Source organism: Pseudoliparis swirei, chromosome 22 (assembly GCF_029220125.1).
Source record: "Pseudoliparis swirei isolate HS2019 ecotype Mariana Trench chromosome 22, NWPU_hadal_v1, whole genome shotgun sequence".
Classification (NCBI taxonomy): Eukaryota; Metazoa; Chordata; class Actinopteri; order Perciformes; family Liparidae; genus Pseudoliparis; species Pseudoliparis swirei.
Genome location: NC_079409.1, coordinates 3,122,237 through 3,229,504, shown reverse-complemented (window position 1 = coordinate 3,229,504; position 107,268 = coordinate 3,122,237). Strand labels below are relative to the sequence as shown.

At 46.0% G+C, this 107,268-nt stretch overlaps 5 protein-coding genes across 6 annotated transcripts in view; 2 read left to right on the top strand and 3 right to left on the bottom strand.

Annotated features, from left to right (window-relative positions):
• Positions 1–12,061: 12,061 nt before the first annotated feature.
• Positions 12,062–43,061, bottom strand: mcl1b (MCL1 apoptosis regulator, BCL2 family member b). The gene is made up of 4 exons (XM_056444329.1): positions 42,439–43,061; positions 41,918–42,168; positions 41,678–41,790; positions 12,062–12,934 (listed from the first exon to the last, which is right to left on the bottom strand). The coding sequence occupies exons 1-4, from the start codon at positions 42,920–42,922 to the stop codon at positions 12,916–12,918; spliced, it is 867 nt and encodes a 288-aa protein (XP_056300304.1). The 5' UTR covers positions 42,923–43,061; the 3' UTR covers positions 12,062–12,915.
• hormad1 (HORMA domain containing 1) lies at positions 37,082–57,351 on the top strand. Of its 2 annotated transcripts, none has more exons than XM_056444325.1 (16): positions 37,082–37,101; positions 51,755–51,819; positions 52,746–52,887; positions 53,001–53,064; positions 53,199–53,235; positions 53,377–53,397; positions 53,573–53,599; positions 53,717–53,784; positions 54,627–54,778; positions 54,968–55,125; positions 55,246–55,314; positions 56,046–56,106; positions 56,324–56,376; positions 56,546–56,626; positions 56,760–56,813; positions 57,069–57,351. In XM_056444325.1, the coding sequence occupies exons 2-16, from the start codon at positions 51,784–51,786 to the stop codon at positions 57,162–57,164; spliced, it is 1,119 nt and encodes a 372-aa protein (XP_056300300.1). In that variant the 5' UTR covers positions 37,082–37,101; positions 51,755–51,783; the 3' UTR covers positions 57,165–57,351. The 2 variants fall into 2 exon arrangements, with proteins under 2 accessions (XP_056300300.1, XP_056300299.1); XM_056444324.1 differs by having other exon boundaries at positions 54,968–55,131.
• ensab (endosulfine alpha b) lies at positions 43,956–51,055 on the bottom strand. The gene is made up of 3 exons (XM_056444338.1): positions 50,873–51,055; positions 47,906–48,028; positions 43,956–47,097 (listed from the first exon to the last, which is right to left on the bottom strand). The coding sequence occupies exons 1-3, from the start codon at positions 50,927–50,929 to the stop codon at positions 46,933–46,935; spliced, it is 345 nt and encodes a 114-aa protein (XP_056300313.1). The 5' UTR covers positions 50,930–51,055; the 3' UTR covers positions 43,956–46,932.
• A 30,643-nt stretch (positions 57,352–87,994) lies between the features above and the next one.
• onecutl (one cut domain, family member, like) lies at positions 87,995–97,394 on the top strand. The gene is made up of 2 exons (XM_056444409.1): positions 87,995–89,047; positions 96,041–97,394. Exons 1-2 carry the CDS (start codon positions 88,012–88,014, stop codon positions 96,349–96,351), a joined length of 1,347 nt encoding a protein of 448 aa, XP_056300384.1. The 5' UTR covers positions 87,995–88,011; the 3' UTR covers positions 96,352–97,394.
• Positions 97,395–102,608: 5,214 nt separating this feature from the next.
• Positions 102,609–107,268, bottom strand: part of LOC130187947 (cathepsin S-like) — a 9,234-nt gene continuing 4,574 nt past the window's right edge. Inside the window, exons 4-8 of the mRNA XM_056405948.1 lie at positions 107,124–107,268; positions 106,107–106,331; positions 104,588–104,753; positions 104,142–104,244; positions 102,609–102,931 (exon numbers count right to left, since the gene is read on the bottom strand). The exon at positions 107,124–107,268 is cut by the window's right edge and continues 8 nt beyond it. Coding sequence (XP_056261923.1) covers positions 102,832–102,931; positions 104,142–104,244; positions 104,588–104,753; positions 106,107–106,331; positions 107,124–107,268 — 739 coding nt within the window. The 3' untranslated portion in view covers positions 102,609–102,831. The remainder of the gene's footprint in view (positions 102,932–104,141; positions 104,245–104,587; positions 104,754–106,106; positions 106,332–107,123) is intronic.

Genomic DNA, 107,268 nt, shown 5'->3' with positions numbered 1-107,268 from the left:
AGCGTGGTCGCTAACTGTCTATAGCTTGGTCGCTAACTGTCTTTAGCTTGGTCGCTAACTGTCATTAGCTTGGTCGCTAACTGTCATTAGCTTGGTCGGTAGCCTAACTTGCATTAGCTTGGTCGGTAACTTTTATTAGCGTGGTCGCTAACTGTCTTTAGCTTGGTCGCTAACTGTCATTAGCTTGGTCGCTAACTGTCATTAGCTTGGTCAGTAGCCTAACTTGCATTAGCTTGGTCGGTAACTTTTATTAGCGTGGTCGCTAACTGTCATTAGCTTGGTCGCTAACTGTCTTTAGCGTGGTCGCTAACTGTCTTTAGCGTGGTCGCTAACTGTCATTAGCTTGGTCGCTAACTGTCTTTAGCGTGGTCGCTAACTGTCATTAGCTTGGTCGCTAACTGTCATTAGCTTGACACGGGTCAACTTTGCTGGTTTCTCTGCCTCTGATTCAAGCTAATCGCTAACATTAGCCTTGCTATGAAGCTAAGAAGAGCCACTCAGCCGCGACAGCTCACTTTCTGCCTCTTCCTGCAGGTCGGCCACCTCGTTCGAAAAAAGGCTTTTGCAATTTAAATGAATCATTAAATCTCATGAATCAGAAACCGACGGTTTTAAGACAAAAGACACGCGTCCCATCGGCTAGAACAATGGCTTCCTTCATGTGTAGCTCTGCGGCTGCCGACGCCTCAAAATGGAGGCTGACGCCGTTGAGTCCGTTTGCTGGCGCCGCAAAGTTGTGTGTCAAAGTTCACAAAAGTCAAACACAATAGATTCACGATGATGGCATTTTAATTAATTGACGTCGCTGCTATAAATGGCCACGTGAACCGGCCATTCTTCAGATGGGATGGAACCCAGCTGGACGCAACATGGGAACAGTTTCAAATGGAAGGGATGTCCGATGCTCAGAAGTCATGTGACTTGGTCTTTCATGGATGACCAGCATGACGCCTGTTTACCAACCCAGCTGACTTCTGATGTTTTACACCAAACAAAAGGTGTACTTGTCATCTCAGCTGTTGAGCACAGCTCAATGGAAACAGGTTCTCCTCATGTACACTGCATGCTCAATGTAATGTTGGGCTGGACACACGTTCTTAATGCCATTTGGACAAAAGAATAACACTAATGATAAAACATTGTTCATGACTGACATCAGTGTTCATGAAAAAAAAAGTATGAACGTGGTCGTGAACCTTTTTCAGAGGTTGAAAATGCCGCCAGAATTTCTCATTTCCAGGTTGGGCTTCAGTGCAGAAACATTTCTGTTTATAAGAGATAATATAATATAAACACACACACACACACACACACATACTTATTATCCAAGTGCATTAAACTGTCGGTAACTGACTTCTCAATGATCATTTAAAATTTCTTTTTTATAGTATTCCTAAAGAAGAAGTACAACTTTACAAGATCTTTGTACTTTCCATAATGTAATATAATTCTAAAGGGAGCATTCAACAACATTTTACATCCCTGGGGTACAGAAATAAACTTATTAAATGTCTCTTCTTAAGGTCGGCGTGATCATAACAAGACATCTCGATGTTTGTCAGAGTTATAAGAATAAAAATGAAGTCTGAATCGACATCATCTCAGTTATATTAGTCTACATGATGACATTTTACTCATTTTACTTTGTCATTTTAACCACGAATATGACAAGTGAAACGTCTGCAGGACAATATTTCGCACCCCCCATATTTTTTACAAATAAGAGCAAACTGTTGCACAGCAGTAGGTGGACAGGTGCGCAGGATAATACCTAAAGATAGACAATAAAGAACAAAGAAACTAGCCCGCATGTGTTGTTGTTTACCCTTTCTGTGTGATCGTCTAAAAGACACAGATAACAAAGAAAGGTGCTTTCCATCCAACAACAATTAGAGACAAACATATAACAAAAAGGAACAAAACAGAGGTTAACAAAAGTATACATATATATATATACTGTATATATTTTAAAGCATAGAAACCCTTTCATGTGAGTAGCTGCGCTGGTCCCAGTGCTTGTTGTGGCACTGGGACCTGATGAAGTTTGAATGAAGTGAAAAGCTGAATGGAGCCAGACAGGGGGAGGCCCGCGTGGCGTTCAGGGTCACGTGGTGGATCGCGTTTCCTTTGTCTCTGAACCCCACAGCCGGCTTTGTGTGAACGAGGGGATCCGATTTCCCCCTCGTCTTTGATGTCTCCTCCTCCCACGCTTCCACGCCTCCTCTTTTCAGACCATATCCCCCCCCCCCGCCCCCACCGCCCTCTCCCATCCCCCTCCTCCTTTCCATTCTCCCCCAACCACATACCAATCCACTCGCCCTCCCACGCAGTCTTACACACACACACACACACTTGGCCTTGCCTCCTGCTCACGGGAAACACGACACAAGGCCGCATCTGGAGGTGAATGAACGGCCATGAGCCTGAACGCCTTATCGAATGACCACGGGGGGAAAGAAAATGTCGGATACAATGAACAGCCACACGGGGAAACAAAAGTGAAGCAACGTTATCGACGTTAAGTCCAAACAGGAACTTGTGTTCCCTAATTTGTGGAAAAACACAATGTTCTGTGCCGAGGGAATGACGACAAACCAATCTTTCATCTTGAATTCCTAACCAGCCCGTATATTATTTTTAGCGACGCTGAACTGAAGGTCGTTCCTTTTCTTGCAGGCGGATCTCCTGATAAGAAAAATTAGCTTTGAGAGAAAAGATAAATCTACTGGGGGAATTACTGCTTTAAAAACAAATGTAATCAATGCACATTTGATATAAAAGGAACAAAAGGGTCTAAATACAATTTGATGCTTTCCACGACCGTTGAACACGCTCAGCTCGGGTGAACCGTGAGGGACACAAGAAGAATAGGTCCCCCAGGTTTATTACTTCTTACCGTTGATTATGAACGACTAATAAATGTATTAATAGATTAAACTATCGTCTCTTCAGAGTACACAAGTAAAGCCCTGACATGAGTGTATACTTCTACCCCTGAAGCAGTTGAATAACCCCCAAATATCAAGTTTACATTCATAGAATAAAATGATTTGTTATAATCTCGGACTCAAACAACACAAACAGCTGCGCGGGTGTCAAAGGGTTAAATCCCTGGACCGTCGCCAGCCTTTCATTAGGCTGAGACTTTGAGGTCCATGGCTCATCTTTGGTAACAGGTTATTAGTGTGTCATCAATACGAAGTCTGTTAATGCTGGATGAAGAGTAGATTATCTCCTCTTGATTTTGAGATCCACAGTGCGGTTGTTGATGTTTGTGTGTTTATATCTCAACAGCTAATGCAGGGTTCCACGAAACATTTGCGATTCCCAGAGGACGAACCTCAGGGACTCCGACATTTGCGGTTTCGAGCAACGTATCCTCAAAACCTGTGTGCTGTTCGCTCAGGATGAAGTGAGTTATCTTCACTTTTCCTCGACAGCGCCACCATCAGGTCAAAATGGTTTAAATGGATATTATAGATTATAGAGACGCCGACCAGTCCAACCCAGAAGGAAGTAACTCGTAACTCTGGAAAGTAGAACCCTCGGGACGTCGAGCTATTTGGAGAACAGGAAGTCACGTTCTCCGTTTGGCCTCCGCAGAGAGTCGACGTGCTGAAAGTTGACTGCGTAGTCTGAGCTCGACTAAACTGCCACGGGCCTGAAAGCCAAAGCGAAGCAAGGCGTCAGCGGCCTTCACGCTAAGCATAATATTTACATTCAGCACGTGACCTACATTTCCAAACGGCCCGTCTATACGGGGATAATCCATCTTAACCATCGCCGTCTAATTTATGCCTCAAAACAACATGTGGTATGCAAAGCATCCCTTTGATTGCATTGTTGTTGGGGGGGCTTGTGTGTGCGGTCAGAAATGCAGGGGTCCCCACCCCCCACCCCTCTCCCCCACCCAGGCAGGGTCCGCCAGCCAGACTGTCGGGGTCAAGGTGGGGGAGGGGGAGGGGGGGGGCCTCTTCCCGCACACAGCCGTTTTGGCTCTTGAGGCGGCGTCCTTCCTGCAGCCGGCCTGATGTCAGGGCCCAGGAATGTGAAAAAACAGAGCACACTGGGGGGCCTTGTTCTCCCACCGTGAATAGTCCTTGGGCAGGAATCCAAACCACATGCCACACACACACACACACACACACACACACACACACACACACACACACACACACACACACACACACACACACACACACACACACACACACACACACACACACACACACACACACACACACACAGAAAGCCAGAGGGGGGCAGGGGAACAAACTGAGAAAACAGACCTCTCTGTAAACCTGCGTGCAGTTTGAGGTTCTCGATTCACGGTTATGCAAGAGGGGAAATGTCTTGTTGGGAGATGAGTTCATCGTCTGCAAACAATAACACCAACAACAAAAAACAAGCACAGTCAAAGAAACGGGGCACGTAGAGCAGATGTTAGAGGAAATGAAGCAAGGACGTGGATACCCTTTGAATCCTTTGAATGAAGTCTGTTTGACCGGTTCGATCACACAGAACACCTGTGGGCGTCGCAGACACACCTGGCGGACATCTGCATCTCCATTGTTGCAACCATTGTTTTCCTCGTCTCTTCTTTTATTCTGTCTTATGATCTTTTCCAACATAATTTTTTTTAAAATCTATAACCAATTATGTCCATCTAATTACCTTCGCATTGAAAATGCGGAAGGTTATGTTTTGATCGCCGTGTATTTATTTATTTATTTATTTGTATGCGTGTTATTCGCAGAACTCAAAAAGTATTGAACCGAATCGCATGAAATTTGGTGGGATGATTCTTTATTATCCGGGGACCAGTTGATTAGATTTTGGGATCGATCGGGTCAAAGGTCAAGGTCAAAGGTCATGAACAGGTCAAAATGTTCTTGAATCGCATGAAATTTGGTGGGATGATTGGTTATTATCCGGGGACCATTTGATTAGATTTTGGGATCAATCGGGTCAAAGGTCAAGGTCATGGAAAGGTCATACTCTTTTTTTTTTAACCATAGCACGATACATTTTTGTCCAATTGGCATGCAACTAATGCCAAAATGTTCATAATTCAATGCCCAATCTTGTGATATGCGAAGGTATGCGCTCTACCGAGTGCCCATTCTAGTTGTCTAATGTGTAATGTCTGTGTAATATCGCCTCCTTTAAATACTACTATTTGCCATATTTCATGATATACTAAACTACTTTACTCAATGGGCCCCATTGGATATGAGATATAAAAAAAGAGGAAGCATTGAGAGACTAACTGGCTTGCTTCACAGAGCTGTGGTTCAGAAGTGAATGGGTCGTCACGGAGACCAGGCCTCTCCAGGTTCCACTTCTCTTCAGCATCAATCAACACGCAGTGGGACCTGAACCATTCAGAAGCATCGGACCCTTCTGTAACAGCTGGTTGACACGACCACGCCTCCTCCAGGGTGACCTTGCTGAACTTTGAGAACTCAAATATTCATAAACTCTTCATGTTTTAGACCATAAATATTGGTTGTCTTTTCATCTTACGGGTTGAACACACTCGATTGTATCTATGACTTTACAGTCCCTCAAAGTTTGGGAAATAAATACGCTTTGCTTTCTTAGAGTTGAGAAGAAGCGCCACTCTCACCTCAAGCTGTACAACAGGGGCGTCAAACTCATTTTCACCGTGGGCCACATCAGCATCATGGCTGCCCTCTTAAAGGGCCGGAAACACTTTATAAACTCAACGAACATATTGTTTAATAACTCTCATTGCATTTGATTATTGTTTATTTGAGTGTAGAAATATTGCACATAAGAAAAGGTCTCTTATAGTACAACATAAATCCATTTAAGTTGAAAGCTTCAAAATAAAAGCACGGGAAATTTGTCTTCAATTTCTTTAAGAAAAGGGGATCGCATGTCTTTCAAGCTGTCAGGGGCCACATAAAACGATGCGGCGGGCTGGATTTGGCCCGCGGGCCTTGTGTTTGACACCTGTGCTGTACAACGTTCGTGCTAATAGGCTAATTGCTAAAGCTAAGCTCACTTTTATTCATAAAAAATACATTTTGGCTCCGAGGTAGAAGAGTAAAAGCTCCAATCTCCAATCGATAAAACAAACAATACGACGTGTTAATCGTCTGTTGCTTTATTATTTTCTAACTTGGTAGGCTACCATCGATCTTCTCAGAGAAGAAAGTAAACGAGCATATAGTTCCCCAATACACCCTTTCTTTCGGAGCAAGCGTCCTCGCAACTGACAGTCGTGTTCCTTTTTATTGTAAACATGCAGCCTGCGACATACTTTCATCGCAGATGTGGTGAAATGATAAAAACGTACATCAAGGTTACAAAACAGATGCCTATCTCGTGCCTTTGGTGAAAAGACGACAACAAGCGCACCCCGGCGGCGAGCAGTAGATTAACTTATGTTATTTCAAAACAAGAGTACCTGCAGACAGAAACTCAAAGACAGGCTACAGGGGATTGTTGTACAATCAAAAAGCCCCAAAATTATGATCATGTTTATCTGCCTGCAGAGTAAATCACAATGATCATGGGAAGTTCCTCCGGTGGATAAAGCCCGCGACATGCCAAGTTAAATAAAGCAGAACGCTTTAAAGTGAAGGCAGCGCACCGTGGAACCACGGAAGGAGACAAAGGGAAGGCACATGAAAGACTCGCGGTGGTGAGCTTGTCGGTCAAATGTTGTCGATCCACGTTAAGTCAACAAAGCAGGAGCCAAAGATGTGGTTTGATGATTCTTGTGCACAAATGAGTTTTATTACAAAGAAATCAAGCGGGGAGGAATCAAGAAAATCTGCAGATGCGAGATGTCAAAAACAGACATCGCAGAACCAACTGGGTCGAAGAACTCGATGACGTCACGGCACGAAACACAGACAGTTGAGACCAAATGTCTGGAAGACTTCAACTCCCAGAATGCACCACCAGCAGGTCAGTGCAGGCAGTTGATTGATTTAAGTGGGAACACCTGGGAGAGGAGGGGCTCTCTCAGATAAACATTGAGAGAGAGAGAGAGAGAGAGAGAGAGAGAGAGAGAGAGAGAGAGAGAGAGAGAGAGAGAGAGAGAGAGAGAGAGAGAGAGAGAGAGACCACTGGTACAGTAATAAGACTGTTGTTGTTGCTTTTTTGTTTAAATTTAATTCGTTGGATGGAGATTGTTTAAAGTTTATTTATATTTCTTGTATAACGTTAGTTTTTTTGTGTGTTTTAAAGGTTTTTAATGCCACAACCAGAGAATCTCTGGTAGTTCCAACACATCCTCACACAACGGTTCGTCTGGCTTCTTCTTCTTCAAAGAAGCTTGTCCCGTTTCAGGGGCGTTTTCCTACAAAAGTCCTACAACTTGTGCCAAATTCAACTGGTTTCAAGCTAAATCTTCTTCTTTTTGGGAAAGGACGTTGTGGTTCGTGCTGAAACGACGACGGACGTGTGCAGGATCTTGCGACATCAACTTGTGTCGGTGGCCCGACTGGCCCCGACGCCCAGAGCGCGACGTTAGCCGGGTTAGCGAAGGCTGCTGAGAGAATACCGGAGCCTGTGTGTGTGTGCAGTGGGAAGTTGTGCAAGCAGAAGCAGGGCTCTCAAGTCTCACGCATTGAGCGTGAGACTCACGCATTTCGGTCTTAACTCACGCACTCCCGCCACACATCGTATTCCTCACGCTGAAAAACTCTCGGCTACTTAATGCTCGAATGCAGGGGTGCTCAATACGCCGATCGATAGGTCGATCGCGGTCGCTGCAGAGCTCCGATGCCGGTCTGCGCGCATCGGGACAGAGCAACAAAAAAAGGTCACTAGCACCCCCCCCCTGCAGAAGCCACTTGGTTGTGTCTGTTCTGGGCTACCGGAGCAACATGGCTGCCTGGAAAACACACTTATTCATATTATATTCCATTTCAGAAAATATATCCACCACTAAATGCTACACAATGTACCTTGACTTCTGTGGACAAAGGTTGTTGTATGATTCATCCAGCCACCAACGTTTTTTATAGAAGAGTTGGCACACACCTGCCCCCCCCCCCCTCCCCTCCATGACATCACTCATGTGTACCAAATACAAAAGCTTCCAATGACACACGATTGTATATATATTTTAAAGCGTCTTAACACTTTAAACCCTTTTTGCAGTTTGTAAACAACGATGTCGTCATGCGCGTCGCGACCGCGATGACTCGTCACGGCCTCCGTCGCGTGCACGTTTCTGTTCATTATCGGCGCCACACATCACGACGTTGTCTGTAAAATGGCCGACGCATCATCCAGAAGGACCCCACAGGTTGAGGGATCGCAGCGTGTAAATAAAACCACGTTTACACAGACGCACCACACGCCGGGACGTTGGCCGTCCGGGTGTCTGTGAAAATACCCAGGAGCTCTTCTTCTTCTTCAAGCTTTCTTTTTTAAGCCTTCTTCTTCTTCTTCTTCTTCTTCAAGCCTTCTTTTTTAAGCCTTCTTCTTCTTCTTCTTCTTCAAGCCTTCTTTTTTAAGCCTTCTTCTTCTTCAAGCCTTCTTTTTTAAGCCTTCTTCTTCAAGCCTTCTTTTTTAAGCCTTCTTCTTCTTCAAGCCTTCTTTTTTAAGCCTTCTTCTTCTTTAAGCTCTCTCCTCTCTCCTCTTGCTCCTCTTCTTCAAGCCTTCTTCTTCTTCTTCTTCAAGCCTTCTTCTTCTTCAAGCCTTCTTTTTTAAGCCTTCTTCTTCTTCAAGCCTTCTTTTTTAAGCCTTCTTCTTCTTCTTCTTTTTTAAGCCTTCTTCATCTCTTCCTGCCTCTTTTAAGCCTTCTTCTTCTTCTGCCTCTTTAAGCCTTCTTCTCCTTCTTTTTAAGCCTTCTTCTTGCTTCTTCCTCTCCTCTTTTAAGCCTTCTTCTTCTCAAGCCTTCTTCCTTCTCTCTCAAGCCTTCTTTTTAAGCCTTCTTCTTCTGCCTCTTAAGCCTCTCTTCCTCCTCTTCTCCTTTGCCTCTTCTCTCTTAAGCCTTCTTCTCCTCTCAAGCCTTCTTTTTTAAGCCTCTTCCTTCTTCCTGCCTCTTTAAGCCTTCTTCTTCTTCAAGCCTTCTTCTTCTTCAAGCCTTCTTTTTTAAGCCTTCTTCTTCTTCAAGCCTTCTTTTTTAAGCCTTCTTCTTCTCTGCCTCTCTTCTTCTTAAGCCTTCTCTTCTTAAGCCTTCTTCCTTCTTTTTAAGCCTCTTCTTCTTCTTCTTAAAGCCTCTTTCTCTCTGCCTCTTTGCTTCTCTCTCCAAGCCTTCTTCCCTCTCTTCCTTCTTGCCTTCTTTTAAGCCTTCTCTCTGCCTCTTCTTAAGCCTTCTTCTTCTTCCTTCTTGCTTCTCCTCTAAGCCTTCTTTCTCTTCTTCCCCTTTCTTCTCCTTCTCTGCCTTCTTTTAAGCCTTCTTCTTCTTCTTCTTCCTCAAGCCTTCTTTTTCTTCAAGCCTTCTTTTTTAAGCCTTCTTCTTCTTCCTCAAGCCTTCTTTTTTAAGCCTTCTTCATCTTCTTCTTCAAGCCTTCTTTCTTCTTCTTCTTTGCCTCTTTTAAGCCTTCTTTTTTTTCTTCTTCTTCAAGCCTTCTTTTTTAAGCCTTCTTCATCTTCTTCTTCTTCTTCTTCAAGCCTTCTTTTTTAAGCCTTCTTCTTCTTCAAGCCTTCTTTTTTAAGCCTTCTTCTTCTTCTTCTTCTTCTTCAAGCCTTCTTCTTCAAGCCTTCTTTTTTAAGCCTTCTTCTCCTTCTCCTTCATGTTCTCCTTCTCCTCCTCCTCCTCATGACCTCCCCATGTTATTGTGAGGCCCGGTCACGTCTGATGTGATTACATCCGCCTCTTACGTAAGGCTCTGCAAGTCCAGACATGCACTTCTCGAGCAGTTATTTCAGCCCCGTGCGGGAATCTGCCGTTACTCACGCAGCTCAGGACGAGATGTTCCCGACGCACTAATGCGGCATTCCTGAGGAATGTCAGGCAGCGTCAAAACAAGCTCTGCACGTCCTTGTTGTGCACTCTACAGGCTGTGCTCAGTCAAACTGCTGTTTTTCTTTCCCTATTTGTTCTAGAATATATATTTCCTGAACAAATAACCATGAACTAGTACAATTCTATAATGCAGAGAAATGTTATATTCAGGTGGACTAGTGCCAGTGAGATGTTTGTGGCTGCAGGAGTCGAGACATTCAAAGCGGTTTTAAGAAATCTAATGTACAAATTTATCTGCCGGGTTGATGACTCCGAAAATGAGATCATGTTTTTATCAAATCTAAAATTCAGCACGACACGCTGCCAGTCCCAGTTGTGGAGACACTGGTACAGCTATTTATAAAGCATGTGTAGTTCTTTGTTTGTTTTTTACTTGTGGTTTTGTAAGTTTTATTATATTTTAATGTTTTGTACTATCTGGACTTTGAGTCAGTAATAAAAGTTTGATTTCATGATCACCAGAGGATGAGTTCCAATGATTTTAAATGCTTTGTTGTTTTGGAAGTGTTTTGTTTACCTCCTCTGCTGCCGTACGGTTTCCACCATGCATATAACGGGTGCCATTTCACCCCTTTGATATTTATACAGTTAATTAAAGCAACTATTTATCTTTATTTTACTCGCTTTATAAAGTGTCTGAGTTTCTTGAAAACCGTTTTCAAAATCAAATAACCATCACCGGCCTCCTCCGGCTGACCTCATCCCAGACACAGTGAGGTTATGTCATTTAGATCTCAAAGGTAGGCCAGAGTTGTTTTAAAAAGGCTTAGAGCCTCACAGACGGTTCCCAACGAGACATGATGCAACATCCCGTGATACACAGCTCACAGTCTGAGACGGTCAATGTAAAAGAGCGAGTGTAAGCATCAGGCGTTGTGATTGGTCAACGCAGCAGGAGAGAGAGTGGTTCAAAAAAACCTAAAAGAAAACACTTCATTTCACAGAAATCCCCCTTCCATAATCCAGCAGACTCCCCGGAGACATCCAACAACTGTAACACGCCCGCCCACATGCTTTCAGTTACATTGAAAGCACTCGAAGGGAAATGAAGAAAAGGAAGAGAAGAAGAAGCTTCGGGGCGACACGTCTGGTTCCAAAAAATCATAGCTTATGGATGTAGGGAGGGAATTAAAGGCCGTGAACGTCTGTAAGGAGTGAACATGGTGGAAGTCAGGATGCAAGCTCATTTGCATTTGTATAGATACACGAGGGAGAGAAAAGAGCCCGAGAGTTTATTTCCAAAATGAGACATCCACCTACGCAGATGTGAAATTAAAAGTGCCGGAAGCCCCCCAAAAACATGTAAATGTAGGATTTCATCCTGGTGTAACAACAAAATCCACATTTCTCTGTCACTTAAATTCAGCATCGTCTACTGGTTGTAAAAACAATCTATTTCAAGCCTTCAGTTTACTGTTTGAGCCTTTTGAATCAAAGGGTTATATGATTTTAAGTATAAACTTTTAATAATATGTATGGTAAAGTATACAGGACTGTCTCAGAAAATTAGAATATTGTGATAAAGTTCTTTATTTTCTGTAATGCAATTAAAAAAACAAAAATGTCATGCATTCTGGATTCATTACAAATCAACTGAAATATTGCAAGCCTTTTATTCTTTTAATATTGCTGATTATGGCTTACAGCTTAAGAAAACTCTAAAAACCTATCTCATAAAATTTTAATATTTCCTCAGACCAAGTAAAAAAAAAGATTTATAACAGCTGAGTGTTTGTCAAGGCTCAGGAAACCCTTGCAGGTCTTTCGAGTTAATTAGACAATTCAAGTGATTTGTTTAATACCCTACTAGTATACTTTTTCATGATATTCTAATATTTAGAGATAGGATATTTGAGTTTTCTTAAGCTGTAAGCCATAATCAGCAATAAATCAGAATAAAAGGCTTGCAATATTTCAGTTGATTTGTAATGAATCCAGAATGCATGACATTTTTGTTTTTTTAATTGCATTACAGAAAATAAAGAACTTCATCACAATATTCTAATTTTCTGAGACAGTCCTGTATGCCCTTCGATAAAAACTGATATTTTAAACATGTAAAAAAAAAACGTGCTGGAATAAATTCACCACAGGAAAATAATGCAATGATAAAATATGTTTATTTAAAGTGCAAATTTGTGCATTTTACCTGTAGTGATACAGACAAAAGATTATTTTCTGTCTCATATTATGAGATCTGTTTTCTATAGCACAAAAGAATCAAAATATGGAGGATCATCAGCGGTAAAAAAAAAAGAAGAGTAATTTAGTATTTGTTGTTGTTATATTACTCTAATAATAATTATAATTATAATAACAAACATCAGAAATAAACTGAAACTCGAGATGCACCGATCCGATCCTGCCATCGGGCACATGAGTGAAATAGTTGGACCGGTTTTGAGACTCGCATTGGCGCGTCCCTATTTCAGACAGACAAGAAATTAAGTTTTCAAAAATAAAACAATTTGACATACATGTATATATATATATATATATATATAATTTTTTGTTGAAATTGAAATCCCCAAATTCATCGTGGAAAGTCTTGAGGAAAGCTAAATCAAGCTATTTTTCTCTTTCTCTTCACATCGATGCAATTCCGGTTTCAAGTTCCGAGGTTCTGAGACGTCCGTCTCTGGAACTTCTACTTCCACTCATAAACACAAGAAAAAGTTGAATTAAATTTGTGCAGCTGAAAGCCACGTAACCGGGGGGTGGGGGTGGGTGAGGTCGAATTTCACAAGAACTCTACTTCCTCGTTAGAAAGCCGCCCACCATAAGAGAGGAAAACGGAACGATATTTCATGCTGAATGTTTTTTTTTTTCAAATGTCAGTTTTTAATCATGCACCAGTCACAACAATGGTAATTAAAAAGTAGACATTAAAGTGCCAGTAAAACTTCCTTCCGGGTGCAGTTCTTTTTGTTCCGTGGGCCGTCGACGATCACCGGTTCTCACGTCTCACCGCAGCGGCTGCAAGAATCAGAGAAGTGAGGTCATTACGTCCGTCCACGCATCACATTTAACGGATCTGGAATGAGAAGTTACTCCTCCGTCGGCCAGTTACAGGTCACATCCGTGTCATTTCGTCCCGCCCGACGTTTGTGTAAAATTATCACGACAAGCATGTGAATACTTGAGTTATCGGAAAACTCCACTTAGTTCAACGTCATGTGTAATCATCTCAAGAGAGAAAGCACCATATACACATTTAATGGTTCCTGAATTGTTGCATTCACAACATTGGACCGACAACCGCCGAGATTCAGATAAGAGGCCAAAAGTTTTCATTTAGAATTCTCTGCACCTTGTTTTCTTCTTCTTTTGCAACTCTCTCAACCAATCAAGCATCCCGGTTGGCTTCCTGCTGGGCGTTGGCGTGCTGCGCCCACAGGATTGTTGCCCTTGGTGTAGTCATGTTCTTTGGAGCGATTGCTCTGATGGGGTGTGTGTGTGCAGAAAGCTGTGTGTGTGTGTGTGTGTGTGTGTGCAGAAAGGTGTGTGTGTGTGTGAAGCAATCTGGTTGGTATGCAGAGTTGTTTCATGGAATCAAAACAATACATGGGAGGGTCTTTGAGGGGTCCACGTGCCGTACCTTTCTCCATCAGAGGGTGTTCAAGCGGACCGGATGAACAGAAATATTGAATAGAAGCATATAGTTCTATACATCCAGAGGAGTCGCCCCCTGGTGGTCAGGAGAGAGAATGCAGCTTTAACACATGAAGCATAGACTTCTATACATCCAGAGGAGTCGCCCCCTGGTGGTTAGGAGAAGGAATGCAGCTTTACCACATGAAGCATAGACTTCTATACAACCAGAGGAGTCGCCCCCTGGTGGTTAGGAGAAGGAATGCAGCTTTAACACATAAAGCATAGACTTCTATAAAACCAGGGGAATCGCGCCCTGGTGGTCAGGAGAGAGAATGCAGGTTCAGCATGCTGACGCTAGCATGCTGACGCTAGCAGTGAGCACAGCTGTGCCTCATAGAGCTGCTGCTGCTGCTGCTGTGGCAGTCGATTCTTGTTTCGTCTCGTTTGGGGTTTTTCCCCAAAACAAACTGTTGTTTCACACCGAGCTGGAAGATTGGCCCGGTGTGAGATCTCGACGGTCTCTCAGGTGCACAAAAAAAGAAAGAAGCCTCTGATCGGGTGACCCTTGAGCAAGAAACTCTACGCCGAACCTCCTCGCTCACCGGAGCTAAATCGGAATCCCAAAAAACAACCAGGAAAAAACAGATGAGCTCAGCACAGAAAAAGCCCTGGCCATCTAAATGTAGGTTAAAGGGATGTGACACGACAGCCAAGTGGTCTTTAACTTGTTGCGCAATCTCAATGACTCACGACGGGAGCCCTTTATTTAGAGAGCATGTTGTCATCCAGCTCTCAGTGATCTGCTCTCAGCTGTTGCAGAGACAGCTGCCGTGACACAACCTCCACATGAATCACAGGAGGACTGAGGTCTAATCAGGACGATGTTCTGCTCCTTATGAGGATCTAAAGTGAGAAGAAGATAGAGAGGCCGAACGAGTCATTTAGTTGCGTTTTAGTTTTGTATTTGTAATGTACAACCTTTAATCCGTGAGAAAATAAGTTTTATTCATACTTTTTTTTAAGAAGATGAGGTTCTGCTCACGTTTACAAAACCTGTCCACAGAGAGAGAGAGAAATACAAAACACCTGCTGAGTAAGCACCGCCTCCAAGAGCACACACAGGCACGCACACACACACACACACACACACACACACACACACACACACACACACACACACACACACACACACACACACACACACACACACACACACACACACACACACACACACACACACACACACACACGGCTGGTAAATACACGTTTTAGTTTTCCCTCAGAGGGCTTCCTTTGACATATTTGTGGATGTGGTAACTGGACTTAACCTGTTTAAAAAATAGTTTCAGCTTTAGTTTATTTTAATGAGCAGCTCTTTCCTCGTGCACAGATGAAACCATCGCACACGCTTTGTACGTTTGCATCTTTAGTTCTGCAGGCAAATATTTTTAGGGGGAGAGAAACAAGGTCCTAGTTTGCATTTAAAAATGTCTCCAGAATGGCTGAATGTAACACATGTCAGCTCCAGGTACTATATATATAATATATATATATATATTAGTGCTGTGAAAAATAACGCGTTAACTCAGTTAATTCAATTACAGGTTTAACTAGTTTTTTTTTTTTACGCATTTAACGCATGCGCAGAATGAGCTTCCAATCCGTCTGTTGTTGGTCGTCGGGACGAAAAAAAAGTCACTTGCAAAATGAGCTTCCAATCCACCACTTCAATCTGAACTCTGTCCGCTCTCATGCAGACGGTCTGTTCATCGGTAATGATCCTTCCGCAGGTTCACCTCCGGAAACCTTGTTACGACTTTTACTTCCTGTAGATCAGGGTCTCAACACGTCGATCGCGACCTGCCAGTCGGTCGCGGCGTAGTGTCGGTAGATCGCATGACATTAAAAAGATTGCCCGGCCCTCTGACATGTTCTCTATAGCACGTCTTTGTTCTTTTATTAAACTAAACGTCTGTTGTTGATCGTATCTCCACAGCAGCATGTCATTTCTGTCTCTTCGCGTTGCGTTAACACTTATCGATCTCCGTCTCGCGCCACAGAGCTCCCTGCGCGCATCGGGACCGAGCAAAAAAAGTAACTTGTCAATCTGTCCACCTGTCCGGGCCGGTGAGGTTTCAGCTTTGCAGCGGTGTCCCCGCCGTCCCTTTCATCACGGCCCAGTTCATGAAGAAAACCCACACAGTCAGTTTGCCTCAGCAGCTGCTAGAGGAAGACTAGAGGCCGTTAGATTGTATCATGGTGGAGTTAATGGTTGACAAACAAGAGAAAAATGTTCTGTTTAACCCTCCTGTTACCTTTACATTTACTAACATATTTTACCCTCGGGGTCAATTTGACCCCAGCAATTACAACCTCCAGAAAATTATTAGAATTAATATTGCTTCCCAAGTTTAAGTGTGAGGTACTTTATGTTTGTTTGTTGACTACCTAAATAGCCCTTTAAATAAATAAAAAAGTTGATATTTCTTATATGTTTGACACAGTGAAAAACAGCCTGGGGTCAAATTGACCCCAAAGAACACCGACATTAAACATTGAATGGGGTCAAATTGACCCGAAAGGTAACAGGAGGGTTAAACATTCTGTTTAGGATGAAGATGTATTCATGTTCCATATGGAAGAAAACTGCTAAATAACTGCTGAGTTGCAGCACTATTTTATAGAAGAATGTATAAATGTATATTTAGCGGCTAAAACTCCCTTTGTGTCATCGGTAGATGTTTCTTGACATTTCCATTAGTTTTACCACTCTTAAACGGAAAGAACGAGTCTACGCGTGTAATGTATTTCAACAACGGTAGAAAACAGTGAGTTCGCTCCGTTCTTTTTACTGAATTCTGGAGCACGTGAAACAAGTCCGCCCGTTGATATATCAATGCGCGAGCTCAATACGTCACAACTCACCTGATTATTCTAAACAATGCAAATTATAACATACAATTATGCAATCACTATAACGAACAAATCTAAATAATATAGTATCTAAATCTGAGTCTAAATTACAATTACAATATGGAAAATGGCACTAACATTCCGGCCCCTAATTGCTCATCATGGGGATGACAATTACCTAACTAAACATATCCATTTCTATATTCTAAAACATTTCTCTAAGGCCTAAGCCAACATAAACAACCTAGACAAGTCTAGATGAGGCCTACAAAAATGACAACTGTAGAAGTAATAATGTCCTAAATAACAATGTCCTTTATTGTCCATGGGGTTCTTCCATCTCGAGCAGGAGACACAACTTAGTTATGGGTCTCACTATGGTGTTGGTCTTCGTTTTGACAAGGACCCGACGGACGAACCCTTTGGCGTCGGGGATTGTCTTCTCCACCTTTCCCATCAACCAGGACCCTCTTGGAGCCCTCTGGTCCACGATGAGTACAACGTCTCCCTCTTTCACATTCCTCTTCTTCTCCAGCCACTTCTGCCTTTCTTGTAGGAGGGGCAAGTATTCTCTAGACCAGCGCTTCCAGAAGATGTCGGAGATGTACTGCACTTGCCTCCATCGTCGTCTGGTGTATAGATCCTCCTTCTGAAACACACCTGGAGGGAGTGCTGGTTTTCCCTTGAGAAGGAGAAGATGATTCGGCGTTAGTGGCTCAAGGTCGTCCACGTCATCAGATGACTTGGTTAGGGGTCTGCTATTGATCACTGCTTCAACTTCACACATCACAGTTTGCAGACATTCGTCGTCGAGTGACTGTAGCTTCAGAAGGTTGGTGAGTATCTTCCGGACTGTTCTTATCTGTCGCTCCCAGACACCACCGTGGTGCGACCCAGCAGGCGGGTTGAAGATCCAAGTGACTCCTTTTTGCAGTAGAGTCTCAGAGATCTGGGACTGGTTCCATTCTTTCATCGCCCGGCGGATCTCGTGTTCTGTAGCTACCAGGTTCGTTCCATTATCGGATCTCATAATCTCGACTTGTCCTCTTCTTGCTATGAAACGTCTCAATGCATTTATACATGAGTCGGTGTCGAGAGAGTGTGCGATTTCTATGTGGACTGCTCTGACTGTAAGGCAAGTAAACAGGACTCCATAACGTTTTACATGCACGCGTCCACGCTTTGCTTCGAAGGGGCCGAAATAATCGACACCGACGTTAGTGAATGGTGGATGGTCAAGCAATAGACGATCAGGTGGTAGATTCGCCATCTTCTGTTCACTCACGGCAGCTTGACTCTTGCGGCATTTCACACACTTTGAAAGCACATTTCTCACCGCTGCATTTCCTTTGCATATCCAGACCCTTTGTCTCAGCCGAGCAAGGGTATGGTTTCTCCCTCCATGTCCGATTTCCTTATGAGCATTCCTGATGATCAGGGTCGTGATGTGGTGATCCTTGACCAGGATAGTTGGATGCTTTGTGTGTTCTGGCAAGGCCGCCTGGTGCAATCTTCCACCAACCCAGGAGAACCCCATCTTGAAGGAAGGGATCCAGCTTCACGAGAGAACTGCTTCTCCTGATCTTTTCACCTTTCTGCAGAGCGTGAAGCTCCTCATGAAAGGTTTGACTTTGGTGGAACTGAATGATCGCAGTTTCTGACCTTCTGACATCCTTGACAGTCAAATGGGTTCCTTTCAGGGTAGATTTCCATTTCTGCATGTGGTTTTCAACTGTCTTAATTCTTGCGTCTTGGCTTTCTGAAGACTGGGCTTGAGACCCAAACTTCTTCCTTGTTTCGCACAGACTTTGAAGCAGTTCCTTCAGCCTCAACATCCAGGCGACAGCCTTCTTCAGGCTGTGCCAGTCGGAGTAATGATGAATCAGCTTGAAGAGCGGGTCTGTGCTTGAATCTACAGTCTTGATGATGTTCACGCTGATCATACGCTTCACTTCAGCGTCTTCTTCACTTATCACTCTTGAGAACTCTGATAGGACAGGCCAGTGAGACTCACTCTTGTTTAGGAAGTCGGGACCTTCAATCCAGCTCTGACACTTCATGAAGTGCTCTGCCTTCATTCCTCTTGATGCGTAGTCAGCTGGGTTAGAAGCCGTGTTGACATACTTCCACTGTGCTGGCCTTGTGTTCTCTCTGATTGTCGTTACTCTATTTGCTACGAATGTTTTGAAACGAGCGTCGTCGTTGTCGATGTATCGGAGGACGGTGGTGCTATCTGTCCATAGCACAGACTCTTTGAGGTCCATCCGAAGCTCTTCCTTCATGAGCTTATCCATTTTCACTGCAATGGTAGCCGCGGTGAGCTCGAGGCGTGGGATTGTGACAGGTTTAAGCGGCGTCACTCTGGATTTCCCTAAAAGAAATGAGCAGTGGACTCGACCGTGGCTGTTCTCGGTGCGGAGGTACGTGACGACGCCGTAGCCCGTCTCGCTAGCGTCGGAGAAATGGTGCAGCTGTGCTGACATCACTGGACCAAATCCCTCTGGCTTGATGCACCTCCTGACAGAAAAGCTGGTGAACTGGCTCAAATCGGACAGCCAGGCGAGCCATCTGTTTGCCATGTCTTCTGGAATTTCTTCATCCCAGGTAAGTTTCATTCGACAGAGACCCTGAACGATGGTCTTCGCAAGAAGAATGAACGGCGACAGGAATCCAAGGGGGTCGTATATTGAGCTTACGACCGAGAGAATACCCCGTCTGGTGATGGGCATGTTCTTCACATGGATCCGGAACTTGAAGGAATCTGATTCTATGCACCAGTCCACTCCAAGGGCCCTTTCCATAGGTAGTTCATCCTTGTCCAGGTCTAGATTCTTGATCTCCTTTGCTCTTTCTTGTTCGGGAAGTGATGACAGCACTTCGCGGCTGTTGCTTGACCACTTAGTCAAGCGGAATCCTCCACTCTCACACAGTGCAATGAGGTCCTTGGCCAAGGCAGTGGCCTTCTTCTCGTTGGACGTCGAGACCAGGCAGTCGTCGACGTAGAAGTGCTCTAATACTGTAGTTACTGCTTCAGGTGATGACCTGTCTTTTCCATCCTCTGCGGTCCGTCGTAAGGCATAGTTGGCGCAGCTCGGGCTCGACTTGGCTCCGAACAAGTGGACCACCATCTTGTACTCACGCGGAGGCTGGCTCAGATCCCCCTGTGGCCACCAAAGGAATCGTAGAAGATCAGAGTCCTCATCACGAACTCTTACTTGATGATACATCGCTTCAATGTCGGCGATGAGTGCGACGTGTTCGTGTCGAAACCTTGTCAAGACTCCAACCAGACCATTAGTGAGGTCCGGACCCTGTAACAGTTCCTCGTTCAGTGACTTCCCCTGAAACGAAGCGGCACAATCGAAAACAACCCGCAGCTTTCCCTTTTGTGGATGGATCACGCCGTGATGTGGAACGTACCACACTCTGCCGTCGTTGCGATTGCGCTCGTCTTCAGGAACTTCCACTGCGTAGCCTTTATTCAGCAGGTCTGACATGAAGGTCTTGTAGTCATCGTGGAAGCTGGAGTTCTTAGCGAGTTTCCTTTTCAGGTTTGATGCCCGTTGCTCGGCAACACATCTGTTGTTTGGCATCACCACATTTTTGTTTCTGAGAGGCATCCCAATGCTGTAGTGCCCATTGACTTTCTTGATTGTCTCAGTCACAGACTTCATGAACTGAACGTCTTCTCGTGACATTTCTGACTTCTCTTCGCAGGCTTGCTCCGGAAAGTCGTGGTTGTATTGCTGCAACAGCATGCTGTCCACGCCACTGACTGAGATTCTGTTGACTGAAGCCCTTTGACTGCAGTGACTTGACTTGTGGTGATCGTCACGTTTCTTGAGAGGGCCATTAACGACCCACCCGAGAGTCGTCTTTACTGCGTAAGGCCCGTCACCTTGGCTGTGGATTATCTTCCACGGCTCCATCGCAGAGTGAGCGTTCATTCCAATCAGTATCTCAACATCTGCGTCGATCTGTGGTAACCGTACTTCTTTACGCAGATACGGCCATCTTTCCAAGTCCTTCTCAGCAGGAATATTGTCCTTCGTTACAGGTATGTCTGTGTGGGTGTAGACGTCTGGCAGGCTTATGTACTTGTTCTCTGTCAGACCGCACACTTCCAGATCTGAGAGCACGTAGCAGGACACAGGCTTCTCCTGGCCCATAGTACGGAGTAGCACTTGAGTCTTCTTACCATGGACGCCGAGTTGTCTCATCAGCCTTTCGGAGCAAAACGTAGCGGAACTACCCGAGTCCATGAACGCATACGTCTCTATTGTCGTGTTGCTCCTCTTGGATTTGATGCGCACAGCCACGATAGACAGGACACAATCATTTCCTCCGGCCCCGGTGACTGCCGTGACTTCCCTCTTGACTGACGCGTCTTCTTGTGGAGCTGAGTGTCCGCTGGTAGAGCTTTGACCTTTCTCAGGCTTGCTGTACTCTTGGTCAGTGTTCTCGTCCCTTTTGCTGTGAAGCAGGCTTGGGTGTTTCTTGCTGCAGATTTCACAAGTGTCTCTCTTTTTACAGTCTTTTGCCATGTGCCCTTGGGTCAGACACCCGAAACAAAGTCCTTTTCCTTTAATGAACTCAATTCTTTCTTTGTTTGGCAGACTTCTTATTTTGTAACATGCGCTCAGGGTGTGTCTGTTGTTGCAGTACAGACATGGCTCCTGAAACGCGTTGCTTGTCTGCTTGTTCTTTCTTGGTTCTGAGGCGCCCTTCGCCTGGCTTGACACTCGTAGCACAGCCAGTGGTTCTTTTCGGTCCACCTCCTGGGCAGATTTAAAGCTTGACCTGCCTTTTTCTTTCGCTCGAGTACTCGTTGACATCACCGAACAGTGGGTCTGAAGCTATCCTAGCTTGTCTGTTGATGTATGTCGTGAGATCAGAGAACTTTGCTCTTCTTCCTTCCCTTTCTTGTATGTCGAAAGCTATGACTCTCCATCTTTCACGAAGTCTGAAAGGCAACTTTGAGAGGACGATCCGCAGGTTGCACGGGCTGTTCATCTCCTCGAGATATTCCATGTCCTTCATGACGTTGTTACATCCGGTGAGAAAGATGGAGAAGCTGTGAAGTGACTTTGCATCTTCCGGCTTGACTTGAGGCCATTTGAGAGCCTTATCAACATAGGCTACAGCTATCTTATACTCATTACCATAGTGATAGGTCAAGAGCCTTCTTGCTTCATTGTAGCCTTGTTGTGCGCTCATGTGCTGGCAACTTCTCACAAGTTCCTTTGGCTCACTGCTGGTGAATTGCTGTAGGTAGTACAAGCGGTCTTCATCGTTGTCTGTACGACTGTGGATGATGTGCTCAAAAGCCTTCAGGAATGGCAGGAACTCGAAAGGATCGCCACTGAATATAGGGACTTCTCGTTGAGGTAAGTTAGCTAGTCTTTGTTGTGTGACTAACGTATCTATGATATCCTTCTGGTTCGATATCATTTCGCTGAGTTCAGCCTGCCTTCCATTGGAATTTGTACTTGTGTTGTTTTCATCCTTTACTTGCACATGATGAGACTTGTGTCTAGGTGGAAGGTAAAATGCACTGTTGTGTTGGCTAACTCGAAGACTGCTAGTCAACTTTGGTCTGACATCTGGAGCATGATGTTCGATGGTCGCTGCTGTAGGCATGTTCTTGATGAGGTAGGAATTCATCCCATCGTCGTCCATGTTATCATACTCTTCCATCATTTGTAGCTTTGCTGTGGACTCTGCGATAGCAGTCTCAACATCTAGCTCCTCCATTTGAGCCTTCAACTGAATCTGCTTAGCTTTCCTTTGAGCCTCCAACTGAATCTGCTTAGCTTTCATTTGAGCCTCCAACTGACTTTGCTCAGCGTTCATTTGAGCCTCTTCCAACTGCAATGCCTGTTTCTTCTTAAGTGCGGCTGCGCGTGCGAGTAGGGCTGCACGGTTAACTTCCTCGTTTCTACGCAGTGACGAAGCATGAGATGACGCTTTGGATGACTTTGAGTGTCTGCTGCATACACTTCGTGCGGTGACTGAACTATGATTTTCTTGTACAGCAGATGCACTGTCGTCTGGATCCACATCTTCAGTGTCAGACTCACCCTGCTGTGTCGTCGCTCCAGTCTTTGGGGTCGCATTTTCAGTAGCGGCCTGTTCGCCATCGGCACCGGCATGCCGTCTTGCTTTTATTATCCACTGCTCCAAACTAGTCAAAAAGTTCTCATACTTCATGAGGTTTGGCTCACTCCAATACCGCTGGTCAGCTTCCCTTTCATCGTCAGATAACAGTTCACTAACTGCATTGTTCACTTCAGTAAATCTATTCAGAAATTTTGAGTAATCACTGAGATGATCCTTTTCCACGATGAGAGCATTGGAATCATTTAACATGAGAATTTCTATTTCCTCCGCTTTGGAGACCAGACGTGCTAATGCACGTTTCCTGAGCTTCATCTGTTCATCAAGTTTATTTTCTAGGGCCTTTGTGGTCAACTTGATCCTTCTTTTAATGTCTTGCTCGACATTTCCTTCCATCCTGGTTTCATTCAAATCAGACATTTCAATTGGCTATTATTGTTAGACAAGTCTCTTATTATAGCAAGCTCTTGCAAACTTCTGAAATCCAGATCGACAGTCCTTTAACCTCAAAACATGTGAATGCTTTCCAGAAAAGATTCCAGGGCTGTCTTTATTTCCAGAATAAACTCGAGCTTCTTCGTGGCTAGGTATGACAAGCTAGCAATAGCACTTTTTTCAAATGTCCTGTGTGGCCAATGTCTCGTAGCACATCTTATTTGTTCATTCAATGTTGTTCTTTGTGTACTCATCCATCATCGTAGAAGCCGACCGAATCCGGTCTGCTGCACAGCGTTGTAGACGGCGATAGCTAATCCTGTAGCTGGTTAGCTTCCTTCGTTAGCAGCACGGCGTTGTCACCGCCGCAGCTCGCTAGCTCCCGTCGTCCGCAGCACCGCCTTGTCATCGGCGCTAGCTGCCCTTTAGCTGGTTAGCTTCCTTCGTCGGCAACACGATGATCTTCTCTCGCCTTCGGCGACTGTTTTCTACTTAATGTAGCGGCTAAAACTCCCTTCGTGTCATCGGTAGATGTTTCTTGACATTTCCATTAGTTTTACCACTCTTAAACGGAAAGAACGAGTCTACGCGTGTAATGTATTTCAACAACGGTAGAAAACAGTGAGTTCGCTCCGTTCTTTTTACTGAATTCTGGAGCACGTGAAACAAGTCCGCCCGTTGATATATCAATGCGCGAGCTCAATACGTCACAACTCACCTGATTATTCTAAACAATGCAAATTATAACATACAATTATGCAATCACTATAACGAACAAATCTAAATAATATAGTATCTAAATCTGAGTCTAAATTACAATTACAATATGGAAAATGGCACTAACAGTATACATCCGTCTTTTGTCATAAATCTCTATGTTCTCACAAAATATACCGAGAATATCGGTAATATGTGATTAATCATGATTAATCCACAAAAACCTGTGATTAACCCGATTAAAAATGTTAATCGTTTCACAGCCCTAATATATATATATACACATTATATATATATATAATATATACACATTATATATATATATAATATATATATATACACACACATATATATATAGACACATATATATATATTATATACATATATAAACACATATATATACACACTTATATATATATGTATATATATACATATACCTATATATATATATTGCAGTGAGTCAGGTGGGGATTCTTCTGACGCTCATGGAAGTTGCGGGAAATTTCATATAAAAAGACTGGAAATGGACGTCACTGCGCCGTTTGATTGACAGGGGATCTTTATTTGAGGAACTCAGCTTGAGCTAAAATGCTAAGAGGCTTTTTATAGCCTTTTTATAATTACAAGCGTGGACTTTTTTTGATATCTTTCCCTTTCTTTTATTCCGCCCTGTGTTGTCTTCCAGGAAGAGGCACACCTCTGGTTATCACGCAGGCTGCAGCTGCTGCAGTCACAGCGGCCGTCAAGTCGAATGGATCAGTAAACAAAGGTCGGGAAAGGTGTTTTTCTTTTCAAAGTGACCCCAAACTTTTGACTGGTAGTCTATATATCTATATATACTGCATACATATATAAACATATATATATATATATTGTTTTCTGATAGTTGACTGAAACCCGTGGAGCCGTGAAGGATACATTGAAGTGACAAGATACCAGCGTCGATACAGACGTTGGGAAACACGAGGGTTTTACCAAGTGAGCGTCACAGAGCTGTGAACTAGCCAGCGGGCCACGCTCACATGCACAAACAGGCACTAAAAGCATGTGAAGCTATGTAAACAATGCGAGGAGCAGCTCTGACAACAGATAGAGGAAGACTTCCTTCTCTTCGCAGGAAACACCGACAGTATCTTTACATGGCGAAGAGCTGCTGCTGCATATTTGCACTGACGCAATACGTGTACAAAATTGTATTTTGTATTTGCGCAGCGTACATTTGAAAGTGAACTTAATCCCAGAGGTAAAAAGTGCATCAGCTGCTGGTTGACTTCTGAGTTATGTGCACTGGGAGATGTTGTCATGTTGTCATGGTGTCCCCCCCCCCCCCCCCACCTCCAGTCATCTGACTTTGTTTATCTCCACGGTCCTCACATTTCCAGAGACATGCGTGGGAACATTATTGACTGGAGCCTCTGCTGCCTCGGTCACAACACACACACACACACACACACACACGTTTCCCCAAAACAAAAGGAAAACTGGAAAAACCGAAGCCCGAGTGGCTCTAATAAGCAGGTTGGATCTTGACTTTGGAGGCGCTGCCGGCGGTTGCACATCCAGCAGCTGGCGGCTTCGCCTATCCATTGTCTTTTTTATTTATTTATTATTTTAGTGCAGCGCTTTCAAAGTCAACCAGCGGGGACAAAGGCCACGGCCGAAGTGGAAGCTCTCGCTCTTCCCGTTTCGGAGGCCTCGAATAGCCTCCGAACCGACGCGCAGTGCAGAGCGCTCGACCCGGTGCTCGTTGGGGGAGTCACATCGGCACTCGGTGTTCCCGGTCTGCCACGTCTCTTACGGCCTGATCGGCATTCCTCAGATTCCTCCTCCCGAGGCAGCCGCAAACCGCTGCGCCCTCAAAAGAGAGTTGCAGCTCGCTCGTGAGAAACACTGCAAAAATAAAATAAAGTGTGTGTGCGTGTGTGTGAGGGGGGGGCAGAGCAATGAAAGGGGGCGCTGTGTGCTAAAGGGGCGTTTTACAGGTATACGACTTTGCCAAAGACAAGCCTGCTCTTGTGAGTTGGTCTTTCAGATGCACCACAAGGTAAAAATGTTAATAGAGGAGGAAGCAAACACAATCAGCTGATAGACGGGCTGCTGCTGGCGGTGGGGGAGGGGGAGGGGGGGGTTGTCGAGACGCACGATAAACCACATCGCCGTTTGGCAGTTTATAGATGAAGGGAGGGGAAGAACATGTGGTCCAAAGTGTCTGCTGCCGTGGCGATGAGGGCGAGGGACCGCAGACAATAACGTGGAGTCACATTCATTCATTCTCGTTGGTGGAACCGGGAACACGAGAAGCGGAGGAAATGAAACTCATTTAAAATGCTGCTGAAGCGAGCGCCACAGGGAGACCTGAAGCAGCAGAAGCGGTGGAACGCACAGCCGATCCAGACCACAGCCACGTGGTCATGAGGTCACCCACTTCCTGTTCAGCCGGACGCTCCGTACTTGGCTCGGGGACAAAGTTCGTGACCGCGGCGCTAGCTTCAACGCTTTTACACGGACGCCACCTGACTCACTCCCAAACCAGAGAGCAGGACAAAGGGGAAGCATGAGTTTGCCTTTTTAATGGCTCTTCAACTAAAGAAAACACCGCCGCTTGACCAGTGCGCCGATATAGCAATCACGTTTCTCACGTAAAATTATTACATTTGTTACGGAACTAATGTAAATGAATTACGGCGAAGTGACTAAACGGCGGGGGACGCGAACAGCTGTCTTCTGGGTAAAAGTTTATTTTTTTGCTTGACCCTCTGACCCGTCGGTCTAACGGCGGCGCTGACTGGTTCAAACGGGAGTTTGTCGAAGGCAGCACGGAGTGAGAACGCGCTGCCGTGAAAAAGAGGGCTGGAAAAATATTTGTTTTATCGGAAAGGACGAACTATGACTACGAAGAAAATTTTTCGGTAGTTTACGCTAACGGTTAATTTAGATTATAATAGCAATGCCGTAGAAACACACACACATTACTAGCAGGCCTGGCTGGAGTGTGTGAACCTCACATTCTACAGGAGATTACTGTGAATTCCACGGTAGTAAATAACAGCTGTAGACAGGAGTTTATCAGTTAATGTGCATGAATCAGTTTGTTTTAAAAAGTCACATTCATTTAATCAGCTATTTTCTCACGCCTGCAGGCGTTGGACGGGCTTAACCCGGGCCGGGGGAACATCACGGAAACACAGCCGCTCTGATCAGACGAGGCAAAGGCCCAAAGGTTCTGTCTAAGAGCGTCGAGAGAAGAAGAAAAAAACATGAAACCCGAGCGCTGTTTCTTTAAGAGCGTGGGCGAGTAGTGAAAGAATGTGGGGAGACGGCCAAACACGGCCTCACGTTTTCCAAACAGAGACGTGTATTTCCCTCGTCCGCAGACTCCTTTTAATTAAGTGAGGCAGAGGTTCGTGGGTATTAAACTCAAAACCCCGAACGTGTGAGATGTTTGGTATTATTTTGAAAGTAAAGCAGTGTAAAAACACTCCGTGGGGGCCGACGCTGCAGACGGGAGGAAAAAAAACGTATGTGGAAGTGACTGAAACTCAAGATAGCGATGATAGCGGCGATAGCGTAAAGAAAACCAACAAACAAAGAAACTAAGTTCAGGAAGCAAATCGCATCCGTACGCGATCGGGCCCGAGGAACCCGCCTCGGACTCCGATATCCGATCGCGATAACCATGCAGGCACAACATCTGCACATCTCCACGAGGATCTGTGTGTTGCAGACGGAGAGAGCTCGCGACTGCGTTTCCGTGATCTTGCTCCCCAAACGACTCCGTTTCTCAAGCTGACCGCTGGGACCTCCAACTGGTTACGCTTCACACATTCTTTTCCGATTCTGCAATCGGGTGAAAACTTCGAGAAGATAAACCGGTAGCCAACCGGAGCGCGATGGAGAGAACGTCAACCCCGCCGCTGCCTCTTCAGGGTCCAGTGAAGGACTATCTGCATTCCTTCACGCTTAGCTCTTGTTTTTCTGTACTCTGCAGGGTTGGTATGTGTGTGTGTGTGTGTGTGTGTGGGGGGGGGGGGGTCTGGACATTAAGTCAAGCCTAGAAGCACCTTGGATCACTGAGCTCGTGTAAGCTCCCCCCTACACGCATGTGACAGACACCTGAGGTTCTGTCGACACACACCTGTTGGGGCCGGCCGGCTCTGATGTCTCTCCTCCGATTGGGTGACAGGCATCAGGTGTGTTGCCGGTTTCCGGCGTGCACGATGTAAAGATAATGCGAAATTTTTTTCGTCACGGTTTATTTTCATATGCAAGCGAATCTCCTCGGGTTTTTTTATTTTTTAAACTGGCCGTAAAGTGTAAAAAACAAGTGTGTTGCTTTCTCCGCCAGATGGGTTTCCCCCACCCGGAGCGTAAAAGCACTCCCAAATATTAGCTCTCTGCAATACAACAAACACAATACCTGCCTACGCAAACACACCTGAAGTCACCGGAGACGGAATAGGAAATGAGATACACGGGAATAGATATCCGCGTATGCGGCTTGTGAATAAAGATTCCGGTTTTTTTTTGGGGGGGGGGGGGGGTTGTAAAGTCTCTGCGGAGGGCTTCCTTCACCTGGCGTCCTCGATCGGTCGGACTCTCGCGTTTATTATTCAACCGGCGCTCGTCACGCCTCTCGTGTTGCGTTCAACTCCATGCAATTTTCAGCCGACACCTATTTTCTCAAGGAGAACCGTGAACCCGGGTGTTTTGGTTGTGGTGGGGAGGTCAAGGGGGGGGGGGGTGTGATCACCACGCAGGATAACGCAACAGATGAGCAAATCGTGGACGGGCGGGTTTGCATGCAGCTCCTTTTTCATTTCTGGTGTGTAAAAATCAAGGAAGACTTTGAAATAGAAAGCCTCCAACATCTGACAAAGCCGTGAATGAGGCAGAAGCGTTTGGTTTACATTTATTTCTGCTACGAGAGACGATGCGTTAGAACTCGAGTCTTACGCTCTACTTTGGGCCATTGTGCGCTTCAACAACAGAACGATTGTATCTTCTGAAGGGACCCGGGAACAAACCCACAACAATGAAACATTCAGACTTTGTCACAAGAGAAAACACGAAAGGTGATCGTTCTTCACAGTTCACCAATAAGAGAGGGAGGCGCCATGAGATCCTTCAGACAGACTTCCTGGTTCAGCTTTGACCCGCGCGGCTTCCCGAGCATGAACTGGAGTACGCCGTTGGTTCAGAGGAAACATGAAAGGCGGCTCGACGTCAAACCCGCTCGTTGCAGCTCGTCTGCTCTCTCTTACCCGGAGGTCACGTGACCGAACCGCGGGTTTTATCGGAAGCACAACTTTCAGAAGGACACGAGGTCCAAGCCCCTTTACGATCGACCGCTACGAGAAATAAACACGTTCCATCGTCGGGTGATTTGTAACTCTCAAATTCTATATCCATATCATTTCCTACACACCCCTATAGTCGGGTGTCAAGTGACTGAACAGTTCCGGCGGTCGGGTTTGAAGACTTCTTTCTGCTCATAAATGTTTAAATAGCCGAGTCGAATGACATCACCGCCTGCGTGGCATTCACTTTCTGTCCTTGAAGGCACGTGTGTGTGTGTGTGTGTGTGTTTGGGGGCAGAAGAATGTGAACAGGACTGTTTACCCGCATGCGGTCACGAGTTGGACGCTGTTGATTAAAGCCCGATAAAGTAACATTTTCCGATAAACTTTCAGTTGTTCCAGTACGAACATAAACACTCAAATGTTCTCGACGTCAAACATTTAAATATAAAAAGGGAACAAAATCAGCAGGTAGCATTTGTTCAGCATGTCAACAACTACTCTGATGTGTTCATGATATCGTGATCAGAGCAACGTATATCCTCAATGTTTGATATCTTACCAAAGAGTCTCGAGTTTTCCTATGAAAGTCCAGTAAAAGTGTCGATTTACGCTTCTAGCGTACGTCAGTAAACATCCGCCTCCACAGGAAACAACAGAGTTAGGTTGGAGGCAACAGAACTACTTATTTAAGTTGAGATAATAAACATGTGGTTTGGGTTCAAATATACATGGAAGTGGCGTAAGATCTTTCTACTTTGGACAGAGCCAGGCTAGCGGTTTCCCCCTGATTCCAGTCTTTATGCTAAGCTACGCTAACCACCCCTTGCTCCAGATCACCAGTGGTATCCATCTTCTCATCGAACTCAACAAGAGAGCGAATAAACATCCCAAAACGTCTCACTATTCCTTTCAGCCACTGTTTTAGAGAAAATCAAAAGTAAAACTCCTCAAAGTGTCACAAACCCATTTGGCAGCCATCTTTGTTTGGGCAACTTGTGACCATTTTTTTTTTGTGTTTACATGAGGCACACAACTGGAGCGAAGGAAAAAACAAATTAAACTAAAATTTAAATCAATTAGTCTGCGTTAGAATTGGAACAATTTCCTCTTTTTTTCCCCATCGACTTCTGCAACTCTTCGTCTTCGTCACACAGCTGTCACGAGGAAGCTCACGACACTCATTCACGCCTCACATGGGGAACTGGGTTTCATTCCACCGACTTCCTAGTTCCCTCGGACAAGGAGACGTGTTATGGGAACGTTGGATGAAAGGAGGACGGAACTGAAATCTGTACATAACAAAACATTTTGAGTCGGCGAGATGAAGAAACGCTTCGCCGCGGCTCCTGGACAAGCAGGACTCGGATCACATGACGCAGCACACAAAGCATGTGGACGTTTCACGCTGCCGGGTCACCGGATAGCAGCTCCGTGGTGTAAGCTGCGATTGTTTTATTGTTGTTCGCAAAGTACACACGAGAATTCAAAAAGGTCACGTGCTTCTCTGTGCGTGGGAAGTAAACACCGACCTTCAGGTGCTCGTGTGAAAGCCAATATGAACTTTTTCCATGACCGATAACATGAACGGCGTCGGACTTCACACGGGAGCGACCTCCGGTTCTGCCAAGTGACGATTTATCACCTCAGGAAACTTTGTAAACCGGAGTTTATGGTCTCAATCTCTAGTTTCAAGTCTTCTTCAGGACAGCGTGAAGTTCATTTAGTAAATTATGGTCCCATTTAGAGTCAAACAGACCATAAAGCAGGGTATGCTTGGGGGCTTCTTGAATATAGTTCTGACTTTATACCTTTGGTGAGCTTGTGTTGAACAAATATATATATATATATATATATATAATTTTCTAAGATTCGTTCTCCTATCTACAGGGAGGATGATTAGATCTTTATTTTTTTTAATGATAAGCAAACACACCTCTAATCTGAGAAGCATGTCAATGGTCAAATTAGTTGACCGATACTGATGCGTCATAATTGCTTTACGTCCACTCAACACGATAATCCCACCGTCGACGCAGTCATTTCTCAGGGAGTTTGATCCCACACTTTGCCCCCTTGATCGGATTTACAGCCCGGATAAGCTTTGGCTTCATTTAGAAAGAAAGAAATATATTAACGGGTGAGATTTAACGGTTTCCTGTTAATACCACATGTTTGGCCCCGTGGAAATTCTGGCACTTCCCTCTTCATACATTTTCATCTATTGATCCGTCTCTATGAAGTATGCGGAATTTACAGCATTATAAATAATCTTTATTCAGTTAAAATTCCCCATAATTAACCAATAAAAACATTACATTGTTAGATGATAGTTTTATTGCGAAGCGGTCATTAAAACCGACGCATTAGCCCTTCAGTGTTTACTAGATCAATTCAAGTGAGAATATATTGATAACTTTATTTTTTAATAAACTGATAAGTAAAAATGCATTAAAGGGATTAAATAAGATTTTTTCTTATTGCGATTGGTAACACATCTTTAACTAGAACGGGCACTGGGTAGAGCGCATACCTTCGCATATCACAAGATTGGGCATTGAATTAGGAACATTTTGGCATTAGTTGCATGCCAATTGAATACAAATTGATCGCGCTATGGTCAAAATGAGATGTTGACCTTTTCATGACCTTGACCTTGACCTTTGACCCGATCGATCCCAAAATCTAATCAAATGGTCCCCGGATAATAACCACTCATCCCACTAAATTTCATGCAATTCGGTGTAATACTTTTTGACTTATGCGAATAACACGCATACAAATAAATACATAGCGATCAAAACATAACCTTCCGCATTTTCAATGCGAAGGTAAAAATTGGTCATTAATGTGAGTCTTCATTAAAAAAAGATGGTGTAAAGGAGTAAAAAGGGCATTTATTGGGGACTATTTTCAGCAGGAAACCCTAAACCTCCATCTTCACAGGAAACAACTTAGTTAGGTTTAAGAAAAGATAATGAAATACTGAGTTAGGTTAAGGAAAATATCGTGATGTACTAAGGTTTAGGAAAAGATTGTGATTTACTAAAGTCTAGGAAAAGATTGTGACTAAGGTCTAGGAAAAGATTGTGATATACTAAGGTCTAGGAAAAGATTGTGACTAAGGTCTAGGAAAAGATTGTGATATACTAAGGTCTAGGAAAAGATCGTGAGGTACTAAGGTCGAAGAAAAGATTGTGATATAATACTAAGGTCTAGAATAAGATTGTGATATACTAAGGTCCAGGAAAAGATTGTGATAAACTAAGGTCTAGGAAAAGATCGTGATAAACTAATGTCTAGGATAAGATCGGGATATTCTAAGGTTTTGGAAAAGATCGGGATATAATATACTAAGGTCTAGGAAAGATTGTGATTTACTAAGGTTTCAGAAAAGATCGTGATATACTAAGGTTTAGGAAAAGATCGTGATAAACTAAGGTCTAGGATAAGATCAGGATATACTAAGGTCTCGGAAAAGATCGTGATAAACTAAGGTCTAGGATAAGATCAGGATATACTAAGGTCTAGGAAAAGATCGGGATATACTAAGGTTTTGGAAAAGATCGTGATATAATATACTAAGGTCTAGGAAAAGATTGTGATTTACTAAGGTTTAGGAAAAGATCGTGAAATACTTAGCTTTAAGTAAAATACCACGGCAGTGGGTTTACTTGAGTGTGATATGCTGATCTTAAGGAACCTTTATTTTCGTATACAGCTACTGCGAACAGCCAGATGTGAGAGAGTCAAAATAAAACTGGAGCTTTTCGTGCAGACGAATAACAAACATCCGGCTCTGGCTTCAGATATGCGTTAGGTGAGAGACATTCAGTGTGGGTTTTATCATTTTCACGACATTTGTTGAATATCCGCAGCCTTGTTGCTCAAAAGGAACTTCAAACAATGAACACGGGTCCTTTATGGACCCCGTTTCCTAAACTGCTAAACCACTTAGCTGGTTTATCGGAACTTCGATTGAATTCTAGGAGGATTAAAAACACTGGATTGAACCAACACTTTAACCAAACAGCTTTTTTTCTGGTAATATGAGGGCAGCAGGCCTCTTTGTTGTCTTTGGTTATCAGCTGAGAGTTTATTTTGTCTGCGCCGTAACCCCCACCCCATATCGTCATCCACGGGGGAGGATGAAAGATTTCAGCCCTGACCCAAATTCACAGAAAGGCCTTGAGACAAAACAATAGCAACGCTTGTAGAAAAGCCCTTAATTGTATTTTTTTAAGGTTTGAGTAGAATGCAACAGGGGAACCACGGGCTGAAGACAGTCATTTCATCTGCTGAGTAGATCATTTACCAGCCTGGAGAACACCTAGCTTTCTGACAGTGGTCTGCAGACCTCATTCCACTTCTAAGATACAGTTAGGTTTTTTTCTAGCGAAAATTTGTTTGATGTTCAGAGAAAGAAATGTATTTGAAAACCCCCGTCCTCCAGTCTGGTGGATTTATGGTCTACTCATCCGAGATAGCACAGAGCTGTAGGTCGTAAACGTACCCCAACTATAATAATAAAATACACCTTTAAAAAAAAAAAGGAGATAAGATAGTTACTTGGTTAACAGTATAAGAAATGAGGTTGAAACTACAATCTCAACTGATGAAGTTGCATTAAAAACTGTGGATGAAAGTTAGCTACATTTTTTTTCTCATTTTACTTTTCTTTTTTTTTCACACTAGTTCACTTAATTTGACACATCAAAGTTTTGTGGAGTGCTACACTGCATGTAGAAAAGTTGTTTAAAAAAAATCTGTGTGTGGCTACGGGTTTTGAACTCTGATAAACTGCCTCAAACGATCGAATCTCAATCTCCGATTTAATCCATGCCAGTCACGCTGCATTATGGGTAATGCAGGCGTTATTATTGACATGACGGAGGAATGCTTGTGATAAGAAATATATAACACAACGACGTCTGGGACTCTGTTTTGATCCTTTTTCAGACAAATGTTATGGGAGGGCCAAACAAAGCTCTTCCTTCACTTCTCTTGGGTCTGACTGTATTTTACTTCAATGGTTTTATGACAACAAACTTTCTCGACACGCAAAATTATCTTTGAAATTGACAAACACATGGGCAATTCATTGCAGAATTTAAACAGGATATATATATATATATATATATATATATACAGACATTTCCAACATCGAGTCCCGTAATTGTTCACCTGAAAGGGCGGGACTTTGCCTCTGTGAGCTTTCACGATATCATACTCGCACTCTTATATCTAAATGTTTATAATCAAGCAGAGACTTCCAGTTGGACTCTGCTTTCTCGTCTTTTAACTATTAAATCTTTATTTGTCTGGTTCACCAACTCCGGAGAAACAAAGCAAGGCTTCTTGGCGTCTTGGCTTGATATCGGTTGGCTGGCGAGAGGTTAAAATAAAACAATTAATTGCTCGGTGGAGCTGAAATGGAAGCCTAGACGACATAATTGGATTCAGTTTGCGTCGCTGTCGGATCTTTGAACACAATCCAGCCAAACACATAAAAAACACAAACATCATAAAAGGGGTTTCAACAATGCATGGGAAATGTTTATTTTTTAAATTTTCAGCTATTGTTTCAATTTAATCACGTCTAATAACCAACAATTAAGTCTTTTGTTTCCCCAGACGCCCGTCCTTGTGGTTATTGAGCATCAAAGGAAGGTGTGAGAGATGATTGTAATCTTTCCTCGTCGGCTGTCTGTCACGCTGGTAAACAACTGAGATATTGATCTTGGCCGAGGGCTGATCACACAGCGAGCTGCCGACAATCCTTTACCGTCAGCATGCAACAGCGATGAGGTGAAGTTAACGAGATCAAGTTAATCTGGTCAGAGAGTTTGTTCCACTTAAACGTGACAAATGAAGCAAAAGAGCCAACAAGTTAACGACCAGATGTCAGCAATGTACATTTACCAGTTAAATTAAACCGTTCTGGTGCCAGACTTGACCTTAATACTATTTCAAATGCAGGCGGTTGGATTGTTAAAACCACCCCAGACACCTTTTTCTCTCTGGGAAAGACAAATAAAAACATAATGAAAATGTTTTGAGTTGAAGCGTAGAAAGAATTTTCTGTTTTATTTTTGGTACCCTTTCCATGGAGCGGAAAAGAACCTAAATTCCTTCCAAAGTAAAAAAACACAGGGCAAATAATTGCATCTGCGAGTGGTCTTCAGGAAAGACGTTAAAAACCCTCGTTGACTCAGATATTGTGAATGTTCTGTTTACACAAAGAACGCTCTTGAAGATCGAATAATGTCGTCGAATCCCACATGAATAAGGTCCGATTGGCCATTTTTAAGATACGAGTCGTTGCGTTTGCCTTCAGCGCGGCAATCTGCCCGACAACTTAAAAAACAATCCTGTGGTTTTGCCCGAGTCGTGACATTTCATCCCGGGAGATGCACCGACGTGATTCATTTCCCCCCAAAAAAGAAAAAGGGTTCATCTTTTGCTGACCGAGCGCTGATCACAGCCTCAACAGGGGGGCTGGAGGGGGGGGGTCATTACCCTGCTGGCAATGAGGTCATCCCTTGAACTTCTCTAAGAGTCATTCTCCAGCTGATACAAGGATTTCAACACAGTCATCCATTCAGCCGTCGCCATTGGCCACAAAAACAAAAAAACATGTGACCCTCCGATGCATGACTCCAGGTCATACGCATTTCTGCAGCCACGTGATTCTCCAAAAGGACCGCACAAACAGATGACCGTTGTTGGTTTTTTAAGAACACACATTGGCCCTTTCAGCTCGGTTCAATGGCGTTTGAACCACTGAACTCCACAGATTGTCACGTGGAACGTTGGAAGCTTCCAGAGAAAACCACCGTCACCTGGTCTCCAAACAGAAAGGTGAGGGCTGACGAGCTGCAAACGACAGCTTGACCCCGCAGACCCCGCCTGACGGTCTGTCCAGACGTAACGACATCAAGCCTTGGAGCGCCGAGGTCAGACATGCCCGGGCTTGACCCAGAATTCACAGGAGTCGACGGAAAGAGAAAGCCTCGATGCTTCTGCAAACACTCGACGCAGGAGGTTCGTACGGTTCAGAGGGCCAGGAAGAAGAAATAGGTGACCTACATCTCCGATGTTTGTGACCCAGTTTCGTAGCTCGCGGACAACCGTATCGCCAACAGAGAGAGAGGAGGCAAAAATGTCGAAATCTGTATACCTGCTCTGGCTATCTACGTGTTTAAAATTACTTTTTTTTAAAAACTCAAAGTACAAGTTGCTCGTTGCGTTTACGTGATCAGAAGAGGACTGATTGAGGGAGGAAATCTGAGACCGCTTACTGGCACGCCAATAACTGGTTACTGTCGAACATGTGGTGATAAGCAGCTGGTCGGGTATTCCGATTATCTGAACCACTTCTTTTTTAAACTTAAGCAGGCGTTCTGTAGGTGTGATGGGGCTTCGGCTTGAAAATGTTTAGATCTTTTACATTTTCTTCATGTCTTTAAATGTTGACGCTGTTGATCCTGCCTCATACAAAACTACCGTCGCTCACAACTAAACACTTTAAACTTGCATTCTCTACTCACCACCAGGGGGCGACTCCTCAGGTTGTATAGAAGTCTATGCTTCATGTGTTCAAGCTGCATTATCTCTACTGACTACCAGGGGTGACTCATCAGGTTGTATAGAAGTCTATGCTTCATGTGTTCAAGCTGCATTATCTCTACTGACCACTAGGGGACGACTCCTCTGGTTGTATAGAAGTCTATGCTTCATGTGTTCAAGCTGCATTATATCTACTGACTACCAGGGGCGACTCCTCTGGTTGTATAGAAGTTTAAACTTCATGTGTTCAAGCTGCATTACCTCAACTGACAACCAGGGGCGACTTATCTGCTTGTATAGAAGTCTATGCTTCATGTGTTAAAGCTGCATTATCTCAACTGACCACTAGGGGACGACTCCTCTGGTTGTATAGAAGTATATGCTTCATATTTTAAAGCTGCATTCTCTCACTGACCACCAGGGGATCAAACCGCCGATCCTCTGGTTTGAAGGACGACTGAGCATCAGTCTCCCTCTGATTCAGGTTTCATCAGCAGAAATGTAAGTACGAAATATGTGTATATGCGTGACATCTTTTTTTTCTGTAAATAAACAAAGATATGCTCTTTTCATTGTCCATGATTGAGTCCGTGCAAAGAAATTCAGAGTACATTTATTTTGTCTTCTTCATATCAAACTGGATAAAGAAGGAAGAAGAACGTAGACATTTAGTCTTGATCGCAGGGTAAAGACAGCTGAACGTGTGCCACTGTACACTCCTGGGGCTCGGTATTTGTTATTTAAACAAATGTCCTCCTACTTCCTTTCCCGTCTATAATAAGCTGGGCATATTTATTTATTCTGCTGGGTACATCACTCCAAACTGTTCTGTGACACAAAACATGGGGAGCCTCCAGTGACCTGCTGCAGGGTCACCCACAGGCTCCCAGGACACCGCGCGATCAATGGACCGCTCGTTCATGAAAACTCACAACGGAGTGAGAGAAGAAGAAAGAAAAACACACTTCTACTTCAAATAGAACTCTAAAAGCGGAGAACAACTGCAGGTCTATTAATACGCCTCTGTGGGCGACAGACAAAAGAATTGAGTTTCAAAAGACTGAGGATGACTCGGCTCAGGAAAGAACACGACACGTCGCCCGGCGGATTGAATTCGATAGGCGATAAGTATCCCGCGACGCCACAAGGTCAGAGTTTAGACGCGATGAACGGGAGGAAGAGCGTCTATTTAAAGAGACTCTTCTACTTTGATACCGTCCCGACATCAACCGGCTCCTGGGGCCAGTAAACATGTTCTCCTTGGGTGAGAGAGAGACAAGGTTGAGGCATTTGGACAAAATGTTCTTTAAAATGAGGACAGAACTAAAGACCATGTTGATTCTTATCACATAATATTTGCGCAATTCATCAGCCACTGGGTTTATAAGATGTCCCAGAAGGCCAAAGAAATATATGAACCGATCTTTCTTTTGAACTTTTTTTATTTTCTCATCTTTGCGTTGACTAATATTTACACACGCGAGTAAATATTTGACACGCATGATTTTCAGTTCAGAAAGCAAGCAAACGGGCGAGCGACGACGTGACCCCGATGGCAGAAGAAGCTCCGCCTCCGTCTGCTTTACATCAAACGGGAGAACGTCCATTTAGAGATATTCGCAGGACTGAGTGGAGGACTTGTGTGGAGTTCAAAAAGAGGCGCGTGTGCAGGGTTTGTTTTCAGAGATGACATATGCAAACAAAGTCTGCTTTTTGGGACGAGATTGCAAGCCGTGACTTTTAATTCCTTATTGACGCTTCCCAACAGTTACACATGGACAATGACATCACTCCATTTGCACGCTGTGTCACGTTTCATTAAAAGTTTTTATTATGATGCGTCAGTCAAAACTAGTGTTCATTGATTGTGGACAGAATGCAATCATTTCTAGCAAAATATAAAACGTTTTTGGGGAGAAAAGGACCAACCCTGCCTTTAAATACTAATATATAGATTTTCTAATGATTTGAAGTGTGTTTTTAGTGCAAAAGCCCTGAAAAAACATGGCTCCCCTAAAGCGATGATGCATTTTCTAAACACAGCTCATGTAATGAGTGCAGTGTGCAATATATACACACTGCACATTTAACAGATTGGAGTTCTTTCCCAGTGCAGCAGCTCTAGTAACATCTGGGATGTCGCAGGACTTGATTAGTCTGTGCATTTTTACTTTATTATTTTTGATAAAGGCCTTTAAACACTTCACCACATCCTGCTTCCCTTTCACCTCCACTATCTCTGCATTTCGGGGGCCAGCATTTCAAAATATTCGCAGCATCTGCCGAGTAACTCCCTTAAACGTGTAAGTCAGCTGACTTCCCAGAAACAGGTTGCTTTTTTTTAAATCAAGGGGCGGGCTGTTGCTACGGGGAAGTGGAGAGGCCTCCGACCAACTGAAGAGAAAAAAAAAAAAGTCTGTTCCTCAAAGCTCAAGTTACAAACTGCAGCGGAGTGGTTTTATGTGGTAAGGAAGAAAACGTTGAGAAATGACGACTTGACGAAATGAGGTTTTTAATCGAGCTCCGGAGCCATTTGTTTAAGTTTTAAATAAGTCAATAAGAGACTTCCTAGATGAAACCCGCAGAAAGCCAGAGGCCCTTAAAAAACGTCTGCAAATAAACCCAAAAGCTCCTTTAAAATCCCCAAAAAGATGGAATGAAAATGTTCTCTTCGTGCTCAGAAACTCCAAAGAGGTCACGTAATCAGAGCAGATCTGGCCCTGCCTCGCACTTTGTATCGTCAGGGCTGGGCAGCTAAGATATGAACACGATCAATACTGCCTGCAGTACTCAAATGTTAAGTATGTGTGCAAACAATAGTTGCAGAACCACTCCTTGAAAACTATCCCATGACAGGAATGTGTTCACCTTTGGCCGAGCGGTCCAGTTTAGAGCCGCGATGCTGACGGCGTACAAACGACGAAACAAAAACCTAGAGTTCCGTCTCGTCTTGAAGGAAAAATGTTGCAAACAAATTCCTTATCAAGTTGTCAGGTTGCCGCTGCTCTGAAAGATGACTCGACCATCTCACCAGAGTTGGCAACGCCTAACAATCTCCTGGTAAATAGCCCGTTGACAGCTGATAGTTTCATTTTCACTATTACGGACATTATTGAGGCCCTAAAGATGAAGACTCTCCATCCTGATGGATATATTGGCACCATTAAGGCTTTAAAATACTAGGTAGAGGATCAAATAATGCATGTATGGCTCCAATACCAACAGAGTTGTTCAAAGACTTACTACACTTTGCATATTCAGCCCCAAGACACTGTCCCCCCCCCCTGCAATCCACTTGTGGATGGTGCTGCAAGCTGCTAGACGCTATTGCCTCAGCATCAATTCCCCCAACTGCGGAGCGGCCCGTTCTTCACAATGAACCGTGCAGGGGGGGGGGGGGGGTAACCACGGTGGAGGGCCAACAGGAGAGGACTCGGGGAGGTCTGCTGTGGATCGTCGCCATGGATCGCCACTACTCCCGTTTCCTCACGAGCCCGCTCGTGTTTGTCCTGTAACCCGAGACGACGGGAGGATCTGCACAAACAAGGGCGCAGCCCCGCTTCCATCACCAAGGATTCCCCCTTCCAATCGAGGTTTTTAGAGAGTCAAGGCCCTGAAGATTTTTAGGATTAAGAGGAGTGCAAAAATATTATTTTATTCCTAGTTTTTAAATGTTACACTAGAGAGTGCACCAGATGGGAGCTACAGTCCAGAGCCGCGAGAGCAAAACACACCCAGAATAGACACACGAGCATCCGAGGAGTACCCAATCAAATACGTCACATTTGTTTAAATATGGAAAGAGATATATCTTAAAATGCAAATCTGATTAAGTCATCAGTTTCTAGGTAGAATTGAAATGTTTCAACCCAGGAAGTGGACAGCAATGTGCAGTTTTCAGGATGTTGTGAACAGTTGTTTTTACCCCAGTTTCTCATTCTAGCTGGTACTGCTGCATTCAGCTGTTGTGCACCAGCTCTCTTGCAGATACCACCACCACCCCCCCTCCCTCCTCACCCCCTCTACACACATCGCCACTATCCGGATGCAGCCGAGGGCTCCGGCTGCCACATCCTCATCAAATGTCTAGGAAAGTACTCGGGCTGTGGCGTGAATAAACATCAAGAGCTCTTGTGTGCGGAGGCGTCACAACTTGTTAGTGCTTAGAGCGAGGGCTGTCGCGTGCAAAAAAAATATCCCCGTTGCAGTGAGACGACATCAAAAAGGTCAAGCCGTGTAAATAGTTATTTTTATTGCTTCAAATCTATACAGATTTTGTTAGCTTACAACCAGACCGTGTGCGATTTATCATCGTCTGCTTTCATTCTCTGGAGGAACAATATCACCCTCCCTCCTCCTCTCTTTAACTACGACCAGCACAATCCGAGTCTCCCCCAACACTCAGTCCGTGATCGTTTCTTCTCCAACAGACTCAAACTTTCCAGGCTGTCGTTCAGCCCAAAAGGTCCTGCATGTCTCTGCCAGCTCGTCTCCTAGTGCATTTTCATAACAAGGAAGTAGCGCTGCACCCAGAATGCAAATCCTTCCCACCACTACTCCTCCTCTCGGGTTGAGGTGTCCTTATAAAGGATCAAGGGGTTATGAATGGACTATATGAAAATGGACTTCATTTGCATTACTTGGGGCGATGCAGCTTTCCCTTTCCTGCTTTGGCCTCACTTACAAAACACCATTAGAGCCAGGGAACTATGATATTATCATGGTCAAACTGGTAAACATAATGGAGGTGGAAATTAAGCAAAAAATCAGGTCAACTTACTGGCCCTTACCGTTTTTTTAATTTGCATATAAACACTTTTTAAAACATTTATTAGAAAAATAAATTTATGTCACATTAAATAAACCCTAATTGTTTGCACTGTGGGCAAAAGTCCGTCCATTTTCTGTCAACAGCAAAGACGGTGTGCTTATATGCAGCCGGGGGGCGGGGGGGGGGGAGTGGCAGGGAGCCCAGGAAAGGTATGTCCATCAAAGTCCATTTTCAAAAAGTAGGAGGAAAGGTTGGACTTGTCGTCCACCGATTGAAAATAATGTCTCTGAGTGTCCAAAGATTCACCTTATCAACAGGGCCAGTGTCGCCCCAATGCCAGCAAATCCAGCGACGGCCATGAGTGTGTTCCTCACTGTGGACTCTGGGTCGGCGACCCGAAAGAATTCGACGAAGCCATCCTGGAAAAGATCATATAAATATATTGGACGGGAATCTTGTGTTGCACAATGAAAGCTGTTACGCAACCAGTTATTCCTCCTCCACACCCCCTTGCATCCTGTCATGCAGCCATTAGTCACAACTCACCCATGCATTGTTTTTGACCAGCCAGTCCCGCTGGTCAGAGAGCAGGTACGTAGAGATCTCCTGGCCCACCAGCTCCACACAGTTCCCCCGGTTCTTCTCCTTCAGGTGTTGACACACCACGGCCCCAAAGGCCACCAGGCTGGCGATGCGGCCCCAGTTTGTGGTCCCGTCCGCAAAGAGGCTCTTGGCTACTTCTCTGACAAAGCTTGTGTCTTCATTTCTGTCATCCAATGACAATTTGTTGATCATCCCTAAAAGAAAAAACAGGGAACATTAAGGCATGGGGGGGTCAAATAACTATGATGATGGTACATTTAAAGTAACATTAAGTAAATGTACATCCAGTGTAATTGGTTTTAAGTTATGAATTTGTTTTAACTGTAAACGTAAAGTGAAATCAAATGTAAATAAATAAAGGTGAAGGTTATGAACAGCCATCAGTTACTTAATGTCGTCCCCCCCCCCCCGTCCCCCCCCACACACACACACACAAACAGACACACTCACTCCTCACTACCTACCATTGTACGCGTATCTATGCTTCTCCAAAACGTCTTTCACGACCCTTTTCATCGTAGTCAGTTCTCTGCTTTCGTGCCACTGGGCTTTCGAAAGTCCGGTAAAGTCTGCGAGGAACCGGCCCATGAGCTGCCTCGTGTCGTTCTCCAGCACCGCGGCCCCCGCCGAGGAGTCCAACGCGTCGATCTCGCTGTCTGGCTCCGGGGTGGACGGCAGCGAGCCGCCGCCGTCCGCGTCCTCGTTCAGTTTTGATGAGTAGCTGCTAGTCGAGCTCACGCCGAGGATCTTGGGCCGCTTCGGTGTGTCGATGGACCCCGCGTTGGCACCGCGGGAGTCCTTAGCTGAGGCCATGGCGACCTGCGGGGAGGAATCTACCGAGCCGTAGTGCGCGGGTCTCTCCGCGCCTCCATTTTGAGGAAGGATAATACAGCCCATGACTCCCGTCATCTTAAACGCGGCCCGTTTCGTGCTTGGAATTATATTCATTTTGATTTTTTGTTGTTGAAAAGTTGCGAGTTAGTTACTTTTAAATAAATAAAAAGATTACAATGGGGGTGGTAAAGAATCGCTGCTAGGACTAAGTCCTGAAAAAAAATTAAGCTAGCCTTTTATCAGTGCGTTCACTGAGTCTCCATGGCGGAAGTGAGACTGCGCAGCGTCCCTCTCATAGACATCCAGCGGAATGGCTGCGTCATCACGTTGCGCATCACGTCATCGAATTTATTTTAAACCAACGGCTATTTTCTTTTTTTTGGGCATATAAAATAAATTATGGGAGGAACAAAAAAGAAGATTTATCTGAATCCTGGTGATTCTTAAAGGCGAAATTAAATAAAAACAGGAAGGGTTATAATTTGTATTTTTCCCCGATTGTTCCCACGGACCGACAAGGCGGTACCGGTACCGGAAATACTACCCAAATAAGGGCACAATTACAACACGAATATGTTTTATAATAAAAGAGATAGAAGTTATAATAACATTTCGTTTTTTCATCTTTTCATTTATACCATGACATTGTATTTTAGAAATATGTTTTCTATGTAAAGCAGTTCTGGTGGCATAAATAACAATGTTATATATTTATGTTTCATAAATGACAGCTAACTCTCTCAGTGTAGGCCGCACTGATGTGTCATTTATATACTGCAATAAATGGCTGTTATGACCCAGTGTCAATGGCCAACATTTTTTTATTATATATATATATATATATCACATTACACACACATCAAACATAACCTTTATATTTCACATAAGGGTGTATTGACCCATTTACTTAACTGTAAGGCGCCAGACTTCTTGTCGACCCCGGTCTGAGACATGTCAATTTATGCTTTTACTAGAACTTTCCAGTTGTTAGGAATGATGGAAAAAGCCAACTCTCGATCTCTCTGTTAAAGGGTCACGTGCTAGAAATACATGGTTGTTTCCCCCTGGTGGTCAGATGGAGGTATTTCGCCTTTCAGCACATCCTTTATGTGTAAGATCTAACATCCAACAAAAAATAACAAGGAAATCGTATTAATGGAAAAGTTTATTTCAAATACTGACAAAAATCCTCTCACCTACTCCCACACAACTGAAACATTCCAAATACACCGGTATTCTCTGAAGTCTTAAAATCATTCCCGTGTTCTCCAGTCATCCTCTTTTATCACGTAAACCCTTCTTTTTCTTGGAAGCAAGGGGGTGCCTCTGATTTTCCCTGCAGTGATCTTGGGCCAAGATGAAATATACTAATTATGCAGTAAGAGAACACAAGAAAAAATTAAATAAACAAGATCAGTTTTTTTTAAAAGCAGTACAATAGTACTTCAGGAGGACAGCGCCTGTCATTTCTCGATACATTCTGGCACATGTTTACATACCCCGCCGTTTCCACTCGTGGAACCGCTCTGTGCAAAGCCAAACATCAAGTAGCGTTCAAGAACTCCCGTACGCCGCTGTGCCGCTTATCCCCAACCCCTTTTTCTTCTTCTTCTACTTCAAGCAATCGTTACTTTTTAAAGCGTGAATATGAAACACAATATGATGCCAGACAGTGATGTTTTTGCCAATTTAAAAACGCAACAATGCACCTTTTTTGAAATGGGAGTAGTTACATCGAGGCCACGAGGACAGGTGTTCTTTACAGGGTGTCTTTGAATAAGCAGCATTTACACGTATTTTCATATGATACAGATTCACACAGCCTCTGCCATTCAGAGACGACGCAGAAGGAGAGGAACCGTCGACTCAGAAGACAGCTCGGGCTACGAGAGGGAAAAGCAGGTGGGGAATACAACACACAAAATAATTCCCTCCTGTCGAAGTCTATTTACAAATGGCTGGTACAGAGAAGAAAAGCAGTGCATTCATACAACGCCATAACAAGCACATACGTTCAGGTCCGTTCTCTTGCTCGCCCCCCCCCCCACTCCACTGCAAAATGACACATTTTGAAGTCTCAATGAAAAAGAAAGGAACGAAATAAGTGCGGTTGAGAGTGCGATGGAGTCACCGTGCGTTTGTGAAGGTTTCCCTGAAGCAGTATTACACAAGGAGGCCGATTCTCAGAGCTTCGGGAGGATGAACCACATAAAAGGTGGGATGAGCAGCACACCTGTTGTCACCGTGGTTACCCCGCTGACACCCCTTAGATCAGGGAGCAGGTGTGTGTCGGTTTGTTTTACTGGTGGTAGAAGAGCGGGTGGGGTTTCACAAGCAGCTGTCGTATTCTTTTACTCACGCTAGTGTACTATATTCTGTGTACGGTGTATTCTAAAACCATCTCCAGTACAAAAAAAAGATGAGAAAGCAACATCCTTTTTTTGTTGCTTTAATAAGCAGCTTGATTAAGAATAATTAATTTTGGTCGGTGCCACCAAATAAAAAAACAATACCCAGTGAAAAAGACACTTTGTCGTCTTGTCACTGGGACCTTTTGTGTGTCCGGCGTGTCACTCCGACCCGCTGACCTCCAGCGGTGCTTCGAAGACGCGGAGAAAGTGAGATGTCTGAAGCGCGTCACTACTTACGTGCTCGTTTGTATTTACAGAAGCATATATTTGCTCTACGCCTGGGGCTTCGATGCCCCCTCCTAATCTTTCAGGCTCATAGTGCTCGCACACACACACACTCACGTCTTGGAGACTCAACGGCAACCAAACTGTTGGCAGAGTCTCCAGCCATTCAAAAATAATAAAACACACTCAGCTGGCTCTCGGCCCGGGCCGCTAACGAGAAGCGAGCATACGTGGATTGTTGCCGTGCACCCCGGAGTCAGACAGCGAGATCGACGCGTCGGACTCCTCGGCGGGGGCCGCGGTGCTGGAGAACGACACGAGGCAGCTCATGGGCCGGTTCTTCGCAGACTTTACCGGACTTTCGAAAGCCCAGTGGCACGAAAGCAGAGAACTGACTACGATGAAAAGGGTCGTGAAAGACGTTTTGGAGAAGCATAGATACGCGTACAATGGTAGGTAGTGAGGAGTGAGTGTGTGTGTGTGTGTGGGGGGGGGGGGGGGGGACGACATTAAGTAACTGATGGCTGTTCATAACCTTCTTCACCTTTATTGTTTATTTAAAAAGGGAAAGGAGGACGGAAGCGTGAACGAGGACGCTTCGGGCTCCGTGTGTTTTTTTCGTTTCCCCCCAATCACAACGCAGATTACCGTTAAAACGAAAACAAACAAAAACCCCAACATGTTAAATTCCTTTTTTTTGTTGTTACAATCATGCAGCATATTTAGAGGGAGCGGAGAGAAAGAATAAAGAGGCGGTGCTTCAAAATCCCTGTTTGGCCGAGCTGCAGCAGATGACCTTGGGGGGAGGCCGAAGGGTGAGATGAAGGGAGGCCGATGAAGGGAGGGCTGTGAAGGGAGGCCGAAGGATGAGATGAACAGAGGCCGGTGAAAGGAGGCCGAAGGGTGAGATGAAGAGAGGCCTCCCTTTCCCCAACATGGTGTGGGTGAACACTGAAGGGCTCTTAAGCTCGGCAGCCGTCCCTCACAAGTTTGGTATGCAAGCAGTTATTCACATCTTTCCTCCCACTAGAGCCACCAGCGTGGATGGGAACATAAAGATCAACAATCAAGGTTCCCAACGTCCTCACACACGCACACTATTTTCTTGTTATTTAAGATGCAACTTTTTTTTTTAAAGAACGAAAGCATACTATACAGACTACAAAGTGCATTAACTCATCCCATCCGACCCCTGCCCGATGACACGCCTAGTGCGATGCATCTTGAAACACCGAAAAAACCAAGACACGCGGGAGCTGGCGGAGCTGTGCGTGGTAGGAGACATCCAACCCTCTCACCCCACACACATACAAGCAAAATGGAGTTTCAACTCATACAACCCTGCCCGACACGGTAAAGCCAGTGGTGCCTGGGGATGAAAAGAAAGGGGTACGGGAGGGGGCGGACATAGGGAGGGACACTGGTGAGGTCTGACGGGAGCCCCCCCCCCCCCGGGAGGAGGCGAGGGTGCTTCTGGGAGGACGGAGGCTAGCCGGCTAGCTTGCTCGTCACCAAGGAGGACTTCCGCTGGGGCAGGTCCTGCGGCGTGGGGATGTGGTCGCCGGTCACCAGGTTCTTGTCGGGCCCGGCCACGGGGAGCTTCTTCATCTTGGCCTTGGCCATGTTGTAGTCGCCCGAGTCGAAGTACTTTTGCTGCGTGAGAGAAGAGACGAGAGGCGCCACCCGCAGCTTTAGAGGTGTGCCGAGGAAAAACACGGATTTCACTCACAGATGGCGGTCTTTAAACAGTCTCTAACCGTATGCAGCATAAGACGGAGGAGGAGCGACCGCTTTGGGATGACAAAACTAATCGGTCTAACAAGCCGTTGTATTCCATATGCCACCAAAGCGGCTGCATTGCATTCTGCTCTGCTGAGATTCAATGGATGGACTTTATTTGCCTCTCAGCCCTGTAAGATTGTTGTTGAACTCCAACATTGCAGCTTGAGATCGTAGTAACCCACATTATTTTCCCTGCCACTACCAAATCTACTTGCCTGAAGTCAATTCTTACTTGCCCCCTTGTTGCATGTTTAATCTCCATGAGTATTTATTGAAGCGGAAGCTATGCAGCTAATTGCATCATGACGTCTGGAGAAAACTCTCCGTTTCATTATTTAGTTTTCACCCAGGGCGAGTAAGCTGTGGCATTGGACTCGTCCTGGGTAAGCAAGCAAGAGCGAGAGAGTTCACGTCGCCTGCCCCCCCCCGTAGCATTATGCAGCACCAGAAGTCGCATTAAAATTATACGTTAAAAATACTATATGGCTCTCAATGAAATATATTTAGAAATATTTGGCTTTTATGGCTCTCCCAGTCAAAAAGGTTCCTGACCCCTGATCTAGAGTAATAGATTTTAATTTGTTTCCACTGATTAACTGATCGATTGGCTGAAGCGGTAGAAAAGAGCTGGTCTTTGGTTGCCTCCAGAGCTGGTGGTAAATAAACCCCGGTCGCATACCCCTTTCTGTAGTCTCTTCATCAGGAAGTCTGAGCCGCCGGGCTTCTGGCCCAGGCCGGGGTACTTGGCCTTCAGCTTGGCCTCCTCTGCCTTCACAGGGTTTGCATTCTTCTCCTGGGAGTCCTGTGGAGACGAGAACAAACGGACATCAACACTCCTCTGCAGAAAACTGGGCTCCTTGAAAGAGTCAGCGGATCCATCTCCAGACGGTTTTTTTCTTTCTCCAAGTGGAACAGCTGTTTAAAAAAGGGACAGACACTCAGTCATGTTCAAACAACAATTCCAAAAATGCTGCAACTACACAAATACCGAAAGTAAAGTTGACTAATAAACAGGGCCTCCTCACTTCTTAAAAACCCTGTTGCATGAAGTGTGCTACTTCAAGGTAGTGTGAGTCCCAACATGAATGTTCTTCTATTACAGCCTCTCATATTACCACCAGAATTGAGAAGAAATAACTCAAGATGAGGAAAAAGCTTTTGTTCAAACACACATCAGCAAACTCATCAACTTTTCAAGCTTAGATTGTTAACCAACAACAAACACCCTCTTTAGTAGTCGTGTTTACAAGGAATATGCAAAAGAGCCTCGTGTATGCATCTGTTAAAGCTAAAACAAGTCCACACAAGTCTTGTTCAACAAACTTTTACTTTAAATATAGTATTCCATATTAGGAGTTACACTTTGGCTGCCTTATCTAACAGGTTGACAGTAAATACAGGATTCTTACACATGTTGACCAATGCATTTCCAGGACTTTTCCATGACTTTTCACCAAATTTCCATGACCAAACTGAAATCTCGGTGTACACATGAACAATTTAGAACATTTCGCATATTGAGAGCGTACGCCGACTTATATTTTGAGCGTCTTTCTTTAAAAAAACATATACATTATTTTAAAATCCGCGTAAATGAACATGTGATTATAACAAATTTCCATGACTTTTCCGAAACTTTTATGATTTACGTTTTTTCCATGACTTTTCCAGGCCTGGAAATAACCATTTTAAAATTCCATGACTTTTCCAGGTTTTCCATGACCGTACGAACCCTGTAAATATCATCTTAAAGTGTGTTTTTTTTAATAGAATTGTGGGAATTGAGGTCAAGAAACAATATAGTGACAATGCTTCTCTGGCTCTTACCACACCTGGACTGGCTGATAGAAGCCTGACACTAGTCAAACTAGTCAGATACCGGTCATTCAAGTCCCTGTGAAGCAAATACTGAGGTCATACATTTGGGCCATCGGAGCACACCTTGTTTTTGCACTTAGCAAGAACCAAGTGTTCCGACAGCCGGGATCGGGTTGAACGTGCTCTGAACGGATCGGGCCCCGTCTACATCCGGGACGTGGTCACACCGTACACCCCGGCACGTTCGCTCCGCTCGGCAACAGCCAATCGACTTGTGACTCCTCCACCTCGAGCTAACCACTCTACATCCAGACTGTTTGCTGTCCTGGCTCCTCAGTGGTGGAACGAGCTCCCCACTGACATCAGGAAGTCTCTACAAATGTATGAGCTACCGTTTTCCACCCCGGCGATGCAGGGAAACTGCAGAAACAGATGCATCGTTTGTATCTTTACAAAAGATATTGATGGAGAAAGAAAAATGCAGCGCTGTGATTTTTAGGAGGCCCTAATTTTGCTCATAATGTATTTGAGGTTATTTAAGTTTGACAGTACATGTCCAAAACGACTTTAAAAAAACATAATTACATTTATTATACTGTTTTTCATTATTGCTATCATACATCACTAATAATTCAGACATGTGAATTCTCAAAGCAAAAATCTAACCGCTTACGCAGATTTCCGCCTAAATTAGTTAAGTTCATGAGATGGTTATGCGTGTATAATAGATATTATGATGTACATATTTATATGTTTTATCAAACGTTGGCTGACTGAAGCAGTGCAAAAAATAAACGGAAAAAAAGCCTTCCAAAGCAGAGATGGATGTCATGATCAGATGTCAACAGATCATCCAGGTGTTGAACCATCAGCACGCCACTGCAGTTGTTGTCACCGTCGGGGGGTCTCGAGCCACGTGCACGTCGAGACCGAGGTGGTCATGTCAAGCTAAACCGTCGGCCCCCCCCTCTGTGACATATTTTGGGCACACCAATGAGGCCCCGAGCTGCTGTGGACTCGCCAGCCAATGGCACAAAGGCAAGGGCCAAAACAAAGGCTGCGTCTACTACCGGACACTTTACGAAGGACACTGCACTACAGAGCTCTGACATCTGTGGTGCCCTGCGTGGCTGATGAGTCTGTGTCTCAAATGGAACACTGACGTTAACCACTTGGCGGAAGTGACGGACGCAAATCTGCTTGCGATACCCGCGAAACTTAAAGTGACAAAATGAATGCACTTCTTGCCCTCTTGTTGTCCCTTGTTTACCCCTCTCTCCACCCCATGTGGAAACTGCGATACCTCCACAATGGCGGCAGGAGCTTCGTGGTCTCCCGCTTGTGCTACCGTCGCCATCTCGTCCGCCATTGTTTTAGAAGTAAAATGAAAAGCTGTCGAAAGGGCTCCTCCTCTTCCGCTACGTCACCAAGATGGCGGCCGTTTAGGGCGAGTCGTGTCCATCGTTTTACACTGCCATGTTTTGCCCGTTTGCAGTGCACCATCCGGGTACTTTCAGTGCACTGAATGCTGCTGGTTTTGTCAGTGTGGCGCACTAAGCACTGAAAGTCAGTGCTCCAAGTGCTCAAGTGTCCGGTAGTCGACACAGCCAAAGTGACACACTGGCAAGGGGTGCTTCGTCAGGTGGGACAGCTATGCTATATACATACATATATATATATATATATATATATGTATATATACCCGCCTCCCTCCTGGTGCAGCACCGTGCACACTTCACTCGTGTGCTAGCTTACTGATGTTCGCCCCTTCTAGCTAGCGGTGGTTAGCCAACAACATTCGTGACAGCAGTCAGAAGAACAAACCCACCTGTTTTTCGTCCTGGTGCTCCACTTGAGTGTCCGAGTCCAAGTTTTCTGACGACATTGTGTGAGTGTGATGGACAAGCAGAGTGTCCCGTTCGCCAGACGCCTCGGAAGAGGTGGATATACGCGCTACCTGTGCTGACTCTAATCCTCCTTTTCTGGACACGACTGCTCCCCGACAAAAAATGGCGTAACGAGATGTGACATCACCAACGAGGGAGGGGCGTTCCCTGCTTCTAATCGACATATACAGTAACCAATAGGAGAGCAGCAAGGATACGAGCGGAGCCAATGGCGTGTCGTTAAGAGGGCGGTTCTCTGTGATTGACAGGCCGTCCGCCCAATGGGTTTACGAAGTGGGACTGAATGTACGCAATGCATCAACACAACATGTATATTTGTCTATATAAAATGCTGGTTTTAAAACGTAATATGCTCCGTGTTGTATGAATAAAGTAATAAATAAATACACCGCAATGAGTTTAAAGTTAGGATCGGCAGCCATGTTGTAACATATTATATATATTTTTCCATTGAACTTTGGACAAACCTCCGTGGCTGTAACTGTCAACCTGTCAATCAAAAAAATTAGCGGGAACCCCCGAGCTAGCTTCATGTTGGTTAGCTTACTTCCAAATCTTTATAAGAATAAAAGGTGGACTCTTTCAGCCGTTATCACGTAAGTAACGTATCATTCCCATCCTTGTGTGTCAGAAACGTTTAAGCTGTTGGAGGCCGATGCAACAGCATAATTCACGAGCTTGTTGAGTACCAGGTCAACTTGCTAGCTGTAGTTTAAAGTAACGTAATGGTAATAAACTTAGCTAAAAGCTAAATAAATGCCCCTACTCGACTTCATCCGCCTCGTGTTTTCTCTTTGTTTCAGCTTTTAGTTTATGTCCTTTCACCTATGCAATGGCCGCCAGTGATCAACAAGTCAGAACCTCAGAGGTAAACCACTCCACAAACAGCACAATACATATTTTAATGTTTTAAGTCAGAGTAAATTGTAATTTAAATAACTTTTGTACATTGGGGCCTCCTACCACCCAACAACTCTTTTTGATCATCTATACACTATACATCATAATCTCTACAGATGTAATCATGTCATGAACTTGAATAATTTAGGGAGAAGTCTGATTTTGCAGTTTGATTTTGCTTTTTATATTCAGATGTCTGAATAGTTAATGCTAAAAAAAAAAAATCATATAGTAAAATAAATATATATTTTATGTTTTAAGACAGTGAATTTTAGTTTCATTTTTGACAGTAACACTAATATATTTACTGTCAAACGGAAATCACTCGAACACCCCAAAGTCTCAAAATCGCAGTTCTGCATTGTATTTTTTTTATCAATATCGCTTGTAAAGGTATCAAATGTATAATGACGATTTTGTGTGTATCGCGATGCATTTTAATCCCCCAATGTATAGCTTAAATTTGAGCCTGCGCAGCAATAACGTTGGTAACTACATGTACCGGTGAATGAGAATAATGAGGCACCTTTTAGTGTGTCCATTTAATGTTGATTTATACCACCACTTCACAACATTATTTTTAATTGCTTCAAGTAGTTACTCAGATTTGAGCTACAAACTCTTTTCTGGTGCATTCATATAATCTAGAATTGATCCAGTTGGTTTGTGGATAAAGTTTATCATCTTCCAACACCAGGATTTTAATTTTTTTAATTTTTCATCAGTTGCCAAATATTTTACTTAAAACAATCTTTAAAAAAATCTCCCACCACCGGTTTGGCTCATATAATAATCTACACCGATATTTAACTCACAAGGACCACAAAATGAAATTATTATCCTTAATATTCTGTTTATAATCAGAGAGTTAATCTAATATAACTTGTGCATTAGACTCAGCTGTTGCCCAATCAGGTGCTCTCCGAGCAGCAGTCCCTGGTCGTCATGAAGAAGCTTCTGGCCATCGCGGTGTCCGGCATCACCTACCTCCGGGGCATCTTCCCAGAGAAAGCCTACGGCAGCAAAAATGTTGCAGGTTAGAAAATAAAGAGAGAGAGAGCCATTCGCCTGCTCATCGTGGTGAGCGAACCCCAGGTCTGTTTACCGGTTTGGAAACAGCTGCTAAGAAGCTTATTTTTCTTCCCGCAGATCAGAAAGTGATGATCCTCAGAGAGGAGCACAGCTGTCCGGGTGCCATTCAGGTTGTGCAATGGTGAATAATGATGACTTAGACACCGGCTGGCCAAAGTCTCAGGAAAACAATATCCACTGTGTGTGTGTGCGTTTGCGTGTGTGTTTGTGTGTGTCAAAGATAATCAGATGTGTGTTATTTACATTTTTTCCCAGGATGCAGGGATGCTTTGAGGCCATCCAGAAGAAGTATGTAAGTAACATTTTTAACCGCTTCGATAAATCCTAAGATTTTTTTTTGTTCTTAAGTCCATATTCATTCATTTGTTTTGTCCCGTGTCTCATCGTGTCGTCAAGGTCACTGTTATTTTATTTTTTATTTTCTCCCCACCAGCTGCGGACCGTCATTATGTCTGTGAGTATTGAGCTAATGACTTCTTCTGTGTGGTCTTTTAAGAGATAAGCGGGCAGATACTAGGAACTGTGGCCGCACACATTCTTTGAGCTGATGTTGCATGAAGTCATTTCTTTCGAGCCCAAACATAAATCCAGAACTAGTCACGATGTTTCTTTTTTCGTTTGCTCCTCAGATTTACACTGACCCAGAGCACCCTGAGGTAATGGACCGGCTGCCCTCTTGCCATTGTTAATGTTTAACACGTCTAAACCACTGAGGAGATAACAAGCCGTTTATAGGATTATTGAATGTCCTCATATCTGCACCTGTCTTTCAGAAAGTGACTGAATATTACCAGTTTACGATCCGTTACACAGCAGAGGGAGCGCAGATGGAATTTGAAAGGTGGGCTTTTAAAAAAAATCTTCCCGAGACGTTCATAACACATGAAATAAACCTCATTTAATGCAAGAAACTAAAAAAGGCAAAAATAAAAGTTGGAGTCGTCTCAGACTTTGACTTTGCACTCACCTCCCAGGAAGTAACTTTCTGTCTAATCAGCACATGAATTAACCCCTTAAATCCACATGTGACTTAAAGTAGGAGACGGTTTCAGTTCTAGCTTCAGACATAGATAAGAATGATACACTTGCTGTTATTTTTATCACTGCACAATTACATAATAAAATTAGGAAAAAACTCTAACTTAACTGTAAAAGTGAGGCACCTGACAGACTAGAAAACAGACTGTTTATAAGAAGTGGACGTAGTTGTGGTGATGCCGCTCATTGGTTTGTGGACTGATGTTTTGAAGCCTCAGGTTTTGTTTTTTGACCGCTGCCTTCTTAGCTTTTTGCCATTGATAAACGAAAGTGACCATATTTGGACTCTGGAGGAGTGACGTAGCCATTTGGGTCTCGAGTAGCGACCTGTCAATCAGTGTGTAGCCCCGCCCTAAAGCATCCCCTGCTTCATGGTCTATTTGACTCTAAATGACCATAATGAACTAAATGTACATCACACTGTATTGAAGAAGACTTACAACTACAGATGGAGACATACACTAATGTTTACAATGTTTACTGAGGGAATAAATCAAGAGAGAGGTAGAGTCATTTATATAGACGTATATACAACCAGAGGAGTCTCCCCCTGGTGGTCAGTAGAGAGAATGCATGTTTACAAGTTCAAGCACTGGGTCGATGGTGGGCTTTTCTCATTTTCTTTTGCCTCCTTTTCTTCGTCAGCAAGAACGACAACCAGGTGTCGGCGATGTCGTGCGGCAACACAAAGAAGGCCAGCATCCTGCTGGTGAGGAAGCTGTACACCCTGATGCAGAACCTGGGTCCGCTGCCAGACAACGTCTGCCTCAACATGAAGCTGTCCTACTACGAGAACGGTAACTCACAGTGATCGCTATTTTAACAGGTGCAGGATCAGTTGAAGTGAGCCAAAAGGTTTATATAATATATAATATATAGATTTCATGAGCTATAGCGTGTGTGTGTGTGTGTTTCGGGTTTGGAGTTGAAGCCGACATGCTGCTTCTTTCTTGTTTCGTCTGTCTCACTGTCCGTCCGTCTTCCAGTCACTCCTCAGGATTACCAGCCGCCCGGCTTCATGGAGGCCAACGGCGACACCATGGTGTTTGAGAAAGAGCCGGTGAGGCTCACCATGGGCGAGGTGGCCACTCCCTTCCACACTTTGAAGATGGACATGACCACAGAGAGACAAAGGCTGGAGGAGGTGAATGTGAGAGGAAGCAAAATAAAAGTCTTAAAATCCACTGTCGGTAACAGGCGGCATTTTGCGAGGCTCCCTGCAAGTCTGTGATTGACGGCTGTGCGTGTTGTTGAACGTCTGCAGGTGGAGGAGAGAGTTCAAGGGTCGGAGAAGTGGGTCCTGCAGATGGAGGAGGATGGCGTCGTGTCGAAGGTCGGCACATTAAATATCCACACATTATTTTGTCTTCAGGTTTGGGAATTGAAGATATCATGTTTGTTTAACTCTTAAATAATATATATATATATATACATATTTTTATTTTTTATTTTTTTTAATTCAGTTTACTCTCAAATTAACCATTTAATCCACCGGGTCAGTTTTGCGCTTTAGGAAACGGGCTCTGCATTTAACATTTTTAAGATTTAATAAGACGAGAAGGTCGGGCTCGTTGAACTGGGATTTTGAACAGAAGAAAAGGGTCATAAGAAAAAACCTCCCCAAACCGTTATTGGGATGGACCGAGTAGCTCCCCTCCCATAGAACCACCACTTTCCTTCTCCTTTTTTAATTTTTCTAATAAAATCATGGTAGACCCTGCCGTCCTGCCCCCTCCCCACCTTGTCTCTCACCCTCTTTTCTTCATCGTTAACCGATATCCAGTGCAGTAGTGATGTCTGTGTGCAGTTACACCATCCAATTGTCTTTTTGTCATGTTAAACTTGCAACACTAAGAAAAAGAAATGCCAGTTTACTCTCAGGGGGGAAGAAAACAACAACTATACCATCAGCGTCAGGTTGTTTGCAGTAAAACAGGAAGCTGTGCAACGTGGGGAGCGCCTGCGTCCTCGGCGTGTGATTTGGGAAATGCCTAAATGCGGCAAACAATGTGCGCGTGTTGTCGCAGCGTGTCGACACTTCAGGTCCCATGTTTCAATCTTTAGGCCCATGTGATTGAAGACGTGAAGAGGCCCGACAACGAGGACACGGACCTGGACAACACCGGTGAGTCCTCCGTCCCGCTCACCTCAACTGTGTTTACACAAACTCTGGAGGAGGTCCTTCGGTCCTGTTCATGACGAACGGCACTATGAACTGGGAGATGGAGGCGAGAGTCATACATACAGGGATCCTCATTTGCCAGAAATCATATTTCATGTTATTGGACAAGACAAAGGAAACGATTATGAACTCTTTTTTTTGTTTCGTTCATGAACCCAAGAGATCCAGATGAGCTGTTATGAGAAGATCAAGAGCTGCGAGAAAGCCATAGAGGTACGTCGGACTTTTTAACTTTAATGTTTAGCTTCTGCTGCAGAAGGCCAGTTGTATGCAACAACAACAAAAAGAAGCCCAAAACAATTCCGATGAGTCTGATCCTTTAGTCCCCCCCCCCCCCAAAAGGGGCCACTTTGAGTACACCTTCTGGTCTGCCCCCTCTCAGATGGACACGGAGGTGAAGAAGTCGCCCATCGCTGAGAACCTGAGGAGGACCCGGAGCGGACGGGTCATCAGGTCCACCACGGTCAGTCTGTTACATGGAGAGGACCTGTGAGCCTCTGTGATTGGCTATAAAGTAAAGAGAACCAATCAGAATGTATGTCATTATTTACTTTTTTAAAAATATATATTGTGTGTGTGTGTGTGTGTGTGTGTAGCAGGCAAAACTGACCGTGAACACCAAGAAGTCGACATCCTTGAAGGACAAAAGTGTGAGAAGCTCCGCCCTCCTCTGAGATTCCGGTTAAATGAAGATAATGTCTATAAGTCTGTGGCCGATATCGAAGCTCTACGTTTACATAAGTTTCAGCTGAAGTCTGGCTGGGTTTCTGAAAAGAGTAAAAGTGCGTTCGCTTTACAGATGAGTCATCGCCGATCGCTCTGCTTATCTTTCTGGTAGTGGGATGTTGTCGACACACACACACACACACTGTTTACCAGCCGGGTGCGTCTTCTGCTGCTTTCAGGTCTCTCGGTACGAGATCCCCACCAGCCAGGAGACGCCGTCCACCTCCGCGCTGGAGAATCGCCGCAAATTCAGCGAGCCCAAGGAACGCTTCTGACCTCACGCCTCACCGCCGCCGCCGAAGTATTGATTTACATTACACGTTTTTTTTAAATGTCGATTTTTTACTATGCAAGGGCGTTTTTTAAAAGAGTGGTTCCCAGTTCTTTTAAAAATGTTTTGGGGGATGTGATACAAGTTCGAGTTAGAATACTGATGAACAAATGAGTTATATTCACGCGTTGCTTCCGTTGAATTTTAACGGTTTGCAATTGGGCACCGTGACTTCATGCTTTAATAAATAAACAACAACAAATGTGACATCCACATTTCGAAGTACTTTCAAGAGCAACAGAAGGTCTGTCGGACCGTGCAGGGAAGGAAAGGGTTACTCCCTCTCTCCTTTGACCTTATTTTGAGAACTTATTTGACCATCGTATTATCCGGAAATCGTCTTGTTTTTTGGAGGATAAAAATACCAAAGAAACCAAGACATTATTTACTGAATTGATATTTTTTTGTAGTAGAAAAAGCGTCTAGTTTCATATTTTGCGAGGTCGGTGGCAGCATAGATCATAAACAAGTGTTTTCAGAAAGAGACAAAATATTGTGCAGCTTTCTGCAGAAGAATGCAATATTATCAGTGGACAGACACAGGTGCACACACACACACACACACACGGAGAGACGCAGAGACGCTCATGATCCTCCCGGTGGAGATAATAATTATAATAAGTAATCATTATTTCAAAAACTAAAAAGAAGTAACCACAGTCAAATGTTCACTCTGAACGCCCCCCCGCCCCCGCCTTTCCAATTATATGTGTTTCTATATATATATATAATTAGTTATTAATAAGTATGCAGTGTCTGTCACCCACTGCTCCCCAAAACGATGCCTCCGCTTTATAAAAATGTAACGAGAAAGGAAACAAATTAGTTAGTTTGTCTTTCTGTTCATCATTTTGAAGGATGATTCGTTGCTGAAGAGGGACAATTTGAGGAGGAATCGAACGCGCGTTGCTGTAAGAGCTCCCCTACGCACTAACGGCCTGTGAGGATTCTGTGGGAGTCATATTTTTATAAGTGTACGCTGGAAGTGATGAGGAAGCTGTAAGTGTAGAGAAACAACTCTTCCCACATTAAGTACGACTCCTTTGCTGCATTATTGTGGTAGGTGCGTGTTTATTATGTGCGTCTGCGCTTTTTAAATGTTTTATTCTGGCCCTTTGGACTGGAATATATTGAAATTATTCTTTAGGAATAACCCCCTTGAGATGTACCAAGAGGGGTCCTCAACGACAATTATACAAGCACAATCAGACAAAGCATCTCGAAACATAAATAACAACAAGATAACTTATTGATGCCAAATATGACAAATCAGGAGGTTGTCCTCAAATGGACTTTAGGCAGAATAGGTGATATGTCAAAGTAATATACTCCTGAAACATAATTACAGAGAAGCGTTCTGGTTTTGTCGTCTTCTAGCGTTTAAAGATTTAAACAGTTTCAGCTTCCTTAAAAAAAAAACCTCTGGGGGGAAAACCCAAACCCTCCGTCTTCAGACTAGACTCGGGGGAAATGCCACACTTTGCATGTGAGGTGCCTTAAATGAAGCTGTTAAGTGAAAGAGGATTATATCTGTACACAGTGACCTTTGGGCCCAGATAACCCCCCCCCCCCCCATCAGCAACCTCCCGCCCAGACAAGCTGTGTGTTTTTAATCTCCTATTGTTTTTCCCAGAGAGAGGGACATACATTTGCTGATAGACTGCCTTAACCCACTGCGGATCAATACTGCAGGAAGCCTTTGTGATGCATATCCAAGCAGCCCCCGTCTATCTGTGTGTGTGTGTGTGTGGGGGGGGGGGGGTTCAACAAATCAGCCCTCACTTCCTCACACGGGGCATTGTCTCAGCCACCGCATTCGTTTCATTGTCCGTGCGTTCTTTTTATGGGTATTTCTGATCGCAGATTGGACGGGGAAACACACACACACACATACACACACACAGCATCGACAGCGCTTTATGAGCTGTGAAATGAATCGGGGTTATCTAACCTCCTCACCGCCGGCCTCCACTGGCATTTTTCAACCCTTTTTTTATTATTATGACGACAGGGAAGATGGGTGGGGGAGGGGGAGGGGGGGGGGTTCTCTGGTTATTGATAAGGGATGCGTCATGTCTCGTAGATGATTCCACATCTCGGTCGTAGACGTTGCAACAGCGCTGCATCGCAGGGGGTGGACCGATGAATGTGTGTCCAACGCAACGGAGAAGAGAGAACTGGAAAATACACGTTTCGCATCTTAAATAACTGCAAAAACGACATGCTTTAAGGGTCGTCCGTGTGTTTTACGTCGAAGAAAGTGTACGTGTGTGTGTGTGTGTGGGGGGAGGTGGGTATTGGAATTTAAATTGCAGTTTTATTTTCGCCTCCGCCCTCGGACCACTCTCCGATCCCCGGGACTCTACATCATTTCTGTACACACACGTCTCCCAGAAAATGAATTCTGAAATTAAATTCAGGGACACACGTCCAGCGGTCAGTGTTGACAGATCAATCAGCTGGCCAAACAGCAGGAAGGGTGTGAGTGTGTGTGGGGGGGGGGGGACGCATCCCCCTGCAGACCAATCAGCTGGCTCAGGTCCAGGGCCGCCCTGACAGCCTGATGGACGGACAGTCGCGGCCCATCCGCAGATTAAAGCCCGGCTTCTGTGGGCCGACGGCGGCGCTGCAGTGATTGTGCCTGCAGGGCCTGTGGGCCCCAAGGGTGGGGGCCGGGGTGGGGGTGGAGTGGACGTCCAGCTCAGGCACCGTGACCCCTCTGACCTTGCCAGAAGGGCAGCAAATGTTTCCGAGCTGATTAGTGCCTCCCCGCCTCACCGTTAACCCTTTCAGGCGGAATAATCCAGGAAATGTGTCACTCAGTTGCAATCCGCTTGAATACAATCATTTTTTTATTAAACATTCTTATAGTGTGATATATTTACATACAACTGTATGTTGGTTAGAGGTTAAAGGTAACTAAGTAGTTAAGCATCAATATTTCCCTTTATATTTCTGCTTTAATGCATTTCAGAGGGAGATATTTCATCTTATTTTGCCAGCTATTAGTAATTTTCCAGATCAGACTGGTTCCTGAAAGACGATGCGTTTCCATGACGACACAATACTCAAACAGTACGACGCCGTGAAACCCGTACATTCTGAACGACGCCGACTTTTTACTTTCAATAGATTGATGATATGAAAAGAGACACGAGGCGAAATTATATTTTAAATGAAGACGATGTTAAAAAGTATAAAGAAAGATGAAAATGCAACAAAAAAAAGAAGAAGAAGGAGAGTAAAAATACAAAATTAAAGTGCAAATTGGTAAAAGTCAGTGTCCAACAGGAAAACCTTTAACCCTTTGTTCAAAAGACCTGAGAGTTGGAGCACTTTTTAAAAACGTTTACATGCAGTGGAATCCTTTTACACTCTGGTATTATTACTATTATTATTATTTACCCGAGGCTGTCTGTATGTTTATTCCACCACAGTGTGTCAACACGGAGAGGAAAGAACTTCGTACTGTAAAAAAGAAAAGCAGGTGGATGGATTTGCAAGCAGGGAGGAGATATCCTGAACGACCACAAGGGGGCGCTGAGTAGCCACAGAAACGATTTAGGATAGAGAGGGAGAGGGAGAGGGAGAGAGCTCCTTCTCCCCCATGCAGGCCTGAGTCAGCTCGTACAGTTGGCCTCCTGCACTGTACGCAATTTAAAAGCCTGCGCTCCCACTAAACAGCCAACGCCGGCTATTCAAGCCGTCTTTTGAGAGGCGACGCGGCGGAGTCGACCGTATTGATCCGAAAAATGTGGACGATAAGAAAAGAAGAAGGGAGCAGGGGGAGGTGGGGGTGAGAGCAGGTGGCGGTGGGCCTGCAGATGCAGGGCTTTAGCCGCTCGCCGGGTTCTGTATGGTCAGCGGCGGCGAGCGGCACCTATACGACGAAGCAGATGCTCAGAGCAATGGGAGGTGCCCCCGTCGTGATCAGAGTGGACAGCTGAATTGTTTACCACCAAAGGGCCCTTTTTCTTCAGCGGTGCCCCCCCCCCCACACGCACAATGGGGGCCCCCGCCACACTGAGGATTTCTGCAGGAGGAAGGGGGGCGGGGGGGTTTATAGGGCGAGCCTCTGTCCGTACCCTCTTCTTCTTCTGTTTTTTTCCCCCTCCTTTCTCTCTGCTCAGATGGACCTCTCTGTGTGCCCCCCCCCCCTACCGCCCCTATCTCCTTCATAAAGCCCCCCTGAAGCTACCGGAGGGCAGGGGTTTAAATGTCACGCTTGGCCATCAGAGCGCCCAGCCCCCGGCTCGTGTCTCCTCGGGGGGGTCGTGTGGGGGGGGGGGCTAAAGGGAGACACTCGCCCCGTGCACCCATTGTCCGCTGCGATAGGCATGAGCTGCTAACTGACTCCAGATCGAGTGTGTCCTCTCGCCACGCGCCCCGGCCTTGTCGTGCCCTCCAACACAAAGGCCCTCTTGAGGGGGCTTTTTTTGTTTTGTTTTGTTTTGTCCCCCCCCCACCCCCCAAACCGTCCATAGGCCAATAGCAGCATTCGGTCACGCTGTGTGTCCCGACAGAGCAGCTTAAAAGGGGGGGGGGGGGGTACTCAACGGGATCGTTCCACATTGCACTCCGGTGAGCTCTTACGTGCCCCCCCCCCCCAAAAAAAATCAATGCTAACTTTTGTGTGCGTTCAGTCACATAAGAGGGAGTTCAAAGCGTTAGAGAGTGTGTGTGTGTGTGGGGGGGGGGGGGGGGTGACAAAGTGTGGAGCTGAAATACAAGTACAGGATGAAATATATACGAGGTGCCGGGCCAACTTTCTTTCTTTTTTTATCCCGGCCCCCCCGTACTTAACCGACCCGGCGAGATCGAGTGCTCGGCGGATCTATTTGTTCTGAATAGCGGGCGCCGCCGCGCTTGACCTTGAGCCCGAGATGCTTCGCGGCGCGGGAACCATCCCTCCTGGTCGAAAAGGGAGTGACCTTGAACAGCCAAAAGAAACGAAGGCGGCGCAGGCGTAGCTGAGTGCACAAACTCATTTAACTCCCGGGGTTTTGCGATCGACGTGCTGCGATCGTTAACATCGCGGACGATGAGTAACTACCGGCTGTCGTACACCTGCGCGATACGTCGCCGCGCCGACGGTCCGGTGGCCGCGGGGCCACGTCGCCCTTTATCCTCGTTTTTTTACACACGGTCGCCGCAGCAACTCGTCAAGGGGGCCCCGGCATAGATCACTTCTGTGCTTCACACGTTTTCTGTCTGAGCGCATACCTTCTACGTGAACACTCAACCTCCAGCATCAGCTGTTCGGGGCATCCGCACTGTGTGTGTGTGTGTGTGTGCTTCTTCTCTCTCTTTATTGATCGTTTTAAAATGGGTGAATTTACTGTAGTTTCTGCAAAGACCAAAGAAATGATTACGGTCAACAGTGGAGGCGCGAATGTTTTCGGGGCTTTTTTAAGGGATTAGTGGTCAAGTCGTCATGAAGGAGACACGGGATGAGACTTTGAGGCTACTTTGACTCTGTGAATTGAGGGTTATTATTGTGACTGAGCGAGATATAACAAATGGCTGCTGTCTGACTGGAGAACAAACTAATTGTGTGTTTTTGTATACGTCCAGATCCCAGTTGACCTCAACAAGCGTCTCGTAGCTTTAAACCGCAGGCGATAAATTACTCTCGTGTCCATTGTTACTGCTTCTATTGTTTCTGGTTCTGGAGTGCCTTTTATATCGCTATACAAATAACATAGATTCAAATGATTATTATTAAATAAACCTAAAACGTTCTCCGTGCACACGGCGACCCCCTTTTGTAAGGACACGTCACGTGACCGCTCCCGTGCACTTGGGCTGTAAACGGGAAGCAGCTTTTTCCTCATGCTGCAGTTGGTTCACTTGCAGGAAAATACGGCGGAGGAAGAACGACAATAGATGGGAAAAAAGAGGGATCGCAGAGTCATGTGACTGGAGCACGGCCAATCAGGGGAGGACGTAGCAAAATAAATGCATTTTATAAAAATTCAGTCAGCATTTTAACTGGATTTATGCCATCCGGATTATTCAGCTATATTGACACTATCAAAAAATAAATATATGCACATTTTATATATATTTTATTATTTATATCTTTATTATATATATAAAATATATATACATGTTTAGTATTTATATATATTTTACTTATATATTAATTTTATTATTTATCTATTTATTATATATATATATTTAATTTAATATATATTTGAGAAAATATATATATTTAAGAAAGAAGAAAAAAAAGGAAAGAGCATTAAGGAGGGTAAATGTTCAGTTTTCACTCTGCTGTCTTTCACCTTAATTAAAGGGGTGTGACATAATCAATAATGCGATATGTCACGACATCCTCTCCGGTATCGATACTCTGCTTCGGGGTCACTAAACGTTCTTCTCACGGCAGACATAGTGGACCTTGAAGCTTCTGCCTCAAAGACCCCGACTTCAAATCTGGTTCCAATAAACAATACTCTTCTTCAAATAATAATTTGGCTTAAATGTCATTTAGTTTCTCAAAAAAAGAATTGCACCCACATATCCAGACTCTGCACGTGCAATCATTGTTTTTTATTTATTTAAAGTCTCCTGGTGCATTCTTGTTTGAGTTTCCTGCATTTAGGGATTCAATAAGTCGCGAGAAACTCAGAAACATCACAATGTACGTGATACAAAAGCTCCTAAAACACCGAAATCATCCCTCTGAGTCAACGCATGTGCATTTCTGTTAAATTTTTTGTTTATTTCCAAAGTCGCCCCGTTGACCGCTGCTCGAGGTTTGCCCTCCAAACACTCGTGTTACTTTTAGGCGGGAACACAGAAACCTCCACAATCGTTTTAACACTCGCCGTCCGCACTGCGTGTTCGATCCCTTCGTCTGTGTGTACTTTTGACTTTACACCGCGATATGGAAGGAGTTGTGACAGGAAGCAGATGTAAGAAACACACTTTAAAAGTATTGCTGTGTGTGTGTGTGTGTGTTATTCCCCCCCCCTCCTCTCTCCTCCCAAAAAAGTCCTAAATTGTCAAATAAAAAGTGAAACTGAAAAGTTGTCTTCCTCCCATCGGGTCGTTGTTTTTGTTGCTGCACGCCGATTCATCCCCCGCATGGAGCACAGTGACGTTTCATAATCGGCGGGATCTAAATTAAATCACAATAATAACAATAATAGTAGTAATAGCACTATGTGGTTGTTGCAGTTCCTCAGGCGAGTAATTAAATACGGCGAGTGGAATAATAAAAACAGAACCGGGTCACCGCTGTCGGCCTTTGACTAAAGTTGCCCAGGAAGTTGTGAATGTACATTTCATATACAGTAACTCCAGAGTTTGACCACGTACACAACCTGCCGCAGGGCAAAAGAAAGAGTTGGTCCTGGTCTCTCTCTCTCTCTCTCTCTCTCTCTCTCTCTCGGCCTTGGGAGGTTGACTTCTGCCCTGCCAGTGTTTTCCTCCTCTCCGGGCTTTGAGGGCTTTTCATCTCGCCAAGGTGCAAGGGCAGCCACTTCTCCTGGCCCCTTACACACACACACACACACACACACACACACACACACACACACTCAGACAGATACACACACATTTCCATTTTAGCAGTATAGCGCGAGATTAGCAGCTCCACCACCCTAAGGCTGGCTTAAGACGGGGTAGGGAGGTGTTGGGGGGGGGGGGGGAGGACCCCCCCACAGACTTGATTCTTCTGTGGATCCTCAAGAACACACATGTGGTTCTTTCAGGACGAGTTGTCAACTGGAGGGCCTCACATGCAGCCGGCTCGCTTTGAATAACATCTGTTTTTAAGTTGGAAACCATCGATAATATTACATATTTATGTATATATATATATACTGTATATGTATATATAAAAAGGAAGAAGAAAGCATCATCAGGGGCATTCTTCAAAGGACAAAGAAGGTTATTGTCCATACCCAGTATATATATATATATTATACATATATATGTATAATATATATATATACTGTATATATACCCTGATGATGCTTTCTTCTTCCTTTTTTTCCTTCTTTTCTTCTCCTTCTCCTACTTCTTCTCCTACTACTTCTATTTCTTCTATTTCTTCTTCTACTTCTTTTTCTACTTCTCATTCTCCTACTTCTTCTTCTCTTACTATGTCTACTTCTTTTCTCCGACTTCTTATTCTCCTACTACTTCTACTTCTTCTTCTACTTCATATTCTACTTGTTATTCTCCTACTTCTTTTTCTACTTCTATTCTCCCAGATGTAAAGTGGGTGAACTGACCCTTTAGGTTTAGAATGATGCAAGTGTTTAGTCTTAAATACAGAATAAAGCCTGTGGACAGTGTGTACAGGCCTATTAGTGGACCCACAATGGAGGGACATCAGACCATTTGACCCCCCCCCCCCCCCCGCCCCCTCCTTCCAACAAGCCCATCAGGCAGATCCGGGCATCCCGTGGCAACAGCAGCCGTTATAACTGACCCGTAACATGTGGCCCCGACTACACAACTAAATCGTGGCTGAATTATTGATACAGTGGCGTCGGGCCGCTTTCGTGAGTGTGTGTGTGTGTGTGTGTGTGGGGAGGGGGGCGGGGGGGGCATGAAAGGGAGCCAACATGGGAATGGTCTGCTAATTTTATATGGGAGCCTCAGGGCACATTCCAGCCAGTGAAGACCAAACATATTGACATGTGTGTCTGTGTGTGCGTGTGGGGAGAGGGAGGCTGCAGAATAATGGACAGTGTGACCGGGCCCACGGTCCACATGCTGAGTGGCTCTGGTTTTGTCTCTCTCTAAATGCGGCTGCAGAACACGTGAGCACCCCGGGGTGCAGGTCTGTGTCACGTGTATCGATACTTGTGGGTGGGGTGAGGTGTGGTGGGGGGCTCGCTTGTAGCTATAAGCCAAGGCCGTTGACCGTCAGTGCCCCCCCCCCCCCCCCAGAGACACCTCGAGGTGCTGCCCACCTTTTTCAATCCGCCCCCTTTTGCTCCGCGACTTCAACCGTGACCCCCCCCCCCCCCCCTCGCTCGAAGGGATCCCTCAGGCGAGATTTAAACGAGCTCCCCCAGGTCCCGCCTCCTCCATTCAGCCGTCGCAGGGTTTCTGCTTTTAAAGACGCGAGCCGGCCCTCTGAAGCTTGTTTGTGTAGAAACGTGAATAAATGTTCAGATATATTTATTTATATAGAAATACAAACGAGGAGATTTGGATGAATTGATACAGAGTCGTACACATGTAAATGTTCCGTGACACGAATATTTAAACTGCGCCGGAGAGAAGAGAAGGGCTGAGGGAATGCAGAGGGCCCTGTAACCACCCTTTTCCTTTCTTTCCCTTTCTATTTCCTTTTCTCCCTTTCTTTTTTACCTCACTTTCATTCTTCCTCCCTTTTTATTTCCTTTCCTTCCCCCCTTCTTTCCCTTTCTATTTCCTTTTCTCCCTTTCTTTTTACCTCACTTTCATTCTTCCTCCCTTTTTATTTCCTTTCCTTCCCCCCTTCTTTCCCTTTCTATTTCCTTTTCTCCCTTTCTTTTTTACCTCACTTTAATTCTTCCTCCCTTTTTATTTCCTTTCCTTCCCCCCTTCTTTCCCTTTCTATTTCCTTTTCTCCCTTTCTTTATTACCTCACTTTCATTCTTCCTCCCTTTTTATTTCCTTTCCTTCCTCCCTTCCCTCCGTTTGTTTAAAATTTCCTCTCGTTATTTTTTATCTCCCTTTTCCTTTCCTTCCCTCCTCTCACTTTTTATTTCCCTTCTTTCCTTCTCTCTCTTTCATTATTTCCTCGCTTTTCTTCTTTCTCTCTCTTTTAATTTGCTTTCCTTCTTCCCCTTTCTTTATTTCCTCTATTTCCTTCTGTCTCTCCCTTTTCATTTCCTTTCCTTCGATTCCTCTCAGCCTTTCTTTATATCCTCTCTTCCTTTCCCTTTCTCTATTTCTTCTCTTTCCTTCGTTCTGACCCTTTTAATATTTCCTTTCATCCCTTCTCTCATTTTCTTTATGTCCTCTTCTCCTGCCTTCTTTATTTCCTCTCTTTCCTTCGTTCTGTCCCTTTACCTTTCCTTCCTCCCTCCCTTTCCTTATTTCCTGTCTTTCTTTCCCTTTCATTATTCCTCTTTCCTTCTTTCTGTCCCCTTTCATTTAATTTCCTTCCTTCTTTCTTTCCCTCTTTTATTTCCTCTCTTTCCTTCGTTCTGTCTCCTTTCCTTCCTTCTCTCCCTTTCTTTATTTCCTCTCTTTCCTTTGTTCTGTCTCCTTTCCTTCCTTCTGTCCCTTTCTTTATTTCCTCTCCTTCTCTCCCTTCCTCTCTTCCCTCTCTCCTTCCTTCTCTTCTCTGAGGAGGGAACCCCAGTGCAGGAAACACAAGCCCACCTCTCCATCATTTGCATGTCCTCAGACTTCGGGGCGTTTTCCCACTCAATCTCATCTCCTCACTCGCACAGATCGTCTCCTTCTTCTTCTTTTTCTTCTTCTTTCTCGTTAAATACCGTCGCTTACATTTTTCACGATTCTCCCCGTCTCCATTTTTCCTATTACGGAGGACGAATGGCGAGAAAAGGCGTACAATATACAGCCTATTGATCCACGCCCATCACTGCAGAAAAAAAGTCAGTTCGGGGGGGTTGCGGGGGGGGGAGGGAGGGGGACTGGACACGGCGATCGATAACCTACTCTATCAGCCGTTTCCATGGCAACCGACCCGAGCAAGGACAGAGGGGGCCGCCGCTCGCTCTGCACCTGTCTGCTCCGCGAGCCGCGTCGCGATAATGAAAGTGTCAAAGCGGCGAACGCGGCGCCGAGCCCGCCGTCAACTTCCACAATTACAGAAATTACATAAAGGTTAATAGCTGGCTGGAGAAGAGGCGTGGAAAATGGAAGCCGGGGGGGCGGGGGGGGGGGGGGCGACCTCCTCTCGTCTCCCCTGATGTGGGTTGAAGGACGCTCGAAAGGCAAACTAGGTTGCAGCGAGTCGGGCGCAAATCCGGGCGCCGGGATTTCTGGGTAATTTCCAGAAAGAGAAGAACCGCGCACGGATGACGGTTTGACGTTGTCCGGCGCTGGGGGGGTCGAGTGGCGGCGGCGGGGTCGAGCGGCGACCCGACCCTCCAGGAGAACTCGACACCAGGACGGCCACCGCGTCTCCAGTTGGGCATCGAACTTCCAGACCCCCCCCCCCCCCCTTCCCTCGTCTCCTTTTTAAACCCGGGGAAGGCTCATCGGCGCTGAAGCCGGGTTGGGCCCAAAGTGAAGAGGATGGATATCATGATCTGGGGGCCCGTGTTGATCATGTGCCGTATTGATCGGCGATCGAAACTACTGCTGAAAACGCAGGATCGAGCTGGGAGGGAGAGGGAGAGAGAGGGGGAGAGAGAGGGGGAGAGAGAGGGGAGAGGGAGAGAGAGAGAGAGGGAGAGAGAGAGAGAGAGGGAGAGAGAGAGAGAGAGAGAGAGAGAGAGAGAGGAGAGAGAGAGAGGGAGAGAGGGGAGAGAGAGAGAGAGAGAGAGAGAGAGAGGGGGAGAGAGAGGGGGAGAGGGGGAGAGAGAGAGAGAGAGAGAGAGCAATCAGCTGTGACTTTTCTCGCTCCGCTTGGTGGCCGCTCTGGTTGCCAACGCTGCTGCAGAGGAGGAAATGGCGGTTTTTCGTAGAGCGTCGTGCACCGCAAGCAAACCAGCCTGCATGCATTTCTGTGAGGGTCTCTCTCTCTCTCTCTCTCTCCTCCCCCCCCCCTCATTCTGTAGTGGTGGGTTCGGTTTGACGTCTCGGCGAGCTGCCTGCGGCGCCACAGACCGCGAGCTGTCGACGGGGCACGTGCGGCTCTGCGGTGTTCAGCGGGCCACCGGCCACCGCGCTGACCTTTGACCCCCCCCCCCCCATCCGTGCACTGGCCTTCATTGTTAGGGGGAGGAGGAGGAAGAAAGAGGAGCAGGAGGAAGAGGGAGTAGAGCGGGGAATAGATGACCCTTGGGCTCCCTGCGTTTGGATCCTCCCTCCCCCACAGCCTCACCCCTCCCAACCCTACACCTCCATCCATGCTGCCCCCCGCTCCACCCTCCCTGCACACACACACACACACTCACACACACACACGCTCCACCTCTTGCCGATCAATGACAGTTTCATGTGGCTTCTCTGGGCCTGCAGTGACGTGTGTCCTATTGATTTATCGACATTACTCCAGGCAAGCGAACCCAGAAGCCCCCCCCCCTCTCTCAGTAGGCAGCCGGGCTCCAGCCCGTCGGAGGCGTATCCCCCCCCCCCCACCCGCGCCGGGTGGGCCCATGCCAAGTCATCCAACTGTACCCGACTCTCTGGAAGCAGCAGCGCATTAGCCGCACACGGACGAGCGTTAGCTTCCATGTGTGTCTGCGCATGTCACCAAACCCCTCCCTCCCTCCCTCCCTCCCCGCCCATCTAGTCCCCCCCCCCCCACACACTTTTTGTCCTGCACTCCATGGGACATGTAACGGGGACAATGAGCGGGACACCCCGGCACTCACACCACATTTGCGGCCGCCCCGGATTTCCAGAGGCGACTATTCCACTTTTATGGTTAAGAGGTTCTTTTCTTTGGTCCGTGTCAATGTCATGCCTCCGTGGCCATGGTCCATCCTCGTGGCTATTGCTCCCCCCCCCCCCCTCTTCCTCTCTTTTACAGGGGTGGGGGTGTGCGCATCAGACAAGCCCATCCTTTTACACTCTTCCCCCCACCCACACACACACACACACACACTCACTCCCCACCTCCCCAAGGCTCTCCCGTGTCCAGTGAAAGGCCAGCGGATGAGAGGAGGGGTAGAGGGCAGCTGGACACTCCCCGTGGCCCGGCTAGCCGCTGATGTTGGGGTAGTAAGGAGTGGGGGGGGGGGGGGGGGGTCCACTACCATTAGGATTGGACTGCTACGGTGGCAGCTGGCCCTAAAAAAAGAAGGAGGAGGAATGGGAGGGGGGGGTCAGGGGAGGCTCAGAGATCAGTGACCTGGCCACAGTGTCCAGCTGGGGGGTCATTTCACGGCCCACCTCCAGCCACGTGCTGGACGGCCATCTGGGGATCTGGGGAGGTAGCTTCATCTTCTTAGTTGCAAGGATGACCAACAACAAAAGTCAAGAAAGCTGTCAGCCTGATCTGGGGGGGGGGGGGGGGGGTCTGCAGCTGCCTGTTGTTGCTTGGCATCAAGTGCGGCGCGTCTGCTGCTTCATGCGGAGCCGATCCGATGGTCGACTGCAGACGTTAAATCAAAGGGTTTTGTGCGTTATGATTATTTTCAGTATTTACAGTATATTTAGTTTATTGTGTATTTATTGTTTGGGTATTCATGTCCCCTTTTCTTCTTCTTCTTCTTCTTCTTTATCTCCAGGCTTTTTAGAGATCGAGATTTTAAGTATTGTTAGAAACTGCTTTTTGCTCGTCTCAACCACCGGCCCGATATTAAGCTCGATGTTAGAAACGTTGAAAAGTAGCAAAATCTGACATTTTGAGAAGATGACATTCTTTTGCTTCTTCATTGATTATGAAAATTGCAGTCTATAAAACCCCAAAAAGACCATAGTTCCAGTATCTGCTGGACTGCACCACTGAATCACTGAAAGGTTAAAGGTGTTTTAAATTGCTCCTCCAAAGTGCAGTGGGGGGGGGGGGGGCTCAGCAGTCCAGATGGACCACCAGATTCTCTTTTAGCTGAGCCGTTCAGTTTGATGGCTCTGATTGGAGAACAGATTAGCACGGGGTTTGTTGTCAGTGCTGGGCCTCCTCCTCCTCCTTTCTTCCTCCACCTCCTCCTTTCTTCCTCCTCCACCCACCGTCCTCCCCCATCCTTTCATCGTCCCCTTCCTTCTCCCCGAGCCTTCTGTCTTAAACTGTTTACGGTGATCGGATTTTTCATCTCTTTTTTTTGTCGCCCATCCTCCTCCCGATGTGGTCGGAGAAGGGGTATGGGGGGGGGGGGGTTCAAGGGTTGCTGACCCCCCCCCGGGCCTGATTGTAAAAGGTTGTGGCGGACCCTCACTAAAACCGACCTGACCTTCTAGATGTTTTTTATGAGTTTAAAAATCTCTATCTTAATGTTTTTGGGGCGCGGGGGGGGGGGGGGGGGATTGTGTAATCCCTTTAACATTTCTTCATTGTTCCGCTAATGAAAGTGATCTTTGGGTTCATGTCTGGTTTCTAATTAGATTCACACGGGCCGCGTGGAAATGATCCAAAGGAGGAGCCGCGGGACGGCGGAGTTATTGCTCTCGGGAAAAAAATATATGTGGCCGTGTGCGGCGGGCGACATCTTTTTTTTTCTTTTTCAGTCAGCGCTTCCTTCGCCGACGATAGGAAGAAGAAAACCCCCCCCTCTTCTTGAAATTCGATTAATTGCCGTTTCTCCGCCTCTCGATCCTGAAACATGGGTTGGAAACGGGAGGCCCCGGTCCACGGAGGAGCCTCCTGGCGAGCGGAGGCGTTCCTCCTCCTGTAACGGGATATCCACATGCAGGGGAGGTGTGCAAAAGTGAGAACTGCATCGTCTTCATTTGGCCATAACAAGGGAGAGTGTGAGAGGGGGAGGCATGGGGGAGGAGGGGGGGAGTCGAGCCAGCCAGCTCGCTGGGTTGTGCCGAGGCATATCGATTGATTTCCCAATAGCCTCTGGTCCGCGAGCGGCGAACCCTGGCCCCGGTTGCTAGGTGACCACACCATCCAAGATGGAGAGCGGGGTGATGAAGGGTGACAGCGGCTCTGAGGGGTCAGCGGGGCCACCGGTCATTCTGCAGCCCCTCTGGGACGCCCCGGACATGCAGATAATGCAATGAAACTGGACCTCGGCTCGGAGGGGGGGGGGGGATGGGGGGGGGGATGTGAGGAAGACGACATCGAAAAGCAGAGCGCCGTCGGCGTCCACCATCTTTGTTCGATACTCGTGGTCCGCGACTGTCGGCGTGTTTATGGCAAACAGAGGTGGAGAGCAGCGGAGCTGGTCTGATGGAGATCCTGCCAGGTTCAGGTCCAGGTTCAGGTTCAGGTTTCAGGTTCAGGTTCCAGGTTAAAGGTTTCAGGTTAAAGGTTTCAGGTTAAAGGGTTCAGGTTAAAGGGTTCAGGTTAAAGGTTTCAGGTTCCAGGTTTCAGGTTAAAGGGTTCAGGTTTCAGGTTAAAGGTTCAGGTTAAAGGGTTCAGGTTAAAGGTTCAGGTTTCAGGTTAAAGGTTTCAGGTTAAAGGTTCAGGTTAAAGGGTTCAGGTTTCAGGTTAAAGGTTTCAGGTTAAAGGGTTCAGGTTAAAGGTTCAGGTTAAAGGTTCAGGTTCCAGGTTCAGGTTCCAGGTTAAAGGTTTCAGGTTAAAGGTTTCAGGGTTCAGGTTAAAGGTTCAGGTTCCGGGTTCAGGTTAAAGGTTTCAGGGTTCAGGTTAAAGGTTCCAGGTTCAGGCTCCAGGTTAAAGGTTCCAGGTTCAGGCTCCAGGTTCAAGATTCCAGGTTCCAGGTTCCATGTTTCACGTCGTCGTTTTCTTGCAAAACAACGGGATCCCCTTGAAAAACATTCCAGAAGGAGCCGGTCGACCGTTATATGAAAATATTGATCTGACAAACAAAGGGCTATTCAAATACTCATTGTCCAGAACAAATTGCCTAAATGTGAAGGACGAGGGATATTGTGTTTTTTACAATAAAACACACACACACACACACACACACACGATCGACTAAATCACAACAAAGAGGTCAAGAAATTATGGTCACGAGTCAAAATAAATATCTCTCAGAAAGGAGATCATGTTCATTGTGAAATAATGCGCTTTGTGAAAATGACACCTCGACTCAGGAATGCAAGCCGAACATTTTACAGCTCTTTCTTTTTTATTGAAGTATGACTCATGACATCGCCTCTGCTCGTAAAATACAACAAATTTCACTCATATAATCTTTTTTTTATTTTTTCTTCACATTATATTTTTATGATCGACCGGAGGAGGGGAAAAGAAAAAAAAAGAGCTCAAAGCTCTCCCGTCTCCCGAAGCCGCCGCCATCGAAACAACAAAGAAATACTGTAAACATGAACTGGCCATAATCTACATCACATATTCCACAATGATACATGATACCGCCGCGCTTTTCTACATATCGATCGCTCTGTGAGTGAAAAATGATACGGAGGGCGAGAGAGAAGTGGAGGAGGAGGAGGGGGAGGAAGAGGAAAAGAAGAAGGGGGGATGCAGGGGGGGGGGGTATAAACTGAGAGACAAATGTAAAAGGATCTACATCACACTGTAAACTGCACTGAGAGAGAAGTTACCAGAAGGCACAACCATAAAGGGGTGGGAGGTGTGTGTGTGTGTGTGGGGGGGGGGGGGGTCACAGGGGGAGGAACCCATCCAGTCGGCCCTGAGAGGCCACCTTGCTGCCTGCGTTCTTCCCGTGTGAAGGGTTCCCTTCATCCCGTGCCATGCCTCTCATGTCCTCCTGTTCCATGTCCCGAGGAGGGAGGACTTGAGATCTTCACTCCCTCCTATCTATTAATAATATTGGGGGGCGGGGGAGGGTAGAAGTGGGTGTTTGCTTTGGTCCAAGGCGAGATGTTTCTGTGTGTGCAGCCCTGAGCGGTGCGAGTCTTCGGCTCTTAAATATTCTCCTCCCCTGTGGCCTCCATCTCGCCCTGCGGGGCGGCGTGGACCGGCCAGATGTCAACGACCTGTAACGGCAACCGGCAACCGGCAACCCGCGTTCTTCAAACGGGAGGATTTAGGGGCCTCGGACGGCTGGAGAAAGCGTGTGTTTCTGTGTGTGTGTGTGTGTGTTTGCGTGTGTATGTGTGTGTGTGTGTCGGGGGGGGGACAAGAATTATAGATCTAGAGTATATCTTCTTCCAGAAGACTTCTGATCTCAGCTTTGAGAACAAAATCCGGTTGGACGGTTCGATCCAGTTTCTAAAATCCAGTCTGGTGCCAAGACCTGGAGATCGTACAGATGTTGCTCTACAGACAGGTGTCCCTCTACATACAGATGTTACTCTACATACAGATGTTCCTCTACATACAGATGTTCCTCTACATCAGGGGTTCCCAAACTTTTTAGACCACGCACCCCCTTCTACATCCCGACCGGGTTCACGCACCCCCAATCCCCCACACCGTAAAAAAAAAACGCAACAGAAAGCAAGAGTTGTTGACGGGGGGGGGGGGGTGCGAGTGACTTTTTCTTTGCTCTGTCCCGATGCGCGCAGACCGGCGTCGGAGCTCTGCTGCGACCACGATCGACGTATTGAGCACCCCTGCATTCAAACATTAAAAAGCCGAGAGTTTTTTTCAGCGTAAGAAATACGATGTGTGGCGGGAGTGCGTGAGTTAAGACCGAAATGACACTTGAGAGCCCTGAGAATGTTTAATATTAATTATTACACCATTAGACCACCATTACATTTTTCCTCTCGCGCACCCCCTAGAGGCAGCTCGCGCACCCCCAGGGGTGCGCGCACCACACTTTGGGAATCCCTGCTCTACATACAGGTGTTCCTCTACGTACAAGTGTTCCTCTACGTACAGATGTTCCTCTACATACAGATGTTACTCTACGTACAGGTGTTCCTCTACATACAGATGTTACTCTACGTACAAGTGTTCCTCTACGTACAGGTGTTCCTCTACATACAGATGTTACTCTACGTACAAGTGTTCCTCTACGTACAGATGGTCCTCTACATACAGATGTTCCTCTATGTACAGGTGTTCCTCTACATACAGATGTTACTCTACGTACAGGTGTTCCTCTACATACAGATGTTCCTCTACGTACAGGTGTTCCTCTACATACAGATGTTCCTCTACGTACAGATGTTCCTCTACATACAAGTGTTCCTCTACGTACAGATGTTCCTCTACATACAGATGTTCCTCTACATACAGGTGTTCCTCTACAGACAGATGTTCCTCTACATACAGATGTTCCTCTACATACAGGTGTTCCTCTTCATAAAGGTGTTCCTCTACAGACAGATGTTCCTCTACATACAGATGTTCCTCTACATACAGATGTTCCTCTACATACAGATGTTTCTCTACATACAAGTGTTCCTCTACGTACAGATGTTCCTCTACATACAGGTGTTCCTCTACATACAGATGTTCCTCTACATACAAGTGTTCCTCTACGTACAGATGTTCCTCTACGTACAGATGTTCCTCTACGTACAGGTGTTCCTCTACATACAGGTGCTCCTCTACATACAGCTGTTCCTCTACGTACAGATGTTCCTCTGCATACAGGTGTTCCTCTACAGACAGATGTTCCTCTACGTACAGGTGTTCCTCTACAGACAGATGTTCCTCTACGTACAGATGTTCCTCTACGTACAGATGTTCCTCTACGTACAGATGTTCCTCTACATACAGATGTTCCTCTACGTACAGATGTTCCTCTACATACAAGTGTTCCTCTACATACAGATGTTCCTCTACGTACAGATGTTCTTCTACGTACAGATGTTCCTCTACATACAGATGTTCCTCTACATACAAGTGTTCCTCTACGTACAGATGTTCCTCTACATACAAGTGTTCCTCTACGTACAGATGTTCCTCTACATACAAGTGTTCCTCTACATACAGATGTTCCTCTACGTACAGATGTTCTTCTACGTACAGATGTTCCTCTACATACAGATGTTCCTCTACATACAGGTGTTCCTCTACATACAGATGTTCCTCTACATACAGATGTTCCTCGACGTAGTCCGGTCCGTCCTGGGGGGAGGGTCCTGTTCAAGGGGTTTGGAGTCAAGACCGAGTGCAACGTGCCAAACGAGAGCCACGTTCCCATGGAAGAAGAACACAGAAAAACTAAAGATAGATTCCTCGTCATTTGCCTCGTTTATGGCCGTGCAATGAAAAACGTTTCTACACCCTGAGGAATGTCTCCTGGATAATAATGTTTTGGATTATTTTATGATGGAAAATATCAGAAATGAAGGCAACGAATAAATCAGTACGGACAGTCTTCTAAGTCCGGGACCGAGACCTTCAAAAAGGGTCCGGAGAACCGAGACCGGTCTCAAGCACTTCCCCCTCTGCACGGCCACATGAAGGTGAACTATTATGGGATGTGTTTAGGCATTTGAGCAAACGTCTCACGCAAAGGGAATCAAACCTCCGTCGTCTCCGTTGGAAGCAGAGACCCGGGCGCGTAAAAAATCTCAAAATGCCATTTTTTATATTCCCGAGTATCTGCATACCTGCGTCACTGTGTGTGTGTGTGTGTGTGTGTGTGTGTGTTCCACATCAGTGTGCTTTTTGTTCCCACAGGGCAGGTGTTGCTGTTTAAAAATGTGCCTTCTAAATAAAGTGACTCGACTAAATTACCACCGAGGGCCCATTCACCGAAGACAGTCCTCTAGCTGTTTATTTGTGTGTGTGTGTGTGTTTAGCAGCCGAGAGCGAGGGGGAGGTGGATGGAGATGGTATCAATCGCCAGGCTGGGCCATTGAATGTATTGATTAGTTACCTTTCTTATTAACATGCTGATTAAAGAGAGAAGGGAGAGAGAGAGAGAGAGAGAAAGGGAGGAGGACGAAGCCTGCACACTCTCCTCTTCTCGCCACGGACGGACGGACGGAGAGAGGAAAAAGCAGCCGCCGAGGAAGAGAGGAAGGGGGATGCCGAGTGGATTTAAAAGCCGAGCCGGGGAGGAAAACCAGGAGAATGATTGGGAAGAGGAGGAGAGAGGGAAGCGAGATGCAAGAGACGAGGAGGAGGAAGAGGAGGGGTTGGATGCAAAGGGTGGAGTGTAAGTGTGTGTGTGTGTGTGTGTGTGTGTGTGTGTGTGTGTGAGGGGGGGGCTGACTGGAAAACCAAGGAAGGAAAAAGAGAAACACACCGGGTTACGGCGGCTGACCGGCCGGAGAGACTGACGCACACACACATTTACACACACACACACACCTGCACTTTCACTTCACGCACGCCGTGAGGCTGACAGGCCAAGGCGAAAAGCTTGCATTACCGTAGCAGAAAATAGCTTTGTGTGTGCGTTTGTGTGATCAATACGTCTCATCAGAGTGACCACATCGAGCTCTGCAGACGCACGCCAAGGCTTTACGAGAAAGGCGTTTTATTTATTTATTTTTATTCTATTTATTCTGAGAAGGACCGGAAGGAGGGAAGGAAGGGAGAGGATGCGGGAAGATGCAGACGTGTTTATTTTTGTATAAGCATTTATGTCTGTTTGGGGCAACATTCACTTCAGGATGCAGAAAACTGACGTGTGCGTGTGAGCGGCGTGTGCATGTTTCATGTGTAATGTGTTCAGCGTGGAGCTGAGGCGGTGTGAAGCGGCATGAGGTGGCGTGAGACAGCGTGAGGTGGCGTGAGACAGCGTGAAGCGGCGTGAGGTGGCGTGAGACCGCGTGAAGCGGCGTGAGACCGCGTGAGGTGGCGTGAGACAGTGTGAAACGGCGTGAGACCGCGTGAGGTGGCGTGAGACAGCGTGAGGTGGCGTGAGACAGCGTGAAGCGGCGTGAGACCGCGTGAGGTGGCGTGAAGCGGCGTGAGACCGCGTGAGGTGGCGTGAGACAGCGTGAGGTGGCGTGAGACAGCGTGAAGCGGCGTGAGACCGCGTGAGGTGGCGTGAGACAGTGTGAAGTGGCGTGAGGCAGCATGAAGCGGCGTGAGGCCCAGGTGGGGGGGGGGCGCACCTGTATGCTGCTCACATCTGTTCTTCAGGGTTTGTGTGTGTGTGTTTAATGTGAACTCTTTTTCTGTGAAACGGGCTCAAGGGGAGTCTCACTCTGCTTGTGTCTCACAGATTTAAATCAGAAAACTCAAATGTAAAGTTTTTGCATTTGGACTATAAGTTGCTTCCTTACTCACTTCCTTACTCACTTCTTTACTCACTTCCTTACTCACTTCTTTACTTACTTCCTTACTCACTTCCTTACTCACTTCCTTACTCACTTCTTTACTTACTTCCTTACTCACTTCCTGACTCACTTCTTTATACTTCCTTACTCACTTCTGTACTTACTTCCTTACTCACTTCTTTACTTACTTCCTTACTCACTTCCTTACTCACTTCTTTACTTACTTCCTTACTCACTTCTGTACTTACTTCCTTACTCACTTCTTTACTTACTTCCTTACTCACTTCTTTACTTACTTCCTTACTCACTTCTTTATTTACTTCCTTACTCACTTCTGTACTCACTTCCTGACTCACTTCTTTACTCACTTCCTTACTCACTTCTTTACTTACTTCCTTACTCACTTCTTTACTTACTTCCTTACTCACTTCTTTGCTCACTTCCTTGCTCACTTCTTTACTTACTTCCTTAAAGGGCGACTTCCAGACATTATCTGTCTCAGAGATCAGAAACCAAAAGGTGATGCAGATTCTATTCATCAGTCTTCACTCAACAGCCCAGCAGGTCAGATGAATCATCGTTTGTGCTTCCAATCACAAGATGTAATCAATTATTGGAGAGTTAAATAAATGCAGAATAAAATAAAAATATAAAACAAAACATTCTCAAATATGAGCTGAGGGAAATAAATGCAGAATTCCGGTTCAACAGACTGACTTGTAAATGTGTCACTGAGAAATCTGCACTTTATCGCCTGAAGAAAAGAAAACACAACAACAACAACAACACCTGAAAACTTGACATACTCCTCCGCTTATTATTAAACTTAAAACAATGTAAAACTAGTAGTGAGCTCCGAGCTGAGAGAGTGAGAGACACAGAAAATAAATAATAAACTCAGACTAGTTGCAATGTATCGACCTTTGCCCCCCCCCCCCTCTCCCCAAACCCCTCGAGCTCAATTTTGCATAAATTAAACACTCTTTCTCTCCTCGCGCCACCAGATAATTAAATTTGCATAAAGAAAACGGAGACAATTATTAAAGGGATGATATTTACATTTGATATGAAACACAGTTGTAGGGCAAACGGGAGAAGCTGTGCACGGGTCGATATACTGGCGCGCGCTCTGAACGGACGCGCGCTCCCACAGACACACACACAATATTATAAATAAAGAACTAATAATAAATTATGAAATAATAGCTTTCTTTTTTTTCCTCTTTTTTTAAAGAGAACAATATCCTCGCGGCGACGTTTTTAGACAATTTAATTTATTCCAGAGAAAACTTATAATAGCAAAAAAAAACAGTCGACTGTAAATATTTAGAAATATTTCCACTCCGCAACTGAACGTATTTTATACTACTAGATAGTACTCTGTAGTACTCTGTGGTACTCTTTAGTACTCTGTAGTACTCGCTGCTGTATTAGTGGCTCATCTGCACTTGGAGGCGAATCCAGTGAATTAAACGAGTCTCATTTGCATTAATCCAGATATAATCGATATTAACATTATACACGCCGCGGCGCGTGCACGTGATCATTACTGCAACTAAGAAACCTGCAAATAATAAAGAGGGCAACAATAATAATGTGATCGTCATTATATTGCAGTGTGGAGGCAGAGTTAATATTGAGAGTGTGTTATTTAATTGCGTCTCTTTATTTCACCTTTTTTAAGGGAAAGTGTGTTTTTAATTACGGTCTAATAATAGGACTCAATGTGAATATTATAGAATATTATATATAATAAATTATGCTCAATTTATTCATTTAGATATATAAAGAAGTGTAAAAAATATATATAAATAGATTTAAGGAGCTGCTCGTCAGCAATGTGTTCCGTGAGAAATATAATTGTGTGTGTGTGTGTGTGTGTGTGTGTGTGTGTGTGTGTGTGTGTGTGTGTGTGTGTGTGTGTGTGTGTGTGTCTGTGTGTGTGTACGTGTGGTGTGTTTTGGGCAGCATGCCACGCGCTGTTAATGCAGATACACCGAAGGCCTGCAGGTCACGTGTGTTCACACCAAAGAGGGAACATTTTATTTTATAACTCTATTTTTTTATGTTGCGTAACAGCGTTTAACACGTTTAAACGTCATTATTATTATTATTATTATTATTTTCTCTTTCGGATCTAATCCGGTCAAATTAATTCAGTTATCGATTATTCGCATCGCGATCTGTGTCACGCAGGGTCACGTGATAGTAATTGATTATATCGATCGGGTTAGGGGTGAGAAGGGGAATAAAAAAAGGGAGTTGACAACAAGAAAAAGAGGAAGTGAAAAACAGAAGTGTGGCAACGCAGCAGCATTTCATCTTTTTGTAAAACGATTTAAAATTAGAATTGTGTTTGAATGTTAATAGGATTGATACCAAAATGTATTAATACATTTGATTTGGTTTTTTAAAATCGAAATATATATATAATATAAGATACAGTATATATTCAGATAATTTTATTTCATCAGGTATCAACTGCAATAATGTAAAATAGCTTCAAGTTAATATATATATGTGTATAAATGACCTATATATTTTAAGAAATACATGTTTTTCTTCAAGTAATAGTCTATTTTATTGATAAATATGGATTTAAGTGCTGAGCCACTTTCACTTTTGTCTTTTGAATGAAGCTAATACAAATAACGATAGAATAATATCGACTGTTATATTTAATAGATTTGACAAGAGTTAAAGAAACATATAAAGTGTTATTGCATCTCTAAATCTTCAAGTGTTCTGCTTTAAAACTTTTATTTTAAAAACAGGAGAACAACAACTTCACTCAGGAAGTCACTTTATTAAATAGAGTCGATACATAAATACATAATTGATTCTGAAGAAGAAAAAGATATGACTAACATTTACATTCTTTAATAATCACCACGTGGACCTGCTCAAGAACAGGAGGAGGAGGAAGTTGTAAAGGAAAGTGTGTGCGTGTGTGTGCGTGTGTGTGTGTGTGTGTGTGTGTGTGTGTGTGTGTGTGTGTGTGTGTGTGTGTGTGTGTGTGTGTGTGTGTGTGTGTCACTGAGAGGCTGCTGCGTCACAGTTTCGCCAACATCACCAAAGAGTCATTCAGATTCCGAATTTTTTGAAAAGCAAACAATGTCTCACATTCTGCATGTTACATGTGGAGTTATATGTGGAGTTACATGTGGAGTTATGGAGGTATATGGAGTTATATGTGGAGCTATATATGTATTTATGTAGGTATGGAGCTGTATATGGAGTTATATGTGGATTTATATATGGAGTTATGGAAGTATATGGAGTTATATGTGGAGTTATAAATGGAGTTGTATGAAGTGATATGGTTATTCATTGAGTTATATAGGAGTTATATATGGAGTTATGGAGGTATATTTGGAGTTGGGAGTTATACATGGAGTTATGGAGTTATGGATTTATGGAGGTGGCGTGATGCCAAGGTAACGCCCGGTTACAGGTGATGACTGATATTAACTTCTTCTTTTTCATGAAGATGAATTCATGTTGAAGGTTTTTGTGTGTGTGTGTATTTTGTAACAAAGTGTTGAATAACTTCTTTGGATTTTTTTTTCTGTTTCAAAATAAATAAAGATGACCATACTGACCACACGTGATGTCGTATATGTAACATCATCATCATCAGTATTATTACTATTATCATATTGCATTAAATAACGTGGAGATTTAACGTGTTATATGTATTATGTATTGTATGTGTGTGTTTACCAATGTTCGACACACACATACACACGATGCGAAGAAAAGTAGTGCAGTGAACATGTTTACCAGTTATTACGTGTCTGTGTGTGTCTGTGTGTAATTAAATAATGGTTGTTATTATAATGATGATATATGTGTACGTTTAATATGTGTTTATGATATCATTATAATTATATGACAGCTTTATAGTCCACTCCTCTTTTCTTTCACATTCTTCTTCCCGCTGCATTAAAAAATTATTTAAAATGCCGTCATTTAGATTTTTTTCTCCTCTTTTTATTTTTTTTCCGTGGCTGCAAACATGAGAGTCAATACCTCATTCAAAACGGCAAACCCCCGCGCGCGCGTGCTCTCCATCCATTATCATTTGCCAATAAGTGATCACGTTTTACTCGGTGATTAAACAGCAGATTTGGGGGTGCGGGAGCACAAAAAGCTCGGGATGAATAATGTCGCGCTGTATTTCTCCTCCTCCGTCCTGTTGCTGTGCAGGCCTGTGTGTGTGTGTGCGTGTGCGTGTGCGTGTGTGTGTGTGTGTGTGTGTGCGTGCACAGCACGTCCATTGATGCAGAAAACACCACCTTTCTCCTTATTTATTTTCTATTTTTGACCAATAAAAATATGAATGTTTGCATCCTGGGAAAAACAGCCCCGACCACCCCCCCCCACACACACACACACACACACACACACACACACACACATACACACACACTGTACCCCCGCTCCCCTCCCCCCTTTTCTTTCTCTGCATATTTTTGGCTTGTATATTCTGTTTATTTTTTCCCGTGGTCATTTCACGGTCACGCGCAATGGCCATCTGACCCCTGACCTCGTCGCTCTTGTAATATCGGCCGATGCGCGTCCCCTCAGGAGCATCAGCTAAATGGTTAACAATCTCAAACACGCTCGATATTGGGCATTAGATTAGAAAAGCTTATTCGACACGCATATTGGACCACAGCCGCGGATGACCGTCTCCATGCGGCTCCTCTCGGGGTGTTTCCGGGGTGGCGATGGAGCTCACCGGGCCTCGGAGAGCATCAGCCACATGGCCCACATGTAAATGTCTCGGCGGGGTGAGGGTGCTTGAAATGTCCTTAAAGCTGGCGATCTGGAAACCTATTGTGGAGTCAAAAAACATCAGTTTTGGGAATATATATTTTAATCAAAACTGCGCGTTACGCACGAGGATGTGTGTGTTTACGTTCTCCTTATATATTATAAGTATTATTGCTCGATTAGTGTATCTTGGCTGTCGACGAAAACAAGACCCTGAACGCCCCTCCGGGTGTCGGTTTCGGTTTTCCCTCATGGCCGCAGAAAGTTGAGGAGGGAGGGGGGGGGGGCGCAGCTCTGGTGTCAGCCTCCCTTCTCGGGTGTTCCATCCACAGAAGGTGAACTTTCACCCCGACCTTCCAAAAGGACCTTTTTTGTATTCATTTTTGTTTTAGTATTTTCGCTCTGTTGTGTAGCCGTTGACCAGTTCTCCTCCAGCCATCCTCCTCCTCCTCCTCCTCCTCGCGCATCCCTCCGCGCTGTGCTGCATGCATGCGCGCGCGGGGCGGATCGATAAGGGCAGCATCTGCTCCGGGAAGCCGGCGGTCCCACACCGCGCAACCCTGTCATGATCTGGAGTTTGTGTTTAGTTTTGTGTCTTGTTTTGAATTCCTTGTGTCGTCTGTCTCCCTGTGATTGTCTGCCCTGGTCCTGATTGTTTCCTTCTGTGTGATTGCTGGTTCCGCCCTCATTGTGTTCACCTGTGTCTCGTTCCCCGTTGTCCAATCACCTCCACCTTGCCTGTGTATGTAAACCCTGTTCGTCTCATTCCCAGTGTGGCTTCGTACTGTTTGGTCCGCGTGTTTGTCGTCCTGTTCTGGTCTGGTCTGGTCTGTGATTTGTGGAAAAATAAATATAGTTGTGCAGTAATGTCGGCATTTGGGTCCTCTCTCGCTGCGACAACCCGGACTACCCTTGACAGAACATCGTGGACTGGAACCGGTGACGGAACACCGGTTCCAGTCCAGGATGTTCCGGTTCCAGTCCCCGGTGTTCCGTCACCGGTTCCAGTCCACGATGTTCTGTCAAGGGTAGTCCGGGTTGTCGCAGCGAGAGAGGACCCAAATGCCGACATTACTGCACAACTATATTTATTTTTCCACAAATCACAGACCAGACCAGAACAGGACGACAAACACGCGGACCAAACAGTACGAAGCCACACTGGGAATGAGACGAACAGGGTTTACATACACAGGCAAGGTGGAGGTGATTGGACAACGGGGAACGAGACACAGGTGAACACAATGAGGGCGGAACCAGCAATCACACAGAAGGAAACAATCAGGACCAGGGCAGACAATCACAGGGAGACAGACGACACAAGGAATTCAAAACAAGACACAAAACTAAACACAAACTCCAGATCATGACAGTACCCCCCCCTCAAGGGACGAATTCCAGACGGCCAAGCGTTCCACAAGGGCGGGTGGAGGGGAGCCGGAGGAGGGTCCAAGGCTGCAGAAGCAGTCCGGGGGGCGGGCCGCAGGACGATAACCAGGCCAAGAGGTGCGCTCTGGAGGGCGGGCCGGAGGACAAGAGCGGGGAGCTAGGGGACCGGGCCCAGGAGAGGAAGTCCCAGGGCACGGGTCCGGGATGGGTCCCTGTGGGACCAGGACCAGGCGACGAGACATGGGGAACCGGGGATGGACGGTGCGGGTCCCGGGGAACTGTGACTGACCGGGACGGAGGCGGGCCGGGGAGAACCGGGACCGGGCGGAACGGAGGCGGAACACCGGGTACTGGAACCAAAACATCGGGCCTGAGGCGGCGACGGAACACCGGGACTGGAACTGGAACATCGGGACTGGAATATCGGGACTGGAACCGAACATGCGACGGCGGAACACCGACGGAGCCGTGACGGAACACCGGGACTGGAACCAGAACATCGTGGACTGGAACCGCGATGGAACACCGGGACTGGAACATCGGGGCTGGAGCCGAACACCGTGGACTGGAACCGGAACACCGGGGACTGGAACCAGAACCTCGTGGACTGGAACCGGTGATGGAACTCCGGGAACTGGAACATTGGGGACTGGAGCCGGTGACGGAACACCGGGGACTGGAACATCGTGGACTGGAACCGGTGACGGAACACCGGGGACTGGAACCGAACATCCTGGACTGGAACCGGTGATGGAACTCCGGGGACTGGAACATTGGGGACTGGAGCCGGTGACGGAACACCGGGGACTGGAACCGGTGACGGAACACCGGGGACTGGAACCGGAACATCCTGGACTGGAACCGGTGATGGAACTCCGGGGACAGGAACCGCCAACACTGACTGCATTGCCCGGAGGGTCTCCCACATCTCCTCAAGCAAAACATGAGCGTTAGCTGGCCAGGCAGGAACTGTGCAGCGGAAACTGAAGGCTGGGTCCATTATTGGTGGCTTCGTTCTGTCAAGGGTAGTCCGGGTTGTCGCAGCGAGAGAGGACCCAAATGCCGACATTACTGCACAACTATATTTATTTTTCCACAAATCACAGACCAGACCAGACCAGAACAGGACGACAAACACGCGGACCAAACAGTACGAAGCCACACTGGGAATGAGACGAACAGGGTTTACATACACAGGCAAGGTGGAGGTGATTGGACAACGGGGAACGAGACACAGGTGAACACAATGAGGGCGGAACCAGCAATCACACAGAAGGAAACAATCAGGACCAGGGCAGACAATCACAGGGAGACAGACGACACAAGGAATTCAAAACAAGACACAAAACTAAACACAAACTCCAGATCATGACAAACCCCGCTCCGCCAGAGAACTGCTCATCTCTGAAAATTAAACTGACAGACAGATATGATTAGTATGCGCTCTGCCTCCCCGCTTCTTGCTGTCTTGTCTTTCTCTCCGGCGCGCACGCGCGCGCTCAAAAACATGCACGCACAGGCCTGACCAATGCTTAGACTATAGATGGCATACATGCGCCACAATCCAAGCGTAAAGCTACATATGGCACGCTAAATGCACACGCAATTACGGTCATTGGACGCTCTCGCATGAGCACACGTGCACGCTGATGCAGCAGCAGGTCGAGGGGCCGTTTTTAGGGGGGTGTGTGTGTGGCGGGGATCTTGTTGGGGGACTTTCCAGGCTGAAGTGTGGGCTGCTTGAGTGAATGGAGGCGCGTGCTGAGTGCTGATTAAGAGCCGCATGGGGTTAAACAACACGAGCGTCACTTGACGGCGTGTGTTCCTGAAAGGTTGCGCAAGAGGAGTCAGAAAAAAACTACAAATAAATATAAAAAAGATAACGTCTGGAGCTGAAGAGAGAAGGAGAGAGGACGTGCACGTGGAGCAGGCGCGCAGCAGTGTGGAAATGGATTTTTGAAAAAAATTATTCTTCTCCCGAGTCAATAAGTCAGTGAGGCGATTTACATAATATTCTCCCTTAATGTATTTTATTTATTTTATTCCCTTCTGGGCCTTCCTGCACTGATATAAGAAATCAGAAATAAAAGCAACATTTATGCTATACAATCTTCTGATTATAAAACAAATCATATTCATAGAAGAGCCTCCCGACATGTTGACAGTATCTCCACGTTGCAGATGATCCTTCAGTGACAATAAGTAGCTTGTTACATAAAAAAATAAAAATAAAAGACCACATTACAAGCGCAGCTCGTGACACCTCCATTGATCACATCCAATAAACAACGGAGCGCGGCGCAAGGACCCGGATGTGCGCACATAATTCATAAATTGTGTGCGTGCAATCAGCTGAAGTATAGGCTTAACCTGTGGGGTTATGAGAAATAGAGCATCCCCCACTGCCCCGTCACCCCCCCCCTCCTCTCGGGAGAGAAAGGGTTAATTGGAGTAGGAATTTCATCGCACATCTGTCAGATTTTTAAGGCCGTGACGCACTGAAAGCGGAGAGTCAATGTGAGCAAGGAGGAGGAGGAGGAGGAGGGGAATGAGAAAGAGTTGGTGGTGAGATCGATGAAGTGGCAGGGAGGGGAGGAGAGGGGAGGGAGGGAGAGAGGGAGGGAGGGAGGAGGAAAATCTCACGAGATAATGAAAGAAAAAGAGGAGAGCTGCTAGTGTAGAGCAAGAGGAGGAGGAAAAAAGAAAAAAAAGCACACGAGGCTAGACCCGCAGATTTTTTTTGTTGGAGTGGAAAACAAAAGACCCCGAGAATCGGGACCGAAGAGCGCGCGCGAAGAGAGAGAGAGAGACAGACATATATTTTCGTCTGTAACCCTGCAGATGTTTTTTTTTTTGGTGTGGTTTCGGTGAATGAAGCACCCCGGGGCGCGCGGCGGACGGGACCACATTGTGTGAATCTGCTCGGGCGACATGCACAGGACGCACAACGGCGGCGGACGCGCTCTGAGAAGTGGATCCTAAAAGGTAGGATTGTAAAGCTCTTTTTTGGATGTTGTGTGCGCGCGTGTGTGTGTGTGTGCGTGTGTTTCTGCGCGTGGCTCATGGTCCGCCATCGTGTTGGTTGCAGAGTTAACGCGTCGTTTAGATAGATGCGTTACATACGGCGTGAATACGCGCCCTCGCACGCACCTTGATGTCCGGCCGCTATACGCACGCGCGCTATACTTCTATATTCATAACTTTGCATAAAAAGACCAAAAAAAGAAGACAAAAAAAAGAAAAAGAAATCTTTAGAATGAGATGCGGTCCAAGTGTTTTTTATCGCGTGAGCTGAAATATCTCGTTTTTTATTGTTGTTGTTTTTTTGTCTGGAATGCGCGTGAGTTAATGTGATTGTTTGTATTTGTGCTTCTCTGTGACGGTGGAAGTTTTTTAAATGCAGCCTTGTCTTGTCTCTCAACAGCGGGAACAAACAAGCCGAGGGAGGACCGCAGCTGAGCACCACGGAGGAGAGAGAGAGAGAGAGAGAGAGAGAGAGAGAGAGAGAGAGAATAAAATCACAGTTTTAGCTCCTGATGCAATTCGCAAACTCGTTTTCTGGGACTTTGAGGGAGTTTGAAGACAGTACTTAACATTATCAGATAATTAATTAGACACCTCATAAGCCCCGGAAATCAATTAATTCACCAATCAATAAATCCATAGAGTCTGGTGTAACGAGAGACCTTCCAGACTGTTGGCCCCGGACCGCCGAACAACAATAACAAGAGAAGAGGACGCAAGGGGGGGTGGGGTGGGGGGGTGGGGGAGGGGGCGGGGGGCGGGGTGACGAAATACAGCGTTTATCCGCCGAAGGTTTTTTCTTTCTTTCCGGGAAGATGGATGGGAGTCTAGGCGAGATGTCGCTCCACGGTCACCCCGATCTGGCCCACGGCCAGGACGGCAGGGCCATGCTGCACTCGCGGGACCTCTCGGCGGCCTTCCCCAGGCCCTCCCTCGGGGGCCCCTCCATGTCCCTGGAGCCCGAGCCCCGTCCGCCGGGCTTCGACCACTCCATGTCGGCGCTGGGCTACAGCGGCGACTCCCCGTCCGGCTCCGGCAGCACCTACACCACGCTGACCCCCTTGCAGCCCTTCGACGACAAGTTCCACCACCACCACCACCACCACCACCCCTGCCTCCCCGTCAGCAACGTCATCGGCAGCTTCACCCTGATGCGCGAGGACCGGGCCCTCGGCACCAACTTCTACAACCCGTACGGCAAGGACCTGGCCATGGCCCAGAGCCTGTCGCCGCCGTCCGCGGGCTCGGGCCTGGCCTCCTCCATGCACGGCTACGGCAGCTTGGGCAACAGCCCCAACGGCAACGGCGGCCAGATGCTCCACGCCGGCTACGACGTCCACGGGGGGAGCCTCTTCTGCCGGACGTCGGATTTCGGCCGCGAGATGTCGCCGCCGGGCCTGGGCGGGGGCGACGTGTCGGCGGGGCACCAGCTGAACAAGATGGACGCTCACCAGCACCACCAGCACCACCCTCACCCCGTCTACAGCCAGCACTACCAGCCCCACCATCACCCGAGCCAGCAGGCCTCCAAGATGGGCGAGCACCTGCACTCCTCGTCGTCCTCCATGTCCTCGCCCGGCGACGGCATGCTGACGGGCTCGCAGGGCGGCGGCGAGGAGATCAACACCAGAGACGTGGCCCAGAGGATCATCACCGAGCTGAAGAGGTACAGCATCCCCCAGGCCATCTTCGCCGAGAGGGTCCTATGTAGGTCACAGGGCACGCTGTCCGACCTCCTGAGGAACCCCAAGCCCTGGGGCAAGCTCAAGTCCGGCCGCGAGACCTTTAAGAGGATGTCCCGCTGGCTGCAGGAGCCCGAGTTTCAAAGGATGGCCTCGCTCCGGCTGGAGGGTAAGATCTGGCTTTGCTGCCTCACACACACACACACACACACACTCACAGAAATCACAACAACAAACATCTCTCTCTCTCTTTGTTTTCCCCAAACACCTTCTTTCTCCATGTCTTCCAAACACACACACACACACACACACAAATTCTCCTCTCCAGCACTCAGTATGCAGCTCAGGTGGAGACGTGAGGAAAAGCCAAAGCATCATAGCGATGTTTCCTCCTCCTCTCACCGTCTATTGTCTCAAACAGCTCGGACAACGAGAACTTAGCGGGGAGAGAGAGAGAGAGAGAGGCCATATGTGCCATTCCTTTGTTTACTTTGCTCCCAAACATCTCTTATTGATTTGTACAGTAGCTGCAACCCCCCCCCCCCCTCCTCCCAAAAAAGCCACAGACATTTGCCCTCCTCTCAAATGAAGCGTGAAGATCAGCGCGTAGCGGCGGGTTTAATCGCTTCTGAAGCCCACGAAATAATGTGTGCAGATATGTCACTCCGGAGCGATTGATTACCCCGTAGAGGTGATTTATATGCATATCGGCCCCGGCGTGCGGCCCCCGAAGAGGAGTTTGGCGAAGGCCGGCCCGATGCAAATGAGACTCGGGGCCCCCCTTCGCCAGACGTCCTTCATCAACGTCGTCACCGCCGGGGCCGAACACGAGAGTATCCGCATCTGGAAAAAAAAACAAGCGCTTGTTACTCAACTGGAGGCATCGATTAGCACACAGGGGGGGGAGGGGGGGACACTTAATTGACGTTTATTTTAGTAATCAATAAAGGTCGCTCAATGCTTCTCAAATGTGAGAATTTACTGCCATTAAAATATATATTTATATATTTTTTACAAATTAAACACATTTGATTTTTTTTGTGAGTGTTGGTCAGACACTTGACATTTTTAAATATATTTTTATTATATTCTTTCATTTAATCCTTTTCAGACTATTTGGAAAAAAAGGAAAAGAATGAAGAAATGAGAATCGATGCTCCAAAAATATAATTGTTCGTGGGTTTCGCGAGCCCAGTCGTATTCATACAGATTTAGCAGGCTATAACGATTTAATATATTTATTCCTAATTTTTTTTCTTCTTCTTTTGTAATCTGCTGCTTGACATTTAATATTCTTCGGGGATGTGGATTGAAGACATGACAGCGTTACAGTGTGGAGCCTCCACGGGGACCGAGGTCCATCTGATACCCGGAGACCAGAGACAGATCCAAGTGAACACAGTAATGTGAGACCAGCACGGTGTGTGTGTGTGTGTGTGTGTGTGTGCTGACCGCGGGGGTGTGAGGAGTACGTGTGTGTGAGCCGGCACAGTTGATCAGCGTGTTTTTTTTCTTCTTCTTCTTCGCTCTCTGTCAGCAGCGCCGCTGATTAAGCCCAAACAACACAATAGAGTTCATAGGTAATGATTGTGCACTCTTGCAATCCCTTCACAATTATTGATCTTTGATTGTTCGGCTCTGAGAGCACATGTGAACCCAGAACCTCTTATCTAAAGATGAGTTATTTGTGGGGGAGGGAAGGGGGGGGGGTCGTTTTTCTTTTTGTTCTGCATTTTGACAGAAATGTTTGCTTTCGATGAATCTAATCACGTGTGTGTCTGCGTGTGTGTGTGTGTGTGTGTGTGTGTGTGTGTGTGTGTGTGAACGCTCTGTATGCAAAGCGAGCTCTTCCTGTCACGTGAAAAGAAAAAACAACTCATCTTCCTAATGATAAAAACAGCTCTTTGTCCCCCTCTGCCCCAGATGTTTATTTATTTATTCGTATTTCACCAAATCATTCTGTCTTTTGTTTCCTCGTCTCTCACGAAACACTCAAACATAATTCATCCTAACGAGTCCGAAACAGCCGATCGATCGGGCCTCGTAAAAAAAAAAAAAAAAAATTAAAGTCCCCTTTCCCAGAGAAGTGTGCTAATGTCCCCGCACTGCTCTGAAAGTGCATATTCAGTTCTCGCCGAAGCCACGATTTGGATAGCTCGGCACTTTTTCTACATAACCTACTTTCCGAGAGGGGGTTGTTGTCCCCCCCCCTCCCTCCCTCCCTCACCCCTTCTGGCCAACCCCCTTTTGTTTAATTACAAGCCTCATATTGATTTCCATGGGAAAGAGCAGCACGCCTTGCCCACACACACCTCGGCCGCGTCGGGCGAATTCGAGACCTGGAATTAGGATGCCTGGCGCTCGGCGGCCTGAAGACGGCTCGAGTGCTCGACCAGCCCTCTTTAGGCTGATCCTCCTTAATGCGGCACGCTTAAATACATAGAAGGCCCTTCAGTGTTGGCCGGCGGCGCCGCGTTATTTCCTTAACCAGGCCTCTGATATACACATATATATGTGTATATGTATTTATTTCTATATATATATGTGCGCAGTACATTTATGAAATGTAGCTCGCTGCCATTTTGTCTTCAAATAATTGTTTTCTGCAGAGACGTTTTGCTAAACACGGAGGAGGTGGTCCCTCAGATTTATCCGCAGTATCTTGTGTGTGTGTGTGTGTGTGTGCTCTATGGATTACTGCGCTGTATATGAGATGCATCTCTCGCCCCGACCTCAGGCTGTGGAGGAGGCAATCAGGATTTAGAAGAAGAAGAAGAAGGAGGAGGCAGGATGAAGACCAAACGGCCGTGCTCCGACACTTAAAGTCAAGGCGTGTTGGGTGGTGGTGGTGGGTGTGGTGGGTGTGGTGGTGATGGTGGTGGTGGGTGTGGTGGTGGTGGGGGTGGTGGTGGTGGGTGTGGTGGTGGTGGTGGTGGTGGTGGTGGGGGTGGTGGTGGTGGGTGTGGTGGTGGTGGTGGTGGTGGTGGTGGTGGGTGTGGTGGTGGTGGTGGTGGTGGTGGTGGTGGTGGTGGTGGTGGTGGTGGTGGTGGTGGTGGTGGTGGTGGTGGTGGTGGTGGTGGTGGTGGTGGTGGTGGTGGGGGTGGTGGTGGTGGTGGTGGTGGTGGGTGGTGGTGGTGGTGGTGGTGGTGGTGGTGGTGGTGGTGGTGGTGGTGGTGGTGGGGGTGGTGTGGTGGTGGTGGTGGTGGTGGTGGGTGTGGTGGGTGTGGTGGTGGTGGGGGTGGTGGTGGTGGGTGTGGTGGTGGTGGGGGTGCGGGGCGGAGGGATCAGAGACTGTAACTTTAAAGATGATGGCCGAAGCCCTTGACTAAAGGTCTCAATGTAGAGCAAAGGTCAATGCGGTCTCCGTGAGGCTGCACCACCCCCACAGGAACCAAAGCCTCCTCCACCTCTCGCTGCGCACACAGTTCACGTTGAGCTGGCGAGGCGCAAAGGTCAAAGCCGAGGTCATTTGCATCGCGGGAATTAGCGCGAACGTGGCCGACGCCTCGACAAACGGGCTTGTTGTTGTTGTTGTTGTCGTCGTTGACGTTCTCTCTAGTTTTCTTTTTCCTGTCGTTTTCTTTTTCCCTTTCTTTTCTCTGTTGTTGTTGTCTGGCTCTTGCAGCTTCCCCCCACTCTCCGCCGCTGAAGGGGTTAACCAGCCTCTGTGGGTCGAGGAGTCTGAGCTGCACAGATTTAATCAATAATTTCTATCAGCCCCTGGCCCATGAAATCAGCAGGGGGTGGGCTGGGGGCTGTGGGGGTGTTGAGGGTGGAGCGGGATAGGGGGGGTCGGGGGGGGGGGGCTGTAGGTTGAGACGCCGGGGGGGGGGGGGGGGGAGGGAAAGGGCTTTCGATCACGTATCAGCAACACGAGACAGGGGGCATACATCATGATTAGGCGCCGTTCCCACGATCATAAGAAGCCTATAGGGGAATATTTATGTCTGCGGGAGTCGCCCCGTTGCGTGGATTTATGGCACGGTAATCGTACGCCTTTTACACATGATTACAGCATAAGAGGAAGCATTTACTTAATGGCCGGGCGTTATGATGGCGAGGAAAGGAAAGGGAGCCGAGGATGGGATGGAAGGCGAAGAGAGAGAAGGAAGAGGATGGAGGAGGAGGAGGAGGAGGAGGAGGAGGAGAGCCATAAATCCACGGCTACGAGCGAGCTAGCCGGCACTATCATGTCATCCCTTTCATTACTACATGAGCCGAGAGTGCAACGCCGTGTACGCTGTCCACAGACATCCCCCCCCCCACCCCCACCTCCAGAAAATATCGACGGGCGGCGGATCGCCCGTGAAAAATTGAAGCGTCGCATTTGGGTGAAAGAAACAAGAAAAAAGAAGAAATTTCACTTGCAGTGATATTGACATGCGGCCTGACACCGCCGCCTGTTTGCAGATTTTAATGAGACGCCGTTCGATAACTCTCAGAAATGCAAATACCATCTCCCGGAAGCCCAAAAAGCTAACGGACACCCCACCTGTAACCCGGAGCATTTCCCCTCAGATAATGATTTCAGGAGGGAGGACGTGTGCAAAGGGGAAATCACAGAGGGGGGGGGGGCTGGATTTATTCACCTCCAGTTGAATACTTGAGTTTTTAGAAACTCAGCTGGATGTCAGAGCAATCAGAGTCCAACACACACACACAACACACACACACACACACACATAAACACACAGTTCCCTCAGCCGATGGCACTCGCGAGGTCACACTTGTTTCTCAAGAGCTTCAGCTAATGAGAGGAATTTGCCGGCCTGCGTTTGAGGAGTGAGGCGCCGGTCATACAGTAAACATCACCCCCCTCGCCGCGTGAGATGTTTCTCAATGGGGAGATGTAAGCCAATCAATCGATCCGGTCAGCACTGTTTTTGAGAGAGAGCGGGAGAGAGAGAGAGAGGGGGGGGGGGGGGGGGCAGCATCTTTGGTTTATATAATGTATGTCTGTAGATTGAGGGGCTTTTGATTCTGTGTGTGTGTGTGTTGGAAATATGGGATTTCAAGGTTATTGCTGCCGGCTTGATTCCCTCGTCCAATCAAGTCGTTTTGTTCAATAATAAGAGACAACGAACCTAAATGAAGCCGCCGGTTTCAGGAGTTCTTTTCTAAAAAAAAAGCTGTCGTCTCAAGTTTCCTTTTGTTCTTCTTCAAAAATACTGACATTGATATCTGGAGCATTTCTGGACTTTACATGTTTTGTGTTATTTGCGTGGGAAACTGGTTTAAAAATGAGACATTCTGACGTGATTTGTTCTCATGGAGAATATTTTGGCACTTCAGATATCATGGATATTACAATTTAATTCAACTCTACGCTCAATAAAATAATAGTTTAAATTAGGGCGCTAAGTAACGATTTTCTTAAATTATGGATTAATCTGCTGATTATTTATGCGATTAATTGATACGTAAAGTCGATAAAATGAGAAAAATGTCCTTCCCTTAAATATCTTGTCAGTCAAAACCACAATACATTCACTTTCATAGGATATAAAACACATGAAATAAAAAGCGGGAAATCTCCATATTTCAGAGGCTGAACCTTCTGACACAAACATGATATTCCCGTCGACGGACTAATCAATTAGTAGAGTAATCAATTGGTAGAGTAATCAATGAGCAGAGTGATCAATTAGTAGAGTAGTCATTGCAGCTAAAGAATTGTCCACATATCGCAAAACAGAAACTTCACTTCCAGGTCCTGCACCGATTCACTGGTCCTCACTTTGCGCTTGTGTGAGTGTGTGTGTGTGTGTGTGTGTGTGTGTGTGTGCACACCGGTGCTTACACTCTGAAACTCATTCGATAGCATCAGCAAAACAGTCGCTCAACCGCACAGTGCTGATTGAACCCTCTTAAAAGCGTGCATTTAGGTAATTGCACGCCCCCTCCCTGCCCCCTCCTCCCCCCTAACCCCCCAAATATGTTTTAGTCCACTTAAGGCTTCTAAACACCCCGGGCAATGCCGACTCTGCTTGTTTCACTCACCCCTGACGTAACCCGCCTCTAATAGAAAATAAATGACTCCCCCCCCCCCCCCCCCCCACCGTAGAGTGATTATTACTCGCTCACCGCCGCCACATGTAAATGACTTTTATGGGAAACTAATGATGTCGAAGTGTCCACTCAGGGAGAAGGAAAGGAGGAAGGAGACAGAGGGAAGGGAGGAAGCGGAGGGCGAGTTGGCTTCGGTACACAACAGAGGCACGAGGTCGGCGTCGGCGTGGCGTTTCCTGTAAATACAGAACAATTCTCAAAATGTAATTGGAGCTCCACCCACACACACACACACACACACACACACACACACACACACACACACACACACACACACATGGGGCTATTTTACTCTTCTTCTCCTTTTTAAATGTCAGACTACTGTATCATATTTGATTGCATAATTGGACGGGACGTTTAACCTTGTTGTAAAGAAGACTCCAAAACGTATTTTAATACTTTGACCCTGAGATGATAATTCCAGAAACGCAGAATATTTAAAGCGAGTTCGAGAAACTTTACTGCTAAATATTTTCTAATTAGTAAAATGTGTGTTTCTTTGGCCTTCGGTGTTTATTTTTCTCTGCCGTGAATCGTAGATTAAAATGTAAATGAGACGAACCGACGGGTTCTGTAAAAAAACGTATTCAAAGACCAATAAATCTGCAGAAATGTCATCGTCAGCCTTGATTGAAAAAAATAAAAATGAAAAGATGTTTGGATGTGATGAGAAGACGTCGTCGGGGCCTGACAACACCACATGTTGCTCTCCAGAGACGTGTAAAGAAACACACTGTCGTCCAAACGGAAGAGTGGAATGAAAACCACGAAGAGCTTTGGCCTGAATGAAGTAATCCCCCCCCCCCCACCCCGCCCCTCAGCAGCTCACTGTTAATACGATGTGAAAGGTTGAACATCTTGATTCCTTTACTGCACAATGAAACAAGTTGCTGATTCAGCTCTTTTCACGAATCAAAGTTGCTTAGCTAATCGGTTTTCCTTTCCACAAATCCACTTTCCCCTCAGCCTTTAATCCATTTGTCCTAGTTAGCCGAACCCGTTAGCGGACCTTTTGATTTTATTTTTCTATTTTTTTATTTTATTCAAACCAACAACAAACAAACAAAAAGCGTGTTATCTTCTATCCATCCAGCCTGCAAGCGGAAGGAGCAGGAGCAGAGCAAGCTGGAGCGCAACCAGGGCCCCAAGCGCACCCGGCTGGTGTTCACGGACCTGCAGCGGCGCACCCTGCTGGCCATCTTCAGGGAGAACCACCGCCCCACCAAAGAGCTGCAGATCACCATCTCCCAGCAGCTGGGCCTGGAGCTCTCCACCGTCAGCAACTTCTTCATGAACGCCCGCCGACGCAACGTCAACAAGTGGGCGGACGAGGGACGTCCCTCCTCCACGGGCTCCTCGGGCTCCAGCGCCTCCTCCTCCGCCGTGTCCTGCAGCACGGCGTGAAGGTGCGGCGAGGGGAGGGGGGGGGGGCGTAGACCGGTCCAGGCAGAGATCGGCCGTCGTGGACGTCCTCCTCGTTTGCCGTCGCAGGTGATTTCGTGAAGGCGAAGCTTTTTTTTTAAAACATTTATTTTTCTCCTTCTGCCCAAAAGTAGCCGATCGCTCCCTCGAGAGAGAAGCGGGGCGACACCCAGAGAGGTAGCCAGGTCCCGCTTGTATCGTCGAGGGTGTAGAGGCGATTCGACGTCTCGTTGTTTTTCGATGATCTAGATTAGAGATAACGAAGGTATAATGCAAATCAAGGAGGAGGCGTATACCTTCTGATCTACGAGTCGTCTCTCCATCAACGGGAAGAATCAAGAGGTGCCCGTGTGGAGAGCTCCATCTTGTATCTTCTAAATCAAAAAGTGTTCTCCATCATCCAAAGACGTTAACCCCCCCCCCCCCCCCCTTCCTGCTTTTCTTCCTCGAGAATCAAGGTGAAAGGGGAAGAAAAAGCTTCTTTAAAAAAAAATCTTGTTCAACCCTTGTTTCTCTATATTTTCTCTTTCTCTCTCTCTCTCTCTGAAGAACCTACTTCTTCCTTTTCTTAGCATGTGTTTCCATGGTGACGATTCCCAGGCGTTCGTTCCAAGTTTTTTCCGGAGCCTGGAGTTATTTTTATTTTTTACGTTTTTTTTAAAGACGGTCCCGCCTCGAACAAATCAGAGTTTTCGAGCGGGGGAGGGGGAAGTGGGACAGAATCAATAAACACGAGTATGATGACTATAGCTTTAAGACTCTTGACTGAGCTTCCGGTTGAAAGCTCCACAGCACATTTTTTTCCCATTTTGACAACAAAAAAATTAAATAAAACAACCTTTTGAACACAAAGGCTTCGTTGGGGGAGGAGCTACACAATGCATTGTGTGACTTTGTAGTATTTTTTTTATTTTCTCCACTCATTTCCAAATAACTTATGATACCTTCTGTTCATCGGTTGCAAAAAGTCAAAATGGCCGACGACCAGATCGCTGAATTTGCCGCTTCACGTTTTTTTCTTTTTTTTTTTTACAGATGTCTAAGAAAATGGAGGAATGTGATTCTTTCAGCCCTTTTTGTACAGATTTCAAGCACATCGCTCTATTTATAGAAACACGACGGGAGTGTCGGGGGCAGTGTGCTCATCGTTTTGGTCCACAGAGGAACGGCTTTAACACGCCTCCTCATAGCCGATAGTTTAAACCAACGACGTCTCCAATGCAATCTCCTGATCTGATCAATGTATTTATTACTGCATTTTGTGTATTTATTGTTTTTCCCTTTTTTTAAATTTCTTTTCATCTATTTATTTTGGTTATTTATTAATTCTATCTATATACTGTAAGTATTTATTTAACGATGCTCTGTGTGTCTGTGTGAAACTAAAGACTTTTTTTTCCTGATGGGCACTTTTAGCTGTAGAATCCCATCGTAATACCAAAGATAAACATTGCCTCCCTGAATGTACGGCCTGAATCCCTAAACCCAGTACCCGACCCCTCCCCCCTTGATGTTGCGTATCTCTCTCTCTATCTTTAAAGGCCTGGCCTGTTGTTTTTATTTATTGTTTGCTCTTTATTTTATTTTATTTTTTGTAGAATAATGGGGATTTCTTTACTCTTGCAAATGTCTCATGCGGTCAGCTCTTAACGCCAAGGCCAAAGCTTGTTTGAATGTTGTGATAATATTTATAATTAATGCTATGAATAATACCAATAATAACAATGATGATGATGATGATGTGGCATCCCATAGGTTCACAGGTTGCTTGGAAAGTTGTGTTCAGACCAATGCCATCTGGCGGAGAGTGTAAAGTGAGGATCCACTTGAAGCTCCGTCTGAAGCCACCATTGAGTGACCCCCCCCCCCCCTTACCTGCCCCCCCTCCTCCTCCCCAGTGCAGACACTCCTGTCTATGTCCAACTCAGTGTGATCTCACCGTCCTCCACGTGCCCTTCTGCCAGTTGTCTCAGTTCCTAGAGGGGTTCTTCGGGTTCCCTCCCGGACCGTTGGGGTTCTTAAGGTGTGTCTCTCATCTTCTGGCAATCTTGGATTTTTTGTTCTGTGCTCAAGGTGTTCGGGTTTTGGATCTTCGAGGTTCAGAAAGTGTGCTCCTCACATTCTGGGGATCTTGTTGTTTTCTGCTTCCTGGGTTCTCAAAGGTTTTAGGTTTTGTTCCTGGACCATTTGGGAGTTTTTAAAGCGTGTTCCTCGTTATCTGAGGTTCTGAATCTTTTAGCGTTGGTTCTAATGTGTTCCACATCTTCTGGATATCATCCTGGACCTTTGAGTTTCTTTAAGTGTGTTCCTCATCATCTGAGGGTTTTTTGGTAACTCGGTTCTGAAGCTTTTAGGGGTCGTTCCTGGACCTTTGCCGTTCTTTAAGTGGGTTCTTCATTTGTAATGTTGGGTTTTTGTTCCCTGGGTTCTAAAGGTCTCAGAGCTTGTGCCCTGGCCTTCTTGGGTTCTTCTGGTTCGATACACGTCTTTTATGGGCTCTGATTTGTCTGTAAGGCCCTTAGGTTTGTTGGTTGTGTCTGTCTGGACCTTTTAAGGATCTAAGAGTTCGTTCCTCGTTGCAAGGCTCTAGGGAACTACAATCTATCATCTGGGGTTCTTGGAGTTGGTTTCAGTTCCTCTTGGGCTGTCTGGGTTCCCACAGTACCTTCCACAGGCAAAAGTGATTGGACCTTTCAGCATTTTGTGTTGCAGATGCCGAAAATGTTTGAGAAAATCAGATTCTCTGATCCCTGTGTAAACGCTGCCAAAGAGTGGGAAGGTTAGCTTGGCCTCTGTCCATCCTCTCTCTCTCTCTCTTTAACGTTGGATGGGGGTGGGTTGCCGGGGCCCCCTTCACAGCGTGCACTTGAAAGACGGGCGGTCATGAAAGAGGCCATCGACTTTTTCCGCAGACTTCAAAGGAGATGCTTTTTCCATCCCGTCTCCTCTCTGGGTATCTGGTCTGGGGTCCGCTCTCGGCCAGACCTGTGGGCTTTAGGGGGCATTCAAAGGGGGCGGGAGGGGGGGAGGCGGGGGGAGATCAGAGAGGAGGCTGAATCATCCAGAATTAGGATGGTGGTGTGGTGTCTATGTGTGTGTGTGTTGGAGAGGCTGTTAGAGGAAAAGGAGGTGTTTGAGTAGTGGGGCATGGAGCTGAATGAAACTTTAATGAGCAACAATTGTAAGCATGCTGAGAGCGATGGTGGTGGTGGTGGAGGGGGGGGGATGTGGAGTCCGTACAGGGGGGGCATGGGGGGGGGGTATCTTTGAGGCTCCTCTGCCGACCCCTGCACGCTACTGTCATTGTATCAAAGCTGAGGTGACACCTTTCAGGTTTCTCTTTGTCTCTATGACTGGGAGCCTAAAATGGAGACAGAGCTTTTTGTATTGAGCCACCTTCTGCTCCGTGTCAAGTGGGGGGAAGCTCTTCCATGGGAGGCCGGGAGGGAGGGAGGGAGGGAGGATTGAATCCAGTTGGCTGCTTGCAAGAGATCAGCATTTGCCATTTTAGCCTGCGGCTCCCCCTAGTGGCCTTTCTAGGAATGTGCCCCTGCTAACAAGTCAGGCAGACCGGAGCCTTTAAATAATGAAAGAGGAAAAAACTGAAAGTCGACTTTCAGAACGAAAAATACCACATTTTAAAATAATGTTCAAACCAAAAAAACAACAACAACAACCAAAGATTGATGGGTAACTGCTGAACGCTGATGTATCATGGGTGGTAGTTTTGGCAGTTCCCCATCGGAGCTATCGTAGCACTCAGAGGATTAATGATTATTTGTGTTGCATAAAAACAGTATTATGTCGAGCTGGAACTGACAAACTGACACGAGGCGGTGTCTTCAGATGGAAGTCTTTTGACTCTGTAAACCCCAGTGTTCCCGTCTTTTACCCCCCCCCCCTACCCCTTTCCCACCCAACCCCCTTCCCCTATGTGTACATGAAGACTTTACCCATCTACCTCAACTGTGTGAGATGTTGTGTGGCAAAGATATTCCTTAACCAAAGAATCCATCCTGTCAGGGTGTCTGTCTGTCTGTCCGTCTTGTCTGTCCATCCGTCTCTTCTTCACGCCTTTTACTCCAAACCAAATGTGCTGGAATCAATCCGTAACAGGAGCCGAACAAGGCCCCCCTGCCCGGCCGAAGCTCGAGTCCAGTATGCCAGTGTCCCATCGATACGTGTTCTGTATATAAATCATTCTCAAGACCAAAAAAACCAAAAAGAAAAGAAGGGAGGTGACAATCCAAGCAAGGAGGATCTTGCTGTAATCAACGTTGCCTATTCCTTGTTTTTTTTTTTTTCTTCTCCAAAAAAAAACTAGAATCATGTGACAGAAAAAGCCCCCCAAAAAAGAAAAATCAAGCGCTCATCCAAAAATAAAAAAGGTCAAGAGGAGACAGAAGCTATTTTTCCACATTTGTAAGCCACCTCTTCAAACCCCTGTTTTTTTTCCAAAAATGTCTAGTGTAGTTGAAATACTGTTCGATCCCACTGTTGTAAGTAGGAATTAATAAAAATCCATACAAAAAAGCTTTAAAACGGGGAAGAGCTGAGGGGAAATATTATATTTGACTTGAGTCTCGAGTTTCCTTCAGCTCGGACTCGACCCACCGTGCTTCATCGTGCCATTCTCGTCCATGTGTTAGACTTTACTAATGAATGTGGCTAACCAAACCAAAGGCTTTAAAAAAAATAAAAATGTTTAAAAAAAAGATACACAACACTTTAAACGTCAATCATGGTGGGACATTTTGTATCAACTAAAGAAAATCCCTTTGAATACCTCATGTGAAAATTGTTTGTTGTGATGTTGCACTAAAAAAAATAAAAATGACTCATTTGTAACCCAACGCTGTTCTCTTGTCGACTTTATTACGACCTTGAGGTGCTCTCTGAAGGCCGAGACCGGCAGTCGGTTTTTGAACGTGCTCCCGTCCAGGAGCGCTAAATCATATTACGAGACATCCCCGTAGTAGACCCTGATATTGCCGTTAAATTTGAGACAAATGTGCGTGAAAACGGTTTATTTTTCTTAAAGGTCAACGTAAATATTCGGGTCCTGTGTTCGACTTCTTGTCAGGTTTTCGTGACATTTTTATAATTAAAAAAATTTCAAGAAAGGTTTCAGATGCTTTGTGAGTTTAAACGATGCTTTTCGACACGACCGGGGTTTAAAGAATTCATGTTTTTAAGAGGCCTTTTCACATTTTAGATGTAGAAATAGTTGGGATGTAGAAGAAGATGGACCTGACTCGAGACAGCGTTCCTGGTCTCCCATCAGCATGTGCAGAGGACATATAGATGATGGATCGTGGACGTCTCCATCGTGGAATATGCCGACTATGAACTATTCATCCACTCTGTCATATTCATTGAATGTATTTAAACTCTAAATCTGTCCTTCTGGTCACATGACATCTATTGTTCTGTCCATCCTAGGAGAGGGATCCTCCTCTGTTCTCTCCTGAAGGTTTCTTCCCTTTTTTCCCCCTGAAGGGTTATTTGGGAGTTTTTCCTGGTCCGATGTGAGGTTTTGGGGCAGGGATGTCTATGTGTGCAGATTGTAAAGCACTCCGAGACAAATTTGTAATTTGTGAAATTGGGCTCTACAAATAAACTGAATTGAATTGAATTGAATAGATTTATTTACAAGTTAAATTGACGAACACTTTTCAACAGAATCCATTTGACAGACTGACAAACATGAAACTGCTGGTGTCCAATCAGATCTTTACCTCCATAGAAACATAGACGGCATACAGGAAGTGGATGTAGTCAGCACGTCGCCCCCTAGTGGTTAGTGCGCTAACAGTTCTGAGGCCCTGAATTCGTCATAATGGACGGTGTCATCTTGGTTTTTTTGTAACAAAAGAGCAAAATGTTGCAGTTATTTTTCATGAAATAGAAACACACACACTGAAAGGGTTAAAGGTGTAAGAAAAAAACATGAACTATACTCTTGAGACCGGACAAGGTCTCTGGTAGAGACCTGTCAATCACCTTGTAGCCCCGCCCCTAAAGCATACCATTTGAATCTTAATGACCAGAATTTACTAAATGAACATCATGCTGTATTGAAGAAGACTAGAAACTAGATATTGAGATTTAAAAGCACATTTACAATGTTGGCTGATGGAATAAAGACTGAATAATAAAGAGAATAATGAGTGTGAATGATGTCACATAGCGCCCAAGCCCTTTGAAAGAGCAGGAGGCGAGAAGAACGCTCTACAACAGTCGATTTACTATCTTTATTACAGAATAAAAACACAAGCATTAAATCGAATACAAATAAAATACACCTGTTAAGGCAATTTCCATAACTGTAATAACACAAAATTTGACATATTTGTCTTTTGTTAGAGAGGTGTATTAAAAGAAATTTAAAAAGAATTTAATTAATGTGTAATAAACTAATTAAACTGTATCTAAAAAAGCGAAGTGCAGCGCCCCCTGCAGCTACATGGTGGGGTAGCTGATGTGCTGAGCGATGCCACACTGGTTCTTCTTGTTGCGGGACATCCGGATGTAGCCCCGCTCCCCGAAAGAGGCCCCCCAGCTGCAGGCAGAGAGCAGAGACACATGAAGACAGGGAGGAATGAAAAGGTCCGACCCCGTAGGTGTGACCCCGTAGGTCCGACCCCGTAGGTCTGACCTTGTAGGTCTGACCTCGTAGGTCTGACCTCGTAGGTCTGACCTCGTAAGTCCGACCCCGTAGGTCCGACCCCGTAGGTCTGATCCCGTAGATCCGACCCCGTAGGTCTGACCTCGTAGGTCTGACCCCGTAGATCCGACCCCGTAGGTCTGACCTCGTAGGTGTGACCCTGTAGGTCCGACCCCGTAGGTCCGACCCCGTAGGTCTGACCCCGTAGGTCTGACCCCGTAGGTCCGACCTCGTAGGTCCGACCCCGTAGGTCCGACCCCGTAGGTCTGACCCCGTAGGTCCGACCTCGTAGGTCTGACCCCGTAGATCCGACCCCGTAGGTCTGACCTCGTAGGTGTGACCCCGTAGGTCCGACCCCGTAGGTCTGACCCCGTAGGTCCGACCTCGTAGGTCCGACCCCGTAGGTCTGACCCCGTAGGTCCGACCCCGTAGGTCTGACCCCGTAGGTCTGACCTGGTAGGTCCGACCTCGTAGGTCTGACCCCGTAGGTCTGACCCCGTAGGTCTGACCTCGTAGGTCTGACCTCGTAGGTCCGACCTCGTAAGTCCGACCCCGTAGGTCTGACCCCGTAGGTCCGACCCCGTAGGTCTGACCCCGTAGGTCCGACCCCGTAGATCCGACCCCGTAGATCCGACCCCGTAGGTCTGACCCCGTAGGTCTGACCCGGTAGGTCCGACCCCGTAGGTCTGACCCCGTAGGTCTGACCTCGTAGGTCTGACCCCGTAGGTCTGACCCCGTAGGTCTGACCCCGTAGGTCTGACCTCGTAGGTCTGACCTCGTAGGTCTGACCCCGTAGGTCTGACCTCGTAAGTCCGACCCCGTAGGTCTGACCCCGTACGTCTGACCCCGTACGTCTGAACCCGTAGGTCCGTCCCCGTAGATCCGACCCCGTAGGTGTGACCTCGTAGGTCTGACCTCGTAGGTCTGACCCCGTAGGTCGTAGGTGTGTATGTTTGTGTGCATGTTTGTGTGTATGTGTGTGTGTGTGTATGTTTGTGTATCTGTTTGTGTGTATGTGTGTGTGTATGTTTGTGTGTATGTTTGTGTGCATGTTAGTGTGTCTGTTTGTGTTTGTGTATGTATGGGGCAGTGAAACGTGTCCCACCTGTTCTTGACCAGCCAGTAGTCGTCTCCGTTCTGGGCGCCGTAGCCGACCGCCAGCACGCCGTGGTTCGTCTTCTTGGTGCAGTTCGGGTTATCGTACAGTCCTGAAGTGGCAGGTTTCAAAATAAAAAAACAAATCCATCAATTATGTCCAGTATACTTTTTTTAAAATTCCTACGTATTTGTTTGCCCATGCTGTAAATAAATTTAAAAAAGAAGAAGTAAACATTAAGTTGTATTGTTGTAACTTGTATACCTCAGTAGTTTAACTACAAACCCTACAAAATAAAAAAAGGTGAAAATGAATGTTTTGATGGTTCAAATTTAGCTTTTTTGCACTTTTAACTCCATTCAACAGTGATTTCTGGACATGTTTGGAACCTACGCCCCGATTGCAAACACGTCTTCCTGCATTCCCAGACCCATCGGTGAAGCTGTGCAACGTACCGCTCTTGTAGAAGTGGAATTTGCGATGCGAGGCGTCGATCGCCACAGAAAGAGGTCCGATGGTGGCGAGCGCCTCCTTCATGGCGCCCTCGTCTCCTCGGGGCAGGAGGCTGTACCCGGAGCAGTTGGCGACGCGGTGCGCGGCGTTGTAGCGGCACTGCTGTGTCTGAAGCGAGAGGACGGAGCCGGGGGTCAGAGCCCACGATTCACCCCGTGTGAAACTATACCGGGCTAAACGTGATGATCTGACCGACTGTGACGACCACGCACGTGACATCTGAACTTGTTCTTTTGGGCCTTTTAAAAAAAATTCGTAAATAATTAAGAGAAATGCTTATTAAGAGAAACGCTCACATCACCAAGATAAATTGTTGTTTGTTTTGGATGAACTGGAGCCACAACATCTCAGAGGGCCTCCAACACTCCTCTCAAATCGGCTCACCACTGCCCTCCTCCTCCTCCTCCTGCTCCTCCTCCTCCTCCTCCACACAGACGCCGACAACAGCGAAAAACCAGATGAAGCCCGGAGGACATACACGTTGTCCGCTCCGATTAATTTATTGTTGCTCCAAAGAGACATTAACGGCAGACACCAGAGTGAGCCGAGTGTTGCAGCCCGCGGGGTCGCAACTTAACTTCTCGTCCACCCACATCGACGCCTTTCTCGGGGATTTGTTAACCGTAAACCCGAAGCTGGTGCCGGATCTCCTCTACGTCTCCGCTGAAGAAAGAACCCACAAGCCTCAGCTTCCTGATGCATTTGCCCCCCCCCCCCCCCTTCCTGCATAGGTGAAGCACAATGAAGTATTGCAACGTACCTTCTTCAATATACCGAGAACACATCTGGGGTTTCCACACACAAGGGAGCAGTGTGTCTTCTTTATGCACAACACTGCGACACCATATTACACACACTGCTTCCTCTTTTTAAAAGTATGTTCCCCGCTGCACGGAGCCAAAAACAGCAGTTGGAGCCAAAAAACAGCAGTTGGAGCCAAAAAACAGCAGTTGCAACCTTCATCGTGCGGACTGGTGATGTTCGTCATTCCTCAAGTTTCTCATGTTAGTTTTGACTCCCTCTTGGAGGATGAAGGTCTTGCAATCCGATAGAAAGCTTCATATTATATCCATAAAAGTCTTTTGCTGCCCACAACACAACAAACCACAAAGTGCATCTACTACTTTACAACATGAGGTATAGAAGTTATGAGTTTTCACATGTATTACACACTTTCATGTCTGGCGCACTACAGGATCTACTAAGAAATATGCTATTAATGCACATGCTGAACTCCCATTTCTTGAATAAAAATAAAAATTGATTCAAAATATTTTGACATGTCGTGTTGCAAAAAAATCTTTCCCAGTTTTTTCTGTAAAAAGGAACAAATTCCAGGAATTGCTTTATTATATATCGTGCTGCATCATCCAGTGTAACGTCTAATATCTAATGTCTGTTTCACCCCCTAAAAAAACCCTCGATGCATTTCGGAGCCGCCGGATTAAAGCCGCCACTCACCGCTGCTCTGTACGGGTACGCGGCCTCCGAGTCGATGCCCCGGTTGTCGATGACGTACTGGAAGGCTTTGTGTATGTAGCCGCCGTTGCAGCCGTGGTTTCCGTACTTGCCCGAGCAGTCCATCAGGTTTTGGGGGCTGAGGTCCACCAGCTTCCCGGTGGTCTTGGCTAACAGGCCCTCCAGGGCCCCCACGGCGCTGAAGGCCCAGCAGGAGCCACAAGAACCCTGGATTCAAACCGGCGGTGTTAGCACAATGTGTCGGTCAGTTCTATCTAACATGTTGAAATTATTATTTATTATTATTGACATTTCACAGCAAGATCTTAAGACTCGCAAGAAGACAGTCAGTAATTGATGATTATTTAGTGATTTCAGGTCTTCTGTGGATCATTTTGTCGTCAACCACTGACGTGTCTGTGCAGCTAGTACTGTGAGAATAAGCCTGAGCCAACCTTTAAATGCCATATCTTTAAAAAGAATATCCCATTAGACACCAGGGGTGAAATTGTCATAATTACAACATAAATCCTTGAGTTCTAGCCAAAAATGTCAACAAAGAAATGCAAAATGAACACAAAGACACAAAATAACCACAAAGACACTCAAAATAACAACAAATAGATTTTAAACAACTACAAAGACACACAAAACGACACCAAATAGATGCAAAATGACCACGAAGACACACAAAACAACAACACATAGATGCAAAATGATCACAAAGACACACAAAACAACAACAACAAATAGATGCAAAATGACCACAAAGACACAAAACAACAAAGTCTGTGTCTGGCTCCTTTGAGAGGCGGTGTCATCGTCTCGTCATCCATCTATTATCGCAGGGTGTAAAACGAATGAATTATGGATTAAGGTGGAATAAAAGCTGTATCCACATTTTAAACGTTTGCTTCCGGGAGTGATTTTCCTCGGTAACGGGAGCTGAGAGAAGATTCCGAGGGACACAACGGGGCCGATGGATCCCCTGACGGGGCTCCTGAGCTCGGGCTCCTTCACCTGGTCCTTGACGCTGGTGACGCGGCCCTTCTCTCTCCAGTCCACGCTGTCTGGGGCGCCCGCGCCGGATGTGCCCGCGAAGGGAGACGGCGCCCTCTGGAGGTCATCGGGGGGACTGAGCGCGGCGTAAGGCTGAAGGATCTCC

Excerpts from the sequence above, each read along its gene's own strand:
- mcl1b (XM_056444329.1), bottom strand. The coding sequence starts at position 42,922 with ATGAATATAATTCCAAGCACGAAACGGGCCGCGTTTAAGATGACGGGA. Across the intron at positions 42,169-42,438 it reads GCATAGATACGCGTACAATG|GGATGATCAACAAATTGTCA; the intron begins GTAGGTAGTGAG and ends TTTTTCTTTTAG. Across the intron at positions 41,791-41,917 it reads TGGTCAAAAACAATGCATGG|GATGGCTTCGTCGAATTCTT; the intron begins GTGAGTTGTGAC and ends GATCTTTTCCAG.
- ensab (XM_056444338.1), bottom strand. The coding sequence starts at position 50,929 with ATGTCGTCAGAAAACTTGGACTCGGACACTCAAGTGGAGCACCAGGAC. Across the intron at positions 48,029-50,872 it reads AGCACCAGGACGAAAAACAG|GACTCCCAGGAGAAGAATGC; the intron begins GTGGGTTTGTTC and ends TCGTCTCCACAG. Across the intron at positions 47,098-47,905 it reads TGAAGAGACTACAGAAAGGG|CAAAAGTACTTCGACTCGGG; the intron begins GTATGCGACCGG and ends TCTCTCACGCAG.
- hormad1 (XM_056444324.1), top strand. The coding sequence starts at position 51,784 with ATGGCCGCCAGTGATCAACAAGTCAGAACCTCAGAG. Across the intron at positions 52,888-53,000 it reads CGGCAGCAAAAATGTTGCAG|ATCAGAAAGTGATGATCCTC; the intron begins GTTAGAAAATAA and ends TTCTTCCCGCAG. Across the intron at positions 56,107-56,323 it reads CACGGACCTGGACAACACCG|AGATCCAGATGAGCTGTTAT; the intron begins GTGAGTCCTCCG and ends CATGAACCCAAG.
- onecutl (XM_056444409.1), top strand. The coding sequence starts at position 88,012 with ATGGATGGGAGTCTAGGCGAGATGTCGCTCCACGGTCACCCCGATCTG. Across the intron at positions 89,048-96,040 it reads GGCCTCGCTCCGGCTGGAGG|CCTGCAAGCGGAAGGAGCAG; the intron begins GTAAGATCTGGC and ends CTATCCATCCAG.